This window comes from Haliotis asinina, chromosome 12, assembly GCF_037392515.1.
Source record: "Haliotis asinina isolate JCU_RB_2024 chromosome 12, JCU_Hal_asi_v2, whole genome shotgun sequence".
In the NCBI taxonomy this organism is placed as follows: Eukaryota; Metazoa; Mollusca; class Gastropoda; order Lepetellida; family Haliotidae; genus Haliotis; species Haliotis asinina.
In genome coordinates this window covers 892,211-1,036,389 of record NC_090291.1, presented here as the reverse complement: position 1 = coordinate 1,036,389, position 144,179 = coordinate 892,211, and the positions used below count along the sequence as shown (strand labels likewise).

The following is a 144,179-nucleotide window of genomic DNA, read 5'->3' as shown; positions in this document are numbered from 1 at the left end:
TTAAACTTAACACTGACCAAAGACATTTATGAATGATTAAATCGGCTATTGATATTTTAATCAGAAGTCACCGCGGCCATTCTGCAATATCCCTATAACGTTTTTATTGGCTTGTACCATAACCAGCAGTTAAGGATGTCATGGTACAAAGGTACATAATCCCCCAGCTTAACATAGGAACACCTTAATACTCAACTGGCATTTCTGAGAACTGTTGGATCCAGCAGTGTACGTGCAGTGGAATGTATGGAGAATTAATAGCACAGAAGATAGAAATAGATTCAAAAGGGCTGACTTAAATAGTTACACCATAAATTGATACCTTTCCTAAGGATTTGATTCCTTTCATGATACAAAGGAATACGGCAACACATGTGATGAACCAGCAGATTACGAGATGTGGCTGCATGGCGCCAAGGTCGTCTATCCCTGACGAAACGCCCAGAGCCTTGTATCTGGAATGTATGGTGCTTATTCAACAGAGATGAGGATGTTAACATTACAACAAATACATTGGAGGCAACAATGTATGCAATTTTAGGAACGTTGTGGAATGAGATGGCAACATGTGTGTACCCAGTTTAAACACAAGGAAAACTAAGACAGTATGTTTGCATCCAGACGGTCCCTTGTACAGCTTGGTAGTTAGCAAGATTAGCTCTGTTTTGTGTTATTGTGTGGTGAACACTCGCAGCTGTGACAACGCTTGCTACTCATACTCACTGCCAGAATTCCTCTGTTGATGTTTGTCCCAAACCAATTGAAAGTTCTTGTGTTCGGTTGATGTGAACATGTCCAGTGTTGCCAGTTGGATAATGTGTACTGATCATACCCTCTACAGTTGTGTTAGTGGATATGGAAATGTTTGGCCTTGTGTCGTCTACAGCAATACATCGTGGCGTGTTCCATGAGTTGTTGCAGGTCGTCCAGGGCAGGACGGTGGAGAAGGAGCTGTAGATGTAGTACAGGGCCCAGGCAAACACCATACTGTAGTACGGCACGATAATACAACTGATACACAGTATGCAATATCCAACACCTGGAAATGTAGAAACATTCATTATCTACTTCTTTGACTTGCATTACAGAAGTTGAGGAACTGAAGAATGACGACAATTCTTATAGATCTTACTTCTTTGACTTGCATTATAGAAGTTGAGGAACTGAAGAATGACGACAATTCTTATAGATCTTACTTCTTTGACTTGCATTACAGAAGTTGAGGAACTGAAGAATGACGACAGTTCTTATAGATCTTACTTCTTTGACTTGCATTATAGAAGTTGAGGAACTGAAGAATGACGACAATTCTTATAGATCTTACTTCTTTGACTTGCATTATAGAAGTTGAGGAACTGAAGAATGACGACAATTCTTATAGATCTTACTTCTTTGACTTGCATTATAGAAGTTGAGGAACTGAAGAATGACGACAATTCTTATAGATCTTACTTCTTTGACTTGCATTATAGAAGTTGAGGAACTGAAGAATGACGACAATTCTTATAGATCTTACTTCTTTGACTTGCATTATAGAAGTTGAGGAACTGAAGAATGACGACAATTCTTATAGATCTTACTTCTTTGACTTGCATTATAGAAGTTGAGGAACTGAAGAATGACGACAGTTCTTATAGATCTTACTTCTTTGACTTGCATTACAGAAGTTGAGGAACTGAAGAATGACGACAGTTCTTATAGATCTTACTTCTTTGACTTGCATTATAGAAGTTGAGGAACTGAAGAATGACGACAATTCTTATAGATCTTACTTCTTTGACTTGCATTATAGAAGTTGAGGAACTGAAGAATGACGACAATTCTTATAGATCTTACTTCTTTGACTTGCATTACAGAAGTTGAGGAACTGAAGAATGACGACAGTTCTTATAGATCTTACTTCTTTGACTTGCATTATAGAAGTTGAGGAACTGAAGAATGACGACAATTCTTATAGATCTTACTTCTTTGACTTGCATTATAGAAGTTGAGTTCTTATAGATCTTACTTCTTTGACTTGCATTATAGAAGTTGGGGAACTGAAGAATGACGACAGTTCTTATAGATCTTACTTCTTTGACTTGCATTACAGAAGTTGAGGAACTGAAGAATGACGACAATTCTTATAGATCTTACTTCTTTGACTTGCATTACAGAAGTTGAGGAACTGAAGAATGACGACAGTTCTTATAGATCTTACTTCTTTGACTTGCATTACAGAAGTTGAGGAACTGAAGAATGACGACAGTTCTTATAGATCTTACTTCTTTGACTTGCATTACAGAAGTTGAGGAACTGAAGAATGACGACAGTTCTTATAGATCTTACTTCTTTGACTTGCATTACAGAAGTTGAGGAACTGAAGAATGACGACAGTTCTTATAGATCTTACTTCTTTATTCTGTATACTTCTGTATTCTGTGAAGGTAATATTACGAGACATTTAATAGTGCAGAAGGCCCGGGGGCATTTCCCGAGAGGAGAGGGCTGATTTTCCCAATCGACCTAAAATACATACATAAATTGTCAAGAATGTCATGGTTTAGGATCATAATTTCGATAATTGCAAGAGGAAGCGAAATTCTATCAGATTTGAGAGAAGTTACTTCTGAATTTGTACTTTCACACAATGCCTCACGGCAACGGTGTATTTATTGTATCCATTTGTGAACTTATAATTTATTAAATTTTGTTACACTAGGTAGTTAGACGTCCTTTGTTAGTTACAGACCATTTCTGATTATCTTTAGTACTATGTTTACTGCTCTTTTTGTCAAATTGCTTCTGAAATTGTACTGTATTATCATATGATACCCTGGTATTGATTTTTGAACTTCAGCAATGTTAGACTACATTTGTTAATTACAGACTATTTGTTTTGGCTTCATATCTATTTCTTTTAGGGACTGACCCCCCGGTCAACGTTTAGAACTCCGCTGGGATAATAGCGTGCATAGACTGCAGGTTACCTTGTACTGGTTATATGTCGCAACTGCCCGGTAATCGGTAAGAAGCCATGTAACATTGCATTTTGAGAAGGGTTAAAGACTATTACCAACCCAATCTTGTATACGAATAAATAATGCGTTTTGTCATTACCTTTCATGAGAGGACATATCGCCCAAACCTTTATTGGTCCTTTAGCAGAAAACTGACCAAGAGCCACTTCCAGGATGAAGAGAGGGATTGCTAGCATAGTTGTAGCGATGAAGTACGGTATCAAGAACGCCCCTGTGCAGAAACGGATGGTTATCTGAATGACTTTTGAGGACTACCTGGGTTTGGCAGAAAGAAATACCTTCTTAAACACTGTAGGGATTGCAGAAGGCTGTTGTAAACGATGTCGTTGCATTCTCGAGAGGAACTCGGTGGGTTTCACCAAGCAATGCTTCCATGGCGATGTGTTGTAACCGTGCTCTCAATACGTCTGGTTACATCACAGATGTACTATTCGCTGCCAGGAATGCAAGCAGAAAACAGGCCCTGACCTGATGATTAACGTAACCAGCCTGATGGCTACTTTCCTCTTTACGGCATCCCACATCATTCGTAAATCTGTGCTAAACGTTTTACAAAAAGGAGAATCTTTCTAAATTCCGGAGACTATGTATTCATTTTGACACAGGGAATTTATGGTTAAAATTGAAACAATCAGTTCATACTTACCACCTCCATTCTTTTGACAGACGTACGGGAACCTCCACAGGTTGCCTAGTCCCACCGAGAACCCAAGAACAGCAATGATGCCCTGAAACTTGTTGGACCATTGTGGTTTCCTTCCACTTGCTTCCTCGTGTGTGTTTGAAGCATGTTCCTGCAAATGTGTTTGTCATGTGACTTGCATGGGTGAAAAACTGATTTGATGGACAATCTGCAAGATGTTTGATGTTTTCCATAACGTTATACAGAGTATTTGAGCGGGGTTTGCAATATACCCTTTATTTAACAGAGTAGCCAGAGCAGCCATTACTTACCGTCACACTGCCGGCATGCTCGGACAAGCAGGTTTCTTTCTCCTCAATCGCCATGTCTCCGTTGATGAATGTACCTGGTAATTAATTAACAAACTATGATTGAATTAATAATTATGCATAATAATTGGAAGGTATAAATTCATTTAACTTTGTCAAGAGGGTTGTGTTGTGTTTTTATGTGCTCCCTGAGAGAAACTGAGAGGTCATTTATTTTGGTGTTTGCACCAGGATTCGAACCCTGGTCTTTGTCGTGAGAGGCCCACATACTAAGCACTAGAACACTGTGCTGTTACATTTCAAAAATTTCTAAATAGCATTGTGCGTTTATACTAAAAACTCGATCCGGTGGAAATAGGTGTATTGCTATTTTTCGAAGACATATTAATGATTCCACTAGTCGCTATATGTTTAGATTGAGTCGTATTTGCTTGATGCAGTTACGTGCTCTAGAACAGCCCTTTGGATTGATCCCAGTGGGATGTACAGAGGCAAATTGCCGCAAGGGAGAATGTACCGCTTATCTCGAACACAACACTTCATAGATTGTGTTTTAGGTTAACATTAGGGCCCTCCAATATATAATGTTGACATGTTTCAGGGATCGTGTCACTACACTGGTCACAAAGATGTAATACATCAGACTGGACAAGTGGACGAAGTCGCACTTGCCGATATCTTCCCAACTGCAATACGCTGGCCACTCGTGGGAGTGTCTCGGGCGTGTTTTGACGTTGACGAAGACGTCGATGGGGGTGATGCTATGGAGTTTAGATCTTGTTATTGGGGAAGGCCACGGCAACACACTAACATTTGGTTTGTCAAGGTATCTAGCACGTATTCAAAAGCAGAATCAGACCTTATACAATTAATAAGCACAAATTACCTGCTCCGGTGGAGGAGATGTAGGCTTTAGGAATTTCCCTTTTGAGCTCATCATGTCTAATTGTTGTATTTATATTTGAGAAACATCAGTCGTAATGGGATAATGCGTGGCCAAATCGTGGCATATCGGATGCTATGAAAGGTTGCCTTTCACAACATTCTAAACTCGTTTCGGGGGCAATGACTTGTTCTGCGCGAGTCTAATAAATCAAACGAAACTGCACCACATACAGTCACCATTCAAACGCATGGTGCATCGAAAACTAAATTCATCACTCTCAGACATACGAAATTGCGACATACGAAACAAATCGACATCTCAGCACAAGTAACTTTCAACACTTACGGGTGATTTTAATAATTATACATGTCACCAACAACGCAATTCCCTTCTGCCTTGTGCATTGAACTGTGAATGTCTGGAAGAAATATACAACGCACATCCATTTACCTGCCAATGTCAGAGCATGTCGTAACACTAATACATGCAGTGCAGAGTTATGTGTTATGAATGAGGCAAGTTTTAGTAACGTTTCATGCCTCTCCAATACAAGTGGAACCTGCTTTTGCTGTACATAACTTACTCAAAAATGCCATCATTGCTCAATCACACTAAAATGCGCACTTTAAATTTTCAATACATAATTATCCAGAACGAAGCCATAGGCACAGAGGGCAGTATCCTATAGATGTTCAGTGTGTGAGAAACCGGGAGATCGAGAAGACTAAGGTAACAAACAAACATTGTTTTGCTGGAGCAAGTCCTGTCATGCATTGTCATGCTTCAGATATCAAACGTTGACCTTGATGAAGTGAACGGCCTGACGTTCAATTGGTCTTCGGGCAAAATGTCTGGCTTCCCATAGCCACACTGTCTGTTCGGACAATTTATAAATTTATAAATTTGGCATTTTTATGTGTGAGAGGAAAAATAGATTCGGCTTTTATCTGAACGACGTAAATATATCTCAAATTGGTTTGTGTGTTTATCGTTACACGCAATAAATGTCTCCTACTGATATTTTCAAGTATTCGTCGCAACTGTGTGAAATATACGTGGTGTGTATATATACGTGGCGTCGCATGACCGTCCTTCACGAAACGTGATATTGTAAACACTATCCAATATGGCAGAAAGTTCACTTTGGCGTTCGTGTTTACGTACATTACGTACAACTGATTTTGGGTTTGTCGGCGACGTTTCAGAATTGCTATTGGTGATTTTATTGTGAAGTAGATCTTACCTCCAAACCGTTTCTTGTGTTCTCTGCTAATGAGGTAAGCAAGCCCTGGTGTGACACAACCTGCACGTTGAGCGGGAAGGAGAAATGTATTTGATAGAAACGTGTCTGATACCGTGACTCAAGAGCTGAGCGATATGGTGGAAACTACACAGTACATCCCAGTATCCATCTTTTGACTTACCTGAAAAACCGCGGTAACCGAACCATGCAGAACTCCTTAATGATAAAAAATGCATCGAAACGTGAAGACATAAGTTAGCATAATTTTAGTTTCTATTACCGCCTGTTGGGTGTGCATCAAAACATGAAAGCACGTAATAGTCCGTAACGAACCGCACTGGCACGCAAAGCATCTATATTCCCTGGCATCTCACAACCCTTTCAGGATCTGCCACGCGCGACCACGTTGTTTCGCGTTTTGTCACCGTTGTTTAACCCTTGTTGTTTTATCCCGGTTCTCACAGCAAGCTAGGCTATGTGGCAGCCGATTGAAGGGACAAGACGTAGCTCAAACACGTCATGTTGTAAATAATAAAGACGTTGTAAACCATACCATACGTTGTTATGATACCTTCCGACTTTGAAATTCCCATCATACACCTAGATAGATTGTTTACAGTGCAAACGTAATGGAAATTTACCCATAATGAAACATAGTGATTTGGGCGTACTTCTGAGGCATTGCTGTGTCACAAGGAAAGACCGAGGGCTTTTGGCACAAACAAAAGGTTGGTGACTTAATTTGCTACTTCTGTGTTAGTGAGAAAATAGTCAATTAACCCTAATTAGATGAATTTCACCTTGAATTGCCTCAGATCACACAAATGCAACAAATCCAAATAAACCAACAGAAGCAAAAACATCTAAACCAATAAAAAGGCAAAACAGCGTGCAAGTTTAATACTGGATCAAACAACAGTTTAATGTGCAAGAAATTCAGATATATAGATATACAGATATACATACATAGATATGGACAAGCAGAAGATGTTCTGCACTTAAAACACGCTCTGCTAATCACAGTTGGTGTCTTCAATAATATCTGTTGGAACAACAAGTTGACTGCAGCCGACATAGTAGCTTTGATGTGAGACCTGTAAATATTGTAGAACTGACGTGGTATTGTCCCCGTGCATCAGTAGACGAAGAAACTGATTCACGTGAGCCAATTCAATGATCACAACATAGTCATGCGACATAGTGAAATCAAGAAATGAGTGGTCTTTTAGTGTCTATCCGGACGAAGTCTCCCATTACTGTCAGTTTGAATTGACGATTTCAAGATTGTCCAAGCAACATCCTAAAGCGTACGCATCTATCAACGTATATACTACTTCTGTGTTTGTATTGAATAGCTAATTAAAGCATTTCTCCATAGTCTGAGACTGACTATGTGCATATTGTTACGGTTAAAAATTGCCGTGACAAAAGGTGTAAAAAATCCCCTGTGAACCAGCAAAACAGAACAAAGACAAGTCTAAAACATTCAAATACTGTATTAATAAGCAAGAGAGCAAGTTATACAAGGTCACGAATCAATTTCACAATACCGATTTCAAATACAATACAAATGAGACAAAATCTAAGGCAATGGGTCACAAGATATAGCAAACTCACCAAAGTCTTAGTGCGAGAGGGAAACAGTTGTGCAACAGTGTAACAGTGAGCGGTCTGGCAGCGCTGACCAGGTGTTTCAGATGCGGAGAGATATATACTCCAGTCAATGTGTGTCCGTGTCCAACACGGCAACTAGCACTTATAGATACTGTCATAGTTTCAAGAACTTTCGAGCAGTTATGACCATTGGTACTAACGTGGAGAGCTCTAGAAACAATCATAGTGGTCTCGTGTTGTTGTTTTTCAAAAGGACGTAACACCAAAGTACTGCCTTAGAGGCGTGCTGCTTACATAATTCTCTGCAGGAATTGTGACCCATAATAACTAACACTAAAACCTTAAATATTGTGACCCAATTACACCTACCCAAATAATAATTCATAACAACTGAAATCACGGAAAGTACACTCTCGTAACAATATACATTAATGATTCTCACAGGTTCACAAATATGTTGGGTCAAATTTGATCATCAGCAACTAACATGATCAGGTGGTGGTCGTTCTCACCTACTTGTTTGATGCGCGCCACCATATCCCAGTTACGAACAACGGGTCAAAAAACGCTTTGGTATTGGATCCATAAGGCTGTACGAGATATGGCGAGATCCTCATGCAGAACCTTCCACCCTCTTGCCTTCTGACAAAAAGCTCTAAATCTGACTGCACCCTCTAGCGCAGGATTATTGCCTGATTCAAACCCCGTGACCCTCTTACCCGCTATTGAGATACCTCCAACCGTCCAGGACTGCTACGATCGTCTGTGGAAGATTGAGACTCGTTCGAAGCAAGACAGGAAGATGGTGTCAGTTCTTGTGGATCAGACCGCGTGGATGTTGTCGGTTGGGCACAGCAAACAACGAATATGTTGGTCGACGTCTTGTCTAAGCTGGACAAGGAAGTACTCTAAGAGGATATGGAAGACAAGGAGAATATCGAAGACATCGAGGAGGAACATTTTCATAAACAGAAGCTTGGGCAGAGGATAGAATCAATCCAGAATTTTGTATGACTGCCTTTGCTCTGTGGACTTTCTTGTGGATGACCTGGAAGCACTGCACATCAGCCAAACAAGATGATTCACAGTTCATGGCCCCCATACACACACAGGACGACGTAAAGAATGAAAAACCTTCCAGGAACCCCTTCCACATGAACTAAAAATGTATGCACCTCGAACTACAAATGAATGTTTTTTGTCTGCATGCATCTGGAACTACGAGCGATATATGTTTTTCGTCTGGACTATGAACAATGTATTTTTTTGCCTGCTTGCATCCCGGTCTATGAATGATGTATGTTTTTTTTTTTTTGCGTGCACCTTGAACTACAAACAATCTTTATTTTTTGTTTACGTCCAGGCAATGTAGAAAAAAAATATCGAGGGAGTGTCTTGTAGTTTTTCCACAGAACCTATTTTCGCTAAAGGTCTGGAAGCAGCAACTCAACTCCTCTGTCGTCTTTCCTTTTTGAAATAGGGGATCGACGTATTTTCCCGAGCTTACATGGAAATGGCTCATTCACAAGCTGTAAACGTTCTGTTCCCCCCATCTCGAATTGTTTCTTGTATCTGGTATCTGTAGACTGGAAATGTTTCCCCACTTGATGAAGTAAGAATCAACAACAGTCTGTTCTTACCTTCATATTTAGCCACAGCAAAATTTATGCATGTATAGTCACCTGCTGAAACATCAGAAACTTTTTTGTGTTTACTACATGGTGGTGCTGCTACTTCTAGCCCTTTTGTCCCGCCGTAGTGTGGTAATTGGTGATGCATAACTTTCAAATTAAACCCTTGAGTGGGTTCTGAATCACCTGATAGTAGCCGGTAAATGCATTGACCATTTATGTGCAATTCTTTGCTGAATTTCTAACAAGGTTTGAATATCATATTGCCCAACCAGCACAGGCCCCATCATATATATTTAGGATAAACCCGTGTATGATTTGGCATTCTGGAACCTCAAATGGGAGGTGGCTCTGAGGTGTGTAGTCCATGTCTTTATTTTCCCATAAAACACATTGCTTGCTTCAAACGGTATGGTTAGTTGCACCATACTTACATGTTGAGCTGTCTCCACCAAAGATTATAGGACAGCTTTAGTTAAGAGTGAAGCATTTATCCTCAGACTCCTAGCAATTTCACAGTATAAGTTTTCCGTTAATTGTATTAAATTGATTTGGTTGAAAGAGGTGAACGAAATCAATTACTTCTCCATTTTCGACATACTTAAGGAAGCTGCACAAACAGAGTTCTAGAAATTGTTGTGGAATTTGGTATCGTTCATAGAAGATGTACCCCAAAGGATTTGTTTCTCTCGGTCAGAGAGAATTACATGTGAAACACCTACAATTTTTTCTTCAGAGGCGGCCCCCGCTGGTTGTAGTGAAAGGAAGCCCCCCCCCCCCTAAGGCCCCTCGAACTTTCATGTATCTAGCTTATGATTTGTGATATTTTTTCCTTGATTCCTGAATGGATAAATTACCTGATCTGATCTCAGCATGAGATTCATGCATTAGTTTGGTTCTGGGCATTTATACTATGTACCTATTATAATTTTAATTGGAGGTACACTTTGTGCCGGGGTTAACCACAGTATTGAAATAGTTAGGGAGTCAATGGTACATAGTTTGCTATATCCTTGTAAATCTTGTCAACAGTCCAAACAGAACCTTTATTAGTGTAACGTTCTCGAATTGTTTCTAATGACCGGCCAATAGCATTTGGGTGTGATGCATCTTCCTGAAGTAAACGTTGTTATCCCAATTGCCTGTTGTTGGGGACACCCCACATAGAACAAAGTGGGATACTTTGGAGTGACTGAATAGTTATAAAACATTCAACTGAAGATTAAAATGCCTTTATTGTGGTACCCCTGCTAGTGTTCCCCCTAGGGTTCAAAAAGGGCAGGGTAAATTCATGGAAAAGGGCACTTCAAAACATAAAAGGGCATGTTGGAAAAAATAACAAAATGTGTATGAAGTTGAATTGTCTTATAATTTCAATTCTAAAGTTCGTTTTTACTCTCCTCAGTTTGCACTTTAAGATTAGAATTTAAAAAAAAGCATTTCAAGACATTAATATGTTGCCACATTTGTTCACAATTTTACAAAACACACAAACAACAGTACTTTCTGTGCATCTTCAAGTGCGGCACTTTCCTTTTCTGTGTATCTTGAGAAAATGTTTTCAATGGACACTTTGTCATCCTTTTCCATAAGGACAGCATCTCGATGCATTTGAGAATTCTCATGGAGGGAAACCTTATCAAGTCGGACAGTCTCGCATCCAACCTTCTGTCCAAACCTGAGATCCATTTCTGCCCTTAGTATTCCACTTGGAGCATAATGAACAAAACATCTTCCCTTCATTTTGTCATCTTCTGAGTACCTCAGTCAGGGCCGGTTTTGCTGCCAGTTTGTGTCAAATGCACTTTTGTGACCACCATCTTTCTTCTTTGTTTGAATAACTGCCTCTGACTCCTGTGTCCTTGAGTTGACATACGAAACTACCTCTGACTCGTCTAATTCCGGCCTGAAAAATAGTATACAATTTTAAAATACCATGTTAAAAATATTTTAAGATGGTGAAATTTGATATCATGACTACTTTTACTAAAATATCCCACAAACATTCGCCTGGACGTAAGCATCTACTGTAAGTTCTGTCTGCTTCAACATGGCGTATGGCTTCCCATTGTTTGAAATCGAAAAAGATTTATTCCTTCAAGACATACTTCTTAATGAAATCGCTACTAAACACAAAACTAAAAGAACTGGTTTAACAGTGTGTAAGCTGTTTCAACTATTTCATTTACCAGGACAAATAACGAAATAAAACAAGTTCAGTTTCAAATTGCTGATGGGTTCAAAATGGCGGACATTTTCGAGTTACAGATTTTAACTAAACGGCACAGTCGTATAAATATCTGTCCCTAAACGCACAAAAATACATTCCGTGTAATCCACAGATTATTGTCTGTAGCAAATAAAGGTATTATATGAAAAGCATGTGAAAAAGAATCGGAAATCAACAGCTTAAAAATTACGAACTTAGAGGCACATACCGGTTCGGAGCGAAGAAATCTAACAGTCGGCGACACTTCCTTGCTTCAGCCGTCACCGCTTCTTCTCTTTTCCTCTTGTTTCTTTCCTTGGTAGGCATTGTGATTCATAAGGCGAATGAAACTCCTTTGACTTTGCCATGGTTTATATGTCAATTTCTTATTCATTATAAAAAACAATATCGCGACTCCTCAAGAAAGGGAGAGAACTCCGTCCTTGGTAAAATCCGGAAAATACACACGCGTCGTAGCAAAAGACTGCGATTGAGGCGAAAAGGACAGGGCGCAAAATAAAAAGGGCAGGGCGCAAAAATCAAACGGCAGGGCGCTGCGCCCTCCTAAATGTGCCTAGGGGGAACACTACCTGCAAATTTGACAGAGTTATCACCTCTGTAAATTTATATGTGGATGTTTTTTTTGCAGATGGTCATATGAGCCATTCAGGTGTGGGTGTACTTTGGATTTCCCTGCAAATCTGCAGGCGATTTGGCTCTGCGACCCAGAACCCGTATTCCCTATACTACTTTTGTGTATACCATGACATATATTTAAAGCTGGGGTCTGCACATTTTATGGGCGTGACAGTAGAAGCAATACATTTATGTGAACATAACCAGGAATGTCGTGGAGTTGCACGTTAAAGTAGGATCTTATTATTTTTTTGTATTTAAAACAATAGATGTTCTTCAAATATTTCTCTGTGATATATGCAAATATGTTAAGTCTAAATCGTTTCCATGGAAATTCTTCAACTTCAGGAGTTTGAACCTGGTGTGTTCTTCAGGATGCGAATATATTGTGACTGTTGAGAAGAATAAATACGAATCGATGATTATCAAGGAAATGTTGACTGTGTTATGCTGACCCATCATTCTGTGATGACCAATGGTTTGATGCATTGTGCCCGTGATCATCATTTTTAAACACATTTGTCTTTTATTACCTAAAAGTGTTTACATATGACCATTGTCCCTATTATGTCAATAATGGTTAAAGGAAGTAGTTTCAGTCCAGACATTGTGTTTGTGAGGGGGACATCCCTATACTCCAGCAGTTGTGATGGAAATAACACCACACCTTCACACGAGCTTTACCTAAATATGCCGCACCTGAAAAGGTAATTGTGTCATTATGTCTTGTATTACTGGTATTACATGTGACAAACGAGTATTAAATAATGTTTTGGACGTAAACTGAATATGCTTCCGTCAGAACAGTTTCCGTTTGCAGTGGATATTATCATGTAAAAATAATGGGACAGTCGGTGTGAGAGGTCTGGCGTTTGTCTAAGGGATATGGCTCTCATTTTAAGGCCTTACCAATGGGCTAGATTGCGACAGACGGATCCCTGGGGTGGAACTGTTGTTGTTGATCTGAGAGCAGAACTTCAAGGAGAATATGGCCGTTCATATCACCTCACGATTGACAATCTGTCTTAAGGCACAATTCGTACAAACCGCCCCCAGACATGCTAGTTCTGTCCGTCCAAGATGTTCTACATCTCTTGTCAGCCGTGTCCCCGGAGGTCAGATATGATCGAGCTGATCATTTAGTTGACAGCTGACCAACACGTGTAAGATGTGCATCCTGTGGAATGGAAACCATGCGTCGCTGCATCAAGTGAAGAGTAGGTCTCCATGATAGATGCCTTGTACAGTTCCATACAAGTAACAACGCTTTGTCCGAAGATGCAGTTGAAATGAACTTTCACATACTACCAGAGAGGACGTTTGTTTGTTTGTTTAGTTCAAAATAATGATGCTTAGTCCAAATAATGACGCTTAGTCGTTTGCCTCAACTGCCAGTTCACTTAAAAATTGTCATCTTCTCATCTACTTTTATTCATAGCTGTGCTTTATGTTTCGTACCCACTATCCGATTAGTGGTATGGTGCAATTCTCTCCGCTAAATATCAATATAATTGTATCAGCTAACAATAGGACCTGAATATATTCATTTTAAAACGTAATGGATAATATAATAACAAATTTAGGAGTGAGTTTAGTTTTACGCCGCACTCAGCAAATATTCCAGTTATATGGTGGCGATCTGTAAATAATCGAGTCTGGACAAGACAGTTCAGTGATCAAGGTCATGAGCATCGATCTGCGCCATTGGGAACCCATGACATGTGCCAACCAACTCAGCGAATCTGCCCACCTGACACCTGACCTTCTTATGGGTTACACCCTGCACGGTAGTCATGGATAGTAGTTAATGACAACTGACTTAAAACAAAGCTTAAGCATTCATGATTGTGAAAATTACATCGCATTCGTCGCCAGAACTGCACCACATTTTCACAGTGTTGGGAGTGTGACCAATTCCCTCACTGCAGCTGATGCGGACCGTCTTGCTGACGCCAGGGCTCGATGTATGTCCCGAGCAAATGTACAAACACAAAATTGTTGCAGGTTGCTGCTTTTGTGCCTCAGGATACAATGGCTGCTATTGCTTGGGAGGTCAAATATTTATACTATGGGCACAAATGTGGAGAAAGTGAAAGATGAGAAAGTCTTGACAGAACGTGTAAAACACGTCGAAACCTTGTTCAAAACATGAGAAACGTGAGAGAACCCATCAGAACGTGACAGGCCAGGACATTACTGTACCTTTGCGTTTCCAGAACTCTGGATACTATACCAAGAAGACAAATATGGTATTTCATGATTGTGAAGATCCTGTCTGGCGCTCGGCATTAATGTAACAAGGACTGGTCAGCTTGGAGTCAATATAATATGTCTGAGCAGGGTATTAACGGCATGCTTGAATGTGCCATGGTATCTTAGTCAGGTAGCACTATAAATTAGGTCTAGGCACACACACCTACATGCACCTTGCCTTTTGGCGAAATATTCTTAAATATTTCACCTCAGACCTACCTACTAAGGAACGGAAAAACGCCAGTGTTAGGCAATGTATGCAAACAGGCACACTCCTGTCTGAGCAGGAAAGTAATAACGGCCCACTGGATGTTGAACATCATAACACATTCCCATCGATTAGATAAGCAACAGTTTCTATGATCACCGAGAAATAGATTCCGAACCAACGTGTTACTGCAGTTTAGGTCACTTTAGCATTGGTTGGCGAGAAACACGACTTGACATGATGCCACAGTGTTACCCACTCACATGACCACAAATAGATTTCCTGCACAAAAAATACTAATTAACATTATGTTGTGCAGTCAGAGACTAAAGCGCTTCTCGTCAACTCAAGCTTAAGTACAGAAACACATAGCTTCGAAATTCATATATAGATGAGCATGACGTATTTGCTGGATTTATCAATAATAATATGCTACGATGCTTAGTGTCTAGGTAAATACATGCACACACACATACTTGTAGGGAAAGATGCTCACCTTAAGCTTCAATGTTTGTAGAATATGTGGTATTGTTCAATAATGGTAACAAAGTCAATTTCACAATGCTGACTGATCCATGGCAACGTAAAATAATACGAATGAAAGGTAAACCAACTGGCATTCCTATCTATGGTAGGGTTGCATTATGTCCGTTGTTAGCAATGCATTTGGTGCTCACGTGTTCCAAAATGTATGGTTACTTGTGTATGAAGAGCTGGAGGAATGGTGCAAATCGAGCTAGGGACTATACAGAAAGCAAATGTACTTTATGTCCCCATGGTCCCCAATATGGTGATCTACCTTCAGTTCTTGACACTCTGTGGCCTGTTTTTACATTGTCTCATTATTTCTATGTTTAATGTTTTATATGCAATTACTAGTTCCAATTGGGTATCGTCAGCTGTTCTTCGTCAGCTGGGTTTTAGTTTCTAATTTCAGTTGCCATTAACACATATAAATATTCATTGTTTACGTCACGATCTGGCTGAAACATTAATCTGACGATAAATATTAACTCACTTGTTCAACATGGGTGATTAGGTGTCTTTGCACTGACCTTCATCGAGAAGGCAATATGTGGTGCCCGCAGGTGGAGAAAACCACTTGGTCAGTGACAGCAGGTGGAGAGAAGGTCATGTGAGGTGACAGCAAGTAGACAGGTCATGTGTGGTGACCACAGATGGAGAGAACTGGGCAATATCAGCAGGTGGACAGAACGACTTGGTCAGTGACAGCAGGTGGACAGAACGACTTGGTCAGTGACAGCAGGTGGACAGAACGAGCAGTATAAACAATAGTGTTAGGGGACCACCCCATATAACCCATGAAATAAAAAAAAATATTCTTCCCTCACTCACATTAATTTATAAACTCCGTAACACGATTACCCATTGTGATGAAAAGACTGCTGGGGTTCTGGCTCCCCACTTATGTTCCTAGTGAGATGAAGACTGTTTTTCGCAAGACAGAGAACTTTTTCATCATTTATTAATTTATGTAAAATATCTTTATATTTATTTATCTGTACCCTTTTCTACAATCACAATTTAACACCAAGAGAAGTACCAATACCACCAATACATAAAGAACTAACATCAACCACCCCTGAATACAGACCTCTAACAAGAAGTCTGTGAATATTATTCTGATCAGGCTCTGTCCCATTTTCCATTAATGGATGATAACCAGATATTTTCCCATTTATTATTATTGGTTTATTTTTATCGTACAATTTCACCAAAGCAACAAATTGAGAAGAATTAGTTAATTCACATGTTTAATTCGGAGAATAGGATTATCTAACAAGTACTATTGTTCACAGCTGTTTGTGCATTTGTGTGAAACTATGATATTATAAACTTTGATTCCATTCCGTGGCGTATATTTTTTGTAATTTCATTTTTAACAGCCTAAGATATGAAATACCTTTAAATAATGAAGACTCTCGGGGGCTTTCATCTGAATCTGGAATATATGTTTTTGTTATTGAAATAGTTAACCCATAAGGTATGTCTGCTTTCGGCATAATTCTATTTGCTTGTCTTTCATCTGTGAATCGGCACCCGTGGCGAGCCACCCACTCGTGGTGGGTGCTGGGTAACGCCAAGAGCTCGCCAACACCCTGTACTGGACCTGGGGGCATATTTGATCCACTAACCTGTTGGCCGTGGGTTGCAGCCCTGTGTCGGTGGAGGAAGGGAACCTGATGGTTGAGGGCAATAGGAGCCTACAGCCGTGTTCCTGTTGCTCAACACACCACTTTGGCCCTGACTTCACCTAGATGGGAGGTAGAATTGGCCCGATTCTATCAATCGGCTGGTCACGTCATTCCCTGTGCATGGACAACTTTTATTTGGAATCATCACGGCATGAAAATGTTGATTAACGATTGTGACAACTTTATTAATTAGAACTTACATTTTGCCTGGAGTCTTGTGCCAGAAGGCGGTGACTCATGGGCCAATCTGGTGATATAGACCCCTGAATTCTAAGTTTCTGGACCAGCCTGATATTTCTTCCTTTTGATTTCTTAGGTATTCTTAGCTATTTATGTCTGTATTTCTGGAGCATAGCATCTCTGTAGCTCTGATCTCGCAGTTTGGCTTCCTCTGCAGGATCGTCCTTGTTGACACTCGATGGCGGCTGGAGATCAGGGTTGCTGAACATCATTATAAAACCTTGGCTAAACCCATTCCCCCTGGTTCAAAAACAAATAAAAGTCTCTTCAGCAGTAGTGGATTCATGGCCAAGATTCTTGGTCATTGAAACAGCAGATGGAAGTCCATTGAAATTACATCCCTTTGCTATATCTATTGGTATCAAAGGTATATGCGGACGTTACACGTGTTCGTTCTGGCTCACTTCTTGTTGAATGTGCCCGGAAGCAGCAATCTGTAAACTTGCTAGCATTACAAAATTTTGTTGACTCACGGGTTGTTGCCTCTTGTAGAGGTATTGTTCGTGACCGATCTCGTTGTCTGGCCTACATGACAGAAGACGAAATTGTTGATGCATTAAAACACCAAGGGGTAACTGCTGTTAAGAGGTTTACCAGTCATTAAAACTAACACTTAGATGTTTACCTTTGGACTGTCTTCTCTAATAAAAAAGCCATTAAAGTGGTTACTTTAATATCCCAGTTGATGTATACATCCCAAATCCACTGTGATGTTTTAAGTGCCAAAAATTTGGCCACGGTGCCAAGTTATGGACCCGTAAAATAGTATGCTCCCGTTGCAGTGGGGATCATGACAACACTGACTGCACAAAAGACATCAGATGTGCTAACTGTAACGGTGAACACATGGCGTCGTCAAAATTATGTCCTAATTTTGAACTCGAATCAAAGATTCTTAAAGTTAAAATCACTAACAACCTTTCCTACCAAGACGCCAAAACGTTAATAGCCGCAGAATCTCAAATTACTACACTTCGAACATATTCCGCCACAGTTTCTTCCCCTGTAACCAAAGTTTCAACTTCGTGCCAGACAGACATATCTTGAGTAAAGGACAAACAAATTACAGTCAATGAATTGACTCAGTCCTCTCAAAATGAGCAAAGGTCGTCAACATCTGCTTTACAGACTGAACAAGAACCAGAGACATAATATAATAACAGTCAAGGAACTTTTTGAACACTGACACTTTCGTTGGCACTCCGGTTACCGCCACGGCCCACAAAACACTTAACACGAGTAAGGGAATCGTACGTGATCCAGATCACTTACTGGCAGACATGTCTGAAATTGATATCGCTTCCGAAATGAAAGATCAGGGTGTATTATATGTCAAACGTTTCTCTACCCGTAAGAACAACACAACTATACAAACTAATACCTATCTGTTTTCTTCCTCATCACCTACTGCTCCAACATCACTTAAAGCTAGATACTGTAATATCAGTGTGGAAAAGTACATTCCGAATCCCCTACGGTGGTTCAAATACCAAACGTTCGGCCACGGTGTCAATACTTGCACATTGTCCGTTGTGTGTGCTCACTGCAGCGAAAAGACACACACAACAGAAGAATGTGACAGTAATGTCAAAAAATGCACCAACTGCTCAGGCGACCATTCCTCATTTTCTAAACAGTGTCCTATTTGGAAAGAGCAAATGGAGATAAACAGAATAAAGTTTACTCAAAATATCTCCTTTTCTGAGGCCAAAAAACTGGTAAAGAGGTCTGATTTTCCAGAAAGTTATGCTACAGTAGCAAAAACATCATCGGAGTCTACCTCTAAAATAACAAAATCATCCACAAACTGCCAGACTACCTTGACTTGGGTAAATTGCTATTCTCCACAGCTTTTGTACCCTGCCATATCATCTCAGACTGAGGAATCACTTCCTAGTACATCAAAGTTTTCTTCTGATCACAAATCATCATCATCTCAGTCACACTCAAAGTCTCAATCGACAGCTGATAGTCAACAAACTGTAAAAAGTAAACCTAAGCCTAAGCCTGATGGTTCAAAATAACAAAGTGGCAGAGCTCCCAAAGGTGAGTGAGTGAGTTAATATTTAACGTCACATCGGCAATATTGCAGCCATATCGTGACGAGAACATACGTGATATTAAAAACCCAAACATATGTGCACATTATGAAGAACCTGTCGACGAAGGACAGTAAAATTTCTAAATTATCACAGTTAGTATTTAAAACTAGCGTGGAAACTTAAAACATAATATTATGACTATTTGGACAGTACAACATAAAAACAGGCCATCGCCAAAAACCGAAGGTAGATCACCATACTAGGGACAATGGGGACTTACTGTGCCTTTGCCACCTGCATGGTCCCTAGCTGGATTTACACCATCCCCTCGGCTGGTGGCGACTGTATGCAAAATTAGCCGTAATTTAAAATGACACATATTCTACGACTAAAAATATGGAAGATTAAACCTGACTTCAGCTGTTTTGGGACTTACGTACCCTCTCGGGAGGACAATAATTTTACGGTACTTCAACCCCCTTCGAGGATACAGCCACTAACAAGCACAGTTACGAATTTAAACTCCCAATAATAAAATATTTATCTATTTACAATTCAGTTAATAAATCTAATTCTTTTAAAAATGCAATGATTAAATGAGAACTTGTGTTATTAAAAAGATTCTTCATACTTTGTGAATTGAAATATTCATCCCTTGTGATGGAATACTCAACACAGTCAAGCAGGATATGCTTGACTGTGATTCTTTCATCACAAGGGATACAAAACGGAGGATCCTCACCTTTAAGCAAATATTTATGTGTATATCGTGTGTGGCCAACACGACATCGTCGCATGATGACCTCTTCAAATCTGGACTGACAACCCAAGTAGGTGTAGCCAATGTAGGGTTTTATTTCATGTAATTTATTGATACCTACTTGGGTGTCCCACCTCTTCTGCATCAGATCACGGATGTAAGACCTAATGATAGCTTTATAATCAGTGTATGGAATAAGAAGTGGTGTCACAGATTTGTTGAGTGCTGCTTTAGCGACAAGGTCAGCCAGTGTGTTCCCAGAAATGCCTACGTGACTGGGTAACCAACAAAAGACGATGTCGTATTGGCCAGTAGCAAGATCATTGTACAATTTAATAATGTCTATTAGAAGTGGATGTTTACAAGAAATATTTTTAATCGGCTGAAGACAAGAAAGAGAGTCGGAATAGATAACATACTTTTTACGTTTAGGGTGTCTTTGAATATATTTGAGAGCTGTTAATATGACGTTTGCTTCTGCAGTAAAAATAGAGCTGTTATCAGGAATTCTAGAAGAGATTGTCCGATCCAATGACAGTGGCACAAGCTACTGCACCTCCGTCCTTGGATCCATCTGTAAATAAGGGTTTGTAATTGCTATATTTACTTTTTAACTGATTATATTCTTGTTTATATTGTAATTCATTAGTTTCGGATTTTTAAAAAGAAGTTAATGTTAGATCGACTTGTGGTCTAACCAACTGCCAAGGAGGAGAAGAAAGAAGACGGGAGGGAGCAATGTTTTCCAGCTCAATGCCGGCCGAAGTAATAAAGGGTTTAATCCTGTGCCCTAGAGCTGGAACAAGAGAAGACTTCTTGTCGTACAAATCCACATAAAGTGGATTGAACACAGTTATATGCAGGTTTAGGTTCATTAGAGTATAATTTATTAATATATTGTTAGGACAATTTTATACGGCGTTGTGTAAGAGATGGTTCATCAGCCTCAACGTAGAGACTGTCAACAGGTGAGGTTCTAAAGCACCCAAGACAAAGTCTTAGACCTTGGTGATGGACAAAATCTAATAATTTTAGGTTGCTTTTGCAGGCTCCACCATAGACGATGGAACCATAGTCAAGTTTTGAGCGGACAAGTGATCTATATAAGTGGAGGAGGGTAGCTTGATCCCCTCCCCACTTTGAATTAGAAACGACTTTTAATAAATCCAGCGCCTTCAGGCATTTGTTTTTAGGGACTTGATATGGGGGAGAAAAGTTAAATGTGAGTCGAAGATCAGACCCAAGAACGTTGCCTCCTTAACGACTTTTATGGGAGTGCTATTTAAAAACAATTCCGGGTCTTTATGCAGTTTGTATTTTCTATAGAAATGTATACAATTGGTTTTTGATTTAGAAAATTTAAAGCCGTTCTCAAGACACTATTTGTTTATTTTTTTAAGCACAATTGCAGTTGCCGTTCAATAGTATGCATATTTTTACCACGACAAGAAATATTAAAATCATCCACAAAAAGTGATCCATCAATCGAATCATTTAAAACCTTGGATAAACTGTTTATCTTGATACTAAAGAGTGTAACCGACAAAATACTGCCTTGTGGAACACCTTGATCCTGTTTAAAATGTTCACACAGAGTTGAACCCACTCGGACCTGAAATTGCCGGTCTTTTAAAAATTGTGATATAAAAACAGGTAAACGACCCCTTAAACCGAAGTCATGTAAATCCTTTAAAATGCCATGCTTCCAGGTGGTATCGTATGCTTTCTCGAGATCAGAGGAAATCGATACTGCATGTTGCTTATTTACTAAAGCATTCTAATCGTACCAGATGATCGATGGTACTACGATTTTTCCTAAAACCACATTGGATATTTGTTATCAGATTATTGTTTTCCAGGTACCATGTTAATCTATTGTTTACCATTCGTTCCATGGTTTTACAGACACAACTCGTTAAAGAGATTGGTCTGTAGTTAGAAGGATCAGTGTGATCCCGACCAGGCTTCTGAATAGGGCCTACAATGGCATTACGCCAAGAAGGTGGGAAATTCCCTGAAGTCCATATTTGATCAAAAATTTCTAGAAGGACTTCTAAACATGATTCAGGCAAATGCTTCAGCAGCTGATAATGAATGTTGTCATCCCCAGTTGCTGTATCATGAGCTTGCTGAAGGGCGGTATGGAGTTCATGTAACGAAAATAATTCGTTATAATCTTCACCGAGTTGAAATTGATTTTTTTTCTCCTGTTGTTTCTGATACTTTTGAAACTCAGGAACATAATTAGATGATGAAGAATGTTTGGCAAGTGTTTCGCCAATTTTATGTGCTATCTCAGCTTTATTAGTTAATACATTATCACCATCCTTCAGATGCTGAACAGTAGATTTTGATCCTTTGCCTTTTATCCTTTGGATCATGTTCCACACCTTTGAAATTGGTGTGCGAGAATTTATTTGGGAAACATAGTTCCTCCAAGACTGACGCTTATTCAGTTTAAAGGCGCGTCTAGCCTTGGCATTGAATATTTTAACTTTGTCTAAATTATGGACTGTCGGATGTTTGCGAAAATATTTTTCGGCTTTCTTCCTACTCTTTCTGGCCTGTTTACACTCGTTATTAAACCATGGTTTGCGAATGTGTGGAGTTGCAGAGGACTGTGGAATTGTTCTCTCAGCAATGTCATTTAGAATATCTGAAAACGACTGTATAGGATCTTCACTGTTCCTGAAAAGGTTATGTTTCAAGTGGTCAGTACACAGCGTCTCAAATAATGACCAGTCAGCCTTGGCGAAGTTCCTTCTTGATATAGGTGGATCATCACCAGGGTTGATTGTTTTGAGAATGGTTGGGAAGTGATCACTCCCGCAGAGGTCATCATGGACCATCCATTCAAATTCAGTATATAAGGTTGAATCGGTAAGTGATAGATACAGGGAAGAATATGTTCCCGTAGCTGGATGTAAATAGGTGGCTGAATCGTCATTAAAAATAGATAGATTATTATCGGAAATAAATTCTTCAAGGGTTTTACCTTTATTATTAGTGTGGTCACTTCCCCAAAGTGGGCTGTGTCCATTGAAGTCACCCATAATGAGGCATGGCTTCGGAAGCTGATCATATAAATTTTGGAGCTCTGACTGCTGGATATTAGTAGAAGGTGGTAAGTACAAGCTACACAATGTTATTGCAATGTGTAGCGTTAAACGAACAGCTACAGCCTGAAGATTAGTAGTAAGAATGACAGGGCTATGAATGATATCCTCTCGTACTAACATGGAAGCGCCCCCTGTTGCTCTACCCCCAGGTGGAGAATAAAAATGGTAATCACTATACCGTCTCAAATTAAAGGAATCTGTATCTTTTAGGTATGTCTTTTGAAGACATAGCGCCGACGGCTTAAAATCTTGTATCAAGTTATGCTGCAATCCTCTGCAATTCCACTGCAGTAAAGTGGATATTTGAGTCATGGTGGCTCAATTGGCGAACGTTCACGTGCATGTGAGGAGAATATGCTCCTCTGTCTGTCTTGGGAGGACACAGTGACCTCCATATCGAGAGGCCCAAATGCATTTTGGAGAGGAACCTCCGAAGCTGAAGTGAGAGTAGGTTGGGTTCTATTCAGTTTTTTTCCTTTCTTCTTTTTGGATTGATCCTTTGCTGGTTGGGAAATATCTGATTTTAATGCAGAATCTTGTGATGTCACAGGAAGAATTTCAGTCTGAGACCCCGACGTAGTCACACTAACTGGGGAAGCAGGTTTTGAGCTTAAAGGCACCGGTTGTGTTGACGTGACCCACGTTAAGTCAGTCTGACATGAAGTGGAGGACACCGCAACAGAGCGAGCAACTACAGCAGAATACGTTATATTTGAGGCAAGTGACGACTGATTTGTGCACAGTTTCTTGGCTTCGAGGTAAGAAAGATTTTTATCACATTTAATTCTCATAATTTTGGATTCCCGTTGAAACACAGGACAAGACGTGGATGAGGCAGAGTGTGAGCCATCACAGTTAGCACATTTGTAGTTATTTTCACAATCTGTATTTTCCTGGTGGTCACCACAACGATGACATATCGCAGAATTACGGCAAGAGTGAGAACCATGTCCAAAGCGTTGGCATTTGTAACACCGGAGCGGATTAGGGACATACACATCCACCCCGATGTTAAAATAACCTGCTTTGATCGACTGTGGTAGGGATGATCTAGAAAATGTCAGGAGATAGGTATTTGTATTTATGGTTTTGCCATCCTTTTGAATAGTGAAACGTTTCACTGACGTAACAGCCTGGTCTTCAAGTTCTGCAGCTATGTCCTCCTCGGACATGTCAGAGAGACAACGAGCCCTGTCTCGTATGATACCACGACAGGAATTGAGAGTTTTGTGCACGGACACAACAACCTCAACATTAGCAAATGTTTTAATAGATAAGAGATTAAGCGATTGCTGTCTCCGTGCACACTCCACCAGAGGTGAACCACTACGGAGACGTGAGACATTTTTAACTTCACCGCATATACCATGGATAGCTTTGGAAACAGCAAATGGGTTTAGTTTAATGGGTAGAAGGTCAAAAGCTTCAATCACCAAGACTCTAGGCCGGGAATCAACGTTTGACGGATTTGTTTCATGTGCATGATCTAGGTCATCCAGGCGTCTCTTTTTTTTCATAGCGAGATGAACCAGCTTGTGGGGTTGCCATAATGAAAGGAAAGGAATTCAGCATCCCTGCTCCCGACCCACCACGGAGTGTCAACGAGGACGATGTCAAATAGCACCGGATCTCCAAGACAGTGACACAAATAGCAATATTTGCAGACCAAATAAAATGCAAGGATGGTTCTGCCCATGACAAGTAATTGGACACCTCTTGTATTTGGAGGTCAATATTGCCAGATTGGCCCATGAGCCACCGCCTTCTGGCATAGGACTCTAGGCAGTTTCAAGTTATCAAAAATTTAGATACAAGTGATCAAAATGTCCAAGACCCAAATATAATGAAATGTGCAAATATTGTCACCATGCACAGGGCTTGGCGTGACCAGCCGATTGATAGAACCGGGCCAGTTCTACCACCCGTCTAGGTGATGTCAGGGCCAAAGTGGTGTGTTGAGCAACAGGAACACGGTTCTAAGCCCCTGTTACCCTCAACCACCAGGATCCTCTCCTCCACGACACAGGGCTGCAACCCACGGCAAACGGGTTGGTGGACCAAATATGCCCCCGGATCCACACGGGGGGTTGGCGAGCACTTAGCGTTACCCAGCACCCACCACGACGAGGTGGCTCGCCACGGGTGCCAGCTCCCAAAGGGTGACAAAGTAAAATTCAATTGTTTAATAAATACGGGTCTCTTGAAGACATGGACGTTTCTGAAAACGTCCATTCTAGGGCACATAGCTTGTCGCCCTCCAAAAGAGTGCGGGGTAGATCCCCAATAAATCCCCCCAAAAGATAGTTTATTCCAATAATATTGTACAGTGGATTGAAGACTAATTTATATGAATTACAGTTATTAGTCCAAGATTTTACACCTTCAGCGATATGTCTCCAAGACACATATTTAAAACAAACAGATACATTTGACCTTTGTCATTATAATGCATATCATTGTTTTTCACCTCCGGGTGATAGGGCCACTGGCGGATCATCGATTCTAGTCAGACAAAACGTTATTCAAAGCCCTGTCCCACTTATTACTAATATTCAGGCTGTTGCAGTTAACATTATTTTACATGTAGCGTTTACACTAACCTCTCTTTATATGTCGCCGTCTTCGGCGTTTGCCAAAACCGATCTTCAAGCTCTATATGATCAGCTCCCGAAGCCCTGTATTATAATGGGAGATTTAAATGGGCACAACCCACTCTGGAGTAGTGTAACTACAAACGCTAAAGGTAAGTTGTTGGAGGACTTTTGTTCTGACACTGATTTATATATTTATAATGATGGTTCCAACACATATTTACACCCTGGTACAGGGACCTATTCTGCTCACGATGACCTTTCTGGAAGCGACCATTTTCCTACTACACTAAAATCTGTAACTCCATCTGATGTTCCTCCATCATCAAGGCGGAATTTTAAAAAGGCTAACTGGGCTTTATATGAAACACTGTGTGCTGAAAAACCCGAACGTTTTATTGACGTTCCCGATGCTGTTAAATGTTTTTCTGATGAACTGAATTCCATAGCTGATGAGTGTATACCAAAGTCCTCTGTAGTTCCACACATAAGAAAACCATGGTTCAGCGATGACTGCAAACAAGCTAGGAAGGCAAGGAAAAAAGCTGAACATTATTTCCGTCGCCATCCTATGGTGCATAATTTAAATAAATTTTAAATTTTAAATGCTAAAGCGCGGCGTACTTTTAAACAGAACAAACGCCAATCTTGGCAAAATTATGTATCCAAAATAAATTCTCGGACACCCATGTCAAAGGTATGGAACATGGTCCAGAAAATTAAAGGTAAAGGTACTAAATCTACTGCCCATCATCTGAAACATGGAAATCAATTACTTACTGATAAATCAGATATTGCGAATAAACTGGGCGAAACTCTTGCTAAACATTCTTCCTCTTCTAATTATACACCTATATTTCAGCAATATCAAAAACAACAACAAAAGAAAACTATTAATTTCAATCCTGATAATGGGGAAGATTATAATGAAACATTTTCTATTCATGAACTCCATACTGCCCTTGATCAAGCTCATGACACTGCTACAGGAGCTGATAACATATATTATCAACTCCTGAAGCACTTACCGGAATCCTGTTTAGAGACGCTCTTATCATTTTTTGATGATATTTGGACTTCCGGGAAATTTCCTTCTTCATGGTATGATGCTATAGTAGTACCCATACCTATACCTGGACGTGGTCATACGGATCCGTCCAATTATCGTCCGATTTCATTAACTAGCTGTGTTTGCAAGACCATGGAACGCCTGATAAATAATCGACTAGTTTGGTACTTGGAAACTAATAACCTTATAACTGATATACAGTGTGGTTTCCGTAAAAACAGAAGTACTGTCGATCACTTAGTGCGTTTGGAATCATTTGTGAAAAACGCGCTGATTAATAAACAACACGCTGTGTCTATGTTTTTTTATCTTGAGAAGGCATATGACACAAGCTGGAAATACGGGTCTTTGAAGGGCATTTAGAAGTGAAATACATAAGAATGAAGATTTTTATGGATATCAAGTTCTTTATTATGTGACCACGACGTTTCAGAGTTTATGCTTACTCCTTCATCAGGTGAAAATACGGCGAGGTCGTTTTGCGAGGTCGTTTGCCTGAATTCATAGCCAACTTTTTAAAAACAGACACTTTCAAGTCCGCGTGGGTTCTACCCCTACCAAAGTTGTCAAGGCTAAGTTCTTGGGCCTTATTTATGATTCACTTTTGACCTTTTTGCCCCATATTAAATCCCTAAAAGCCAAATGCTTGAAGACACTCGATTTATTAAAGGTTGTCTCTAATTCAAAGTGGGAAGGGGATCAGACTACCCTCCTTCACATATATAGATCACTCGTCAGCTCAAAACATGATTATGGCTCCATCGTATATGGTGGAGCCTGCAAAAGCAACCTGAAACTATTAGATTCTGTCCATCACCAAGGTCTGTGACTTTGTCTTGGGTCCTTCAGAAGTATGAGGATTTGTACGATAAAAAGTCTTCTCTTGTTCCACCCCTAGAGCACAAAATTAAACCCTATCTTTCTTCAACCGGCATTGAGCTGGAAAACATAGCTCCTTCCCGTCTTCTGTCTTCTCCTCCTTGGCAGTTGGTTAGGCCACAAGTTGACCTAACATTAACTACATTTAAAAAATCAGAAACGAATGAATTACAGTATAAACAAGAATATAATCAATTGAAACATAAATATAGCAATTATAAATCCTTATTTACAGATGGGTGGCGCAGTGGCTTATGCCACTGTCATTGGAACCAGAACAATATCTTCTAGATTACCAGGTAATAGTTCTATTTTTACAGCAGAAGCTAACGCCATACTAACGGCTCTTAAATACATACAAAGACACCCTCAACATAAACAGTACATAATCAGACTCTCTTTCTTGCCTTCAGGCTATTGAAAATATTTCTTGTAAACATCCACTTATAGTTGAAATTATTGAATTGTACAGTAATCATTCTACTGGCCAGTGCGACATCGTCCTTTGTTGGTTACCTAGTCACGTTGGCATTTCTGGTAACACAATGGCCGATCTTGCTGCTAAGGCAGCACTCAACAAATCTGTGACACCACTTCTTGTTCCATACTCAGATGATAAAGCTACAATAAGATCTTATATCCGTGATCTGATGCAGAAGAGGTGGGACACCCAGGTAGGTATAAATAAATTACATTAAATAAAACCTTATATCGGTTATACTTACTTGGATTGTCAGTCCAGATTTGAGGAGGTCATTATGCGACGATGTCGCATTAGCCATACAAGGTATACTCACGATTATCTATTAAATGGTGAAGATCCTCCATTTTGTATCCCTTGTGATGAAAGAATTACAGTCAAGCATGTCCTGCTTGACTGTGTTGAACATTCCATTACAAGGGATAAATATTTCAATTCACGAACTTTGAAGGATCTTTTTAATAATGTTAGCTCTCATTTAATTGTTGCATTTTAAAAACAGTTAGATTTGCTAAATGAATAGATAAATTTGTATCCCGCAAATTGAATCGTAAAGCAAAGAAACATGATCAAATTAGAATTCTTGCTGAAGCAAAGTTAAACACGATAGAAGATCATATTTCCACCGCACTCAATGATAATAAAACCTCCGAAGAGGAGTTTCGTTCGATCCTTGGTGAACTAGAAAAATACAACAAAAGAAGAGATTCTATCAAAAATTCATAAAAAAGTTCTGCTTTAAGCGAGGATGAGGAAAAAATATATAAAACAATGGATCCAACCAGCCCAACAATCATTTATTACGAAAACCAATAGAAGATATATGTTAAACTGTTTCGCTGAAGTCAATGTTTTTAATTGATTCCCTGTCCTATATAAATACCCCGCAGTCTTTCTCTCACTAGGAAGACTGTCTTTACAGGGGAGATGAACATATGGGGTGCGCCATACTACTACTGAACGACTTGGTCAGTGACAGTAGATTGAGAGAACGACTGGTCAGTGACAGCAGGTGGACAGAACGACTTGGTCAGTGAGAGTAGGTGGAGAGAACGACTTGGTCAGTGACAGCAGGTTGAGAGAACGACTGATCAGTGAGAGTAGGTGGAGAGATGCCACGTCTTCAAGTAAATAATAAAATCATGATTGTCCTTCACCAATAATATATTTAAGCACTTCCACGTTGCCTCCTGTTCATTGGCAATTTCTTTCTCGTTGGCATTTTTGACACCTTCAGACAGACTCCAAAGCTTCTGGAAGGACAGTCTCAGTCACCATATTTCTAGTAGCACCCATAAAACTCATCAACATATGCATTCAACCCAGTCTTTGCGTCAGATATCGAAATACATCTGGATGTGTTCGCTAAACATCCACTGCAACCCTGTATAGTTGATAAACGGTGAATACAGTAATGCTTGTCCAATATCTTCTGTTAACTACTGTGCAGTCATGATGATATCAGGATGAGCTGGTGGCATTATAGTCAGTGGCAGGTAGACTGCTTCCTTGTTCACACCAAAAGACAGCATTGTACTCTGTGAACTCAGGACAGTCAATATTCACTAACCCATCTTGAGAAACGTGAAGTCTCTCTTCAGTGACAGAATCTCATGGCTGGAACTTTCAGCGAAGCTACCAGCCCTTACGAAACTGGTCTCTAGGGTCTCTAGGTCCATTGTGGCCAACAATATCAAGCTTTTGTTCAATTTCTTTGGACATGTCAATTTTCTATAGCCGTGTATGTTGAGTTCCTCATTCGCTGATCCAACACCAGACTGGGTTAAGAGACCAGCTAACAAACGAGTCGACAGTTTACAATTCTGAGATGCTATTTTTGCATCAACAATGTCATTCCCGACTTTGGAAACATCTGTTAAATCAAATCTTGTAGCTACAGCTACGGCTACAGTGGTTTTGAAGCACAATAGTGCAAGCCGAAAATCATTCATCGTCTTGACCAGTCTTGTGGAGTCCTGAAAAAGCACATCCAGGCTGATCTGCATTCAGTTTGATGGATGTAGAGTAGAGTACTGTCTAATGTCTAATGCTGGAGACAAACTGGAAAGAAGATACAAGACAGTGCTACCAACAAACGCTGATGTATCATCATAAATGCTGTACACTTCCTGACAGATCATTTTCATCAGCTTGGCAACTGATATATCAATGTCGTTTTCTTCTTCATGTGGGATAATACTAGAACCATGCCTGCACCACCTTTAAACATCTTGAAGATTTGTTTATCCTTTTTAACGTGGCATCTTTCCCCAGAGTAAATACAGTGACGTTTAAAGTTAAGTGTCGGAGCTCACACCGTTTTGCTCTTTTTTTGGAACAGGCAAAACCACATCTGCATCACCAGTATGGCGTTGCACAGCCGTTTTAACTTACTTGGGATGAAGTACTTCTCTATGCATACTTTGGGGTCTAATAATGTTTGGAAATGTAAATGCAATGATTCCCTGCAATCAAAAATAGCACTCCCTCCCCCAGAGCACCTTATCTAAAACAAGAGATTTTGCGGTAAGCTGCATGTGCAAGTGCCAGCTCGACTGCAAATTTGCTTATATAGTCCAAATCGACTGTTCCGTACTGATAAAAGACCAAAACGTAGAGAAAGAATTGCCATATATCACTAAGCTATGTGCTATTTTACTGGATGTCATTCTGTTTCTAGCAAGGTGAATATATCGACAGTAGTTAGCTGTACATACACATTCAGAATGACCACATCCACGTGTCCTCGCAGCTATTAGCTTAATTATACTGTCCATTCATCTTAAAAATAACCACACACATATAATTTAACTTATTTGCCTAAGCCTTAAAAAATTGCCAAAATTGTTGCATAATATTAATATCATTATTAGCAAGAATGCATTCAATCTCTAATGTACTTCCTGACATAGCATAAATTGACGCTCAAATCAGCTTGAAGAGATGATATCATCAGGATGCATAACAATGAGTTATAGATTTGCTGTATACATAATTCTGTGTAATTATATTACCACCAAAAGAAACGCGAAATCCATTAGCATCTACAGTGTGGAAAGGGCCTCTGGTACTTAACGGATTCCGTTAACACTGTTGTTACGGCACACAAACACAACATATAAATGGCTTCACACATCACTCAATTGTGAACTCAACGGTTTTCATTTTGCTCGTGCAGACACAGGTCGTGAAGTTAGAACTGCATTTTTTTGCATGATTTTCTCTCTCTCTCTCTCTCTCCCTCTCTCTCTCTCTCCCCCCTCACTCACTCTGAGGTTTTGGATATACACACTGTAACACCAGTCAACAACCCACGACAAAATAACCACACAAATTATGAAATACAACGAACTTTTAAAAAAATGAAGGCCCGATCAATTATTACTGAGAAATACGTTAATCGTGTGCAAAGATTACAGTAATATTTGCAAGTGTTGCCAGGTATGTAGGCGATGATGAACTGGAAACATAACGTGCGCTCTCCGAACTATTCGTACATAATGCCATTTACTGTTTGATCCAAGTTGGTGATTTGACAGAAAGGTATGGCAACCTGATAGGAGCCTTAGGGTTGCATAATGAAATTTGAAATTTTAAGGTTGAAGTTTACCCGACGTGTTAGTGTGAAGAATTACGGGATACTTTGGTTGGCATTTGTTTTGTGTCTGAATTTTTATTTTTATTATATTGGCACCAGTTGGTTATTTGAAATTATGTTGGGCCAGGAAGGCCAGGTTTGATAGGAGATATGAATAAGGCTTTGAAGTCTTGAATGTTTTACTGGGCGAAGGAGTATTTGTAGTGCCAAGTGAACTCCAGTATGTTTTGTTGGTAGTGAATGCAGTGCAGTTAGACGTTCCCTCATTTCAACCACTTTGATAGTTAACCACATCTCTGACAATATGTGATCAGCAAACAACATTCAAACAGGATGGAGTATGAGAGTAGCGCTTCACCATCATTGTGCCCGGACATATGGTATCATATATGCACTTTTTCAGTCACGAATACTGAGTGCACAAAAGCAAGATAAAAACTTACATCACCAAAATCATCTCTGCTAGAAGCTTGTACATTTCATTTTATACAACGCCTGGCCATGAAATAGACACACACACGCACGCACACACACAACATATTGCAAAGTACCCCGCTGCCAATGGCAACTCATTCGGTACTTCGTGGTGGTACTTCTTCATCTCGAATAGCATTGAATCACGCATGATGCACGGAAATTACCGATGTTTGGGGAATGCAAATCGATGGAAGGGAGTTAACACTAAATTTGTTTTTCTTGTGTCTTTTTCAAAATATAGAGGTAGGCACGAAAACACTTGCTCCGCGTTTTAATAAATAAATTTAGACAAAACGTGCTAATATAGTCTCTGTGAATATGAAAAAGGGGATTACACAGCGGCGATTTTACTGAGACAAAACACGCGAGGAAAACCGTATGATGCAAGATCTGAATCATTTGATTCATATATAGTGTGGCTGAAGTGTACGATCCGAAACCCATGCTTCAAACACTTCAAAATTAACATTGACGTGTTCGGTAAGATAAATACGTTGTCCACTGGTCCCTCGGGGCCCATTGGTTGATGTACTCTCGATGTTTGTTTATGTTTCCTGAGCCTGATCCTCGAGGGTATGTATGTAATGTATGTATTTAACGTCTTTCTTTATTCTGGTAACACACCAGAACATAACATCAATGCTATAGCCACGATAGCGATCCATGTCTAATTTGAATTTGTTTCTCACACTTTCGGGAGGCGGTTGGGGTAGCTCAGTGCTTAAACCGTTCGTACAACATGGCGCAGGTCAGATGTGAATCCAGTCATGGCTACTGTCTGGAGTCTCAAGTCGTGACATTGTTAAAGGCGTCCTAACCCCAACTCCCTCCAAGAGATTGTAGATGCCTTCTACCTTGTATTCGTAATACTCAACTCAGAAAAAAGTAACCCAAAGATCATTTTATAAATTACAGCTAACCAACACACAAATGATGCAAAGCTGGATCAGTTATCACTTAAAAGTATGTTAATCATGTTAAAACATTACAGTAACACCTGCAGGAAAAACGCGAAATTGCCAATAATCCAAATACACGTCCTTACATACCCAAGAAGAAGAGACATGATCCTGTATTAATACTATCGTATAACGGCTAGCATATATACTACCTGTGCACATATATATTAGAATTATCATACATGAATATTCACAGTGATTATTACATATCACATGGTGCTTGTATCGAATGCTGTTCAATGGATGCTAGGTAACCCATTGCGTTAACGCAAGCATACCATAACATAACAGTGTTCGGGAATGGAACACCCAGGCGACAGATGCGGACTTCTGCTGGGCGGACTTCCTCTGGAGGTATACAGATGGATAGTGTAAACAAATAAGGGCAAAACCTTCTGTTTGTATTTCACTAGCCACCATCATTTAATGTTCGTGAATGATCTATATAGGTTTTTAGAACACAGTTTCTTTCTGGACCGGATTTATTTGTGCGACACAGCTGCCGCTACCACTAATAGGTTAATAGCCTTCTGGGTTCCGCCCTCTTGACAGTTCGTGGTTTCACCTATTTTAGTTGTCACAGAAACCATATTTATGAATGGATACTGTTTGTTGATTGGGTCACACGAGTTTTAGTCTCTGTAATGGTCATGTCATGTCATGCCCTTAAGCATGTCATACACTCGTAAGGATTTTTTCCATCAGGTTACCAAGGGGTCACGTGAGAGGGATTAAAACTTCATTAATCACACACGTCAAATAAAGTAGGGCACCTGTCAAAAATACCCTACGCAATAAAACACCTATACTTTAAAGCTTACGCGCAAATTCAAAAGAAACCAACTATAATAAATGAACAGTTATCATATATTCACGACATAAATTCCCATTATGAGTGAGTGAGTGAGTCAGTCAGAATTTATCGTCACATCGGCAATACTACAGCCATATCGTGACGAGAACAATTTAATTTAATTCATGTCAGTTTTAAAATATAAATTGAAAACGTAAAAACCTGTCATCGAAGGACAGTAAAAATACTATGCTATCACAGATATGAACATAAAACTAGCATTGAAAGCTAAAATATTGTAATTAAAGAGGACAATACGATATAAAACACGGACATAACAGCCATTGGCAGTTATACTGAAAATTAGCCATTATTAAAACAACAAAGATATTACGATTAAAAGTTTGGCCGTACTAAATTTACAAAGAATGTTTTGGGACTTACGTACCCTCTCAGGAGGACAATAATTTTACAATACTTCAACCCCCTTTCAGGGTACAGCCACGAACAATCTTAGTTACTAATCTAGACTTCCACTAATAAAATAATGACTTATTTTCAAGTCATTCAACAAATCTAATTCTTTTTAAAATGCAATGATTAAATGAGAACTTACAATACTAAAAAGATCCTTCATAGTTCGTGATTGAAAATAGTTATCCCTTGTGATGGAATATTGAACACAATCAAGCAAAATGTGCTTGACTGTGATTCTTTCATCACAAGGGATGCAGAACGGAGGATCCTCACCTTTCAGCAGGTATTCATGTGTATATCTGTTGTGGTCAATACGACATCGCCTCATAATGACCTCTTCAAATCTGGACTGACAACCCAAGTAGGTGTAACCAATGTAGGGTTTTATTGCATGTAATTTATTTACACCCACTTGGGTGTCCCATTTCTTCTGCATCAGATCACGTATATAAGATCTAATAGTAGGTTTAAAATCTGAATATGGGTAACCAACAAAAGACGATGTCGTATTGGCCAGTGACAAGATCATTATACAATTCAATAATTTCAATTAAAAGGGCACCCGTGAAGAGCCACCTCCTTGTGGTGGGTGCTGGGTAACGCTAAGTGCTCTTCTCCCGTGTGGACCCGGGACAGAATGTGTCCACAGCACCCCATTGCTTGTCGTAAGAGGCGACTAAATTGGGCAACCTGTTTGCCGTGGGTTGCGTCCCGTGTCGGTGGAGGACGGGATCCTGGTGGTTGAGGGCAGATGGGCTTTTACTGCGTTTCATTTGCCCAACACACCACTTCGGCCCTTACTTCACCTAGACGGGTGGTTGAATGGGCCCGATTCAACCAATCGGCTGGTCATGCCAAGCCCTGTGCATGGACTGTATATGTGTCATTGCACAGATTTCATTTCGAATTGTTTTGAATTTCGGCTTTGGCACTAGTTGTGATCTGTAAGTTTTTTATTGTGAATTCTAATATGAACTTTGCCTAGAGTCTTATGCCAGAAGGCGATGGCTCATGGGCCAATCTGGTAGTTTAATTATTTATAATTCTTCTACTGGAGTATATCATCCGGGTATCCTTGGTGCTGCAAGCTAGAGGCCCGCTTGCTTTTAGCATTGTCCTTGTGATACTCCGTGGTGGGTGGGGAACTCGGATGATGAACCATATGACACCAACCATGGCTTATGAAGTACCCCAGAAAAAAACAAAGCGTCCGCTTGAAATTGATCCTGTTCATACTGACCACAGACCGTCTCTATCGATTGAATATTGGCCACGTTTCCTTGTTATTGAGACTCCCGACAAGACACCATTAAAGCTGAACCCTTTTGCAGTATCTAAAGGCATTCAAGGTATTGCTGGGGATGTTAAGAACATTCGGCGCTTACGTTCGGGTGCGCTACTAGTTGAGTGCAGCAAGAAACAGGAAGCATCCAATCTGATGAGTATTGAATCTTTTGTGGGTATTCCGGTCATGGTCTCTGCTCACAAGACTTTGAACACTAGTAAAGGTATCATCAGAGATCGTGATCGATTGTTTGCTGACATGACCGAAATTGATATAGCATGTGAAATGAAAGATCAAGGTGTGCTGTATGTGAAGCGATTTTCAAACCGAAAAAACAATGAAACATTCCAAACGAATACCTATCTGTTTACTTTTTCATGTCCAAATGCTCCTAAATCAGTGAAGGCAGGCTATTGTAACATACAAGTTGATACCTACATCCCCAACCCGCGCAGGTGTTTTAAAAGCCATAAATATGGACATGGCGTGAATACTTGCACATTGTCTGTTGTGTGTGCTCACTGTGGTGAGAAAACACACACAACAGAAGATTGTGACAGTGATTTCAAAAAATGCATTAACTGTTCAGGCGACCATTCATCTTCTTCGAAACAGTGTCCTATTTGGAAAGAACAAATGGAGATAAACAGAATAAAGTTTACTCAAAATATCTCCTTTTCTGAGGCAAAAAAAAATGGTAAAGAGGTCTGATCTTCCAGAAAGCTATGCTACAATAGCATAAACATCATCGGAGTCTACCTCTAACATAACACAATCATCCACAGGATGCCAGACTACCTTGACTTGGATAAATTGCAATTCTCCACAGCTTTTCTACCCTGCTATGTCATCTCAGATTGAGGAATCACTTCCTAGTATATCAAAGTCGTCTTTTGTTCACAAATCATCATCATCTCAGTCAAATTCAAAGTCTCAATCGACAACTGATAGTCAACAAACTGTGAAAGGTAAACCGAAGCCTAAGCCTGATGCTTCAAAACAACAAAGTGGCAGAGCTCCCAAAGGGTCACAGAACAAAATTCAATTGTTCAATAAATACGGGTCTCTTGAAGACATGGACGTTTCTGAAAACGTCCATTCTAGGGCACATAGCTTGTCGCCCTCCAAAAGAGTGCAGGGTAGATCCCCAATAAATCCCCCCAAAAGATAGTTTATTCCAATAATATTGTACAGTGGAACTGCAGAGGATTGAGAAATAATTTACATGAATTACAGCTATTAGTCTAAGATTTTACACCTTCAGGGATATGTCTCTAAGAGACATATTTAAAACAAACAGATACATTTGACCTTCGTCATTTTAATGCATATCATTGTTTTTCACCTCCGGGTGATAGAGTCACTGGCGGGTCATCCGTTCTAGTCAGACAAAACGTTATTCAAAGCCCTGTTTCACTTAATACTAATATGTAGGCTGCTGCTGTGAGAATTACTTTACATGTAGCGTTTACGCTATGCTCTCTCTATATTTCGCCATCTTTGACGTTTGCCAAAACTGATCTTCAGGCTCTATATGACCAACTCCCGAAGCCCTGTATTATAATGGGCACAACTACAACTGGGGTAGTGTAACTACAAACACTAAAGGTAAATTGTTGGAGGACTTTTGTTCTGACAATGATTTATGTATTTATAATGATGGTTCCAACACATATTTACACCCTGGTACAGGGACCTATTCTGCTCTCTACTTGTCACTGACAAATTCTGAACTACTAAATGAATTCGAATGGTCAGTCCACGATGACCTCTGTGGAAGTGACCAGTTTCCTACTATATTAAAAGCTGTAACTCCATCCGATGTTCCTCCATCATCAAGACGAAATTTTAAAAAGGCTAACTGGGCTTTATATGAAACACTGTGTGCTGAAAACCTTAAACCTGAACGTTTTATTGACGTTCCTGATGCTATTAAATGCTTTTCTGATGAACTGAATTCCATAGCTGATGAGTGTATACCAAATTCCTCTGTAGTTCCACACATAAGAAAACCATGGTTCAGCGATGACTGCAAACAAGCTAGGAAGGCAAGGAAAAAGGCAGAACATTATTTCCGTCGCCATCCTATGGTGCATAATTTAAATAAATTTTAAATTTTAAATGCTCAAGCACGGCGTACTTTTAAACAGAACAAACGCCAATCTTGGCAAAATTATGTACCCAAAATAAATTCTCGAACACCCATGTCAAAGGTATGGAACATGGTCCAGAAAAGTAAAGGTAAATGTACTAAATCTACTGTCCATCATCTTAAACATGGAGATCAATTACTTACTGATAAATCAGATATTGCAAATAAACTGGGCAAAACTCTTGCTAAACATTCTTCCTTTCTTATTATATACCTAAATTCCAGCAATATCAAAAACAACAAGAAAAGAAAACTATTAATTTCAATTCTGATAATGGGGAAGATTATAATTTTCTATTCATGAACTCCAAACTGCTCTTGATCAAGCTCATGACACTGCTACAGGAGCTGATAACATACATTATCAACTCCTGAAGCACTTACCAGAATCCTGTTTAGAGACGCTCTTATCAATATTTCATGATATTTGGACTTCCGGGAAATTTCCTTCTTCATGGTATGATGCTATAGTAGTACCACTACCTAAACCTGGACGGGATCATACCGATCCGTCCAATTATCGTCCGATTTCATTAACTAGCTGTGTTTGCAAGACCATGGAACGTATGGCAAATAATCGACTTGTTTGGTACTTGGAAACTAATAATCTTATCACAGATATACAATGTGGTTTCCGGAGAAACAGAAGTACTGTCGATCACTTAGTGCGTTTGGAATCATTTGTGAAAAACGCACTGATTAATAAACAACATGCTGTGTCTATCTTTTTAGATCTTGAGAAGGCATATGACACAACCTGGAAATATGGCATACTGAGAGATTTACATGATTTCGGTTTGCGAGGTCGTTTGCCTGAATTCATTGATAACTTTTTAAATAACAGGCAATTTCAAGTCCGTGTGGGTTCTACCCTGTCTGATCATTATAATCAGGATCAGGGTGTTCCACAAGGCAGTATTTTGTCTGTCACTCTTTTTAGCGTCAAGATCAACAGTTTATCTAAAGTTTTAAACGATTTAATCGATGGATATTTATTTGTGGATGATTTTAATATTTCTTGCCGTGGTAAGAATATGCATACTATTGAACGACAACTGCAGCTGTGTCTAAACAAAATATATAAATGGTGTCTTGAAAACGGCTTTACATTTTCTGAATCCAAAAATACTTGTATACATTTCTGCCGTAAATACAAACCGCATAAAGACCCTGAACTATCTCCAAATGGTATACCCATCAAGGTTGTAAAGGAGGCCAAGTTCTTAGGTGTTATTTTCGACTCATATTTAACCTTTCTGCCACATATCAAATCCCGCAAAGCTGCCTGAAGGCACTTGATCTGTTAAAAGTTGTTTCCAACACAAAGTGGGGAGGGGACCAAACTACACTCTTGCACTTATTACGATCACTAATCCGTTTAAAACTTGATTATGGCTCCATTGTATATGGTGGGGCTTGCAAAAGCAACCTACAACTATTAGATTGTCTGTCACTCTTTTTAGCGTCATGATCAACAGTTTATCTAAAGTTTTAAACGATTTAATCGATGGATATTTATTTGTGGATGATTTTAATATTTCTTGCCGCGGTAAGAATATGCATACTATTGAACGGCAACTGCAGCTGTGTTTAAACAAAATTGATAAATGGTGTCTTGAAAACGGCTTTAAATTTTCTGAATCCAAAAATACTTGTATACATTTCTGCCGTAAATACAAACCGCATAAAGACCCTGAACTATCTCCAAATGGTATACCCATCAAGGTTGTAAAGGAGGCCAAGTTCTTAGGTGTTATTTTCGACTCACATTTAACCTTTCTGCCACATATCAAATCCCGCAAAGCTGCCTGAAGGCACTTGATCTGTTAAAAGTTGTTTCCAACACAAAGTGGGGAGGGGACCAAACTACACTCTTGCACTTATTACGATCACTAATCCGTTTAAAACTTGATTATGGCTCCATTGTATATGGTGGGGCTTGCAAAAGCAACCTACAACTATTAGATTGTCTGTCACTCTTTTTAGCGTCATGATCAACAGTTTATCTAAAGTTTTAAACGATTTAATCGATGGATATTTATTTGTGGATGATTTTAATATTTCTTGCCGCGGTAAGAATATGCATACTATTGAACGGCAACTGCAGCTGTGTTTAAACAAAATTGATAAATGGTGTCTTGAAAACGGCTTTAAATTTTCTAAATCAAAAACCAATTGTATACACTTCTGTCGTAAATACAAACCCCATAAAGAACCAGAACTATTTCTCAGTGGTACCCCAATCAAAGTCGTCAAGAAGGACAAGTTCTTGGGACTTATTTTCGACTCACATTTGACCTTTTTGCCGCATATTAAATCCCTTAAAGCCAAATGCCTGAAGGCACTCGATTTATTAAAGGTTGTTTCAAATTCAAAATGGGGAGGGGATCAATCTACCCTTGTTCACTTATATAGATCACTGATCCGATCTAAACTTGATTACGGCTCCATCGTATATGGTGTCGCTTGTCAAAGCAACCTAAAACTACTTGATCCTGTGCACCACCAAGGCCTAAGACTTTGTCTTGGTTCTTTTAGAACCTCTCCTATCGACAGTCTATACGTCGAAGCTGATGAGCCTTCTCTCAACTTACGTCGTATCAAACTATCTTTACAATACATTTCAAAATTAGCTTCTAATGAGTCTAACCCCGCATTTAATTGTGTTTTTAATCCTCTCTATGAGGATTTGTATAACAAAACGTCTTCCCTTGTTCCGCCTCTTGGGCTCAGAATTAAGCCATTTCTTGCTGCTTCTAGCATTGAGCTGGACCATATAGCTTCTTCCCGTCTTCTTTCTTCTCCTCCTTGGTAGTTGGTTAGGCCCCAAGTTGACCTAACATTAACATCACTTAAAAATCAGAAACGAATGAATTACAGTATAAACAAGAATATAATCAATTGAAACATAAATATAGCAATTATAAATCCTTATTTACAGATGGGTCCAAGGACGGTTGCGCAGTAGCTTGTGCCACTGTCATTGGATCCAGAACAATATCTTCTAGATTACCAGATAATACTTCTATTTTTACAGCTGAAGCTAACGCCATATTAACAGCTCTTAAATATATTCAAAGACATCCTAAACGTAAACAATATATAATCTATTCTGATTCTCTTTCTTGCCTTCAGGCTATTAAGATTTATCATGTAAACATCCACTTTTAATTGATATTATTAAATTGTATACTAATCTTGCTACTGGCCAGTACGACATTGTGTTCTGGTGGTTACCAAGCCACGTAGGCATTTCTGGTAACACAATGGCTGATCTTGCTGCCAAAGCAGCACTCAACAAATCTGTGACACCACTTCTTATTCCTTACAGTGATTACAAAGCCACCATTAGATCTTATATCCGTGATCTGATGCAGAAGAAGTGGGACACCCAAGTAGGTACAAATAGATTACATGAAATAAAACCTTATATTGGTTACACCTACTTGGGTCGTCAGTCCAGATTTGAAGAGGTTATTTTAAGACGATGTCGTATTGGCCATACTAGATATACTCATTCATACCTTTTAAAATGTGAGGATCCTCCATTTTGTATCCCTTGTGATGAGAGAGTTAGAGTCAAGCATATCCTGCTTGACTGTGTTGAATTCTCCATAACAAGGGATATGTATTTTACAGTTAAAACAATGAAGGATCTTTTTACAAGCGTTAGGTCTCATTTAATTATTGATTTTTTAAAAGAAATTGATGTTTTGGTTGAATTTTGAAATTATGCTGTGTAAATAGATGTATTTTAATTATTGGAAGTTTGGATTAGTAACTTGAATTGTTGGTGGTTGCACCCTCAAAGGGGGTTGAAGTTTTGTAAAATTATTGCCCTCCTGAGAGGGTACGTAAGTCCAAAAACATTGACAGTAAATTTAAACTTTCCACTGTTCTTAGTCGTAGTATATCTGTATTTTTAATTTTTGGCTAGATATGTCTAAATTGCTAACAGCTGAGGGGATGATGTAAATCCGACTAGGCTCCATGCAGGTAGCAATGGCACTGTAAGTCCCCATGGTCCCTAGTATGGTGATCTACCTTCAGTTGCTGGCAACCTATAGCCTGATTTTATACTATATTGTCCGAATAGTGATATTATTTTTAAACTTTCCACACTAGTTTTAATCTCATTTGTGATATTCTAGTTGATTTACTGTCCTTCGCTGACAGGTTTTTATACGATACATATTTTTCATTTCAGTATTAAATGTTCTCGTCACGATATGGCTGAAACATTGCCGATGTGACGTTAAATATTAACTCACTTACTCAATTAAAAGTGGATGCTTACAATAAATATTTTTAATAGCCTGAAGGCAAGAAAGAGAGTCTGAAAAGATTATATACTGTTTATGTTTATGTTGTTTTTCAATATATTTAAGAGCCGTTAATATGGCGTTTGCTTCAGCTGTGAAAATAGAGCTGTTACGAGTTAATCTAGAAGATATTGTTCTGGATCCAATAACAGTGACACATGCCACTGCACCACCGTCCTTGGACCCGTCTGTAAATAAGGATTTGTAATTGCTATATTTATTCTTTAATTGCTTATATTCTTGTTTATATTGTAATTCATTCGTTTCTGTTTTTTAAAGTAGTTTATGTTAGGTCAACTTACATAACCAGTTGGCAAGGAGCTATATTTTCCAGGTCAATGCCAGCAGCAGATATAAATGGCTTAATTCTGAGCCCCAGAGGCGGAACAAGAGAACACTTTTTGTTGTACAGATCCTCATAGAGAGGATTGAAGACACAGTTATGTACAGGGTTAGATTCGTTCGAGTATAGTTTTGTAATATATTGTAATGCTAACTTTGTTCGGCGTTGTGTAAGAGATGGTTCATCAGCCTCGACGTAGAGACTGTCAACAGGAGAAGTTCTGAAAGACCCAAGACAAAGTCTTAGATCTTGATGGTGGACAGAATCTAATAGTTGTAGGTTGCTTTTGCAAGCCCCACCATATACAATGGAGCCATAATCAAGTTTTAAACGGATTAGTGATCGTTATACGTGCAAGAGTGTAGTTTGGTCCCCTCCCCACTTTGAGTTGGAAACAACTTTTAACAGATCAAGTGCCTTCAAGCAGCTTTGCGGGATTTGATATGTGGCAGAAAGGTTAAATGTGAGTCGAAAATAACACCTAAGAACTTGGCCTCCTTTACAACCTTGATGGGTATACCATTTGGAGATAGTTCAGGGTCTTTATGCGGTTTGTATTTACGGCAGAAATGTATACAAGTATTTTTGGATTCAGAAAATTTAAAGCCCTTTTCAAGACACCATTTATATATTATGTTTAAACACAACTGCAGTTGTCGTTCAATAGTATGCATTTTCTTACCACGACAAGAAATATTAAAATCATCCACAAAAAAAGTGATCCATCAATTGAATCGCTTAAAACCTTTGGTAAACTGTTGATCTTAATAGTAAACAATGTGACAGACAAAATACTGCCTTGCGGGACACCCTGATCTTGAAGGTAAAGATCAGAGAGTGTAGAACCCTCTCGGACCTGAAATTTCCTGTCATTTAAAAAGTTGGATATACATTGCGGCAAACGGCCGTAAAACGGCAAACTCGTAATCCAAAGTAATGTAAATCTTTTAAACTTCCATGTTTCCATGTTGATCATGGTCTTGCATGGTCTTGCAAACGCAGCTAGTTAGTGATATGTGCCTATAATTGGAAGGGTCTGTATGATCACGTCCAGGTTTCGGGATGGGAACAATTATAGCATTCTTTATTAGTTAGTAACTGGTTCCCGTCTTTTAGATGGTGGATGCTAGATCTAGAACCCTTACCCTTGATTTTCTGTATCATATTCCATACTTTTGATATCGGAGTACGCGAATTTATTTTTGATACATAACTTCGCCAAGAATGGCGTTCACTTTGCTTGAAAGTACGCCTTGCTTTCGCATTTAAAATTTTACATTAAGTTGTGGACCATAGGATGGCGACGAAAATAATGCTCAGGTTTCTTCCGTGCCTTTCTAGTCTGTTTGCAATCATCGTTAAACCATGGTTTTCGGATATGAGGAATAGCAGAGGACTTAGGAATACACTCATCAGCTTTATTTAGTTTATCTGAAAAACATTTTATGGCATCGGGAATATTATGAAAAAGTTCAGGTTTAAGGTTCTCACGACAGAGAGTTTCGTATAAAGTCCAGTTAGCCTAATTAAAATTCCATCTTCACACGGAGGAACATCAGATGGATTCACAGGTTTTAGCAATGTTGGGAAATGATCACTTCCACAGAAGTCATCGTGGACAGACCATTCAAATTCACTCAATAGGTTAGAGTCCGTAAGTGACAAATCAAGAGCTGAATAACTTCCTGTGCCAGGATGAAGATACGTGTTTGAACCGTCGTTATAAATGCATAAATCGTTGTTTGAAATAAATTCTCCAGTAACTTACCTTTAGTGTTTGTATTTATGCCACCCCAGAGTGGATTGTGGCCATTTAAATCGCCCATGGTTAAACACGGTTTAGGTAGTTCATCATAAAGAGCCTGCAGATCGCTCAGTTGAACAGCTGATGATGGAGAAATGTATAAAGAGCACAATGTAAATGCAACGTGCAACGTAAGTCGCACTGCAACGGCTTGGAGATGTGTTGTGAGTCTAACGGGGCTATGGATAACATTTTGTCGCACCAGGATTGAAGCACCACCAGTAGCTCTATCACCAGGCGGAGAAAAATAGTGATACGCATTGAATTGACGTAGGTCAAAATTATCTGTCTGTTTCAGATAAGTTTCTTGTATGGAGAGAGCTGACGGTTTATGACCTTGGGTTAATAATTATAAATCATTTAAGTTGTTCTTAAGTCCTCTAGAGTTCCACTGTAGTACAGGTGAAGACATTACTTCTTCAGAGGATAAACAGATCTACCCCCCACCTTTCGTGATGGCGACAAGCTATGAGTCCTGCCATGGCTTTGCTCGGACACATCCATGTCATCAAGAGATCAAAGTATTTGTTAAAGATTTGGATATGATTATTCGCCCCTTTCGAGGTTCTTCCACTTTGAGTCTTTTTGAAAATGTCACTATTTTGTTTTGACTTGTGTTTTGAGGCTGGATGAACATTAGGTTCTGGGTTACTTGATCGTTTCTGAGATGTATCTATGTCAGTTGATGTCTGCGATTTAAGAATGTGTTTGGATGAGTCACTGGTTTGAGAACTACAGGTCACTTGTGAAGACCTTGACTGGACATTAGCAGATAGCAAGGTTGAAGCAGAAGTCCTTGCCCATGTGTAGTCTGTCTGGCAACCTACAGAATTAGATGTAATAGGTTTTTGCTTGGAGGTCTGAATAGATGCGGCAACTGCGTTAGAGTACGTTGAGCCGGATTGTTCTTGTGAAAGAACAAGTTTTTTTGCCTCTGAAAATGACACGTTTTGCTGATGCTTTATTTGCGAAATTTTATACTGAAGCTTCCAAGTAGGGCACTCTTTGGAGGAAGATGGATGGTGGCCAGAACAGTTAACACAGGAAGGAGTTTTGGTTACCATCTTCACACTTTCCAGCACATCTGTGACATACAGCTTGATTGTAGCAAGACTTTGAACCATGACCATAGTTTTGACAGGTATAACACCTCAAATGATTTGGAATAAATGTGTCAACTTTCAAGTTGCAGTATCCCGCTTTTAGTGATTGTGGGTGTTTAGGCAGACAAAAGGTGAACAAATATGTGTTTGTTTGGAAGGTTTCGTTGTTCCTTTTGGCAGTGAAGCGTTTGACATGGGTAACGCCTTGTGAGTGCAATTCTGTCACAATCTCATGTTCGCTCATATCTGAAAGGCAACGTCCAACGTCACGGACGATACCTTTACTGCTATTCAATGTCCTGTGAGGGGACACCACGACAGGAACATTCGCTAAGACTTTAGATGATTGCAGAATTTGAGATTGGGTCAGCTTTCGACATTCAATGAGCAGTGAACCAGATCTTAGTCTCTCTTTCTTTGACATCACCTGCTAAACCTTAGATGCCTTTGGCCACAGCAAAAGGATTGAGCTTAAGAGCTCCACCATCTGGTGCTGACATAACTAGGAAACGAGGCCAGTTATCCGGGCTTGTGACAATTTCAGGAGTCTCATCCTCCGATGAAAACGAATCATCGGATTCATAAGAACGTTTCTTTAGTAGGGAGGCTAGGTTGTATTCATGTATGATTCACCCTCCTAGCTCCCCACCCACCACGGAGTGTCAACAAGGACGATGTCATATACCTGTGGGTCTCAGACAGGTGACACCAGGGATACCAGGAGGGTATACTCAAGTAGAATCATCAGGAAGATTTTCTAACAGATTGGCCCATGAGCCACCGCCTTCTGGCAAATTAACCTCTAAGCAAGTAATTTTGTATTTGCTTACAGTAAATAAGTGATGAAGTTGAATACAATTTCAACCAAGTCCAGAAAATACCAATTTATATAAATCAAATGTGTGCAAAACAACATACATTGCACAGGGCTTGGCGTGACCAGCCGATTGGTTGAACCGGGCCCATTCAACCTTCCGTCTAGGTGAAGTAAGGGTCGAAGGGGTGTGTTGAGCAAACGGAACGCGGTTACAGGCCCCCAGTGCCCTCTACCCCTAGACTCCCGTCCTCCATCGACACAGGGCCGCAACCCACGGCAAACGGGTTGGTGGACCAAATATTCCCCCGGGTCCACTACGGGGGTGTTGGCGAGCTCTTAGCGTTCCCCAGCACCCACCACGAGGAGGTGGCTCGCCATTCCGTGGTGCCATTCCGATTATGAAAAACAGATAACCAAAGTTCAGTTCCAGGCGCGCGAACCTAATCATTGCGCATGCGCTATGTGCTTGGAGCAGCATCTCTGTTAAAACAACCTTCCACCTAAGCTGAGGTGAAATTATAGAATTGCTTGAACTCCGTTACTGAATCTGCAAAGGTATAGTTGTATTATATGTGAACATAAACGAACGTCGTGAATGTAAAATAAGCAGGGGACTTCAATTGACAATACGTTTGTGTTTCAACTGTTCATTTGATCACTCTGACACAAAAGTCGTTTGACATTGTTTTCGATTTCGTCTGGTCGGTCCGGTGTATCCCCAAATACTTCCTTCCGCGTTGGCGGTGTTACATGACATGTGTTACCCGTGATACAGTGACGTTTTCATGTCTCAGTGGAATATAGCCCAGTACAGTCAGTTTAAGTGAAGGACAGTTTTGAAATTGATTGAAACCAATATCTATCTAAAAAATGGCCACATCTGTGTCACGAATAACAAATATCAAATATACTAGTATGTATATGTAAACAGGTGATTTCGTTAATTAAGTACGTGTATACAGGTGAGCATATTTTAAGCAAAGATGACTAAAGGGAATGTTTATACTGTCAGCCATGCATACTAAAAGACGCATGTACACCATGCTATTTACCCAAAGTTAAGGATCGCATTTTGACGTGCTACTATAGACATTGCGGAAAAATTGCATTATATGGAGTACAGTATTTTTCCTGATTGGGACGACGCGGGGATATCATGCGGCAACAGTTTGTCACGACTATGACGACTACCGGGGCGTGGAACTGCGCCGACAATAGTGGGTTTCCGACAAATGTTGTTTAGACTCAGGGTGTGTCACACTTAAGCAGGTTCAGAGGCTGTACGCTTGTCCGGACGCACTCCTATGTACCGTATAGTTTGTGGCTGACATGATGTCTTGTTATTCGGTGGAGCAGAAAGGACAGAAGAATGAAGGGGTGAAACACTGTGAACCCATATGGAAAAAGTGCACCTGTCAACCCCTCAAAGCATTATTGTGTGAATGTCGTAGAATGTCAAGAGTGAATGCCAGCAGGCTCGGGTAAGAAATATGACCACATCTCCTGTTGCCATTATTCACGTCTTGCTTCAGTAAGTGAAGTCGCGTTTCGCCACGTCGACATGTAGACTAGTCATTGTACTGTTTGACCTCAAACTAATTGCAACACAGGCAAATCAGTCTGTTTCGTAACCTTTATGCCTCTACTAACCATCAGCCAAAATCGGACAACCAAAACTAGGGAACATATTAAATTCTGTGATTAAAAATGGAAAATTCTCTCGAAGGTACCAGAGCAAATACGGTGCACTGTAGACCGGAAGCATTACAAAGGGAGATAACACGGTTGAAGCAGACAACGAATGTTGTTTTCAAAGCTACTACACTACATCAGAATCACATGATCCCCAAGCGAGGAGCTTATGGAAACAACTCAAACGGACAGAGGCCTGTGACAGCTGTGATTGGATGAAATAGTATAAAATGTTTATATGTCTTAAAAGCACATCCATCCAGTAATTAAAACTGACCACAATTTTAAGTGTTCCGTTCTGTAATGTTATCACCATGCCTTATGCTTATGTCTGCAACTATATTTTCAAGTAGATGACATTTGGTGTGGAATGAGGGGGGTGATGTGTTCCGCTTCCTGTGCTCTGAAAAAATCACCGGATAAGTTGGACATAATTTGTGTTTATTGTAGTTTAAAGGCTAGACCGTACCCCATGTACATGGAATGGCTTTTGATCGCCATGATATTTGATATTGTTTTTCTTAAATGTTGGATTACTATAGAAATCTGACTTAAAAAAGGTCACACTCTAATAATTTTAACATTTAACACTCTACCAAAGACATATTTATCCTAAATACACCGCGAAGACTCGCACATACACATGTATTTTGCTGTGCACACCTGCAACGCACTTATCACTGCTACGTAATACATAAGCACCGAGTGTGATTTTGATTATGAATTTCAGAACACAATTAGAGGCTTCAGAAATAACATTTCAACAATAAATTTTGGTACCGCCTGTCAGAATGAGACCCGTGAAAGTCCTGGGGTAGAATAGGCCTTTAACAACCCATGCTTGCCATAAAAGGCGGCTATGCTTGTCGTAAGAGGCGACTGACGGGATCGAGTGGTCAGGCTCGCTGACTTGGTTGACACATGTCATCGGCTCCCAATTGCATTGCGCAAATCGATGCTCATGTTGTTGATCACTGTTGTTGTCTGTTCCAGAATGTCCATGTAATATGATACATGCATTATTGTTGCCATTGTGTTTACATTTGTCTGTTTTAGAAAAATCATTTAATTTCGTTCAAATTAACATCCTATGAACAATTATGAATTTCGTAATGGAAATATTTTGAAGTACTGAAGTTTACTGTGTTTTCATGCTCGCGTAAAATGTGTGGGCTATTTTTTATGAATGCCCGTGAGAGATGCCTTGTCAAAACTCAAAAACGCGATGCCGCAAGTTGTTTTGGACTCATTGTTTGTAGTTCCGAATCTTTTTAGTTTTAAGTCCAAGTCGTGCATTGTAATACAGATGGTCCCATCAAAATACTTCTCAACTTCATTTCATGAACAGAGAGCCAAGTGAGCTTTCTGTTGAGCAAGTTTGGCAAATGACCTTGTCGACTAAAACAATGATGACCCGTTGACAAACTCAAATAGGTCTCGATCCGTCCCATCATGGAAAAACGAGCGTTCAGCAGTTAGAGTTGTGACAGCTACAGTCCGTTTGATTCCACTTAAGACCGATGGATTGCTCACCAACACAAAATCTAATAATTGCAACAAAACCAAATTTTGCACAACCACATGAAATCAACAGACCAACTCATGATGTGTCTCATAATTTGGGACACCCGAATAAAAAAAATTGTTGAACAAACGATGGTCATTTTCTTGTCACCTTTCGCTATTTTGTACGAGGGGGGCCCTCTTCCTGGTAGAACAGCCAGGTGGGCAAGGTGCACGTGTGAAATTGACACGTGTGATTTGCTCGGCAAACTACACATTCGTGATTGCAGTACCTGAAACAATAAGATTATCACACGATGCTATGTCAGTTGTTTGCAAAGTATTTAACTTTTTTAAAAACGAAGGTGAAAGGGGTAGGTCTCAATATGCTTTGGCTAAGTATCGTTTACGAACTGCACGTGCTGTTGGGAACTTAAAAACTATCTTGTAAAAACTGTACCGATTCAACCTGCACGGACACAACTGAGGGGACCGTCTCAAAACCTACACTTGGTTAGAAACGCCATTAAGTCTCTATATAAGCAAAATACATTTGTCTCTCTGCGTATTCTGAAAAAGCATATGGAGACAAATCATTCTTTGGTCATTTCAAAATATCAGTTATGGAAGTCGCTTCACAAATTTGGTTTCCGTTACAAAATAAGTAGGCTCAGAAAATAGACGTGCACTGTGCGAGAGGTCTCATCTTGTTTGACTAAGAAACCAGTACTTACACACAATTCGAAAGAAACGTACAGAGGGTTACGAACCTGTATATTTGGACGAAACATGGGTAAATGCTTCCCATACCACAGGGACACAAAGGTTCGCTAGCTCCTCTTCAGAGTCCTGTGCCAGAAAATTACCACTTGGCAAGGTTTGTGCTCCATGCTGGCTGCAAGCGTCGGGGATTCCTACCTGGCTGTTCCCTAGTCTTCAAGGCAAAATCTAAAGACAACCGAAATTATCATACCGAAATGAACGGGACGGTTTTCTTAGAATGGGTACAGCATCAAGTGGTACCAGCACTGGCCCCTCAAAAGTCTGACTGTGATGGATAACGCTCCATATCATGGCATTCAAGTACCTAATACGAGGGGCCCCAACATTTAACAGTAGTGAGTGAGCGAGTTAATATTTAACGTCACATCGACAATATTGAGGCCATATCGTGACGAGAACGATTAATTATAAAAATACAAATGAATAAATAGCACATACATTGTAATACCCTGTCAACGAAGGACAGCGCAACTAACTAGAATATCACAGAGTAGAATGTAAAACTAGTGAATAGACCTAAAACAATGTATCTCTAGAGGAAAGTACAATATAAATATGAGCTATAGGTTGCCAACAGCTGAAGGTAGATCACCTTACTAAGGACCATGGGGACTTACAGTACATTTGCTTCCTGGTAGCAAGTTAGGCAAATCTAGCCATAAAGTAAAATCACACTTACTCCATGATTAAAAGCAGGAAAACTGAAATTTACTTCAAATGTTTTGGGGCTTAAGTACCCTCTCAGGAAAACAATTATTTTACGGTACTTCAATCCCCTTTGAGGGTACAGCCACTAACGATTTGATTTACTAATTTAATCTTCCAATTTTAAAATATTTATCTATTTACAGTTCACTTAACAAATCTGACTCCTTTAAAAATCCAATAATTAAATGGGGGCTAATATTGCTAAAACGATCCTTCATAATTTGTGAATTAAAATACTGATCCCTTGTGACGGAATACTCAACACAATCAAGCAAGATATGCTTTACTGTGATCCTTTCATCACAACGGATGCAGAACGGAGGATCCTCACCTTTCAAAAGGTATTCATGAGTATATCTCGTATGGCCAATAAGACATCGCACAAGCCACTGCGCTACCGTCCTTGGACCCATCTGTAAATAAAGATTTGTATGTATTATAGTTACCTTTTAATTGATTATATTCTTGTTTATATTGTAATTCATTTGTTTCTGATTTTTTAAACCTCGTCAGTGTTAGGTCAGCTTCGGGTGTAACTAACTGTCAAGGAGGAGTCGAAAGTAGACGGGAAGGAGATATACTGGCTAGCTCAATGCCACCAGCAGACTAAAACGATTTCACTCTAAGTCCAAGAGACGGAACAAGAGAAGACTTTTTATTGTATAGATCCTCATAAAGAGGTTTAAAAACACAGTTAAATGCAGAAGTGGTCTCATTAGAATATAGTTTTGTTATATACTGTAAGGAGAGCTTTATACGTCGTTGAGTAAGAGATGGCTCATCGGCCTCGACGTAAAGACTGTCAATAGGAGAAGTTCTAAATGACCCAAGACATAGTCGTAGACCTTGATGGTGGATAGAATCGGGTATTTTGAGGTTGCTTTTACAGGCTCCACCATAAACGATGGAGCCGTAATCAAGTTTCGAACGGATGAGAGATCTGTATAAGTGGAATAGGGTAGTTTGGTCTCTTCCCCGCTTTGAATTGGAAACAACTTGTAACAAATCATGTGCCTTCAGGCATTTAGTTTTGAGGGATATAATGTGGGGTAGAAAACTTAGATGTGAGTCGAAAATAAGACCCAAGAACTTGGCCACCTTTACTACTTTGATGGGGGTGCCATTTAAAAATAATTCTGGATCTTTATGCGGGTTATACTTTCTGCAGAAATGCAAGCAATTTGTTGTTGTTATTGAAAATGTAAACCCGTTTTCAAGTGACCATTTTTCAATTTTACTGAGACAATATTGTTATTGCCTCACTATTGTATGCATATTTTTACCTCTACAAGGAACATTAAAATCATCCAGAAATAGTGATCCATCTACTGAATCACTTAAAACCTTAGAAAGACTATTGATTCTAATACTAAATAAAGTCACAGACAAAATACTGCCTTGTGGAACACCCTGATCTTGATGAAAGTAGTCTGAGAGGGTTGATCCCACAGGTACTTGAAACTGTCTGTCATTTAAAAAAATAGATATAAACTGAGGTAAGCGACCTCTCAACCAAAAGGATGTAAATCTTTTAAAATACAATGCTTCCAAGTAGTATCATATGCTTTTTCAAGATAAAAAAAGATTGATACTGCTTGTTGTTTTTTAATGAAATAATATTTAACAAATGATTCCAAACGAACCAAGTCGTCAATTGTGCTGTGGTTTTTACGGAAACCACATTGTATATCAGTAATCAGAAACTAAGCGATTATTTACCATTCGCTCCATGGTTTTGCAAACGCAGCTAGTTAAGGAAATAGGTCGGTATTTTGATGGATCTGTATGATCCCTCCCAGGCTTTGGAATAGGAACAATTATGGGTTTTCGCCATGAGGGGAAAATGTTGCGTTATCCAAATATGGTCAAAAATGCCAAGTAACGTTTCGAGACATGATTCACGCAAGTGTTTTGTAATGGAGTTGGTAATGGATATATTCAGGTCCTGTTGCAGTATCGTGAGCCTGTGATAGCGCAGTATGAACTTCATGTAATGAAAATACCTCATTATAATCTTCACCATTATCAGATTTAAAATTCACTGGGTTCTTCTCTTGTTGTGTTTGATAAGTCTGGAATTTAGGATGATAATTTGAGAAGGACGAATTCTTTTTATCATATTCCACACCCTTGACATAGGAGTACGGGAATTTATTTTGGAAACGTAAATTTTCTAAGTATGACGTTTAGTGTGCTTAAACGTTCGTCGTGCTTTAGCGCAACTGAGGTTTACATTATATAAGTTATGTACAGTGGGATGAAGGCGAAAATATTTCTCTGCTTTCTTCCTCTTTTTCATAGCCCGTTTGCATTCATCATTAAACCATGGTTTACGGATGTGCGGATTTACAGAGGACTTAGGAATAGTTTCATTAGCTATATGTTTTAGTTTGTCCGAGAACATTTTAATTGGATCAGGTACATCCATGAAAAGGTCTGATTTAAGTTCCTTAAGGCAGGTGGCCTGAAATAATGGCCAATTGGCCTTTGAAAACTTCTATCTTGTTACAGGCGGATCATCGGAAGGGTTAATTGCTGTAAGTACTGTTGGAAAATGGTCACTCCCACAAAGATCATTATGGACTGCCCATTCAAATTCATTATAGACGTTTGAATCAGTGAGTGACAGGTCTAAGGAAGAATATGTTCCCGTTGCAGGATGTAAATATGTGTCAGAGCCATCACTGAATATACATAAATCATTATCAGATATAAACTGTTTTACTGTTGGTATCAGGACTTCCCCATAATGGGTTATGTCCATTGAGATCACCAATTATGATACAGAGTTTTGGTAATTGGCCATACAAATCTTGAAGATCAGTCTGGTGACGAAGGGGCGATAAACAAGGAACAAAGAATAAGGGTTATATGTAAAGTAAGACGAACAGCAACGGCCTGAAGATTGGTTTTAAGAGGAACAGGGCTATGAATAATACCATGTCTCACCAATATGGAAGATCCACCAGTGGCTTTGTCACCAAGTGGTGAAAAAGAATGATATGAATGGTATTTACGCAAGTCGAACTTATCACTTTGTTTCAAGTACGTGTCTTGAAAACTAAAAGCTGATGGTTTAAAGTCCTGTGGTAGTAATTGTACTTCATTAAAATTGGTCCTAAGTCCTCTGCAATTCCATTGGATTAAGGAGTTCTTGTGCATTTTGCTTCTATTTCGCGCACCGGGATGAGGAGAGATGTCTCAATGTCTTCTAAAAGTAGAAACTTGTTATAGATATGTACAGGATCACGTGATCCCTTTTGTACTCGATCAGATTATTGTCTGTTACTTACTTTTTGACAAGGATTTTTCACAACAGGAGATACTGTTTGTGATTCAGTCAGGCAAGCTGATGTTGCATGGTGTTTATCAACAGCATCTGATGTAATTAAAGTGTGTTTGTCAGCTTTAACCCAGGTGATATGTGTCTGACATGCAACTGACAGAACAAATTTAGTATGGGGCGAGCAACAACTGCAGAATAATATGTGACGTTCTTTTGGATGTTGATTTCAATTTCATATTCACGTTTCCAGACATGACATGACTTTGACGAAGACATATGATCTCCAAGACAATTGACACATATTGGAGAAGACAAACAGTCAGAACCTTCGTGATCATCTTTACTACATCTATAGCATGTTGCACGATTCCTGCAGGATTGGGCACCGTGACCAAACTTTTGACACTTGTAACAACGAAGTGGGTTTGGAATATACTGTTCCACTTCGATCTTAAAATATCCAGCTTTTATGTACTTTGGGTGTTGGGGTTGTGAAAATGAAATTAAGCAAGTCTTTGTGTTTAAAGTTTCTCCGTTTTTTCTTAAACGTGAATCGTTTAACCAGAGTGACTCCTTGGTTTTGCAGTTCAGTAACAATTTCCTTTTCACTCATGTGGGCAAGCCAGCGGTCTCTGTCCCTCAAGATGCCTTTGCTGCTGTTCAGAGACTTGTGAGGAGAAACTGAAACGTCAGTATTTGCAAGCTGTTTTGTGGCTCTCTATGAGGAGAAACTCTGATATAATTTTTCTAACAGTTTGGACATCCTCATCCAAATAGAAAGACACGGCTGAATCATGTTGTGACCCCATCTTCTTGACAGGATATCAACTAGGAATGTTGCCATTATTTGTGGCGGGATATTGATTAGGCTCAGGACTGACTAGAGCTGTTGTTCAGCATTTACAATATTCTGTTGTTAAACTACATGTGCACGTTTTGGAATGTAATACTTTCTAGCAAGATAGAGTGTAAACACTTTTTTCGTGCATTGTTTTGTTGAGCAACAACATTTTCCTTCTAAAATGTGTGTTGTTAGTTACAATGAAGCCGTGACAAAACCTAACTTCAATTAGCCCTGTAATGATGTTGTGTTAATCCTGATCATGATGATCATTGAAGGTAAACCAGAATAGTAGACTACAATAGTTGCCACCGACCACCATGTCTGTGACCCCATTATCTGATATGTGGACATCGAGAAGTAGAGAGTTACTGCTACGCTTGCGTAACAAAGCTAAGAGAAAGAATTTCTGGTATGTTGGCAAGTGTAATGACATTGATGTTTGACATTGGTCTCTCTTTTCAAATAAACCTCTCTGGACATACATATTTTTCGTTTCCCGTCATTCACAGAAAACCAAAACAAATTGCATATGAAATAATAGGTTCGGAGTTCGTATCAGTTTGCAGTAGAGATTTGTCCTATTTGCAGCAGTCAACTCAAACAGTCATAAAAATATTAAATAGATAAATAACAGAAAAATTCATATCATTACTTATCTAATTATCCTTCGAAAATACAGGCTGATGAGTTAGTGTCAAATTGTACTGTACAGTCGTACTTACTTTTCTAAATGAACAACATGGGAACAAAATATTTCATGAATTAAGATAATTTCAAGAATATATAATGTTGATATGAAAGTGATGGTTTGTAGAGTTTGAAATCAGTTATGACATGCATATACTAAATATATAAAGTCGTGAAGTATTTCTGCCTCTAGCAGATAACCTGATTGCTTAAGATCGAACTGCCATTACCCAATCTTCCTATCCACATTCATGTCGAACACATATAAATTGGGAGTTGTATCCGTCCCTCTGATTGTGGGATTCCTTGCCCACAGGAAGGTGATTATTGACCTAGAAACTAGTTCTGTTAAAAATGTTTGTTGTGTTCAGCATTCATGAACAATTATAAACATGGGAATGGTCACAACCCAACATTGTCTTTGTGTTGCGTTGTGTTGGGAAAGTTTTCTGTTCATAAACCTCGCACTTGGTCAATACAATCCACGTAAGCCATGTTGAAATCATTATAATGTATTAAAAGTTTAGTGATAACATCATGTGTACATAATGCAAACGGCCATATCCATGACAGAATTATGGCGGTGAGTTATTTAGGTAATCAATGATTATAATTACCTTTTCCAACCTGTCCCGGTTCCGGCAAATATTTATCCACTTTTGTTTTGTCCTTTTTTTCAGATGGATATCCTGATGGCAGCCACATCCTAATTTTCCCATTAATGTTTTCAAGGATCTAGTCCCCGCCTTCACCTTTACTGTTATGTGCAGATACTGACATCATGCTCGAGTCCTGGAAGAATATCTGGTCAGGTTTGGGTGCCGTGTTTTGGGTGTGCATGTCGCTGATAGTCCGTTTCTGATAATGTGTCATGTTGAAACCAAAGACAAGTAGTGACACAGTGTATATGTGAACACTGCATCAAAGATGAACTTGTAGTAGGTGTTCACCACATGACCATACCACTGCATCATTGTGGCGTACTATGGGGTGGTTTTTGTTGCTAGTACACTCACGGATGTAGGGCACCAACTGTTCCCTGCTGGTACAAAAGGCAAGGCTTTGAAGCATCTGACACGCCTTTTGAAGGTCACCAGCTTGATGAAATGTTGCTAAGGCTTTTAGACTAATGTAACTGAGAGTGTTCGCCATGAACTTCAATGTAACATTTCACAGTACTTTAGATAGCATATTGTCTTGTTTATTTCTTGGTGTCCGGGTTTAGGCTCAAGTAGAAGATTTGTAAATGGGTGTAGTTGAGTGACGTCAGATACTACCTTCTTGTGGAATTTGTCACGTGATCTACCGTAACCATACTCCCAGATACCGTGACATAAAAGATATCGCATTTGTGCTTGTCATCGGGTTAAATTAAATGGTAGACCAGTGGTAGACCATCACAACCGATTACAGACAACACTCACGGAAAGTATCGTCGACGAATTCTTCCTGCAAAGCACGAAGAAGTGTCTTGACGGCAGTATACTAACATGAGTTGACAGTAACAAGATTACCAACCGTTACCTCAAGTTGTCCGAGGTTCTGAGACTAAATCATGTCGTATTTGCTTCCATATTACGGATTTTACAAGACTCCCAACAGGAAACACCTTTGTAAGGTCCCTGCGTGTGTGTGTGTGTTCTGGATTTCATGCATCATTCCTGCTTGCCAACGATACATGAATCTGTATGGAAACGTCGCAATCACGCAATATAGACGTCATCCAAAACGATTTGTCCTATTTGTACACCTGAACTTCTATAATGTCACTCAAACAAGTTAATACAATTAATTTGCTAACAATATTTGTATGAATCTTCCACCACTTAATTTTCAATACCTTGTAGTCAGTTCCTGATAATATATGATCCTGTTCATTACACTCACAGTCCATGTTAAGTCACAGTAACTATTGTGCTTTATAGGCCTGTTTATCCCTAACACATGGGCATTGTATGTATTTTTATCAAAGCAGAATATGCATTTTTGTCACTTCTTTAAAAACGCATTTCATTTACTATAAATATTACCTGAAAAGAACACAAAAAGCAACAAAAAGACATAAATAACAAACGAAACATAAAAAATATCTGATCTAACTCTAAATGATCATCTCATGGTATAGTAAGAAAATACTAATTGGTAATGATGAAGCTGTATTAACAGGTTGGGGAAACCTACTGATCGGTCTCTTACACCCTCGTCTGGCCTATTATGTCATGACGTCACGCGTCTAAAGACGTTGCCAGGCGTCTTTCAGACGCTGTTCCAACTGTCACTAGGGTTACTGGTCGGTTCCTAGTATGCCCTCCAAGACGTCCCACAAATGTTCGATACGGTTCATATCTGGTGAACACGCTGACCATTATGACGTGGACTTTCATGTTGTTCAAGAAGTCCCTTGTCAGTCTGGCGGTAGGAAGTCCTACATTATCGTGTTGGAAGACAATGCCATGTGGCTGCGAATGACAGAACGAGTCGTAGAATGTCACGCCTGTACGTATGTGCAGTAAGGTTGCTACGAATGATGACTAGTCTTGTGTTTTGTTTCAGTTCGCCACATATTCCCCCTCAACACAGTAACATCACATCCACCATATGCCGGAACTTCTGCATAGCGTTCTAACGCTTAACGTGGCCTAACATGTCTCGTGTAGACACATTGATGGCCAACAGCTGTGGGTACCCTGAACTTGTTTTTATCCGAAAAAGAAAATGTGACCAGTCTCAGAACTTGTCTTGCCCAGTGCCTGTTATGCCGGTGTTGTTGTGTCAGTAATTCCCCACGGCATGGACGTCTTTCTCGAACATCATGTTCACGCGGACGTCGTGATACTACCTGTGGAATCATATGCTGTCCGAGTGCCGTTGCTGGTGCTACCCGTCTGACCCAGACGCTGAAACAACTTGCTACACCCAGGTGTAACCGAAGGTTCGTGCTATTTTGGCAGGTGACGCTCCTTACTGGGTCCCTGCTACGGCTTTCTGTCTCTGCACTTCGGTCAGGCGTGGCGGCTTTTTTCATGTGTGCTTTTTAAAAAATTCTAAGACGATGCCTTGTGTGGCACAGATTTATTGAGTTGCGCCTTTTGCCAACAAGATCGGCCACTGTATTCCCAGAAATGCCAACGTGGCTGGGTAACAAACAAGACAGGGAGTCAGATAATGGCATGTGCTGTTTCTTTTTAGTATGTTTTAGGTAGCTAAGGTACTGTAAGTCCCCATGGTCCCCGGTGTGGGGATCTACCTTCAGTTGTTGGCGATCTGTACCCTGTTGTTATATTGTATTGTCCGCATAGTGATACTAGTGTGAACTTTCAACACTAGTTTTAAGTCAAATTGTGATATTCTACTTGTTTTACTGTCCTTGGTTGACAGAGTTTTATAATATACATATAGTCCTTTTCAGTGTTGAGTGTTCTCGTCACGATATGACTCTCATATTGCCGATGTGACGTTAAATATTAACTCTCTCACTCACCTTTAGGGTGTTTTTTAACATATTTAAGAGCTGTTAGTATTGCGATTGCTTCTGCTGTAAAAATGGAGCTCCTATCGGATAATCTAGAAGATATTATTATGGACCCAATGACAGGGACACAAGCTACTGCGTCACCGCACATGGACCCAATGACAGTGACACAAGCTACTGCGTCACCGCACATGGACCCAATGACAGTGGCACAAGCTACTGCGTCACCGCACATGGACCCAATGACAGTGACACAAGCTACTGCGTCACCGCACATGGACCCAATGACAGTGGCACAAGCTACTGCGTCACCGCACATGGACCCAATGACAGTGGCACAAGCTACTGCGTCACCGCACATGGACCCAATGACAGTGACACAAGCTACTGCGTCACCGCACATGGACCCAATGACAGTGGCACAAGCTACTGCGTCACTGCACTTGGACCCAATGACAGTGACACAAGCTACTGCGTCACCGCACATGGGCCCAATGACAGTGACACAAGCTACTGCGCCACTGCACATGGACCCAATGACAGTGACACAAGCTACTGCGCCACTGCACATGGACCCAATGACAGTGGCACAAGCTACTGCGTCACCGCACATGGACCCAATGACAGTGACACAAGCTACTGCGTCACCGCACATGGACCCAATGACAGTGACACAAGCTACTGCGTCACCGCACATGGACCCAATGACAGTGACACAAGCTACTGCGTCACCGCACATGGACCCAATGACAGTGACACAAGCTACTGCGTCACCGCACATGGACCCAATGACAGTGGCACAAGCTACTGCGTCACCGCACATGGACCCAATGACAGTGACACAAGCTACTGCGTCACCGCACATGGACCCAATGACAGTGACACAAGCTACTGCGTCACCGCACATGGACCCAATGACAGTGACACAAGCTACTGCGTCACCGCACATGGACCCAATGACAGTGACACAAGCTACTGCGCCACTGCACATGGACCCAATGACAGTGACACAAGCTACTGCGCCACTGCACATGGACCCAATGACAGTGACACAAGCTACTGCGCCACCGCACATGGACCCAATGACAGTGGCACAAGCTACTGCGTCACCGCACATGGACCCAATGACAGTGACACAAGCTACTGCGTCACCGCACATGGACCCAATGACAGTGACACAAGCTACTGCGTCACCGCACATGGACCCAATGACAGTGGCACAAGCTACTGCGTCACCGCACATGGACCCAATGACAGTGACACAAGCTACTGCGCCACTGCACATGGGCCCAATGACAGTGACACAAGCTACTGCGTCACTGCACATGGGCCCATCTGTAAGTAAAGATTTGTAATTGTTGTATTTACGTTTTAATTGATGATATTCAATTTTTTTAAATGTAGTGAGTGTTAGGTCAACTTCTGGCCTAACCATTTGCCAAGGAGGAGAATAAAGAAGACCGGGAGGCGATATGCTTTCCAACTCAATGCCGGCATCTGCAATGACAGGAGGACAAGAGGACAAATAAGAGTAGTGTCTTAGACAAATCTTCACAAAGACACGGTGAAATGGATTCGACTCATTAGAAATTAATTTTGTAACATATTGTTACGAGAGTGTATTTTCTGTAAATTGTATTATTAATTAAGTAATAATTATTATATGGGTCACAATGTCTAAAGGTTTGAGTGAATGTTATTATAGGGCACATTTCATATCATACATGTTCAGTACCTTTAATATTTTAGCTGCAGGCATTTAAGGAAGTGGTCTAGAGTTGCTTCCCTTGATTAATTGTTTTCTTTCTGGAGACTGCTAGAGAATTTTTCGTTGATGGCGATGGTCATATGTGCTCGAACGTAACGTGACGTTATATATAGGCTGGTTGTCGTGTTGACGCGGGAGACACACACAGATTAACTGGAATACTCTAAACTGCCTTTGCCAACGTACGACCTTCATGACCGCTGCCTGACTGCTCGTTGTGTTACATTCAGTAATACTGTTTCTCACTCTCACACCAAGACTTCGGTGAGTTGACATAATATTTGTGACCCATTACATTAGAATTGACTCCGTGGTATTGTACATGAAACCTCTATTGTGTACTTTTGTATCTTGCCTGTTTATCAGCCTTCTCAGTGTTGTATTTTGCTGGTCCGGGAGTGTGAGGGGTGGGGGTGGATTTCTTATATTTCTTATACCTTTTGTCACAGCAAATCATTCACTGCAACAATACTGTAAAGCTAGTTTTATACGGCGTTGAGGAAGAGACTGCTCATCTGCCTCAACGTATTGACTGTCAACTGGAGAAGTTCTAAAGAATCCAAGACAAAGCCTTAGGATTGGTGGTGAACAGAATCAAGTAGTTTAAGGTTGCTTTTGCAGGCGCCATCATATACGATGGAGCCGTAATCAAGTATAGATCGCACCAATAATCTATATAAGTGAAGGAGGTACTTTCATCCCCTACCCACTTTGGATTGGAGACAACCTTTAACTAATCAAATGCCTTCAGGCATTTAACCTTTTGGGATATAATATGTGGCAAGAATGTTAAATGGGAATCGAAAGTTACTCCCAAGAACTTAGCTTCCTTGACAGCTTTGATGGGAGTTCCTTTTAAATGTAGTTCTGGGTCCTTATTAGGCTTATATGTTTTACAAATGTATACAATTAGGTAGTAACAACCTTGATGGGAGCTCCTTTCAAAGATAGTTCTGGGTCATTATGGTGTTTATACTTTCTACAAACATGTATACATTTAGTTTTGGATTTAGACAATTTAAAACCGTTTTCAATGCACCATTTATTATTTTTGTTTAAACATAACTGCAGCTGCCGTTCAATAGTATACATATTTTGGTTGTAAGTTATTGAGGTGTGAAGAAGAGCATAAATCAGCATCAAAATCTAAATCCTGTATGTTCCTGTGGTTCTGTCTTAAAGTCTCGCATCGGTCCGATTACAGCATGGTTCAATTCACTAATCAGTCCATGAAATATTATGAATGAAGGTAGTGGTTTGGAAGTAGTTTCGGCAGCCGATGAAAATGCACAAATATACGATCGACCAATCAACGTCGAGAATCACTAAATTACACATTGTGCACTATTAGTGTATCCTCATTATCATGGGTAATAAACTGGACTTTATCATAGATGAAATGTACGAAAGATTTTAAGGTAAAAGATTCAGACAAGAAGTGGGCATCGCCACCACTTGGCTCATAATAACTTCATGTCTGTAGTTCGATCTTCCGGTAACAACGGTCTTATATTCTATTGTTTTTCTTTCATGAGTGCGTATGTTAGACAGTGCATGCAGTACAAATCGAAAGGAAACTGCCAGATTGAAACTGTCAGTGTTTTGGTGAAGATGTCAGTCTTCATCGAATACATGTGCGCCATAACGTGAAGTGAGTGAGTTTAGTTTCACGCCGCAATCGGCAATATTCCAGCCATATGGCGGTGGTCCTTAAATATGGTGGTCTAGACAATCTTGTGATCAACAGCATGAATATCGCCCTACTCGTTTGGAATACCATACAGGTGTCAGCCTGACCACGATAAGCATGGGGTACTAAATTCTAACCCGGACATTCGCGTGTCCGAGAGAGGAAGAGGACCAGGAAGTGGTTTGAAGACATTTAACACAACACCTTTTACAAATTCATTTCTACTTTCTATTGTCGTTTGTTTTTCAACGCATCCCAAAGTCAGTGGTCTCGTTGACTTGTCTTTTCATTGTTGAACTAGATTATATTCCAATTCAGCGACCGCGTAACTCCATTTCCGATTAGTCGGGATGAATTTAATATGTTCAGCAGATTAACTGTGAGGCAAACAGCTGACAACACTGTCAATATCCAACGAAGGAACATGGAGTCACGGGGTAATAGCTAATAACATTAACACCAACAAGCAATATTTATTTATTATGAAAGTAAGAGATCACACTGAAATATTCAGGTATAGGTCGGAAACCTGTTTTGTAGCAACTTGGCAAGTTGGATGTTGTGAGGTCTGTAGAAATTGTCTAACAGTCGACGTGTCTCGTTCCACGCCGTAAAACGAGTTCTTCCTGAATTCTTGTATATATTTTGCATTTTCTTATACTGTGATCTGGACACAGGACCTGAATTGTGAGGCAAGTTTGACTATTAATAGCTATTCACATATCGATTTCACACTTCCGTTTGGTATTTGTTAAATCACAAATGAACTAGAAAATCAAAGAATTGTCTATTTTAAGAAGACGAAGCAATAGTGTTTTTGACTCGACACAAAGTGATCGTTGATTAATCATTCTCTCAAAAGATAGAATCCCAAACACCAATAAAACACAATTAACTGTTCAGGAGCTTACAGTTTCTTCAACTTACTTCCAGACCTGGCAAGTGAGAAGGGACCATACAACCAAAGCAAAATCTTTGCTAAAGAACATATTTTGTATGATGTGTTTCTAATAATAGGAATACAACATATCTTACTTAAGTCGAGGAAGTCAAATATTTCGGAGTAGGATGTATAGGGATCATCACGAATGTCTTCCAGCCTGGCGATCAATAGCTGTTCTCGAGGGAAAACATTCATCCAGTCTCTGATGAACACGTGATACAAGCCGGTCTGTAACTGAGAGTAAAATATCCAAATGTAACCAAACATGACCGTCAATAAATATATAACATAGAAACGAATGTGACGTGCACTCGAGAAATCTGCTGCAGTTTAAGACATAGTTACACTCTCGACACATACACTGGAGAAAGTGCTTCATAACACGTCTATATCATGGGACATGAAAAGTGAAGTGATTGTCAGCAGACCGACCTGGAAGATAAGGCTCTAGAAACCCTTCAAACCTTCCTGCTGGTACCGCAAAGTGGATGACACCTTCGTCGTCCTTCAACCTGAGCAATATCCTATTCAGCTTCTCGCCCATCTCGAAGAACAACATCCCCGCATCAAATTCACCACTTAAACAGAGCACAACAACCAACTACCTTTCCTCGACGCCCTTGTATCCCGCACCTCCTGTAACCAACTTCAGACCTCTGTGTACAGAAAACCTACCCACACGGATCAATACATCCACTACAAGTCCAATCATCCCCCAAAATCAAGACAGGTGTCATCACTACATTGACCAGAAGCGCCAAAAACATCTGCTCAACGAATTTACATGAGGAAATTGAACACCCGAGGAAAGTCTTTGTGGAATGTAACCACTACCCGCCTGAAATAGTCAACCAAACCATTGAAGCCATCACGACCCATCAAAACCCGAGTCTAAGAACATCGCACCTCTGTTACCATTTCGGACAGCAAATCAGCCATCCCGGACCACATCAAAGAAATCCCTAATCATCACGATAGAGTGATCTGACATCACAAACCTAGCCAACAACTAAACGGACTTCACCACGCGCAAGCCAACCGAGGCCATCCACATCAAACGCCACAAGTCCACCATCAACCATGACCAAGGATGCTTTCAATTCATCTGCTTATGATGCACTCTTCTACCAAGCTCAATCGGTTGTATAAACATCTCTTCCTTCATTGTAACTCCTTTATTTATACATGTCTGCCTTCCATTCTCTACCCTTTGTGTACTCACTGGCTTCTTCAGCTTTCTGCTTCACCAAACATGGCATTATATTGCTAGCTTTGTCAATTGTGTTTTCTTTGTATATAATGTTATCTCATTGTTATTATTTACATGTCCTACATTTCATGCATCACTCCTGCCTGACAACGGTACAAGAATCTGTATAGAAAAGTCGCAATCACACAATAAAGAAGGAAGTTGTTATCCATAACAATTTGTCCTACTTCGTAAAAGAACTAAATGTGAAACCAGCAAAGAGATGCAAAAGAGAGGATTAACTCTCCTTTTTATGTACGGTTAAGGAGATCTATAGCCCGTTTCCTTTCCTCACTAGGTTTAAGTAATATTGTGATATTCTAGCTGTTTTACTGTCCTTCGTCGACAGATTTCATATTATACATATAGTCCTCTTCAGTGATAACTGGTCGCGACACGACGTGGCTGTCATATTGCCGATGTGACGTTAAATATTATCTCACTCACTCACTCACTCGTTACAGGAAAAGATGATAGAAAACTCTCCAACAATCCATATGGTTGTAAAACCCCGTTGTATCTTCCAGACCATTCTGCGTAAATGTAGTACAACTCTAGATATACCCTTAAACTAAGTACAACATAAAAACTGCCCTTCACTGACTATCCACATCTACAATGTATTACACTTGCAGTATTGTTGCACAACTACACAGTCACATAACAACTTACCTGCATGATGTTGTCATACGTACAAGTCCTCACTGAAGAAACTGAAAAACACTTTTCCAGCGTTCTTATTTCTTTGACCACTTCTTCATGGAAGCTCTCTGCCGTGACAACTGGATACTCCTTTGTCATATAGTTAAATGCAGATATCATCCTGAAGAGTTGAGATAAAAGTTGAGATACAAGTTTTAGTCAGTTGTTGATACGACGAAGAGGCACAAATCTCGGTGTTGGGGTGAAGTATATCTTTTATGGTTGAAAAAATCATTCTTATTTTATTGTTTTCAGCAATTATGATGGCAACCATTATCATCGGAACCCTTATTTTTGCCTTTTTGTTTGACGTAAAATGACAATGTAACTGCGTCACGTAGAAATATACAAAGAAGAAACAGCCTGTGTAGTTCTAAACAACACGTGTATATTTAGCTTCTTAAAGTAAACAAAGGTAAAGCTATGCGAATTCTGTAATTGAAAATTGTTCCCGTCTCTGGGCTGGAGTAATGCCAATGTGACGTAAATAACTTATTATATAGGATTCTCCAGAACTGTGATACCTTGTGAGGAATTACAGAAAAGGATTCAATACGTACCATAGGAGGCAGTTTGCAATCCAAATGGATTTTATGACAGTATATTTTGATCAATGTGGAACAAAGCTGTCCGACATACCTGTCTGTTGGGTTTCTAATCAATATGATGATTTTAGCTGAAGGGTTGTGATGGTACAGATAATGCGGATTGAGGACCCGTGGCTCAGTACAGTTATAGTTCCCAGGGAGGTAACGCCACCTCACGTTGTGACAGACTGTAGATGGGGAACCATCACCTTGCAGGAGAATATATAGTAGATTTCTGTTGAAGTATATAAACCCTCTAATATATGACACCTGTTTGGTATATGACACCTGCTTGGTATATGACACCTGCTTGGTATATGACACCTGCTTGGTAGACTAAGTACGTACTGCCATATACCGTGAGAGATACTAGCTAGACGTGAGTGGAAAAGGTCCTGGCATAGATAACCAGCTGATAATTATTCCTGCTGTAGATTTTAATATACACATGAGCATTAGTTAAGCACCACCCATTTTCATGCTATAAGAGTGTGTTTAACACACCACACTGATCATTCATGATATGGAAACCAAACACATGGTTATAATTTCGTTAACTGAACCATCTAAAGTGTCAATCCATCAACTACCAACACTGCTGCTACTTTGGGCTGTAATTTATATGGAGGCACTAAAAACGTTATCAATAATCATGTCCAAAACTATGGTCACACAGACAACGTCTGAGGTCCAATGTACTCAAAGTTCTCAAAAACATTCACTGTTCAATCCTGAGCCAACAGTAAAGGTGACATCATTATTTGGTGTATCCTCCCCTCGCACGGATAACTGCTGCAACCCTCCTCATGCAGGAAATCAAACGCCGAATACGCATCATTCGAATCCTCCGCCTTTACTCATGGAGAGCCTGGCCTAATTCCTGTAGCTTTTGAACAGGTGGATCCCTTACTTGACGCCCCAGATGGTCCCATAAACGCTCAATTGGAATGAGATCAGGGCTTCTCGCAGGCCGAGGTATTCTGTCAACTGCGTTGTTCTGCAAGTATGCGGTAACAGCTCTGGAACGATGGGGCCTAGTATTATCGTCCATTAATACTGGCCGACTGGCGAGTGGGGGTTATCAAAATGCTGGACAACAGCAGCTTCCCGTACTTCCTGTGTATCTCAGACCATTCAGTGTCCCTTGAATGGTGATAAGATTCAGTTTACAGTCATAGGAGATACACCCCTACACCATTACAGAGCCGTCGCCAAATGGTTCAGCTGCATGGATCATCCGCTGTTGATAAACCTCATTACTCCTTCTCCAAACTCACCAACGGCCATCAGTAACACGAAGAAGAAAACGGCTTTCGTCGGACCAATGGACCTGCGCCATGTGCTCAGATTGTGGTTTTCCTGTTGATTACACCACGCCAAACGTTGAGCCTTGTGTCTATCAGTGAATAAGGGACGTCTGATTGGACGACGTCAGGGGACCTGAGCTTCTTTCGGATGGTGCTGGTTGAGAGACGAACACCCACTCTCCATTGTTCTCTGAGATCTTTCACACTGGTCCTGGGCCTGCGTCTCACTAGGCGAACAAGCGCACGGTCATCACGGGGAGTGGTCTTTCTCGGCCTTCCTGATTTGGACGATCCTTGACGTGACCAGTGGCCGCATGTTTCCTTACAAGGCGACTAATGACAGTGTGATTGATATTTAGTCTGGAACCAATGCTGCGACAGGACAAACCAGCTTCATGCATACCAATAATCTGCCATCTGGTATTTTCAGAAAACCTACGCCTCGGCATGTCCAACTTCAGTCGCTTGTACCATGACAGATCTTTAGAATGAAAAACATGCATTTGAGTCAGCACGTGGATTTCATGCTAACTGCATGTGTATTTAGATTCTGTATAACTGGTTGACCTTTCTGTTTTGATCCCTTTTTGTTTCAGTCTACAATTATGTTTGGTGGTTCATAATTAATGCTGATACGTATATTAAGACTGAGTGACTGAAACCGGCCTGACTCAGTCTTCATGTTAACAGCAGCGTGTCAACGTAATCTTGGAGGCAAGCCAAGTCATGCAGGTCTATTTGTCACCCTGGCGAAATCCATGAGCGTCGGAATGGTAGATGTGGAGCATGCATAAGGTACAAATGCACAAGTAGAACGTTCTATTTTAAATACCCTTTCCATAACATATGCTATTTTAATCTAACTGTAACTATTCCGAGTACAGCCGAATATTGTAGAGTGTGAATATTGCAACATATGTCATATTTGGGATTTCACTTTCTTAGTAAAGTACAAATTCTAGTACTTTTTTCGTTTGAGTCCCATCCGGGATTCGAACCCGCACCCTCAGAGTCAAGCACCTAATCGCCAGCACACAAAGTCAGCCGCCTAGCCCGCTCAGCCACCGCGACTTCCACCTGAGGGTGCGGGTTCGAATCCCGGATGGGACTCAAACGAAAAAAGTACTAGAATTTGTACTTTACTAAGAAAGTGAAATCCCAAATATGACATATGTTGCATTTGACCACTTTCTAAATGGCATCGTGTAATCAGTGTGAATATTGTTTCAACAATATTTCAACATTCTCACAGCGGGAGACAACGGGAATGGGGTTCAAACATTGTACCCATGTAACGAGCGGACGCTTTACACATTAGGCTTAACCATGCCTTTGGAACATTAGAAAAAATGATCTGGCAGTTATACAATATACATGTAACACGGACCTCTCCCACGCAGGTATTTAAGATGGTTATGTAAGAATGGATATGTAAGAAAGCCAAATGCAACACGTCTCACAGACATGTATCATCATGTGAGACGTGGCAAGGTGTTGTCAGATGAGTGCCCATTTTCGATTCCGTGTTTCATAACGCCAGCAGCCAGTGCATTCATTAATCTGCATTATTGTTTCGCAGAGATGTTGATTCTGCTTCAACTTACCTGTGATGAGGGGATGGAATGTTTGCCCTGACGAGGACATCAGGACTCGACTTTCTATCTCTCTTGCTGGTTTGGAGAATCTCGTCGCAAACTTTACGATATCTGAGTTTTCTGTAAAGTATGTTCACAATTCAGGAGTGAAATAACACCAGTTCCATAAATATTCTAATATTCAGGCTACCATCGTTATGTTAACACGGAAATCAACGGTTTGCGCTGGTTATATTTAGACCTATGAATACACGTAAAAAGACCCAAATGTAGGTTTACAGAATGCAAAAAAATCCGTGTACGCAGTAACAAGTAACAGGTGCTAGAATTAAAGCCAAGCTCAGATGTACTGACAAATACCGTTCCTGACGAATACAAGGCGTTGGAGGAAGCTGGATTTCTTTAAGTATCCTATTTTACACTCACTTTGCAAGTAGATAAAAAAGAAGGTTCACCATACTGCCGCACGCATAAAAGCCATAGACATTCGTTAGAAACTTCAGATTTGATCTGTCAGTTCTGCACAAGATCATGCAGAATGCAGTACCAATTCGATACAGTACTAATTCTAGTACAAAGCCATTCTGTCTTTCCTTTCGTTACTGATGACATCTGTATACATTTGGCCATGACAGCGTTTGAGATATTTTTTTATCAGCAGAGCAATGATTTGCAGCTCGTCAATGACATAAGGTATATAAAATCAAATTCTACATCCCACGAATTACCAACAATAAGGATACTATGTTTTGTGTTACGAACGTGACGCTGTCTTGTACTATACCACTGTGTGTACATCTTGCATTAGATGCCAACAAATATAGAACACAATAGTTCAGCTAGCTAAATTTGCTGGTTGTGGGTTTCCACGATAGGTAGTTTACGGACTGATTTCTAGTTAATTCACTGAAAATAAGCTCGATCAAGATGGACTTCCTTTGCTTTATCGTAGGAGGCGACTAACGGGATCGGGTGGTCAGACGCGCTGACTTGGTTGACATATGTCATCGGTTCCCAATTGCGCAGATCGATGCTCATGTTATTGATCACTGGATTGTCTGGACCAGACTCGATTATTTACAGGCCGCCGCTATATAGCTGGAATATTGCTGAGTGCGACGTAAAACTAAATTCACTCACTCACTCACTGCTTTGCTTTACTCTTGAATGATTTGTTAAAACCAGAAGCAAATAAGTTGTAGAGTAAAGCATATCTAGAGACAGAGGCCAAGGTGGATAGAGATAAGACAATAAAAAACAGGAAAGGTCATCGTGGCTGCACTGGAGTGTGAATATGGCCAAGGTGTATGCAGGCAACCATCAATACAACCATCAAGGGGATGTGCAGTCAATCATCAGGATGTAGAAAGTGAGTATGCAGCAGTCATCAATAAGCAGGGAAAAGGTGTGTGCAGACAATCATTACGCAGAAAAGGGTTATACAGCAATCATCAATACGCAGAAAGGGAAGTGTGCAGCCAGCCATCAAGACGCAGAAAGTGGGGTATGGAACCAATCATCGAAATCATTACATGTACTTATTTCCGCCGTTGCTGGTGGGGCTGTAACTTAAGAACAAAAGAGTTTCTAAAACATATGCATGTGGAAGATTGGGAAGTGCTGAATATATAATGTCCACAAACTTGTCTCCAAAACGAAGGGAAGATAAGTCAGAACTAATGAAAAATTTTCATTGCAATAATTTCATTGGAAATGCATCCAAAAGTAATAAAATATGACTTCCGCACTGTCTGTTGTCGACTGCATGGATTTTTAAAACTAGAAATCACCAGTGCCCTTTCAGCGATATATGCTTTTGTCCAAAAACGTGATATCTTCGTTGTGTTTCTCATGTCTGTTCACTGTGACGCACCCGTTCCCGCCTTCTGCATTACTCAGAGTGTCAGAAGACTCTGCTGTGCTCTCAGACGACGACCCAGACACACTGAGACAAGAGATCAGGAGGTACCAAACCAAAGGCCGACGAGAGCAGCCTCTAGTCCGAGGAAGCTTGACGACAGTGTACTTGGGATGCAAGCGAGAAATTGCAAAGTCGTGGCCCGTATATTTAGCATGCGTTTCAAGAATCCTGCCAATCCCATTGCTGTCAAAAGACAAACCATCTTGAAGGATGGACCATAAACTCAACAACGCCATCATGAAACCCCAGCCTAATCGGTACAAGTTCATCAGTGTCATCAAGATCATGCAGGTCAAGAATGACGTTTCAAGTATCCAACTCCAGGCCACAGGTGGACTAAAGTACACAAAGTGGAAGATTTGCAGACTCAGTTTAAGAGTCTGAAGAGATAACGATGTGGCGAAAATGACGTTTTCATCTTTGATAAATACTGCTTCCTATTTAATAAATGTTGACTTTGAAATATAGTTTAAAGTCTATAAGAATAGGGGTCTGTGTAGGTTCAGAAAGCAAACTGAAACAGGCTATATCAGTCTGTATATAAATTTGCGTTTATTTAGCACAACTTATTCCTGAGCTCAAAACTTAAAACCATTCCCACATAGCCCAACATGTTTGTCTATACAATAAAGTAGTAACAGTCAGTTTGTGGCTCGGCGGGCCTGATCCTTCTCCCTACTTCTTTCTCATGGTGGAAGATACATATGTGTAAATGGTTATATGTTCATTGTAAAGAAAAGGTGAGGATGGATCGCGCATTCAGAAAGTTCATATGTCTTAACAGATGCTTAACTAAAAAGGACTAAACGAGGCAAAGATGTTTCCTATATGCCGACCAAAATAAGACGTACAGAGATTTGGAAGGACGACAAGACAACCTGGACAATGCCTCCTATTCTGTGAAGTGGTTGAGCTCCTGATTCTAGGTTCTGGTATATCTGTTTTGCCTTATATTTTGATTTCCCCATTTATGAATTGCATTATTCAGTTACATTCATAAGGAAATGGTCATTTGTAATGTTCAAACATTCATGTTCTAAATGATTTTAGATTATAAATTGTATGACCTTTGTTACGTTATTTAATGTAGTATATATGATGTTCATGAATGTGTATTGTTTTATTACGCAAACAAAAGAAATTACCTTCCCAACGCATGCTTAAATAAAAAAGACATACCTCAACGTAATTATTGTCCAGCTATTTTCCGGTAAACATTTCAGTGGCACTCTCCCCCTAAAAATCGAGACTGGCCGTTTCACAAAGCCTAAAATCACGCTTGAGAATCGTCTGTGCAAGTTTTGCAATTTCTGACATCATTGAACACGAGGTTCATTTTCTGACAACATATTCCGCAATAATTCCCGCTTTGGAATCGCCCATGGTCCCTAGATCAAAATGTCTTCCATCTGTCTGCAAGAGATCAACTTGTATTTCTAATGAAACAACCAAGCCTTAACCACTCCTTCGCCACTTATTATTAAAAATATGTTTAGACTTAGATTCTCTCAAAATGTGATCTGAGATGTGATTATTCTTTATTTTTGTATTTATCTATTTACTTTTTGATATATAGTTTATATTACTATTGGTTTTTTTCTTTTTGGTAACGCTATTGTTATGCAGGCACATTCACTATCGCTGACTTTTGTTATTGCCTTTTAGCCCCTATGGTGCTCTTATATGTACGTTTAAAGAGAATTGGTGTCAAATAGGCCCACATTGGCCGGGTGATATTTCACCTGATATTTTGAAATTTTACATTTGTGTCTAACGATTACTTCACTTGACACCTTCTTTCTTATTGTTTTCATTCAAAATATATGACTATACTGCACTTGAGACTGGTGGACTGTTGAAAGGTCCTGCAACGACACCGTCGAGTTAATTGACAACAAAATTAATCTAAAATTAAGTCGTAATCACTACCTTTCCATCGACCACGATGCTAAACCCTCTACGACAGATTTCTATCACCAGTGAGTGGCGTGGTCTGTCTCATGTCTCCCCTTGCTCGTATTCAGTGCGATCTGTTGAGACAGACTGAACGAGACATTTGAATCAGTAGTGATAGCAGAAACAGACTACAGAAAGGATAATTTGTGTACGTAAACTGGCATGGTGCGAAAGCTGTTTCTGTTAAAGGTCACATGCAACATGCAACGTAGACTACAATTTTGCAGATTCTGATACCTTTTGGTGTGGACTTAAAGTAACAAATTATCAAAACTGTAAATTCAACTTATAAAGTTGAAAAATAACGCGATGAAAAAAAAAAAAAACAGACAAAAAATTAAAAGAAACACGAAATTGGAGTTGGAAACGATTTCACTCAAGCTGGAGTGAACGTGGTTTCACCAGCTGTTTAGAGCTGCGTCAACGGCGCATGCGCAGTTATTATGTTCGCACAGCTTGATCTGGGGAGACGACTCATAAAAACACCGCAGGTGATGCGTGAATGGGTTGTCGCTGCGGTCCAAGTTGGTGAACAAGGATGTTTCTTGTGATTACAAGCATCTTGGCTCTGCAGTACTAAAAACGCTCTGGTACCATAGTCGGTTGCGGATATGAAAACCAAATTTTCAAAAAAGTGGAGCATTAAAAATATTAATTTTCATTGTTAAAACTGCTTAGCTTGAAAACTAAAATGGTTTAATACAGTCTATTGAAACATAGAAAAATATGCTGATTGTGACAAGCTGTCTCTTAAACTCAGTACTTATTGACACCTATGTGTCTCCCTGCCTGCCTGCTATTGACGATATGCAATACACAGCTTCAATCATGGACCACATGCAGTGTGAACTTAACACATATAAGGCTATACACCATAAAGACAATACATTGATTTAATGGCTTGTGCACCTGAGTTCTGTCACCGTCACATTATGTAATTACACTGACAGGCTGGTGTGATACTTGTACGCTGTCCTCCCATTACGCACACAGACGCCTTCAAACAACATTTACGGTTCAGTGAACAAATACTACTTGCTACCTCCACATTATAATGGAATAGTCCAAGTAAAAATATCAAATATCAAAAATATCAGTTTAACAAATTAAACTACGTCATTTGCTTTAAGAGGTGATAGAAAGGAATTTTGATTGTTGCAATATGTAAAGATCTGATTGTCATAAACATTTGGGTTTAACCTTCTCGTCTAGCGGGAGTTGGCATCATATTGAAAACACTGTCACAATGACGTCAAAACATATTGGAGCAGGACCCCCACCGTACAAGCTAGTCCATCTTTAGTTAAAACTCCCCTAGCTATGAGGAGTTGCGACTCTGTGGCATCATTTAAATCTTAGGATATGTGACGAGTACATTTAATTATGATTAATAAATATAGAAACGACTCATAATGTCAATATGGCTAGATGTGAGAATGTTTTTCATTCCTCCCTCGAATGACTGTTACAATCTTTAGAAAGCATTGTTAAAATTAGAACACTGAATAGTATTGGTCTTATCTTACATGGCAATGCAGGTCTTTCAGTTACTGAAAAGCAGGATGTTTTCAAATATTACATATCTACATCTATGATTACGCACTACCACTTATCTATATCTCTCAAACAAAACGTATTTAATCACAATAAAGTTCTGTTCACACACATTTCAGTATACCCGTAGATACTAGCCTAATTAAGCTTCTACGTCAGTAGCTGTCAACTGACTGTCTGTCAAATTTGTGTCTTCCTCTATATACACACACTGAGCCCTCAGCGAATCGGGAAATGGAAAGCGCCAATGACAAGTAAGTCTTCCTTACACTTGTATGCACATCCACCCGCGATGACTGGCTTTGGTCTCCCGGGTGCTTCGTTGCCAGGGAAGTAAACTAGAGTACAATATATTGCACTTTTGATTCGCGATTGTACGCCTATAATTTTGTGTGCTAGTGAGACCGTGGTCCAGGGTGTTGAATCGGGTCACTGGACGACGCCGTGTCTGGCCAACAATTCCAAATATTTATTCAATGGTCATGAATACGTGAGTGGACCTGGACATGTATAAAGAGAAGGTCTCTCAGTAAGGAGCAGGTACCCACTCATGAGAAAGAATATCACATTTAACAACATGAAAAACAATATGGACAGTATGGCCAATATACAGATATCTAATATCTAATCTCTTGACTAAATATCTCATGACATTATGTCAATATCACAGACATTGTATTCATTAACAGTCTGTCACTGTACCAAGTAAATGTGCAATGGAATAACTGTCATGGCCGACACCAAATGAGCACATGGCCATGGTCAAGTTCATAACTGAAATGCCCTGTATTAAAATAAATAAACAGATAGATTTATTAAATTAATGTTTGTATATATTGTAATTAATAGTTCATAAAGTTAAATGTTTAATGTTTAATATATGTTGTTAGTTAATGAATTTAACTTATGCCTAACCTAGTTTAAGATGAACTATTGAAGAAGATTGACTCACCTGTATAAAGATATGGTCTCTCAGTAAGGAGCAGGCACCCACTGAGAGGCAATACACAGGTGAGCAACTATGAAGGACCACCAGGGCCAATCAGAGCCAAGAAAACAGTTGTTTGGCATAAGAAGCCAATCAGGGTCAGGAAAAAGAAGTAATGCTATGGATGGAAAAGAAGAATTGAAGTGAACTGGGATGATCCCCAGTTTAGAAAAAGGTGTGATTTAGAAAATTCAAACTGGCGGCCAGTGTTAGTAAGCATGAAAATAGTGCTTAAGGTAATTTTAACATTATTTTGTTTTGTTTTCAGACATATATAAATATGTATGACCAAAGTATGCCAACTTCATGCCAAAGTATATACCAACATATGCCACACGTCTACACTAGTTACGTTTTACAATCAGCGATGTCATGAACAAAAGATAATTGTGATTTAATTAGGGGCTGATCCAGAGATGGCAACCACGCACAAACACCGAAATCCAACAGTACACACACACACACACACACACACACACTCTCTCTCTCTCTCTCTCTCACACACACACACACACACACACACACACACACACACAGAGAGAGAGAGAGACACCTATTTAATGAGGATTATGACATGTTTCGTATTGCAGTGAAATCGGTCACGATAACCTGGATACCACGAGACGCTGTATAACGGATAGAGGTAGGCTGCACAGCTTGGATGTACCAGTGTTCCAACACCTGTTCATTGTTCATTGTCACGGGAACACCACAACAATATCCAGCTGTTATCCGAATTTACAAAGTTAACGGATAGTATGATCCTGGTTTCTATGTAGATCCACGATTTCTAGGGATCCATGCCACCTTTGGGGATTCGACTTCAAAACTAAAATATTGAAAATTCTCATTGAAGCAAAATATTTATAGGTATTTTTCTTTCTTTCTGAGATTAGTGACCCGTGAAGATCCGGCGGTAGAACAGGTCTTCGGCAACCCGTGCTTGTCACAAAAGCCGACTATTCTTGTCGTAAGAGGCGACTAACGAAGATTGGTTGGTCAGGTTCGCTGACTTGGTTGACACATGTCATGGGTTCCAAATTGCACAGATCGATGCTTGTGCTGTTGATCACCGGATTGTCTGGTCCAGATTCGATTTTGTACAGACCGCTGCTGTTTAGCTAGAGTATTACCGAGAGCGGCGTGAAATTAAACTCACTCACTCCCCAATGAGCTTCGCCTGTTGTCCTACGGTCATGGATCCCAAGTGAAAGCAGTATAAATGTTTTAGTTTCTGTTTGCAACAGCCCATGTGCCAGTGTGAAAGTGGTGAGCGAATGTCCTGTGAGCTCACTCTGTCTGGAATGCACCAGTACTTCATATGCATGTTATTTTCTCATGCCGAAAGAAAAGTGTTTCTTGCCGTGTTCCGCATTAGGTGGAAGTTGTGTTTTATACGATTCCATCTTTCGCATGCTACCTGTTTGTCAGCAGCGCTCAACGTGCGAGAGTTTTGAAGAATTAACAAAATCATTGAGACACTACCGGCCTTCGTGCAACTTATTCATGGTGGCAGCGGTGAAAAAATACAGAACATCTTCATCGACACATCAACAGTCAATTGCACGTTTTGAAACATATACCCTTACTTCTTTAGAAAACGTGAACTTTAATTGATATGACCGAACGGTGATGTCATGTTTTGCGAATTTGGAAATCTGTGAAACTCTCTTCGTTTCATCATATGAACATGTGGTGTTGTTCAAACCATAATGTGACAGTTTTCCGAATTATTCGTCAAACTTTGGGATTTTACCGGATACATTGTTTCGAAGTTTGGACTTGGGAGTTTTTGTATAGCTTTCACGTACATTTAACTCTTTCACTGACAACAGCACTAACATGCATCTGCCAGTGAAGGTGATATAACAAATGTTGCAAGCACGTACTGGGTAACTGACAACAGCACTAACATACGTCTACCATTGAAGGTGATATAACAAGTTTTGCAAGCACGTACTTGTTAACTGACAATAGCAGACACATACATCTACCAGTGAAGGTGATATAACAAATGTAGCAAGCATGTACTTGTTAACTGATAATGGCACTAACATATGTCTACCATTGAAGGTGATATAACAAGTGTTACAAGCATGTACTTGTTAACTGACAATAGCAGAAACATACATCTACCAGTGAAGGTGATATAACACAATGTTGCAAGCATGTACTTGTTAACTGACAACAGCACTAACATACGTCTACCATTGAAGGTGATATAACAAATGTTGCAAGCATGTACTTGTTAACTGACAACAGCACTAACATACATCTACCAGTGAAGGTGATATAACAAATGTAGCAAGCATGTACTTGTTAACTGACAATAGCAGAAACATACATCTACCATTGAAGGTGATATAACAAGTGTTACAAGCATGTACTTGTTAACTGACAATAGCAGAAACATACATCTACCAGTGACGGTGATATAACAAATGTAGCAAGCATGTACTTGTTAACTGACAATGGCACTAACATATGTCTACCATTGAAGGTGATATAACAAGTGTTACAAGCATGTACTTGTTAACTGACAATAGCAGAAACATACATCTACCAGTGAAGGTGATATAACAAATGTAGCAAGCATGTACTTGTTAACTGACAACAGCACTAACATACATCTACCATTGAAGGTGATGTAACAAATGTAGCAAGCATGTACTTGTTAACTGACAACAACACTAACATACGTCTACCAGTGACGGTCATATAACAAATGTAGCAAGCATGTACTTGTTAACTGACAACAGCACTAACATACGTCTACCATTGAAGGTGATATAACAAATGTAGCAAGCATGTACTTGTTAACTGACAACAGCACTAACATACATCTACCAGTGACGGTCATATAACAAATGTAGCAAGCATGTACTTGTTAACTGATAATGGCACTAACATACATCTACCAGTGAAGGTGATATAACAAATGTTGCAAGCACGTACTTGTTAACTGACAACAGCACTAACATACATCTACCAGTGAAGGTGATATAACAAATGTAGCAAGCATGTACTTGTTAACTGATAATGGCACTAACATACGTCTACCAGTGACGGTGATATAACAAATGTAGCAAGCATGTACTTGTTAACTGACAACAGCACTAACATACATCTACCAGTGACGGTCATATAACAAATGTAGCAAGCATGTACTTGTTAACTGACAACAGCACTAACATACATCTACCATTGAAGGTGATATGACAAATGTAGCAAGCATGTACTTGTTAACTGACAACAGCACTAACATACATCTACCAGTGACGGTCATATAACAAATATAGCAAGCATGTACTTGTTAACTGACAACAGCACTAACATACGTCTACCATTGAAGGTGATATAACAAATGTAGCAAGCATGTACTTGTTAACTGATAATGGCACTAACATACGTCTACCATTGAAGGTGATATAACAAATGTAGCAAGCATGTACTTGTTAACTGACAACAGCACTAACATACGTCTACCATTGAAGGTGATATAACAAATGTAGCAACCATGTACTTGTTAACTGACAACAGCACTAACATACATCTACCATTGAAGGTGATATAACAAATGTAGCAAGCATGTACTTGTTAACTGACAACAGCACTAACATACGTCTACCAGTGACGGTCATATAACAAATGTAGCAAGCATGTACTTGTTAACTGACAACAGCACTAACAAACGTCTACCATTGAAGGTGATATAACAAATGTAGCAAGCATGTACTTGTTAACTGACACCAGCACTAACATACATCTACCAGTGACGGTCATATAAGAAATGTAGCAAGCATGTACTTGTTAACTGACAACAGCACTAACATACGTCTACCATTGAAGGTGATATAACAAATGTAGCAAGCATGTACTTGTTAACTGACAACAGCACTAACATACGTCTACCAGTGACGGTCATATAACAAATGTAGCAAGCATGTACTTGTTAACTGACAACAGCACTAACATACGTCTACCAGTGAAGGTGATATAACAAATGTAGCAAGCATGTACTTGTTAACTGACAACAGCACTAACATACATCTACCAGTGAAGGTGATATAACAAATGTAGCAAGCATGTACTTGTTAACTGACAACAGCACTAACATACGTCTACCATTGAAGGTGATATAACAAATGTAGCAAGCATGTACTTGTTAACTGACAACAGCACTAACATACATCTACCAGTGAAGGTGATATAACAAATGTAGCAAGCATGTACTTGTTAACTGACAACAGCACTAACATACATCTACCAGTGAAGGTGATATAACAAATGTAGCAAGCATGTACTTGTTAACTGACAACAGCACTAACATACATCTACCATTGAAGGTGATATAACAAATGTAGCAAGCATGTACTTGTTAACTGACAACAGCACTAACATACATCTACCAGTGAAGGTGATATAACAAATGTAGCAAGCATGTACTTGTTAACTGACAACAGCACTAACATACATCTACCAGTGAAGGTGATATAACAAATGTAGCAAGCATGTACTTGTTAACTGACAACAGCACTAACATACATCTACCAGTGAAGGTGATATAACAAATGTAGCAAGCATGTACTTGTTAACTGATAATGGTACTAACATACGTCTACCAGTGACGGTGATATAACAAATGTTGCAAGCATGTACTTGTTAACTGACAACAGCACTAACATACATCTACCAGTGAAGGTGATATAACAAATGTAGCAAGCATGTACTTGTTAACTGATAATGGCACTAACATACGTCTACCAGTGACGGTGATATAACAAATGTAGCAAGCATGTACTTGTTAACTGACAACAGCACTAACATACATCTACCAGTGAAGGTGATATAACAAATGTAGCAAGCATGTACTTGTTAACTGATAATGGCACTAACATACATCTACCAGTGAAGGTGATATAACAAATGTAGCAAGCATGTACTTGTTAACTGACAACAGCACTAACATACGTCTACCAGTGACGGTGATATAAGAAATGTAGCAAGTATGTACTTGTTAACTGACAACAGCACTAACATACATCTACCAGTGACGGTGATATAACAAATGTAGCAAGCATGTTAAACAAGAAGATAATTACCAGGATACTGTCAAGTCTACAACTCTACAACTATGTTTGAAGTTTACCACATGATGTCACTCATGAAATTGGACAGTGAAAACCTTCCTGAATCCTTCAACCTTTCCAACCAGAATATGGAACTTTGCTTTGTTATCAAACGAGTTAATGAGGAGGAGAAAGTCGCGTACATCCTCAGTGGCGTTGATGATGAAGGATGTCGTAGATAGGATTCGTTTATCTTTTATCAGTCAACATGCTCCATTCATTAAAGAGTTCCTAAAATATCTCATTTCCAGCTGTAAATATCCGTAGAGAACACGCACTCTCAGGATATCAAGACACATTGTTCTAATTAAAAAATTATCCAAGGCGAGAGCCATTCAATGTCACGCTCAGACTACATAGTATGCCATTAAAGATTTTAATTATATGAGTTGCAGCTCAATTAAAATCGACAGCACACCGATGTATAAGCGATCATTACAGACATACTTGTCACAATCAGAGAATTCACATCGTTGCTGGGTCAATTTCTACAATCGACTTTCATAGGATATTTCTCAAAACAGGGTCGCTATAGAATCGATATTAAAATTACAACCAGCTGGCCAAACAATCCAAGTTTTCCTTTTATGCCTAGAAAACAGATCGCCATATGTCAAACCTTAACCAACAAAAAACCCCAAACACTTCGCATGGATCCCTGACACTACATTCGACACCCATAACTGAATTCTAACGAAAGTCGCGTCCTTGGATCCACACCATGTGATAAATCCCCATATGTTGACCACGTGGCTTACAACAAAGAACAGGAATTAGAATGCAGCATCTGCTTTACATTGGGCAGAATGTTTGTTCCTAAAAACAAATAATTTCCAATTAAATGGTTACCTATGGCACATATCAGGTTTGAACAATCAAGTAGCGATTAATCTCGACATAAACACTCGTCTTTCTCGAGAGGGCAAAGCTACCGCGCTGTTTTGACAGCTGCTGTCATGTATGTCCAACAGCGGACAGTGTTGCAATTACACGATGTATTTGTCACGTTAATTTACACTGAGGCTTGTACATCAGCAATCACACCCAACAGTCCCCACACCCCAGAGAAGATCCGGGTTAGAATTGGTATTCAGCAACGCATGAGATGCGACTATCGGGATCTGTGGTCACGTGGTTCAGAGGTGTCACATATCAACTCTTCGCGCTGTTGTTCATTAGAGTGTCTGCCTAGACTTGATTACTTACAGATCACCGTCATATAGCTGGAATATTCGAGGGCACTGGTTTCTCGTCCATTGTTTTTGAATGTTGATATCATACACTGTTGAACACTTATGCCTTCGAGCTGTGTCTGTCTGAATAAAGACATGAAGGACAGACTTGCTCCTTAGACCTGACATACAAAGTGCTTGCTACAGTAACAAGATAATTGAATTTGGATTCAGCATAATCATTGTCTTCAGTGTGAGCCGGTTGTTCCTTCAAGATACACGATAACTGGTTTATGGATGGTTAAATAGCATCCTCCTAAAACACAAGCATTGGTAAATTTCACAATGTTTGATAAGATATAACCATTTTCTCACATGAACATATATACACCTGGAACGTAATTAAGCAGCCCCTGATATATTTCGTGATAGTAGAGCAAATGGTAACCATCGTTAACCATGAATGAGACTTTCTTGGACCCCGTGTGAGATTTAGAGAAACCCATCTCTAGAATCTTGCACAAGTGGGAGCTGCTTTGCATAAAGAATGGCGACAATTGCCACTTGATCTTATCAGAAGGTTTAATAGTAGCATGAGGAGGAGGATTCAAGCTGTCAGCCAAGCACGTGGTGGGCACACCCGATACTGATGCCAGACACATCAGACATTAACATGCGGCGTTCCTTGTGCATAATTTCTTGTAATAGTCAGCCATTGCCAACGGTGGGACCATGCTTATTCAGTGACCATTTTCATAAAAAATCAATAGTGACCAAATCACATTGGTTACGCAATTAAATCAATACGAGTTGGAATCATTTTCTTGTTTTTCATTTGCCAATAGATTGTATGTTTCACAGTCGCTAAGGCTCCACTATCTTTGGAATAGTGAGAGAATTACGGTAAGTTTTGTTTCTCATCATCCCGAAAATAGCGGGGGTGCTTAATTACTTTCCAGGTGTATATGTCTGTATTTCATGTTTGTGACTGAAAACGAAACCAAACCTACCTTTGAATCTTCCACCTGCTATCCAGTGAGTTTCCTTTGATCTGGGTGCGGCCACGTCTTGATGAGCAGCAATGGTGCTGAAGGTGTTGGTTGTTCCGCATTTGTGAAACCCAGCAAGGTGAAAGTACGGAAGACACAGCAATGTCGTTTGGTCCTCTTCGAACCAACATGGATTCTTATAGTTTGGAAGGAAGGTAGGTTTCTTCTGCAATGTTTCATAGACAAATAGTGTAAATAGTACAAACCTCCACAGTCAACACTGAAAATCTGAAGTGAAATTATTTGTATTATAACGTATTAGAGATGTCTTGTAAATCTTCTACTGTTTCACAAGTACTGTATTGTGGGTATGCCTAATAAACCGCCGTCACAAGAGTATTTTCAGTCATTACATATACAACATCAGTACAAGAGAACATCTAGTCGTCAGGTTTTTTATAAGAAAGAAAGAAAAGAAAGAAAGAAAAGAACAAAGTGAATACTAAACATGAATTTCTCACGTCTACATCCATCCCTATTGACTGTACTATTGTGTATGATAATGTTTGGTTGCTATCACATGTAGGAATTCAACTCACTCAGCTTTTCAACCTCTGCAAATCGCTGATCAAGATTCTAGATCGTGTTTCTAAATTCATGCGTGCACAGGGATTCTTTAGCATTGCAGTTCCTTTGTAGGAAAATAGTTTCAAAGGCAGTATATTTTTATATTCCGACTTTTACTTTTTGCAGTCATTACACAGTTCTAGCTAGTTTGTGCACCGCATTTGTTCTCGTAACGCTCAATGGAGTCTTATGCTTTGGATTTCGAAACGGGATATCCTCTGCTATTGACGCTGCAGATTTATACAACAAACGTTTCTTCACACCATCAATGGTGTTTGATAACAACACCCGGAATACAATCTGAACAGGAGAGACAACTAAATATTCACTTTTCTCCTAATATACATCAAAATATATTCGTCATATAAACGTCATGATTACTGTCAACTTGAAACTTTTATGCATACTTACAAACCGCCAGAGCCATGTGCCGGAACTGAACACAAGTGAAATAACATCAAAAGCTAGGGTAATGACTTTAAACGGTTGTGATCTGAGTGTTTAGGTCAAGTGGATCAGATCTAGAAAATGTTGCTTTTACAATTTTGAAATTAATGAAATTTTCTTTGTCCATGATAGAGATCTATTCCTCTGTAAGGCGGACACAAACAGTAAATGATTCCTTACAAGTATTCCTGGCTGTCGACTTCCATACTTACAACACGTAATAAGTCATGAACTTCGTTTTGTTTCTTCGTCTCATCGTCAAGAGGAGGTGAAATACCGTCCCATGAACAGGACTGATCGGAGTGCATGGCCACATCAATACCGGGATAAGTCCCTTGAGCACCCTCAGGATGAGACGAGTCATTGTCATGACCTGAAGTCCTCATCAAAATGTTGTAATTTAGGTCACTGGTCTTCAAATCGGAACGGGACGTTCTTACCGAAAACAAACAAACCCATTGCAACACAGTGAGGAAGCATGTGGATGCAGTAAAGACGAAACAACTGTTTTTCAGCTGGAAAAAAAGGGAAAATGTTTATACAACTTTCCGGGTGACATTTGTCAGCATGACGACGCCATATATGTACCATAATAAGTAACAAAGTGTCATGAGAATTATGACTGCAATAAAAACCTTACCTTCATCATCTAAAATCAGTGAACACTGTCATCACGTCTGTCTCTGCCAACATTACTCTTGGGTCACAGGTGTTACCGTAAAGAGCGAACGAGCTGTCGCCATTTAGGGTAAACTTCATTTCGTACACAGTCGATTGCTGTTACACACTTCCGTTAGCTGAATTGTGTTGCATGTAGGTTCCCAAATTAAAACTTAAAGTTAACCAGGACTTACATCCGAGATCTGATGCAGAAGAAGTGAGACACCCAAGCGGGTATAAATAAATTACATGCAATAAAACCTTATATTGGTTATACCCATACTACATTTAGACTTCCACTGTTTTTAGTCGTAGTATATGTGTATTTTTAATTTTTGGCTAGATGTGACTAAATTGCTAACAGCTGAGGGGATGATGTAAATCCAACTAGGGTCCATGCAGGTAGCAAAGGTACTGTAAGTCCCCATGGTCCCTAGTATGGTGATCTTCAGTTGTTGGCAATCTATAGCCTGATTTTATGTTGTATTGTCCGAATAGTGATATTATTTTTAACTTTCCACACTAGTTTTAATCATACTTGTGATATTCTAGTTGTTTTACTGTCCCTCGTTGACAGGTTTTTATAGTATCCATATATTTCACTTCAGTATTAAACGTTCTCGTCACGATATGGCTGAGATATTGCCGATGTGACGTTAAATATTAACTCACTCACTCTGTTAACCAGGAATCAGGATTTTTGTATTTTATAAACATGGCATCAATGCCGAAGAATCCTGAAATACAAAATAATAGCAGATCACAATGGAATAGAATTCTGATAGCATGTGAACATTTCAACTAGACCATTGATTCCGCTTCGTCCCGGATCTAGGGTTAGATGTTTTGGTAAATATTGTCATTCAAATATTACCCCCTCCCTTTTTGGAAAAGCAACAACTGAGTATTACCTAAAAAGTTACCTTTGTCAAGTTTCAATCTATCAAATATATATTGGTAGACCTTAATTATTGATTATCCTTGACAATGTAAAAGAATAATCTTGAACAAAGTTACCTCAAACTTTTTTAAGAGGCATAAAGTCACCATCTGCATTCAACAAACAGCCAACATTAGAAACATCTAATTACATGTATACTCCTCATACATAGTTTTGGTCTATGTTACTGCTACATTTAGCTAGAGCTGTCATTCCAAAACACATTTGGAGTATCCTTTAATAACAATAATGGATAATTATATCCATAAAACGTGCCAAATTGTTATAATTTGGAACATTAGCAAAGAGCAAGTATTTCCACTTTCTGTCATAATCATCAATATCAATTTCCAGTTTCTGTTCAGCCAAAGGAAACTAGAACGAATAGTATTTAACATTTTAAACAAGCCTCCCGGTAAAGTTGGAAGACCAAGAGAAGAGAAGTTTAACTTTGAAATTAGTAATGACTTAATAATACCTATTTTTCCCCAGTCGGGTAATAATCCTTCTCGTCCATTGCTTACTTATTTGTTATTTCATATATATTATTTGCAAAATTATTTTTTATGATCTTATCATAGTCAACCGGGAATACAATACCTAGCCTGGAATTCTAAACGTTTCAGAATTCCAATCAAGGGCCAGATCTGGTCTATAATTAAGTTAACAATATTTTATTAACCTATCCAAACAACCCATGATTTGTCATAATTAATGCTCAGTCAAGTAATTACAGCAAATGTGTCTGACGTATCAACGACATTTTCAAATGATTCAATGATGATTTTCAAATCTACCCATCATGAATTCACAACGTGTCATCTGCATACTGTGCTATCAAGTACTCTACATCATCAATTTCTGAGGCTTTTATATGTATACATATTTTTTACAAAATAAGAGCACATAAAATATCAGCCCATAAGAGGAAAAATATAGAGGATAGATCGTCTCCATATCTGCAGCCACAACCAATTTGTATCCAATGTGACAGATTTCCATTTATGATAATATCGCCATATGCATTAATTTTAAGTGTCTTGTTTGTAAAGTACCATGATAAACAATCAAATGTCATCTCAAAATCTACTCTTAATGAACTTCCTGGAACATTTTTACATTATGTATAAAGTAGAAAGTCAGTATGTATGTTGTTGTCCCCGATACATCTGCTAGCCTCACAGCCGATCTGGTCTTCATCTGTAAGATTAGTGACAACTCTTTTTAATCCGTCAGAAATAACTGCTGGTAAGAATTTATATGAGGAATTCAAATGTGAAATTGGGCATCGCGTTTTAAAAAGATTTCCTGGCTTCTCTCCCTTTGAATAGAAGTTATAACTCCTTTTTATTGTGTTACATATAATTCACCAATATCGTAGTTGCAATATATGGATCTTAACAGCAAGTCTTCTATGGTAAGCCCAAGCATCTTATTGAAAATTCATAGGACAAGCCATCATAATTCAAGGACTGAAAGGAGTTAATGTTTAGTTATTGAACCTTCAGTCTGATCTGATTCAGCCTCATCAGTCTTCTTTACATCGTGTCCAGATTGGAGCAATTCACATTCAGCATTTGTAACTAGATGTTCATGAGATACATAGAGGTTTGGTTATAACTTGTTGTTTCTTCTATGATATACTGAGTCAAAAAAGAAACTTCACATTCTTTCTTCGGGGCACTATAAAAGAACAAGAGATGGTGAGATGATTAGATTTTTATTATTTCATTGCTGAGATCCGATTGCTGATGTACTCGATACACTGACTGTGCCACAATCAGTTCCAGTAGGTTACACCGCCGTTCCAAAACCTGGGTATACAGAATATGAAGTCACAAGAATAAAAATGGGATATTTCTCAGTTCAGTATTGTGTATGGCTGCCCCACGCATTCACCACTGTGAAGTGGACGATCTGAAGAACGTTGTGGTGCACAATACCAAGAACCATCCACTTCAAACTGAGTTGGACATACAGCATTGGCATCCGCGGAGTCCCGGTCAAGCAGGGGAACCGCTTCCTTTCCTAGACATTATCAACTAAATTAATGACAGAATTGCTTGGAAACTGTATTTTATTTTTGGCAATATTCTGATAATGGTTGATATTTCAGATTTTTTCAAAAACACATCATATATAATGATTCATAACACCTCGACTTGATGTCGCACATGACTTATCACGATATACAATTCCCTAATCATAATGATTACTCGTAAAATATTTAAATGTTTTTAAAAAATCCATGGTAGAAACAATTCTGAGAAAGAAGCTATACAGTAAGCCTCCTACCATGCAGACAGGGTGACAGCATACATGTAACGCACGGGCAGTACATGTCAGGGACCGTCTCAAAACATCAAGTGTCAGTCTCACTGCTGGTTGGAATTACAATAGGTGTAACTCGGCTGACGTTAAAGGGGCACTGACGCGGAGCAATTTCCGTGGACTTGTGTAAACTTTTGTTATTGTTTTTCTCCCGTGAGCACCCGGATGATATCCCAAAATTCGTGACTGGTTCGTGACCTCCGCTGCGCAGTCCGTAAGCGCAACTGATAGTTTAATTATAGACAGATCAACTGAGGTGAAGTCATTTTTACTTCATTACGAATGTATTATGAAAACAAATGAAACACTTTGAAGGTTAATTATCTGCCAGTGGTAGAAATGGTAAAAACACTAATAGGACGGAAAAATAACGAAGCCAATGTACGTCTCTATATTTTAAAAATAGTCTCATAACCCTAATTAGTTTATTGTCATATTTGTATGATTTTGAAAATTAATGAAAGAACACACGATTTGCTTATACTCATAGTAAATTTCTAACATAACAGCAACATTTATACATTGTATAGATTGCCAATGTGGATCCTATTTCACACACATACGCGATATAGTGTGTGTTTTCTGTCATACAGATTCTGCTGAATGCTACAACAAATAAATTAAAACAAAATGCAAATAATGAATGTAAAACAGACTAATTTTATAGCAACAATGTCAGGCTACTACCTTGTTCAGGAATGTATCCATCAATATCCACGTAAAAGAAATCGTATTCCATTCATCTGCAGCTGGTAAATATTCCTGCTCTGTGTCGCGTGTCTTACAACTGTCTCATTTGCGAAAAAGTAACACATCGTTTCACGTCTTTCACTTTGGTGAAAACTAGATAAACCTCTCATTGGTCTACCAAGATAGCACACCTGGCAACTAATTGTATGATGTCCACTATTCTAAGTAATTTAGTTAACCAATATTGAGCAATCAATCAATCAATCAACGCAAGGGTGGTTAATTCTTTGAAGGGAGGATGTTGTTTTTGCACTCACGCATACGACAGGGTGTAGTCATCTACACACACTGCCTTTTGACAAATCCGCTAGAAGATAAAAGTAATTAATCAATCAGTGTGTTATCGGTTAATCCTTTGATCGATGTTTGTTTTTGTAACTCAGCTGATAAACCCTCTTGCATCACTTACATGCACATATTACATAACATACAATACATTTGCCATTACAGACCTTAATTTATAATGTTGAGTATTTACTCCAGACAGGAGAAATGCCAAATGGGAACCTTTGTTGAGTAACCGAAGTGGTGTTGCTACTAATTATACCTGTTATAAATTCATGAATTGACCATCAAGAGAATGATGACAAATAACACGTGTAGGTTTACACCATCAAACGCGAGTTACAGCAAGGAAAATGTAATCTCTGTGTCGCATGCAGCCTGAAAACACTTATGGGCCGAAACTGTTTTGAGGATACCAACGGAATACACACAGGTATTTGCTATGTACTTTGGTAAATAGGTGAAATAAGTTTTTTTTTACGTAAGACAATTTTCAGATTTCTCTACCAAAGGCAAAGTCGTCGTTTTTTTGTTTACGAATTCAAATAAATCAGCTGTGTGTTTTATTATCATAAATAATAAACCAGGGTAGCTACCATAGCTACCAAAATTTACGTATGCTATTTGCTATCACAGCTCAACCAACACTCAAAACTACCTAAATATAAAGCTTTGCAATCTTCCGTACTGAAACAAATGGCTTGCTACGTGCCTGTAGACATCATATTTTCATGTAACATGATTAAATATCGAGGTTAAAAACACAGAAATAGGATCAAATTGGATCAGTAGCTATACCATCCAAGCATCCGAAAAGAACTACACTGCTGGAATATTTGGTTACGATCGGACAAGGAACACCATGGATATTTTTAGACAAGTGGCATATGATAGTCATCCGGCTTCCTGACTGTTTAGGTGGAAAAATTCTGCTGATATGGACAGGAGCCCAGTTCCTTTGTCCGTCACGGTCGAAGGAGCGGGCGCTGACCAATTTGCAGTTTGGTTCCGTAATTAGACCGTTGGCGAGAAGCATTATTCGCTCCGCATCAGTGCCCCTTTAACGCTCTTGTCGTATTCGGCGTCGATACTGAGAACACATAGTCTCTACACCACACTGTGTTTAGTTTCTTGAAGCAGGAGCATTCCTGAAGATGTCATGCCCAGTTGACATCTTGCTTATGTTGAATTTCAAGTAATGGACATGTAAGAGTGGATATGTAAGAGTGGACATGTAAGAGTGGACATGTAAGAGTGGATATGTAAGAGTGGACATGTAAGAGTGGACATGTAAGAGTGGATATGTAACAAATGTATCAAGAATGTGCTTGTTAACTGACAATAGTGGAACCATTCAGCTGCATCTGGTGTTACATTCCGAAGAATGTTACAAATAGCTCTAAGGTGGAGAAAGCAGATATTTGAGACATGGTTGATTTGAGTATCAAGTGACAAGTCTTGATCTGTGAATACTCCGCGATCTTTCACAGATGAAGCTAGAGTAATCTCTGTATCAGCTATTGTGACTTTCTCAGTCGTGCTTTTCATCAGACGATGTTTACTGGCGAGAAGCATAGCTTCTGTCTCATCCATTTGTCTCGTTCAATTTGAGCATCATAGATGACATCCAGGATTTGATGGACAGATAGCTGTCTTCTCCAGGGACTATCAATTCAAAGCAAAAGAGTCTAGATGCTGGTAATTCGGTTTTGGTGTACTACAGTTCAATAAAATGCAAACATAAACTAATGTTTACGATAACATGTAACATATGGTTTACTTGTGCTAAACAGAATATACGAATAAAGATACTGTTGTCACGCTGAGAGGGAAATCTGAGGTATGGATGGTTGATCTAGACAGACTCATGATAATACCTCCCCAAACCTCCTTCAAAAGTTATGTGCTATATTTAGGAGAATACACATGTTATTTATAAAGTTATGTGCTATATGTAGGAGAATACACATGTTATTTATAAAGTCATGTGCTATATTTAGGAGAATACACATGTTATTTATAAAGTCATGTGCTATATTTAGGAGAATACACATGTTATTTATAAAGTCATGTGCTATATTTAGGAGAATACACATGTTATTTATAAAGTTATGTGCTATATTTAGGAGAATACACATGTTATTTATAAAGTTATGTGCTATATTTAGGAGAATACACATGTTATTTATAAAGTTATGTGCTATATTTAGGAGAATACACATGTTATTTATAAAGTTATGTGCTATATTTAGGAGAATACACATGTTATTTATAAAGTCATGTGCTATATTTAGGAGAATACACATGTTATTTATAAAGTCATGTGCAATATTTAGGAGAATACACATGTTATTTATAAAGTTATGTGCTATATTTAGGAGAATACACATGTTATTTATAAAGTCATGTGCTATATTTAGGAGAATACACATGTTATTTATAAAGTTATGTGCTATATTTAGGAGAATTTGAGATAACAGACGCTCATTTGTCAATAGACACACACTGTGCAGAAGATTAAGAATTTTAGGTGAATTTAAACACTCAGGTGAGCACGCAACTGATCAATCAAAAAGTACCTATTTGATCTTGGCATTTGATAGCCATCGTCTCGTTAAAGAAAAAAACCAATTTCTTCTTAAGGGCAATAATTTTGGTTGGAGTTTTTGCTACGTTCAGAAAATCACTGATCGTTGGTTTGAGAATTTATTAAACATTTCCAAACAATGTACGGGATTAGCCATCTCTTCAGCGTGTCAGGATTGACCATTCATATGACCAGTGATGTGTGCCTAAAGGAGAATACCGCGTTAACTGTTAGTGTATCAGATGATTCAGCGCTCATTACCTTAAACCTTCTGAAACATTTTCTTCTACCCACACCTCTACCTGTTCTTATTTTCCTCAACGTCGTGACACATTGTTGCGCCTAAATACATGTAAATGTTTGTTATTTTCCCTTATCCCTTATGACAATAAGCAGTTACTTTCTTCCAAATCATGCCATGTAATGGTGTTGTGATATTAATGGTACCCCAGTCATGGTCCAAATGACTTCTTTGTGTTCTCCAGAAAACGTGTTATGACTCATCAACTTGTTCATATTTCATATCAAACACCACCTTATTCTGCAAACTTTTCACGAAGCCCAACTTTTCAAAGTAGTACTGTTTTTGTCGGTATGTTCTGTTTACAACAAAATAGAGGCGGTTTGTTCTATGATTAAAGAGAGTTTAGTTACAGTCTGTTTGTTTAGTTACAGCCCACATTCAGGTTCCTTAAATATTGTTACGAGAGTGTACTTTTTTGTAAACTGTATTATTAATTAAGTAATTATTATTGCTGGGTCACAACGTTTAGTGCTTTGAATGATAATTATTATTGGTCACATTTCATATCATAAATGTTCACTACTTTTCGTATTTTGGGAACAGGCTTTATAGGAAGTGTTCTGGAGTTGTCTCCCTTGGTTAATTGTTTTCTTCCGGAAGACTTATACAGTTCTAGAACATTCTACGTTGATGGCGATGGTCGTATGTGCTCGACATTTCAGGAATAGACACACAGACTACTAGAGTATATATCTGCCTCTCCGTCAACGCTTGATCTTCATAACCGTTGCTTGGCAGCTCACCGTTTACATTAGGCATAACTGTTTCTCACTCTCGCACCAAGACTTCGGTGAGTTGACATTATATTGTGACCCATTACTTGACTCAGTAGAATTGTACATGAAACCTCTATTGTAAATCTCTGTATTTTGCTTTGTATCTTGCCTATGTTTCTGCTGAATACAAATATATTGAAAATATCAAACTTCTCAGTGTTATATATTTTGCCGGTTCTGAGGGGATTTCTCACACTTTTGGTCACGGCAATTTTTAATCGTAACATTATACAGCCCACATTCTGCATCTGCACAACGAGGTGGTAACGGTGACTTAAAACATAATGTAATTATGAATGATCCACTCCAAACCGCTGGTTGGTTATGTAACTATAAATGTCCATTTGCTATTTGTGTATCATGTGCGATACCTGGAACCTTCCACGAACAAAAAAAAACACGTGCGCCTTGTACGTCATTTGTTTTTACTCACTCAACTGCCGAGGATGCAAGATTAGAGTTACCTCCCTTCAGGGACGCCGATAATGTCAGAAGCGGCCTGCAAATGACCATATCGATGCTTGTACTGTTGACTAAATTATCTCCAATCCACCGCTATTGTAATTTTATTAAGAAATTACCAAGTCTGCATTGCCAACAATGGGCTGAAACCTAGACAAAGCAGTGCAGACAAGTGATCGCGTGTCCCATTAGCCCGCAGATAGGTGGAAATGCGAAGAGTTGTGCTGACTGGGGAGACCAGAAACCTGTATGGTGTCAGGCAGATGGAATCATTTCTTGGTTTGTCAACATTACCCTCCCCGTCAGTTTCACTCACACGGAAACCGTCTTGCATCAGTTCCAGTTTTCCTTCTATATTGCACTGGCATTGCTTTGGCATACTTGGAATCCTGTAAAATCACCCGCTGCTATTCTTTAGTTGTTCAGTTGTGCTTATAAACTGGAATGACTGTTCAGATTGGAAAATTCAAACGGGAGCAGTTTCGCTTAGAAGTATTTCAAGCTTCTATAGTCCGTTTGGCTCAAAAGCGGACCGATGAATTGCAATGTAATTCGAACACTAATATGCATAACATACCCAATGAAACGCTGATCATAATCAAAACGTCATACCAAGTCTGTGAGGTTTTAGCAGAATTTTGTCCTAATAGTGGTGTAACAAACTATCATTAAAATATTGACACAGTTCACTGTTTATTACGAGGGAGGAGTGCAGAGAAAGGCACTGCCGAAAAAAAATTATTTATTTATTAACCTGTGCTGTGCTTCCTGGCACCCGTGAACGGCAACCTCCTCGTGGTGGGTGCTGGGTAACGCCAAGAGGCGTTCATCCCCGTTGTGGACCCGTGGGGATATTTGCGGGAAAAAAACAACAATAAACCAACCTGATGAACATTACATCTTTCCTGTGCATTCCGGTCACGGTCTCTGCTCACAAAACCTTGAACACAAGTAAAGGTATCGTCAAAGATCGGGATCGATTGTTTGATGATATGTCAGAGCTTGATATAGCATCAGAAATGAAGGATCAAGGTCTGCTTCATGTCAAGCGCTTTTCAACTCGGAAAAACAATGAAACCATCAAAACCAATACGTATCTGTTTATTTTTTCCTCTCCAAATGTGCCCAAATCAGTGAAGGCAGGCTACTGTAACATTCAAGTTGACACCTACATCCCCAACCCGCTCAGGTGTTTTAAATGCCAGAAACATGGACACGATTGTACTAGTGAATCTAAAAAATGCACCAACTGCTCAGGCGACCATCCATCTTTTTCTAAACAGTGTCTTATTTGAAAACAGCAAATGGAGATATACAAAATACAATTTATTCAAAATATCTCTTTTTCTGTGGCAAAAAAATGTTAAAGAGATCTGATCTTCCAGAAAATTATGCTACAGTAGCAAAAACATCATCGGAGCTCTAAAATACCAAAATCATCCATAGGCTGCCAAACTACTTTGACTTGGGTAAACTCTCCACAGCTTTTGTACCCTGATATATCATCTCAGACAGAGGAATCAAAGTATTCTTCTGATCACAAATCATCATCTCAGTCACACTCAAAGTCTCAATCGACAGCTGATAGTCAACAAACTGTTAAAGGTAAACCTAAACCAAAGCTTGATGCTTCAAAGCAACACAGTGGCAGAGACCCTAAAGGGTCACAAAATAGAATTCAGTAGTTCAATAAATATGGGTCTCTTGAAGACATGGACATATCTGAAAACTTCCATTCTAGGACACATAGCTTGTCGCCCTCCAAAAACGTGCGGGGTAGATCCCCAATAAATCCCCCGAAAGGTTTATTCCAATAATATTGTACAGTGGAACTGCAGAGGTTTGATGGCTAATTTACATGAATTACAGCTATTAGTCTAAGATTTTGCACCTTCAGCGATCTGTCTCCAAGAGACATATTTAAAACAAACAGATACATTTGACCTTCGTCATTTTAATGCATATCATTGTTTTTCACCTCCGGGTGATAGGGCCACTGGATGATCACCCAATCTAGTCAAACAAAACGTTATTCAAAGCCCTGTTTCACTTATTACTAATATGCAGGTTGTTGCAGTGAGAGTTACTTTACATGTAGCGTTTACACTAAGCTCTCTCAATATCTGTCCGTCTTCAACGTTTGCCAAAACTGATCTTCAAGATCTATACGATCAACTCCCGAAGCTCTGTATTATGATGGGAGATTTAAATGGGCACAACCCACTCTGGGGTAGTGTAACTACAAACGCTAAAGGTAAGTTGTTGGAGAACCTTTGTTGTGACAATGATTTATGTATTTATAATGATGGTTCCAACACATATTTACACCCTGGTACAGTGACCTATTCTGCTCTCGACTTGTCACTCACAAATTCAGAAATACTAAATGAATTTGAATGGTCAGTCCACGATGACCTCTGTGGAAGTGACCATTTTCCTACTATACTAACATCTGTAACTCCATCGGATGTGCCTCCATCATCAAGGTGGAATTTTAAAAAGACTAACTGGGCTTTATATGAAACACTGTGTGCTGAGAAACTTAAACCTGAACGTTTTATTGACGTTCCTGATGCTATTAAATGGTTTTTTTTCTGATGAACTGAATTCCATAGCTGATGAATGTATACCAAAGTCCTCTGCAGTTCCACATATTCGAAAACCATGGTTCAGCAATGAATGCAAACAAGCTAGGAAGGCAAGGAAAAAAGCTGAACATTATTTCCGTCGCCCTCCTATGGTGCATAATTTAAATAAATTTTAAATTTTAAATTCTAAAGCGCGGTGTATTTTTAAACAGAATAACAAAACGCCAATCTTGGCCAAATTATGTATCCAAAATATATTCCCGAACACCCATGTCCAAGGTGTGGAACATGGTCCAGAAAATCAAATCTACTGCCCATCATCTGAAACATGGAAATCAAATACTTACTGATAAATCAGATATTGCACATACACTGGGTGAAACTCTCGCTGAACACTCATCCTCTTCGAATTATGTACCTAAATTCCAACAGTATCAGAGACAAGAAAAGAAAACTATTAATTTCAACTCATGGGGATAATGGGGAAGATTATAATGAAACATTTTCTATTCATGAACTCCATACAGCTCTTGATCAAGCTCCTGATACTGCTACAGGAGCTGATAACACACATTATCAACCCCTGAAGCACTTACCAGAGTCCCCTTTACAGACGCTCTTACATATTTTGGATGATATTTGGACTTCAGGTAAATTTCCGTCTCAATGGCGTGACGCCATAGCAGTACCAATGCCCAAACCTGGACGTGATCATACGGATACATCCAATTATCGCCCGATTTCATTAACTAGCTGTGTTTGCAAGACCATGGAACACATGATTCAATAATCGACTTGTTTGGTACTTGGAAACAAATAACCTTATAACAGATATATAATGTGGTTTCCGTAAAAACAGAAGTACTGTCGATCACTTAAACCGTTTTGAATCATTTGTGAAAAACGCGCTGATTAATAAACAACACGCTGTGTTTTTCTTTTTTTTTCTTTTGAGAAAGCATATGACACAACCTGGAAATATGGCATTTTAAGAGATTTACATGATTTCGGTTTGCGAGGTCGTTTGCCTGAATTCATAGCCAACTTTTTAAATAACAGACAAATTCAAGTCCGAGTGGGTTCTACCCTGTCTGATCCTTACAAACAGGATCAGGGAGTTCCACAAGGCAGTATTTTGTTTGTCGCACTTTTTATTATACAGATAAATAGTTTATCAAAAGTTTTAAACGATTCAATTAATGGATGGTTATTTGTGGATGATTTTAATATTTCTTGTCGGGGTAAAAATATGCATACCATTGAACGGCAACTGCAGTTATGTTGAAACAAGATTAATGAATGGTGTCTTGAAAACTAATTGCATACATTTTTGTTGTAAATACAAACAGCATAAAGACCCTGAACTACCTCTAGATGGCACGCCAAATTCTTGGGTCTAATCTTTGATTCACACTTAACGTTTTTACCGCATATTAAATCCCTTAAAAATAAATGCCTGAAAGAACTTGACTAAGTCTTGTTGAAAGTGGTTTCAAATTCTAAATGGGAAGGAGATCAAGCTACCCTTCTCCATCTATATCGATCACGCGTCCGTTCTTGATTATGGCTCCATCGTCTACGGTGGAGCCTGCAAAAGCAACTTAAAGCTATTAGATTCTGTCCATCATCAAGGTCTAAGACTTTGTCTTGGTTCCTTTCGAACTTCACCTGTTGACAGCCTTTATGTCTAGGCTGATGAACCATCTCTTGAGCAGCGACGCATAAAATTAGCTTTACAGTATGTAACAAAACTATATTCCAATAAGTCAAACCCTGCATATAGCGGTGTTTTCAATCCTCTGTATGAGGATTTATACAATAAGAAATGTTCTCTAGTTCCGCCTCTTGTTCTAAGAATAGAACCACTAATTTCCGCTGCCTGCATTGAGCTGGATAATATAGCCCCTTCACGTCTTCTTTCTTCTCCTCCTTGGCAATTGGTTAGGCCCCAAGTGGACCTAACATTGGCCACTTTTTTAAAAAAAATCAGAAACGAATGAATTACAATATGAATAAGAATATAACCAATTGAAACATAAATATAGCAATTACAAATCCTTATTTACAGATGGGTCCAGGGACGGTAGCGCAGTAGCCTGTGCCACTGTCATTAGATCCAGAACAATATTTTCTAGATTACCGGATAACAGCTCTATTTTCACAGCTGAAGCAAGCACTATATTAACGGCTCTTAACTATATTCAAAGACACCCTAAACATAAACAGTATATAATCTTTTCAGACTCTCTTTCTTGCCTTCAGGCTTTTAAAAATATTTGTTGTAAACATCCACTTTTAATTGAAATTATTGAATTGTATAAAAATCTTGCTACTGGCCAATACGACAACATCTTCTGTTAACACAGTGGCCGATCTTGCTGCCAAGGCAGCACTCAACAAATCTGAGACACCACTTCTTATTCCATACTTTGATTAGAAAGCTAGCATTAGAACTTACATCCGTGATCTGATGCAGAAGAAGTGGCACATCCAAGTAGGTATAAATAGATTACATGAAATATAACCGTATATTGGTTACACCTACTTGGACTGTCAGTCCAGATTTGAAGAGGTTATTTTATGACGATGTCGTATTGGTCATACAAGATATACTCATGTATACCTGTTAAAAGGTGAGGATCCTCCGTTTTGTATCCCTTGTGAGAGTCACGGTGAAGCATATCCTGCTTGACTGTGTTCAATTCTGCATCACAAGGGATATGTATTTTACAGTTAAACCCATAAAAGGTCTTTTACCAGTGTTAGTTCTCATTTAGTTATTGGTTTCTTAAAATAAATTTATTTTTTGGTTGAATTTTGAATAATATATTCAGTAAATAGATGTATTTTCATTCTTGATGTATTCCAAAAATAAAAAATGTTGACTTTGTTGGTATTTTTACTTCAAATCTCTTGTGAAAATCGAGTGCACCAAGAAGCTGAGCTCCCAAGCTGTTGTGTGAAGACAATGGAAGTCAATCAACACCCACTCTCCTACTCAAGGTCTCTGCTGTGGCATATTGGCAGTAGTATATACAATGGGGGTTCTGGACCACTTTCAAGAAATGTCTCTACAAAGCCTTATTTAGTAAATAAGGCTTTGGTTGGGACCTTAGATCTTGCTACTATTACCCCTACTACAAAAAGGTTGGGTGTCTATGAAACAGTTTACCGTGTATTGGTTGGAGGTAACACTGTGCCGTACGGTACGATCAATAATTCTTCTCTTACAAACCCCCTACCCGGCCCATCCCTCAAGTAGTACAAGTTAGGTTCGTCGGCTTTCATATCCACTTTATCTATGTTGTAAGTTTTGACTGACCATATAGGATCGGTGGCCCGCTTACGGCTATCACCCTCGTGTTCCCCCGGCTGGTATAGATACCTCACTAGGGCCCTATCTGGTATCTGTTTCTCTGGACCACTTTCAAGAAAAGTCTCTACAACACCTTATTTACTAACTAAGGCTTTGGTTGGGTTGATTACCCCTACTACAAAAAGTTGGCGGCCTATGTCATGTTTATATCGATGAAACAGTTTAACGTGAACCGCCTACGATCTCTTTGGTGTTCATAATAAAGGCTTGCTGGGCTTTTTGTATCCCCTGTTCTATGTACTTTTTTTTCTCGTCCTCGCTGATAGCAGACTTACGAGACTTGGATCGAATATCTTGTTTCATTTCGTTATATTTTTTGAGTTCAGAGAGGATTGAACGAAACTCCTCTTCTGAGATCTTACTGTCAGAGAGTGCCGTGGAAATACGCTCACTCACTGTGTTCAGCTTTGCTTCGGCCAGAACCCTGATCTCGTCGTGTTTCAATGCCTTACGATTAAGTCTGCGTGATACTAACTTAAGCGCCAATCCTGCCAACCCTGCCACCCCTGCCGTTATTTCAATACCTAGCACTATAGGTGCGGCCACGATGGTAGCTAACAACCCAACGCCTGCCGCCCCTAGTCCCATGCTGGTTGCCATAAGGGTAGTGTCAGCCCCGTCCACGATATTGAAAGCTCTATTGTACTTTTTACATAGAGCTTTCCGCGTGTCACGGTCTTGTTCTAGTTGGCGTTTCACATCACATAACTGCCTCAAGCGGAACCCATCTACGGTTTCCAGTGTCTTCGCTACTTCCTCTACGACTGGGTACAGACCCATCCTATAATATATATTTTGAAAGATATTTTAATTGGGTTTCAGTTAAAAGTCTATCAATGAATTTGAAGTCTACAAGTTCTAGACTACTAGTCAGGGTAATAGGTGAGAGGCTAATAGAATTTTCTGTTGTAATAAAAACCCCAAGGAGGCTTATTAAGTGGTTTATAGGACCCGTGGTATCCCGTTGTATAACAATACGACAATATTTGCCTTTGTGTATGCTAAACCAGTGTATTAACACCCCGGGTAAAATTTGGTGTACTATTGGGGGGTCTCCATTGTCTGAATACTCAAAGAAGACTTCTATGATGAGTGTGAAAGGGGGGAATATTATTTCAGGATTACTAAATGTTAATTTATTTTCGAAGAAAGACGTTAACCCATTTTTGTTAGTTCTTCTTAATCCCCTCTCCGGAATGAAATCCCCGGGCCAGATACCGTTATTCCTAATCTTAGAGATACGCCCCAATTCAGTTAATGTGATATAAGGTGAGGTGAGTGATAAGTTGATCAGCCATTTGGGCTCTTTAAAATCTGATAACGACATCCGTCTGTACACGTTGTCTTTGAATTGCAGGATGTATAATTCATCTTCCTCACCAGGCTGATCTAATCCCTCCGTATCTCCTAGGTCGTTAAGCGTAGTGTTGGGACGATGACTGGTCATTATTATACTATTACGATATAATTTCCAACTGGTTTTTTGATAATAATTCAGGGGTTAACTTCATACCCATGAAGTGTATGTTGTCAGGCAGGAAGATCTTGGTTAGTGATATCTTGTTTTCCACGATCACGTTGACCCCCTCCATACTGGTGTCGGCTCCAACACCCACCCGCACGTAAACGTTGCAAACTTGATATTGGTGTCGTTTCACCCACCCGAGTTTGATCCCCTTCACGATCTCGACATCATTCACCGATGGTTCCCCTAGGTAGACTTTGATGATCAGTGTTGAGTTTGCCGGTAGACTCTCTAGTATCTTGACCACGCCTTCGAATTCAGACACCAACTGCAATGTCACGTTTTGTATGGTCAGGTTACTTGATAGCATGTGGGCTGCCATAGTGTTGACTGGGCTGACGACTACGCTACGTCTCTGAGTTGGGACATAAGCCACGAGCAGGGTTCCATTGTTCACGACTTTGTTTAGGTGGTTGTCTTTGTTATCCGTAAACACGTAAGGGGAGACGAGTCTAATATTGAGAAACCAGTCGTTATCAGGTAACAACACCCACTTGTCATCTTCGGTGAAGACGAGCATATATGGCTTGTTTCGGGCGACGGTAGTGCTCTCAACATCGTCTAAGTCGAACAGTTTACCCCCGAACGATGGGTATATTATCCAATTATTATCACCGGTGTTGACAAGGGCGTACTTAGTGTTGACTGTTGCTCTTGTGGTATCTACTATATCACTTAGGGTTCCACCGGAGGGGATTTCAACGCGTTTGTAAATGTTGTTTTTCAGTTGCAAGGCGTACGATTTACCATCTACTCCGGGAGCGTCGAAACCGCGCGTGTCTCCGAGGTCGGAGATCCCGATATTGACGCATTTTTTCACTCCGGGCCCTTGTGCGCTGGTCATTTTACATGAAGCGTTAAGCTGAGGTATCCTATATTTACAGGATTATGATTTATATCTAACACCGAGATTGTCAGCTCAGGTATGTTGCCCTGGGTTAATCTCTTATACTGCCGTGGTGAAAACGACTCGGTTCTACCGTCGTTGTATTTCTCAGTTTTCACCGGCACTGCTCTCAGTATAGTGGAAGGGTGACCTCCTTGAATGTTATACGTTGTGCTCACCTGATCGAGATGAATGTACAGCTCTCGGTACGGTACTAGGTCGGGTAACTTCGTGCCTGTGACGGTTGTTGTTGGTTTTATCTCGTCAGGAGACATACCGAGTATCCTCGCTAATGGTCGGCCTAGCCTCAAGGGGTTTCTTCCGTTGTTGATTAACACCACTGTACCGTTTGAGTCGTTCATCTTGAGTTCGGCTCCCAGGGGTTTGAAGACCTCGTCGTTTAGAGAGCACACGCTGTAGTAGCCGTCAGTTATCTGACTGCGAGTTCCACTGACGAACAGCTTATTGTTGCTGGCGTTGATGTTAGTCCATTGCGGTAGGTAGGTGATATCGCAGAGTGCGACTTCGAGTTGACCTGACGTGTTATCGATCGCGTGCGTCAGCTGAACGGCCTCACCGCTCGTTATTCCTGGAAGTGTTATGTACATATTATAATATATAATTTATATATTATAATATGGATTTAGCACACTTGAAAATCGTGGTGAATGCAGATGGTACGGGGTTTAAAACAACCTTTATTAATATCTTTGAAAACTATGTCGTGTCCGTTAATAACGCGCAGGCGGTGGTAAACTGGAATCAAAACCCAAAGCAGTTTTGGCAGAACCAACTCAACTTTGCTGTGTGGTGTACGACGACAGGGTCGGGTGTGACACCAGACTACGGTATAGACGAACTGAGTAAGGCGGTTATTTTGTTTCATATTTATTATCAAACGAGACGAATATTGAAGGAAATAAGTGCTCCTCTTCCCCAAGATAAAGCGTGGAGTATGACGAATAACCCCTATGATAGACGCGCTTATGAACGTGTTTGTGGGGAGTTTGAGATTCCAACGAATAAAGACTTTCGCCTTCCTGGTGTGAACCATGGTCTCGGTATAGTTCTCGTGTACTTCTACAGGTCCGGAACATATTATGCCGGTTCTAAAGATGGTTCATACAACCCAAACCGTCATACATTTACAGGCCCCACAACGAATGAAAAGATCCATGTCAGCTGTATAAAGCAAACCAATCCTGATGCAGCCACAGCCTGGACTAAAATGATCTCAAAAACATCGAAAGAATTCACTCGTGCTGGTACAATACGCTTGAACGACTCGATTCGAACGTACGTGTGGGCGCTGTTGGGTGCGCAGTCGATGACGCGTTCCAACATCCTCGGTAAGGGAACTGCTTACGACGCTCAGACACAATTCGTTTCCAACGTTGAGGATGCTATCAATTCTCCAGTTGATCTCCCGAGGGCCATCGACCGTTACCAAAACGTGTTAGAATACGCCAGATCGAAAGTCAATTACATGTTCGGCGTGGGGTTGTACATGGCTCCGAGTGATATGCAACTGAGAATAAAAAAAGTGGTGGGTTATAACAACAAAATAGTCATAGCCACGGCGGACCAAAAGTTGGGTATCAACCCCGATATTAACACCCCCTATATCCCACACATCCCACCACGTGAAAAGGGTATAGTGGCGCCACCCCCGGAGTCTAAAGTTCATGTGCCCCCCACACACCCCCATATACATGTGGGGGTACCCCCCTATCAGCAGCATATTGATAATAAAACGGCCCTGGTGGTTGGTGGGGTAACTTTGGGACTTATTTGGTTAAAGATTTCTTAGCCGCTACGTACACCAGACCCGCCACGGCGAAGATGGCTGCCCACAGGTTTTGACTGAGCCACATGGTAGTTTTAGACAGAGTGCTCAACAACCACAAGACGATGCTACCCAGGATGCCGGGAAGGGCTTCGGCGGCTTTACCAGCCAGTTTAGCTAGGCCTTCCCCGAGTTTTTTTATCCAGTCTTTAACACCCCCACCGCCACTTGGAGTTCCCCCGCCGCCGGCAGGCCCCACAGGGGTTCCTCCCACCAGTGACACCACCAGGGTTGATATGATGAAACCCAATGCAGTCAGAATACTGGCGATGGTGATCCCTTGCTCCCGGAACAATATCCGAATCCTGTCTGCTAACGTGGTGTCTCGGTGGAGGACTTGATTGATGGTTTCCCGCACACGGCTGACCTGGGATCTAAGCTTTTCTTTGTAGCCGGACGCTGTCTCCAACCATGTCTGCCTTTCATCTTCCAAATTACGTATTCGTTCCTCGATGGTGGCTTTCATAGACTCGTCCTCAGTTTCACCGAGTTGTTTCTTTTCATAGGCGATGTGGTCGTCTATCTCACTCATTTTGGCCGTGCTTTTCCAGAGCTGACCACGAATGGTTTGCATCAACAGGTCCAACCCCCGCAGTTCCCGAAAGGTAATTTCGAGACCCGGGAAGGGTTTGTTCTCGTAGTCGGTCAACACTTTTTTAATATCATGAGTCATGTTTTGATCCGATGGGGCGTCCCTGATGCCTTCCAGACCTTGAACTAACTTCGGAGGAATCTTAGGTCGCGCGCCACCGTAATATTCTAAGCCTAGTTCATCGCGGATAAAGTCAATCCCATATTTACCGGCCAATGTTGATAAAGCAAGCGGTTCTCTAGTGCGTTTATTCATGAGATCGATCTCCGGGCGAGACTTCAAACGCAGCGTGCCATTGCTGAGGGTAAAATCAGAATAGTTCCTTCCCAACGGCTTGAGTTTGGATTTATTTTCAACTGCGTTGTAATAATCGTCGACGGCGCCTTTAAGGAGCTCATCACTTTGTGAGAATGAGGTCCCCTGGTCATCATTGAATGCCTGGGCACTATCGTCCCACATATCATCCATAGGTATGTCTTCATCCATTAGTATTAAAAATATATTTCATTTATATAACAATGTACGGTAGAAAATTAGATCCTTTCAGAAGATTGAGAGAGCCATTAGGAGCCAGAGCCGTGCGCCAGTCGGTGACCATCACCAACAATCCCAGCAAGATAGACCAGAATCAAACTCTGCTGGTTAGATTTCCAAACCTTGGTGAGAATGACCTCATTGTACCAGGCACTGTTCGACTGGCGTTCAATATCACGTTGACCTCCGACAACGACAAACGCGCGCTAGTGCGGAACGTGGGTCGAGCTATCATCAAGAAAACGACCGTCAAGATCAGCGGTAACGAGGTGCTGAGCATCGACGACAGCGACGTGTTTCACTGCTACAAGGATCTCTGGAAAAGCGATGGAGAACGAGTCAATGATGTGTACCAGGGCATCAGCAAATCAACCCGGGCGCGCATAGGGTATGTCTTCACGCAAGAACAGCAAGACAAGCTATCGGACGGTGAAAAGGCTATCGCTCGAGCATACGGGAATCGATTCTGCGTGCCCCTAGACTTCGAGTTGCTCACGGGACACGCGCCGTTTTACCAGGCCGCGCTGGGTGATAGGCTCGAATACGAGCTCACGTTTAACGACTATAGCAAAGTAGTGGTTACGTCGAACGGTGATGAGGCCAGTTATGCCATAGACAACATCTCTCTGGAGTTCGACATGGTCACTAGCCCGGAGCTGGCCAGGCAGGTTCGAAGCCAGTACTCTGGGAAGATGGCTATCCTGTACGATCGCGTACTGAGGCATAGATCAATCGTGCGAGATAAGAGCGACACTGTGTGGAATATCAACCTGAACGTGCCGGCGCGATCGATGAAAGGTATCCTGGTCGTCCCCGTGGAGGATTACGAGCCATTCCAGAGGGACAGCGAGAAGTTTTTCAACCCCGAGATTGAAAAGGTGGAAGTGACCATCGAGGACGTGCCAAACCAGCTGTTCAGTCATGGTATGAGACCACACCAGCAGTGGGATGAGATAAAAAAGCTACCAGTGGGGAATTACATAACAAAGGACCTGGACCTCGGCTCCGTGCAGATCGGTGAATACCTGACCACCAAGTACGCCCTATGGTTGGACATGCGATCCACGGATGATGATAAACTGCACGGTAGCGGGCGCCGTATAGATAACGGCAGCGAAGGGATAACCATCCAGATTACTAAGAAGGCTCAACCCGCTGGTAAGTTGAAATTATATCTGTACGTTATTATGGACGCGCAACTTAATATAGACAATGGGAGATTCGTGCAAGCCATCTACTGATGGGGGGTACCCCCCCAACAATAAACAAGACCCCCACACCCCCCGGGGGTACCCACAACTGCCCACTGACCCACACTGCGCCATAGTGTGCGGGCAGACTGGCTGTGGGAAGACCGTTTTCGTGTTGGATATGTTGGAGGGTTACTACAAGGATGTGTTCGATAACATCGTTATCATATGCCCTACTCTGAGCATGAATAAATCGTACGCGCGACCTTGGGTGATGACGGACCCGGACGTACACAAAATCAACCCTGGAACACGCCTGCAGGACTGGTTGAAAGCTCTTCACGAGAAATTTAAAGGAGAACCGACGCTGTTCATATTAGACGACTGCAGCGCTAATCGCGAGATAACAAAAAAGAGAGACATGCTATCGTACCTGGCCTTCTCCGGCCGGCATGCAAATCACAGCGTCTGGGTGCTAACGCAGAAGTTCAACTCGGTGTTGAAAGACCTCAGGGAGCAGACGCGATGGGTGGCCTTATTTCACTGCAAGGACAGGGATTCGTTCGAGGAGTGTTTGAGAGAGAACGATGTGATGAGCAAATTAGAACGGGAACGGGTAAAGAAACAGCTCGCTGAAACTAAACACGCTAAGCTCGTTCTAAAAACCGACCAACCAGTAGCATATATAGTATGCTAAGCAAAGCTAAGCAAAGCTAAGCAAAGCTAAGCAAATGCTAAGTATAGCTATGATATTTGAAGTATTTGTCGTGTGCAACTTAACCTTCATTTCACTGTGTTTTGTCTGCATCGGGTATTATATAGTTAAAACTAAATCTTACTTGTTATATTATAAGATGGAGTGTGAGGAATTGCTCGAACAGTTGGGGAGTACCCCCAGTGGGGGTGTGGGGGATTCCCCCAAGCGAGAGAAACTGGTGGCGTTGGCTGTTGGCGGCAAAGCCAAACATTACTTTGGAGACTACACTCCGGATAAAATTCACAAAATGTCAGCCGAAGAAATCGATAAGCTGTACGCTAGATACGAGTCCCGACTCGGAGCAGAAATAACAAAGACAATAGGATCGGCTATGACCCAGATATACACCGGTATTGTATCACACTTCCTTCCCATTCCACCAGAGCGCCGACTTTACCTGTGGGAGGACCTCGAGAAAGACCCTTTTATCGAACATGCCGTGAGCTCTATCAGCTGCGGGCTGTACCACAAATATGGTATGTTGTTGGCTCCAGTGACGGCGGCGATTATCACAGCAAAACATTGTCAATTTAAGAGAAAAAATAATAATAATAGTATAGATGGATGCTGCTCCCGAGGTGACGGAAGTGACACAGGAACCAGTGAGGGAAACCCCTCCCGAGGTGAGGGAAGTGACCCCTTCAGTGGGGGTACCCCCCACAGTAACCAGACAGAAGAATCCTAAGAGAGTAGCTGCCGGTAAAAAACGGTGGTGTAACCAACATAAAGTGACCAACCCCCGACTGTTGTTGGCTGTAGGTGTAACTGCTGCCTTGGCTATCTCGTGGTTATACGTGGGGGTACCCTCCCACAGTGAGCCACCACCCAACAGTGAGCCCCCCACCCCCACGGTAGACCCGCATATCATGTTATAATTTTAATATTTTATATCATATACATAATGTCTGAGGGGAAAACGTTCGTCAACGACGCATACCACGCCACAGTGGTCGCCAGTCTAGCCGTAGGGTACGCTCGGTTGACTAAAATGGTGCTTAAACAACCAACTATCAAGCTAGATTTCAACCTGCAGGATATGGGTATGCTTATAATGAACCTTGGTATGGCGATGGCCACAAAAGACATCCTAGTAAAACAAGGAATAATACCTGATAATATAATGAAATAAATATAGGGATGGCAACGATAGCTATGATGGTCGGTGGGGCGTTAGTGAATGCCCTGGCATTTTCCGGGAGTAATTTCCTCTTCTCGAAACTACGAGATGATCACGCGGCTGAAATACAGGAAGAAAGGAAGCGGCACGATCTCGCTACTGAGAAATTACAAAGAGCACAGGCCGAGTACGCTAAAAAACGTCTCCAGAGGATCGATTTTATTAATGAACAACTCCAGCGTGAAAACCATGCCGTTCAAACATTCAACGATGTTGATGAAGCAATGAAAGAATACTACCTACTAACTGGTAAACAATTGGAACCGCTCAATAAACCCACACTCGCTCAGTACTACACACCATCCAAGGGACAAATGAATCGTGAACTGGGCTTCATAGTGTTGGGTATAGCAGCTACTGCGTTGGTTGCGAAGCAATTAAATTAAAATACCTATATAAGTAAACATGAGACCCGCTCCATACCGATGCGAATACATACTTATGGGGAAGACCGAGGCCTGTGGTAGGAAATGCAGGAATCAGGGGTTCTGTTGTTTCCATATGGGAAGTCCTAACTACACGTGTTCTGTGTGTGGTATCGGGGTTAAAGGACACTACTGTCTATGTAAAGCTCACGGAGCGAACGTAGTCAGACATCAACTCATCTACGAGAATAAAAAAGGCTACATAAAAGAACGTAGGCGACTGCTCAAGATAGCCACTTAAGGGTTACCTCCCTTTACTGTGAAGCAATTAGACATTGGTTCTCTTAGGTGTAAACACTATGTCTACTGTACGCGAGCTCAAGCGGGTCGCAAAACAGAGAGGTGTGATCGGGTATTCTCGAATGCGGAAGTCAGCATTGTTGAGATTACTAGGTTTAGAAGCCCCTCCTACGGTAACACAATTAAAAGCTCAAGCAAAACAGCTTGGACACACGGGTTATTCAAACCTGGGGAGAGCCGGGTTAACCGCATTGTTATCACATGCCCCCGTAGCACGTCCCACTGTAAAACAACTGAAAGCCGAGGCACACGATTTGGGTTTAGGCGGGTATTCCCGTATGAGAAAACCACAGCTTGTAGAATTATTACGACAGAATAGAGCTATTGACCTACAGTTCGTGCGCACTGAGCGCGCTGTAGGCAACTATTTGAGAGGTTGGCGCATGCACGTTGATAGAAACATAGACATTACAGATATCAAGCCTCTGATAGCTGATAAGGTCAACCAGGAACTAAATAACCTAGGAAGTATCAAGTTTCAGATCACAGTGAAAATGTCGCTCGATAAGCAGGTTGGGGGCCCCACAGGGGCCACTGAGTATGTTCAGCCTTACTTCCGAGGTCAACAAGAGGTCGCCACACATACAGAGACCATTGACACATCAATCGATACCAGTTTTCAGCAGATACGAGAATACCTAGAACGCTACACACACTTGGGGTCCGGGTGGGTTGTAGATAAAATCGATAATGTCTATCTAGACATAGCTAACTACGTGCCGTTCAGAGGCGGGTCATACCTAGCCTTGCCTCCCTACTATAGGAACAAACATGCCATAGTAAACGTTAAGAATAGAGGAAACGATTGCCTGAGGTTAGCTATCAGGTCAGCCTTATTTCCAGCTGGCACTCATTCAGATAGGCTTTCTAGCTATCCCCAAGACAATGGGCTCAACTGGGATGGTATAGATGAACCCACCCCCATATCCCAGATCACTAAAGTAGAAAAACAGAATAATATGGCTATAAATGTCTTTGGGCACGAAGGTAACACAACAATAGTACACAGGGTCAGCCCGGTGAAGGATCGCCAAGTTATCAATATATTCATGATCCAGCGAGGTGACAAGTATCACTACACATGGATAAAACACTTTAGCAGGCTGTTGTATGACCAATCGGCACACAGAGAAAAGACCCACTTCTGTGAACGATGCCTACATGGCTTCACCCGAGCTGATTTATTAGAATCCCACCGGGATGATTGTCAAGGTGTGGGGCAGACGGCCATACGAGTCGACATGCCTAAGGTAGGTGATAATATCTTAAAATTCAGTAACCACAAGAACCAAATGTCTGTGCCTTATATCATATACGCCGACTTCGAAGCCTTAGTTGTGGGGGATACCCCCACACCCCCCAGTGGTAGCTTCACCCACAAGACACAAGAGCATAAAGCCTGTGGGTTTGGATACATTGTCGTCCGTTGTGACGGGGAAACGAAAGCTCCGGTAGTGTATAGGGGCCCTGACGCGGCTGAAAGGTTTCTAAAGTGTTTGCAGGAGGAAGAAAAAATTATTAGGAATGCATTGTATAGAATCGCTCCCATGCGTATGACCCGAGTCGACAGGCTAGCTCACGCTAGTAGCACTAACTGTCACGTGTGTGACTCACCACTTAACGGTGATTCGGTGAGAGATCACTGCCACATAACTGGTAAGTATAGAGGCGCCGCTCACAACGCGTGCAACCTCAAGCTTAAAATCAACCCTAAGACAATAAACATCCCCGTTGTCTTTCACAACTTGAGAGGGTACGACTCACACTTGATCATGCAGGCCATCGCGAAAATCGATGGTAATATAACGTGCATCCCCAACAACATGGAGAGATACATCTCCTTCAGCTTAAACGGACTTAGGTTCATTGACTCGTTTCAGTTCCTCCTGTCGTCACTCGACAGTCTGGTCAAGGCCAACAATACCTTCCCTATCACCGATCGATACACAGACGCCGAGACTAGACCCCTGCTTATGAGGAAGGGTGTGTACCCCTATGAGTACATGGATAGTTGGGTCAAGTTCACCGAGACCAGACTACCCCCTATTGACTGCTTTTATAGCAAGCTGAATGAGGCGTCCGTCTCACGAGATGATTACTCGCACGCGCCTAACGTATGGAATAAACTGGGTTGTAAGAACCTGGGTGATTATCACGACCTGTACTTGAGAACAGATGTACTGCTGTTAGCCGACGTGTTTGAGACGTTTAGGCGGACGTGTTTCAAGCAGTATAAACTCGACCCCGTATGGTATTACACCAGCCCAGGTCTGTCGTGGGACGCCTTGCTTAAAAAGACCGGAGTTAATTTGGAATTGCTCACAGATTACGACATGCACCTATTCATTGAGAAAGGCTTGCGAGGTGGGATTTCCATGGCATCCAAACGATACGCGAAAGCAAATAATCAATACGTGAAAGGTTACGATCCTAACAAGCCAACCAATCACATTCTCTACCTAGACGCAAACAACCTGTACGGCTGGGCCATGAGCCAGTATCTACCTACAGGGGGATTCGAATGGGTACCCCACGTTGATGTTATGGGGGTTGCACCAGATTCGAACAAAGGGTATATCCTCGAGGTTGACTTAGAGTATCCCAAGGAATTACACACATCGCACAACAGCTACCCCCTGGCCCCCGAACGTATGAGGGTTAACCCAGACTGGATGTCTGAGTACCAACATAACTTGTCAGGTGGTCGTGTGACAGACGTTGTGCCTAACTTAATGAATAAGACCAAGTACATCGTTCACTATCGCAACCTACAGCTGTACCTGTCGTTGGGTATGAGGCTGACCAAAATACACAGGGTGCTCATGTTCGACCAGAGCCCATGGATGGAGCCCTACATCAGAATGAACACAGACCTACGAAAAAAAGCCACCAGTGATTTTGAGAAAAATCTCTACAAGCTCATGAACAACTCGGTGTTTGGTAAGACTATGGAGAACCTGAGGAAACGCGTGACCGTGAAGCTGGTTCGGTCGAGTGAGGAAAACAAGCTCAGGAGATTGATAGCCAGTCCGGCATTCAACCGTAGTAAGATATTCACAGACAACCTGGTTGCCCTACACATGAAGAAAAGCCACATAAAATTCAACCGGCCTGTTTACGTGGGGATGAGCATCCTCGATTTATCCAAACACCTGATGTACGACTTTTACTACAACGAGCTCAAGAAACAGTACGGCGACAGGTGTGAAGTGCTGTACACTGACACGGATTCCCTGCTGATGGAGATTCGAACCGAGGACGTGTACGAGGACATGAAAAAACACCTCGATTTATACGACACCAGCGACTACCCTAAGACCCATGCCCTACACAGTACGGTAAATAAAAAGGTCCTAGGTAAGATGAAGGACGAGTGTGCTGGCACGCCCATAGCCGAGTACATAGGTTTGAGACCTAAGATGTACTCCATACTGAAAGCCGACAATAGTGAGATCCGGAAGGCTATGGGGGTTAAGAAGTATGTGGTGAAACAACACATCAAACACGCCAGATTCAAGGAAGCCCTGTTGAAGACCCGTACCTTTAGACATAAAATGAACACACTTAGAAGTGATGGACATAAGATATACGGACTGACTATAAACAAGACGTCCCTGTCGCCTATGGACACGAAACGTTGGATAGCTATTGATGGGATAAACACATACGCGTATGGACATGAAAAAATTTGAGGCTATTTACTACAGCCCGCGTGGGTACTGGAAAGGAGCTAGCGCAGTAGATAAGCTAGCTAAAATAGCGCGAGTACCCCCGGAGGAAGCCAAAGCGTGGCTTGAAAAACAAGCCCTGTGGCAGATCTATTTGCCGGCACCACGCTACGTGCCTAGAAGGAGGTTCGGTATTAACATACCTAATAGCGTTCACCAGGCAGACCTACTGTTCCTACCCCACGACAAGAGGTACAAGTATGCCTTAACCGTAGTGGACGTAGCCAGTCGTTACAAGGAAGCCGAACCCTTGACCACGAAAGATTGGGCCCAGGTAGCCAGAGGATTCGAACGCATATACAAACGCAGTCCGCTGACGTGGCCAACAGAGCTGCAAGTTGACCCCGGATGGGAGTTCATGGGTGCCGTGTCACAACTGCTAGCCAAACACGATACAAAGGTCAGGCGTGGCACGGCCGGAGCCCATCGCAGCCAAGCCATAGTTGAGAGATTTAATAGGACTTTGGCTGAGCGCTTGTTCGGCTATCAGTATGCTAGGGAGATGGCCACCCCTGGAAAACGATCGACTGAATGGGTCACGAGGTTACCCAAGGTGGTGTCGGCAATCAACCATGAAGTCACCCGTCTCACCGGTAAGAAACCGGCAGACGCTATCAAACTAAAATCAATAGTTGCAGAGTCGGCCGCTCCATTGCGTGGGAAGGAGAAACAGATACCAGATAGGGCCCTAGTGAGGTATCTATACCAGCCGGGGGAACACGAGGGTGATAGCCGTAAGCGGGCCACCGATCCTATATGGTCAGTCAAAACTTACAACATAGATAAAGTGGATATGAAAGCCGACGAACCTAACTTGTACTACTTGAGGGATGGGCCGGGTAGGGGGTTTGTAAGAGAAGAATTATTGATCGTACCGTACGGCACAGTGTTACCTCCAACCAATACACGGTAAACTGTTTCATAGACACCCAACCTTTTTGTAGTAGGGGTAATAGTAGCAAGATCTAAGGTCCCAACCAAAGCCTTATTTACTAAATAAGGCTTTGTAGAGACATTTCTTGAAAGTGGTCCAGAACCCCCATTGTATATACTACTTTGGCTCTACTCATCCTACACTCCCCAGCTCTATTGTTGACGATGTTCAGCATGCAGGTATACCACTCCGCTCAATCAGGAGGAAGAAAAGAAGTTGTAGGGGAGGAAGCAAAAAAACAAAGGAAAATAACAACGGTGTCTCTTTCATGTGAAAATAGGATTATGCAACCTCGCTCAAGAGGCAAAGGTGTGAACTTTCTCCACCTGGTTAATGTTGACCATCATAAGAAATCAGCTAAATTTAAAGCTGCATTGTGGAATGCACAGTCTAGAAATAAGACTTTTGACATGTATGACATTATCATTGATGACAAACTTGACATTTTGTTTATCACTGAGTCTTGGCTAAAGGCTCGTGGTGACGAGGCAGTCATGGCAGAGATGACCCCTCCTGGATACTCACTCCTACATGCCCCCCGGACTAACTCCACTGGCGGAGGTATTGCAATCATCCACAAGAACTCTGTTCCAGTCAGTGTAACGAAGTCGGCAGACAACGTGTACAGTTCCTTTGAGTGTATAGATATTCTAATGTCATGTTCAGATATTAGCCTACACACAGTTTGTATATATAGACCTCCACCCTCTAAAACTAATCGGATTCTTAAAGCAGATTTTCTTCAGGACATTGCTCTTATTCTTGACAGACATTTACAGAAGAATTTCCTTCTTCTTGGTGATTTCAATATCCACTATCAATGTTGTGATAATACAGACGTCACGAAGAGATCTTGTTACTGATGTAGCGGTCCAAGATAAACAAATGTCAGATCACTTCTTTGTAACGTTCAAATTATCTTTAACAACACCACCCTCACAGCGTGTTGAAGTCAAGTGTAGGAATCTGAAGTCGATTGATCAAGACCATTTCAGGCATGACTTAGCCACTTCTGCACTTGTCCAGCACCCCCCTGATGATCTTGAGGATGTTGTTGACGCTTACAATAAGACCCTATCCGATCTCATCAATACGCATGCTCCTGCTGCTGTGAAAAATATCAACCCTAAAAGATCATCGCCCTGGTACTCTGAGGTAGTGCGAAATGCAAAGCTACATCGCCGTAAAGCAGAGCGTCAGTGGCGAAAGTCAAGGCTAGAAATACATAGGCAAATTTATAGGAAAGCTAGAAATGAAGTTTCACAAGTAATTCGGAACGCAAAAGCGACTCACTGCTTGTCTAAGATTGTCAAACATTCAAACAGTCCAAAATCTTTACATCGATTTGTTTCCTCTCTTATGGGGAAAGAAAAGAAAAGTGTCTTGCCTCCACACTCCTGTGAAATACACTTAGCTGATGATTTCAATGGATATTTTCTTGCAAAGATTGAGAAGATTCGTGTGGAATTGGACGGTGTAACTTCCGGTGATAGTGTCGGTTGTGATGTCCCATCTTTCAGTGGTGTTCCTATTGATTCCTTCAAAGAGTTTTCTGAGAATGAACTGCAGTCTTTCATTAACGATTGTAACTCTACTACACGTGAGCTGGATCCGCTACCTACCAAAGTGCTGCTCATGTACTCTGATATCCTTCTGCCCGTGATTACAAGGATTATCAACAAGAGTCTAGTAACTGGATCTGTGCCTGCAAGATTCAAGAGAGCAGTAGTGAAGCCTCTTCTAAAGAAACAGGATCTAGATTCATCAACTCTCAGTAACTATAGGCCTGTATCAAACTTGTCTTTCTTATCTAAAGTGCTGGAGCGGGCAGTTAAATGTAGATTGTCTTCCCACCTAGACAAGTTTGGTCTGTATGACAAATATCAGTCTGCATATAGGTCAGGACATAGCACGGAAACTGCGCTACTTCGGATAATGAACGACATGCATACTTCTGTAGATAAGTTTATTTAGTTTTGTTGGATCTCTCCGCAGCCTTCGATACTATTGATCATGAGAGAATAGCTGTGACACTGAGAGATTCCATTGGTGTCCACGGGACTGTGCTGAAATGGTTTGTGTCCTATCTCTCTGACAGTATTGGCGACTGCAGCTCGGAACCAGCGGTCTTGAAGTACGGTGTTCCCCAGGGATCAGTGCTCGGGCCAATCTTGTTCAGTCTGTATACTTCAAACCTAGGGAAGTATATCTCATCAACAGAAATGCTACATCACATGTACGCCGACGATACTCAGCTACTCATTTTTTCCAACCTGAGGATTCTGCCCAAACTGTCAGTACGCTTGAAGCTTGTGCTGACGGGGTCAAGTCATGGATGACCCAGAATAAACTCAAACTAAATGACAGCAAGACAGAGGCACTTCTTGCTGGTACTCTCCCAAAACGTCTCGCTGCTGATGTAGTCACAGTGCGAGTAGGGGACTCTAACATTCCTCTCTCTGAACGTGTAAGAAATCTTGGAGTTCTAGTTGACAGCAATCTCTCTATGGACGATCATATAGGCAATCTGTGTAGAACCTGCTGCCTCTACCTGAGGAATATTGGATCAGTTCGGGATTACCCGATATGGCCCATATGCTGGCTAGAACTCTTGTCCTGTCTAGACTGGATTACGCAAACAGTCTTTTTGGTCAGTTAACAAGAGATCAGATAATAAAGTTGCAGCGCGTGCAAAACACGGCTGCTCGCATTGTGACAAGAACAAAGAAAACAGCACATATCACACCCGCACTTGTGTCACTACACTGGCTACCCATCGAAGCTCGTGTCCAGTATAAAATCTTGACCCTAACATATCAGTGCTTCCATCAGACTGCACCAGAATACCTGACAGAGTTAGTTGAGCAGTATGTCCCATCTCGTGCACTGAGATCAGCAGATCAGCTCCTTCTTAAAGTGCCCAAAGTAAACCTAAAAAAGTTTGGGCATAGGTCATTTTCATCTCTCGCCCCATCACTCTGGAATGATCTACCTTTTCAACTGAGGGCGTCTACATCATTGACTATCTTCAAAACCAGCTTGAAGACATATCCCTTCAAAAGACTCTACAATGTATAATACATCCAATGACAATACATTTGTACATATTCTGTAGCGCATAGAGCAGGCACTTAGTGCCTGGAGATTCTGCGCATTATAAATTTACTTTATTATTATTATTATTTTAATGATTGGTAATTTGGATTAGTAACTTGAAATGTTGGTGGCTGTACCCTCAAAGGGGGTTGAAGTATTGTAAAAATATTGTTCTCCTGAGAGGGTATGTAAGTCCAAAAACGTTCGGGTCTATGTGAACTTACCAGGCTTGTTAAACGTAGAATTCTTGTTGTTTTAATTTCGGTTAACTTTTCCAACAATCGCCAGCAGCTGAAGGGATGGTGTAAATATAACTTGGGTCCATGTAGGTGCAAAGGTACTTTAAGTCCCCATGGTCCCTAGTATGGTGATCTACCTTCTCTTGTTGGCGATCTATAGCCTGTTTTTATATTGTGTTGTCCATATAGTGATATTAGTTTAAACGTTCCATGTTAGTTTTAATTCCGGTTGTGACATTCTAGCTGTTTTACTGTCCTTCGTTGACAGATTTTTACCTCATTTATATATTTCATTTAAATCTTAAATGTTCGCGTCACGATATGGCTGAGATATTGCCGATGTGACGTTAAATATTAACTCTCTCACTCACTCACTCGCTGTGCTTCCTCCATGCTTTCTCGCACACGCAATATTTTAGTGATAGTTTGTTAAACAACTTTATTTTAAGGAAATATATTCTGCAAAATCATCACAGTGATGTTCTGATTATGATAGTATCTTATGTATATTATTTTTCGAGCTAGACTGCAACTCATGGGTCCGCTTTTAAGCCAAACGGACTGTAGGCATAGGTTGAAAGGTTGAACTGACACCTCTCAGTAACCAATTTCTTTCCATGAACGAAGTAGTGGTGATAGTGGTGTGTGTGTGTGTTTGGGTGAGGGTTGGGTTTTTTTTGTTTTGTTTTGGTTTGGTTTGGGGTTTTTTTTGTTTGTTTGTTTTGTATTTTGGGGGGAGGGGGGAGGGGGAGGAGCATCAACAAACGTGTGTACAGAGTGGGTTCAGGTTTACGCCGCACTCAGCAGTATTCTAACAATGTGGTGGCGGTGATCAACAAATGGGTGCCGATAGTAAATGTCATGTATGCATCTCTTTATTGAAAGCAGGCGTGACCAGATTTGCCTTATGGTGGTGTTACAACGGTTTCTCACAGATAATCTTTCCTCTTGTGCATCTAAGTGCGCCAATGCAGATACGGTTGTGGCCCTTTATTTTGACGGCACCACAAGCATTTTTGTGTATCTTACTTTTCTTGTTACACCAAAAGGTTTCGTCAAGCTCCTCTCCATTGGACCACAGGTGTCGATCTCCTTTCTTTCGTAATCCAACGTAGAAAGATCTCTTCGCTGAAAAGAAAATAAACTTCGCAATCATTAACACCTTAAACAATTTTATGACGAATATAATATGGAGGTTGGACAGAGGGACGTTAACAGTGTATTCGAGAGCCTTTTTCTTCATAGAAGAAAGATGGTCTTATCACTGAAAACATGCTTCGACTCACGTTGTCCTGTGGCTTTTGATGACGCCGACGGAAAGAGCCACGTGTCAAAAGTTTGTGAAAGGCGAGTCATATTTCACAACAGCGTTAAACGTTTATCATGCTTACAGACATTACACGCGAAGACATGTCCATTCCTCCTGGATACCAATCCGGAAAAATATAATGCTCTGTCCATCAAATCTAATGCAATGGTATGTTCAGAATTTTCATACTATCATCGTAAGTCCACAACTATTCAAAGTAATTTAAAACGTTACACGTTTTTAATCGTAGAATATGTGTCTCTTTCATGATTGGCTAAATGTCCTAAATTGCTAACAGCTGAAGGTATGGTGCAAATCCAGCTAGGGCCAATGCAGGAAGCAAATGTACTGTGAGTCCCCTTGGTGCTAGTATGGGAATCTACGTTCAGTTGCTTTGGTCCACTTGTGTACTGTCTTGTCAGCATTTGAAATCAAACTTTAGATAGAGATGCTAGTTTTACCTCTAAAATACAGTGATGTTCTAGTCGATTTTACTGTCCTTCCTTGGCAGATTTTCATTATTTACATGTGTTTATGGTGAATTTACAACTTGTTTCAGTCACCGTATGGCTGACAAACTGCCAATTTGAGTTTGGATTTTAACTCACTCACTCTTTTATACTGTCGTCCTAGGACTGTGCATTCATGTGATATATTTGTGACAAGAGGAACTGATCCCAAGTGGATTTACAATCTCAGTTATGGAGCGAGTGCACATGACTCAACATGTTTCAACTTTGTAGGTCAATAATCCCATAAGACAAATCAAAGGAAAAACTTCATTTTTGATCCATGGGGCATTCTTTTATACTCTGCTTTAAGCAAATATGTTTTCCGGATGTTGAAAGGGAATGTAGTTTCTATCCTACTGCAAATGTCAAAGTTGATTACTGATCTGTTAATAATATGAGCGCGGTGTGTGGATGTATTCAGTGTCGTCTTCTGAGATCAGTCATTACCACATGCATATGTATACTTATTTTCAGGTGATCACTGACTAAATCAACTTCAGTTGCACACAGATATCTTATTCCGTTCGTTGGTCAAGTCGTAAATTCCAACGTAATGCCCGACAGTGACACTGTGTTTGAGACCGTGTAATGGTTGCTCAGTAATACGCCTATGTGGAATGATATCCCGTTTATAAGGGTAACGCTATTTTTCATTTTTTATCATTTGCAGAATTCCGAGCTCTTTCATTAACTGCCCGAGGAAGGATGTTTATGATGCAGTTTTTCTTTTATAATTCGCACCGGCAAGAAGTGCATGATGGCACAGGTACATGCGACGAATGTGAGTCAGAAATATCGTCAATAATGAACACAAGTTCAAACGAATGACCCGCAGGTGATTGAACATCGAAAGCTGAGGTACTTATGACATCACCTAACAACAGTCTTGATAATGGTCCGTCGTCAAGCATTTTGTGGGCATTATCACGTTATAGTGTCCCGCTTATTTATGTTAACGTGACAGTGTTTAATGATAATTCTATCAATTTTAGCTATAATATGAAATAATACACCGTGCTTACCCGAAGCGTTGGCCACATATGTTTTCAAAGCGTCCAACTTTAACTTTGTATCGAGGACAATAAGACGACCCCCTTCAACTAGTTGAGCACAAAGCTTTTCCATTTTCCTTGGTTTCGTAGGTTCCATAATGAGAGCGAAGGAGAGCCCCACGTCTTGAATTGTTGTGAACTTCACTGAAATAACGAAGGCGGAATTTGCATCATGTAGTCACATGGATCAACCATCTCGAGCTGAGGTGGAGATCCATGGCATGTTTGATATCATATATGACACAGTGGAATATACTATCAACCAGTAAACATGAAACATATGCTGACCCTGTGAACTGCCATGTCATACCAAACTACTTGTATCATAAATTGTAAACACGTGGTGTGTTGTAATATTAGATTGGTTTGGTTTGGCTGTTGCTTATCGCTTCACTGATATTCCAGTTATTTGATGGTGATCTGTATATAATGGAGTCTAGACCAGACATTCAAGTGATCAACAGTATAGACATCGTTCTACCCAGTACGGTTACGATGACATATGTCAACTAAGTCAGCAAGCCTGTCAACCCAACCCCGTTGGTCAACTTTAAAGACAAGCATGGGCTGCTGAATATCAATTCTAGTCCGGATGTTCACTAGTCTTTAATACTAGATGGGTGATGATACGATTCTGTTATTCAGTGATACAACATATTGATTTGAAATATATCATACCTGTAGTGCATTACATGTTAAACTCACAAACGCATGCGATAACTCACACTTTCAGTTTGGAATAGAGGATACACTGTGTACGAAAGAAAATAACCTATGAAACCAAGTCAGGGTTTGCTATTACATTGCAGTTGTATTCCCGTTGACAGGAAGATACATCACCAGGTTGCATATCTTCTTGAGCAGTGTGACCTCTTCCTTTTTATTTGAGTATTTATGGAAACGGTTTGTGGAAGACGCCCCAATTACATTTGTGCAAACTGATTCATTAGCAATAAAAAAAACCCAAAAAATAAATGACATCACTTTGTGCTGATTGTAACAGAGGAACCCAAACTTACCCTTCGGTTTCTCTTTGTTGATGTTTGTTTCATCTGTTTTCTCAGAATGCACCTCTCGTGAAACATTTTCAAAAGCGTCCATACGACCGTCCAGCTGTTGCAGCTGTTTTTCAATGGTTGTCAACTGTGACTTCTCTTCCAACTGCGATGCCTCCATCTTGGCTAACATCTGATCCTGGACCTGACTCAGTTGTTCCTTCAGTGATTCACTGAGGTGGTCCACCCGCTCTTCCTGCTTTCCTACTAGCTCTTCCATTTTCTGAAGGCGACTTTGCTGTTCCTTAACGCTGACAGCATTCCTTACCTGGTTAATAGTGGATGTATCAACACGGCTGTGAGAGGGTGAAAAAAACGATGGCAGGTCACTTTGGAACTCGAAGGCAGCTGCTATGTGTATGACTGTTAGAAAACAGAAGCGTGTTTTTGATACCATCGTCTGTCAATCGTCTGTATTGATATGACTACCGTAATTGATAAAAGGGAAATCCGGCCTTTATATAGAGCGTCTGGGTATGGAATGTGCCATTGTGATTTGATGTTGAGTCAAAGTAAACAAAACGTTGTCCCAATTACGTTCTTTTTCTGCACGTTAGTAGAAAGCCTCAAAGGCATATACTTCCTTTCTTATGTTAAACCAAAGAAAACTATGAGAACCACGCGGTTTGTATGTTTGATGGCGGTTCAGGGAGATCAAAGTTTGTAGCCTTTGATCGAGAGCTGATTTTAAGTCTTAGAACATTTATACACTATGTTTTTATCACACAGGTGCCATAATAGCATCAACAATGCATAGTTAACTTACATACAAACCTTGAACAGATGTACAGGTGTTGCAGGAGAACCTGCTTAAAAGTTTGGATGAAGGATTTCTATCACGTGTACATTTTCGTGAGCTTTCCTTTCATAACATCGAGTCGAGGCAATGCTTACCTCGAACTACGGAAAATATCAGCAATTCAGTGTTATATATTCATGCAGAATGATTTGAATAGAATCGGTACCACATCTTTTAATATATGTATATATATAATAGAAATAAATGAATAATATTTATGCAGTTATGGTTATATGGTTATATTCCTGAGAGACAATTATTATGAAAGGACCTAATTTACTTATCTGGAAGGGTAATAATTATGACACTGTAGCTAAAATGCTACCCATTCATAGACTGATATTATGCTAATATAATTACAAGTACATAGCGAATGGGTTTTAATTTGTAGTCACACCGCCAATGCTAGTGCATATTTGGTAAAAAGATAGCAACAGATAATATTTGAATAAAATATGTCAAGAAGGGACAGTAAAACAACAAAAATATGTTACGAGAGTGTATTTTCCGTGATTTGAGTTGGTATTATTGCGATAAATGCAATTGGGTCACAATATTTAAGGTTTTTGTGTTAGTTATTATGGGTCACATTTCCTACAGAGAATTATCTAAGTGGAACGCCTCTAAGGCAGTACTTTAGAGTTATCTACCCTTGGCTTTCTATCTGTTAAATTCCGGGAGACTATTCTAGAGCATTCCACGTTAGTGGCGATGGTCGTATGTGCTCGAACTTTGAGGAAACGACTGAATGTATATATAAATGCTAGTTACTGTGTTGTGGACGGACCCGGAAATACACAGACTACTTGAGTAGCATCATTAATCACCGTCAACGTCTACATAACCACTGTCTGACCGCTTGCTTTGTTACATTCTGCACAACTGTTTCTCATTCTCATATCAAGACTTTGGTGAGTTTGCTATATATTTTGTGAGGCACCTCCTCGTGGTGGGTGCTGGGTAACGGTAAGTGCTCTTCTCCCGTGTGGATCCGGGACAGAATGTGTCCACAGCACCCCATTGCTGGTCGTAAGAGGCGACCGAATTGGCCAACCTGTTTGCCGTGGGTTGCGTCCCGTGTCGGTGGAGGACGGTAGTCTGGTGGTTGAGGGCACTGGGAGTCTGAATCGTGTTCCCTTTGCTCAACACACCACTTCGGCCCTTACTTCACCTAGACGGGTGGTAGAATCGGCCCGATTCTATCAATCGGCTGGTCACGCCAAGCCCTGTGTGTATGGCCTATATTTATTTGTCATTACACGAATTGGATTTGTAAATGTTAACCTTTCGGTCTTGGCAAAATTGTTCATATTCGTTGTTTATAATTTTGAACTATGATATTTTGCACTTTGCCTAGAGTCCTATGCCAGAAGGCGGTGGCTCATGGGCCAATCTGGTGGATTTGTTATTTATAACTCTTCTGCTGGAGTATATCATCCGACTATCCTTGGTGCTGCAAGTTGGAGACCCACTTGCTTTTAACATTGTCCTTGTGATACTCCGTGGTAGGTGGGGAGCTCGGATGATGAAATCTAAAATATAAACCATGGCTTATGAAACCCCAAACAAAAAAAATAAACGTCTTCTCGAAATTGACCTTGCTGACAACGATCTCAGAATGTCCAAACCAGTTGATTACTGGCCTCGATTTGTTGTCATGGAGACAAAGGATTTGACACCATTAAAACTGAACCCGTTTGCTGTGTCTAAGGGTATCCAAGGCATTGCCGGCGATGTGAAGAATATTAGAAGATTGCGTTCAGGTGCCCTGTTTGATTGAGTGTGCCAAGAGACAACAGTCTACTAATCTTTTGAACACAAAAACTTTTGTTGGCATTTCTGTTAACGTCTCAGCTCACTAGACCCTCAATACGAGCAAGGGTTTTGTTAGAGATCGTGAGCGATTGTTGGCTGGCATGTCGGAACTAGATATCGTTTCCGAGATGAAGGATCAGGGTGTACTTTATGTAAAACGTTTCTCTACCCGTAAAAATGGCACAACCATCCAAACTAATACTTATTTGTTTTCCTTTTCTCTACCTAATGCACCAAAATCTCTGAAGGCAGGTTATTGTAACCTCAATGTTGAGACATACATTCCTAACCCTCTCAGGTGTCTCAAATGTCAAAAGATTGGGCACGGTGTAAATACTTCCACATTGTCTGTTGTGGGTGCTCACTGCAGTGAAAAGACACACACAACAGAAGATTGTGACAGTAATGTCAAAAATGTGCTAACTGCAAAGGGGAACACCCATCATTCTCAAAAGACTGTCCTGTTTGGAAAGAGCACATGGCAATCAATCGAATAAAATTTACACAGAATGTTAGCTTTGCAGACGCAAAGAAACTGGTTCAAAGCTCAGAACAAACACAAAGCTATGCGTCCATTGCCGGAACGTCAGCAGCCACCCCTATAGTTACCAAATTGTCTGTAAGTTGTCAGACCAACTTAACATGGATGACAACAGATACTCCTCAACTTATTTCACCTGCCATATCCACTCAAACAGCAGAGCCACTTCCCAGTACATCCAAAATCCAATCACAGGCATCCTCTGATCACGAACCATCTTCTCAGTCAACAGTTAAGTCACAACACCTTACTACCAACAAAAGTAAAAAGCCAGATTCCTCGAAAAGGCTCAGTGGCAGAACCCCTAAAGGATCAGAAAACAAAATTCAGTTGTTCAACAAATATGGATCACTTGAAGACATGGACGTGTCTGAAAACGTCCGCTCTAGGGCACACAGCTTGCCGCCCACCAAACAAGTGCTGGGTAGATCCCCAATAAATCCCCCCAAAAGATAAGTTATCAGAATAATATTATTCAGTGGAATTGCAGAGGGCTAAGGACTAATTTTAATGAATTGCAGCTTTTAATCCAGGATTTTACACCGTCAGCAATCTGTCTACAGGAAACATATTGAAAACACACAGATACTCTTGACCTCCGTCATTTCAATGCATATCATTATTTTTCACCTCCGGGTGATAGGGCAAGTGGAGGATCTCCAATCTTGGTACGGCAAAATGTTATACATAGTTCAACAGCGCTTAAAACAAATCTCCAAGCCGTAGCTGTGCGACTTACATTGCAAGTTGCATTTACACTTTGTTCATTGCATATTCCACCTTCATCTACTGTCCAGTCAACTGATCTACAAGCTCTTTACAATGAACTTCCTAAACCCTGTATAATCATGGGCGATTTAAATGCCCACAACCCACTCTGGGGTGGTACTACTACGAACACCAAAGGTAAATTACTTGAGGATTTTCTTTCAAATAATGATCTCTGCATTTACAATGACGGGTCACATACATATTTACATCCTGGCACAGGAAAATATTCAGCTCTTGATTTATCAGTTACTGACTCTCATCTTTTCAATGAATTTGAATGGTTGGTTCACGATGACCTGTGTGGGAGCGACAAATTCCCTACAATACTAAAGCCTGTGAACCTATCTGATGTACCTCCATCATCACGGGCACCCATGAAGAGTCACCTCCTCGTGGTGGGTGCTGGGTAACGCTAAGTGCTCTTCTCCCGTGTGGACCCGGGACAGAATGTGTTCACAGCACCCCATTGCTGGTCGTAAGAGGCGACTAAATTTGGCAACCTGTTTGCCGTGGGTTGCATCCCGTGTCGGTGGAGGACGGGATCCTGGTGGTTGAGGGCAGTTGGGCTTTTAACTGCGTTCCATTTGCCCAACACACCACTTCGACCCTTACTTCACCTAGACGGGTGGTTGAATTGGCCCGATTCAACCAATCGGCTGGTCATGCCAAGCCCTGTGCATGGACTATGTATGTGTCATTGCACAAATTTGATTTTGAATTGTTGTGAATTTTAGTCTTGGCACTACTTGTGATCTGTAACTTTTTCCATTGTGAATTATCCAAATTATGATTATATGAACTTTGCCTAGAGTCTTGTGCCAGAAGGCGATGGCTCATGGGCCAGTCTGGTAGACTTATTATTTTTAATTCTTCTACTGGAGTATATCATCCGGGTATCCTTGGTGCTGCGAGCTGGAGGCCCGCTTGCTTTAGCACTGTCCTTGTGATACTCCGTGGTGGGTGGGGAGCTCGGATGATGAACCATATGACACCAACCATGGCTTTTAACATACCCCCCAAAAAAACAAAACGTCCACTTGAAATTGATCCTGTTGATACAGACCACAGACCGTCTCTATCGATTGAGTATTGGCCACGTTTTCTTGTTATTGAGACTCCCGACAAGACACCATAAAAGCTGAACCCTGTCGCAGTATAGAAGGGTATTCAAGGTATTGCTGGGGACGTTAAGAACATTAGACGCTTACGTTCGGGTGCGCTGTTAATTGAATGCGTCAAAAGACAGCAATCAACCAACTTGATGAATATTAAATCTTTCGTGGGCATTCCGGTCACAGTCTCTCCGCATAAAACCTTGAACACAAGTAAAGGTATCGTGAGAGATCGGGATCGATTCTTTGATGATATGTCGGACCTTGATAAAGGATCTGAAATGAAGGATCAAGGTGTACTCTACGTCAAGCGCTTTTCCACCAGGAGAAACAACGAAACCATCAAAACCAATACATATCTGTTTACTTTTTCCTCTCAAAATGCACCCAAATCAGTGAAGGCAGGCTACTGTAATATTCAGGTTGATACATATATCCCCAACCCGCTCAGGTGTTTTAAATGCCAGAAATATGGACACAGTGTATCTACCTGCACATTGTCTGTTGTGTGTGCTACCTGTGTTGAGAAGACACACACAACAGAAGATTGTGACAGTGACTTTAAAAAATGCACCAACTGCACAACCGACCATTCTTCTTCTTCGAAACAGTACTAGTGTCCAATCTGGAAAGAGCAAATGGAAATAAACAGAATAAAGTATACCCAAAATATCTCTTTTTCTGAAGCAAAAAAACTGGTGAAGAGATCTGACCTTACAGAAAGCTATGCTACAGTCGCAAAACCACCATCTGAGTACAGATCTAAAATAACAAAATCATCTACAAGCTGCCAAACTACCTTGACTTCGGTCATTTGCGATTCTCCACAGCTTTTATCCCCTACTATGTCATCTCAGACTGAGGAATCACTTCCTAGTACATCAAAGTCTTCTTCTGATAACAAATCATCATCTCAGTCACACTCAAAGTCTCAGTCGACAGCTGATAGTCATCAAACGGTAAAAAGTAAACCGAAGCCAAAGGCTGATGCTTCAAAACAACAAAGTGGCAGAGCTCCTAAAGGATCACAGAACAAAATTCAGTTGTCTCTTGAAGACATGGACGTTTCTGAAAACGTCCATTCTAGGGCACATAGCTTGTCGCCCTCCAAAAGAGTGCGGGGTAGATCCCCAATAAATCCCCCCAAAAGATAGTTTATTCCAATAATATTGTACAGTGGAACTGCAGAGGATTGAGGACCAATGTACATGAATTACAGCTATTAGTCCAAGATTTCACACCTTCAGTGATATGTCTCCAAGAGACATATTTAAAACAAACAGATACATTTGACCTTCGTCATTTTAATGCATATCATTGTTTTTCACCTCCGGGTTAGGGTTAGGGTTAGGGTTAGGGTCACTGGCGGATCATCCATTCTAGTCAAACAAAACGTTATTCAAAGCCCTGTTCCACTTAATACTAATATGCAGGCTGTTGCAGTGAGAATTACTTTACATGTAGCGTTTACGCTATGCTCTCTTTATATTTCACCATCTTCGGCTTTTGCCAAAACCGATCTTCAAGCTCTATATGATCAACTCCCGAAGCCCTGTATTATGATGGGAGATTTAAATGGGCACAACCCACTCTGGGGTAGTGTAAATACAAACACTAGAGGTAAATTGTTGGAGGACTTTTGTTCTGACAATGACTTATGTATTTATAATGATGGTTCCAACACATATTTACACTCTGGTACAGGGACTTATTCTGCTCTTGACTTGTCATTGACAAATTCCGAACTATTAAATGAATTCGAATGGTCAGTCCACGATGACCTCTGTGGAAGTGACCATTTTCCTACTATATTAAAATCTGTAACTCCAACTGATGTTCCTCCATCATCAAGGCGGAATTTTAAAAAGGCTACCTGGGATTTATATGAAACACTGTGTGCTGAAAAACGTAAACCTGAACGTTTTATTGACATTCCTGATGCTATTAAATGCTTTTCTGATGAATTGAACTCTATAGCTGATGAGTGTATACCAAATTCCTCTGCAGTTCCCCATATTCGAAAACCATGGTTCAACGATGAGTGCAAACAAGCTAGGAAGGCAAGGAAAAAAGCTGAACATTATTTCCGTCGCCATCCTATGGTGCATAATTTAAATAAATGTAAAATTTTAAATGCTAAAACACGGCGTACCTTTAAACAGAATAAACGCCAATCTTGGCAAAATTATGTATCTAAAATAAATTCTCGGACACCCATGTCCAAGGTGTGGAACATAGAAAATTAAAGGTAAAGGTACTAAATCTACAGTCCATCATCTTAAACATGGAGATCAATTGCTTACTGATAAATCAGATATTGCTAATAAACTGGGTGAAACCCTTGCTAAACATTCTTCCTCTTCAAATTATGTACCACAATTCCAGCAATATCAAAAACAAGAAGAAAAGAAAACTATTAATTTCAATTCCGATAATGGGGAAGATTATAATGAGACGTTTTCTATTCATGAACTCCATACTGCTCTTGATCAAGCTCATGATACTGCTACAGGAGCTGATAACATACATTATCAACTCCTGAAACATTTAACAGAATCCTGTCTGGAAACTCTCCTAAATATTTTTGATGGTATTTGGACATTGGGTAACTTTCCTCCTTCATGGCGTGATCACCATGGATGTGATCATACCGATCCATCCAATTATCGTCCGATTTCATTAACAAGCTGTGTTTGCAAGACCATGGAACGCCTGATAAATAATCGACTAGTTTGGTACTTGGAAACAAATAACCTTATAACTGATATACAGTGTGGTTTCCGCAAAAACAGAAGTACTGTTGATCACTTAGTGCGTTTAGAATCATTTGTTAAAAATGCACTAATTAATAAACAACATGCTGTGTCTATCTTTTTTGATCTAGAAAAAGCATATGACACAACCTGGAAATATGGTATTTTAAGAGGTTTACATGACTTTGGCTTGCGAGGTCGTTTACCTCAATTTATAGCCAACTTTTTAAATGATAGACAGTTTGAAGTTCGAGTGGGTTCTACCCTGTCTGATCCTTACAATCAGGATCAGGGTGTTCCACAAGGCAGTATTCTGTCTGTCACACTTTTTAGCATAAAGATAAATAGTTTATCAAAAGTTTTAAACGATTCAATAGATGGATCGTTATTTGTGGATGATTTTAATATTTCTTGTCATGGGAAAAACATGCATACTATTGAACGGCAACTGCAGCTGTGTTTAAACAAAATAAATAAATTGTGTCTTGAAAACGGCTTTAAATTTTCTAAATCCAAAACTAATGGTATACATTTTTGCAGAAAATATAAGCCACATAAAGACCCTGAACTATCTCTAGATGGCACTCCCATCAAAGTTGTAAAGGAGGCCAAGTTCAGCCGGTATAGAGCTGGAAAGCATATCGCCTTCCCGTCTTCTTTCATCTCCTCCTTGGCAATTGGTTCGGCCACAAGTTGACCTAACATTCACATCATTTAAAAAATCAGAAACACATGACTTACAATATAAAACAAGAATATCATCAATTAAAACATAAATATAGCAATTACAAACCCTTATTTACAGATGGATCCAAGGACGGTGGTGCAGTAGCTAGTGCCACTGTCATTGGAACCGGAACAATATCTTCTAGAATTCCAGATAACAGCTCTATTTTTACTGCAGAAGCTAACGCGATACTCACGGCTCTTAAATATATTGAAAGACACCCTAAACATAAACACTATATAATCTATTCCGACTCTCTTTCTTGCCTTCAGGCTATTAAAAATATTTCTTGTAAACATCCACTTCTAATTGAAATTATTGAATTGTATAATAATCTTGCTACTGGCCAGTGCGACATCATCCTTTGTTGGTTACCTAGTCACGTTGGCATTTCTGGCAACACAATGGCCGATCTTGCTGCTAAGGCAGCACTCAACAAATCTGTGACACCACTTCTTATTCCATACTCAGATTATAAAGCCACAATAAGATCTTTTATCAGTGATCTGATGCAGAAGAAGTGGGATACCCAGGTAGGTATAAATAAATTACATGAAATAAAACCTTATATCGGTTATAGTTACTTGGGTTGTCAGTCCAGATTTGAGGAGGTCATTATGCGACGATGTCGCATTGGCCATACGAGGTATACTCACGAATATTTATTAAAAGGTGAAGATACTCCGTTTTGTATCCCTTGTGATGAAAGAATCACAGTCAAGCATGTCCTGCTTGACTGTATTGAATATTCCATCACAAGGGATAAATTTTTTAACTCACGAACTTTGAAAGATCTTTTTAATAATGTTAGCTCTCATTGAATTATTGCATTTTTAAAAGACTTGGATTTGCTAAATGAATTGTAAATTGATAAATATTTTATGCTTGGAAGTTTGAATTAGTAACTCAGAGTGTTAGTGGCTGTATCCTTGAGGGAGGTTAAAGCACTGTAAAATTATTGTCCTCCTGAGAGGGTACGTAAGGCCCAAAACATTTAAAGTACATAAAAAAACTCCACTGTTTCTAATCATAGAATACGTGTCCTTTTAATTTATGGCTAGATTTTCTGAATTGCTAACGGCTGAAGGGATGATGTAAATCCAGCTAGGGTCCATGCAGGAAGCAAATGTACTGTAAGTCCCCATGGTCCCTAGCATGGTGATCTACCTTCTGTCGTTGGTGATATATAGCCCGTGTTTTATATTGTGTTGTCCTAATAGTGATCTTAGTTTTAGCTTTCCAGACTAGTTTTGAATTGTAACTGTGATGTTCTAGTTGTTTTACTGTCCTTTGTTGACAGGTTTATTTATGAAATATATATCATCCATTTCAGTGTTCAATGTTCTCGTCACGATATGGCTGAAATATTACCGATGTGACGTTAAATATTAACTCACTCACTCACTCCATCATCACGATGGAATTTTAAAAATGCCAACTGGACTTTATATGAATCTCTCTGTACTGGCAAACTTAAACTTGAACGTTTTATTACTGTTCCTGATGCTATTAAATGTTTTTTCAGATGTACTCAATGACATTGCTGACGAGTGTATACCAAAGTCTTCTGCACTTCCACACATACGAAAAGCATGGTTCAATGATGAATGCAAACAAGCTAGGAAGGCAAGGAAAAAAGCAGAACATTATTTCCGTCGCCATCCTATGGTGCATAATTTAAATAAATTCAAAATTTTAAATGCTAAAGCGCGACGTACTTTTAAACAGAATAAACGCCAATTTTGGCAAATATTATGTATCCAAAGTAAATTCTCGGACACCCATGTCCAAGGTATGGAACATGGAAAATTAAAGGTAAAGGTACTAAATCTAGTATCCAACATCTTAAACATGGAGATCAATTATTTACCGAGGAAATAAACTGGGTGAATCTTTGGCTAAACACTCTTCCTCTTCTAATTACGTGCCTAAATTCCAGCAGTATCAAAAACAACAAGAAAAGAAAACTATTAATTTTAATTCAGAAAATGGGGACGATTATAATGAACTATTTTCTATTCATGAAGTCCATACTGCTCTTGATCAAGCTCATGATACTGCTACAGGTGCTGATAACATACATTATCAACTCCTGAAGCACTTACCAGAATCCTGCCTCGAAACTCTTCTAAATATTTTTGATGATATTTGGACATCGGGTAACTTTCCTCCCTCATGGCGTGACGCCATAGTAGTACCAATACCTAAACCTGGACGTGATCACACGGATCCGTCCAATTATAGACCTCTTTCACTAACTAGCTGTGTTTGCAAGACCATGGAACGCATTATAAATAATCGACTTGTTTGGTACTTGGAAACAAATAACCTTATAACAGATATACAGTGTGGTTTCCGTAAAAATAGAAGTACTGTCGATCACTTAGTGCGTTTGGAATCATTTGTAAAAAACATCCTGATTAATAAACAACATGTTGTGTCTATCTTTTTTGATCTTGAAAAAGCATATGACACAACCTGGAAATATGGCATTCTGAGAGATTTACATGATTTCGGTTTGCGAGGTCGTTTGCCTGAATTCATAGCCAACTTTTTAAATAACAGACAATTTCAAGTCCGAGTGGGTTCTACCCTGTCTGATCCTTACAATCACGATCAGGGTGTTCCACAAGGCAGTATTTTGTCTGTCACACATTTTAGTATAAAGATATACAGTTTATCTGAAGTTTTAAACGATTCAATTGATGGATCGTTATTTGTGGATGATTTTAATATTTCTTGCCGTGGAAAAAATATGCATCCTACTGAACGGCAACTGCAGCTGTGTTTAAACAAAATAAATAAATGGTGTCTTGAAATCGACTTTATGTGTTCTAAATCCAAAACTAATTGTATACATTTTTGTAGAAAATATAAGCCACATAAGGACCCAGAATTATCTTTAGATGGCACTCCCATCAGAGTTGTAAAGGAGGCCAAGTTCTTGGGCCTAATCTTTGACTCCCACTTAACATTTCTGCCTCATATTAAGTCCCTTAAAACTAAATGCCTGAAGGCTCTTGACTTGTTGAAAGTTGTTTCCAACTCAAAGTGGGGAGGGGATCAAACAACCCTCTTACATCTAGATCGATCACTCGTGCGTTCTAAACTTGATTATGGCTCCATCGTATATGGTGGAGCCTGCAAAAGCAACCTTAAACTTCTTGACTCCGTCCACCATCAAGGCTTAAGACTTTGCCTTGGGTCTTTCAAAACGTCACCTGTTGATAGTCTCTACGTTGAGGCTGATGATCCATCTCTTGAGGCGGCGTATAAAGTTAGCTTTACAGTGCATTACTAAGTTATACTCTAACGAATCTAATCCTGCCTATAACTGAGTTTTCAATCCCCTTCATGGGGATTTATACAACAAGAAATCTTCGCTTGTCCCTCCTCTAGGACATAGAATTAAACCCTTTCTTTCTTCGGCCGGCATTGAGCTGGAAAACATAGCTCCCTCCCGTCTTCTTTCTTCTCCTCCTTGGCAGATAGTTAGGCCACAAGTCGACCTAACATTAACTTCGTTTAAAAAATCAGAAACTAATGAATTACAGTATTAACAAGAATATAATCAATTAAAACATAAATATAGCAATTATAAATCCTTATTTACAGATGGGTCCAAGGACGGTGGCGCTGTGGCTTGTGCCACTGTCATTAGATCCAGAACAATATCTTCTAGATTACCAGACAACAGTTCTATTTTTACAGCTGAAGCTAAAGCCATACTAACGGCTCTTAAATATATTGAAAGACACCCTAAACATAAACACTATATAATCTATTCCGACTCTCTTTCTTGCCTTCAAGCCATTAAAATATTTCTTGTAAACATCCACTTTTAACTGAAATAATTGAATTGTATAATGATCTTGCTACTGGCCAATACGACATCGTCTTCTGTTGGTTACCCAGCCACGTGGGCATTTCTGGTAACACATTGGCTGACCTTACTGCTAAGGCAGCACTCAACAAATCTGTGACACCACTTCTTATTCCATACACTGATTATAAAGCTATCATTAGGTCTTACATCCGTGATCTGATGCAGAAGAAGTGGGACACTCAAGTAGGTATCAACAAATTACATAAAATAAAACCGTATATTGGTTACACCTACTTGGGCTGTCAGTCCAGATTTGAAGAGGTCATCATGGGACGATGTCGTATTGGCCACACACGATATACACATGAATATTTACACGTGAAGATCCTCCGTTTTGTATCCCTTGTGATGAAAGAATCACAGTCAAGCATGTCTTGCTTGGCTGTGTTGAATATTCCATCACAAGGATAACTTTTTTAAATCAAGAACTATGAAGGATCTTTTTAGTAATGTTAGTGCTCATTTAATCATTGCAATTTTAAAAGAATTAGACCTGTTACATGACTTGTAAATAGATTACTATTTTATAATTGGAAGTTGAATTAACAACTTCAGATTGTTAGTGGCTGTATCCTCGAAGGGGGTTGAAGTAACGTAAAATTATTGTCCTTCTGAGAGGGTACGTAAGTCACAAAACAGTTTAAGTCTGATTTAATCTTCCACTTTTTTAATCGTAGAATGTGTGTCTTTTTAAATTGTGGCTAATCTTGCATACAGTCGCCAGCAGCTGAGGGGATGGTGTAAACCCAGCTGGGGACCATGCAGGTAGCAAACGTACTGCAAGTCCCCATGGTGCCTAGTATGGTGATCTACCCTCTGTTGTTGGCAATCTATGGCCTGTTTTTATATTGTACTGTCCAAATAGTGATATATTAGTTTTTAAGTTTCCACGCTAGTTTTAAATCCTAACTGTGATAGTCTAGTGGTTTTACTGTCCTTCGTCGACAGGTTCTTCATAATATGTATATCTATTCTTTTTTATGTCCCGTATGTTCTCGTCACGATATGGCTGCAATATTGCCGACGTGACGTTAAATATTAACTCACTCACTATATATTTTGTGACCCATTGCCTTAGATTTTGTCTCATTTGTTTTGTATTTGAAATCGGTATTGTGAAACTGACTTGTGAGTTAATACAATATTTGAAGGTTTTAGACTTGTCTTTGTTCTGTTTTGCTGGTTCGCAGGGGATTTCTTACACCTTTTGTCACGGCAAAATTTTTAACCCTAACAAATATCACAACTTGAGATATTCATTAAAATTACAAACTTTAATGACCATTTGGGACAATACAAAATAAACACGGGCAATAGTTCATTTTTATTGACACTGTTCCTGGAACCAGTGATCTCAACCACCAGAATCCCGTCCTCCACCGACAGAGCTGCGCAACTCACGGCAGCAGGTTGCTCAATTATAGGTTCTCTCTAGAGGTTTATATAGAAGCAGACCTTCTATCTTGTCGGGACAAAACTTAGGTTTGCGTCATGTGTACCTGACCAGCAGTGTCAAGCCGGTTTTCACTGATTTTTTCTTCTTCTTAACTAATCCTGATAAGTAATACTAGTGACAAGAGAAAGAAGAAGAAGACTAGTATAGTTTACTTCTGTGTCATGTCGTTTCAAATTACATACTGTCATAAAACATTTGTAACAACCGGGCCTCATAAGGCCTAAAAGACACCGCATTTAAAACATTATTTCACATTGGCCAGAAAAAATAATCTGCTCTCCCATCTCCCAGACAGACAACACGACCAAACGAACTCATTTGTCAGACACTGCCAACTCCCTCAGCTAAGCATTAAATCACCCAAGCCTCGAGCATACACATCTACTCATTGTAAGTGATTCCTTCTGACAGACTGACAGACAATCCAACTTATTCAAAAAAACACACCGACTTACTCGAGCACACAGCAACTCACTCAAACAGACACAAGACTTGCTCATACAGGTAAGCCGGATTTGCCTGCACAAACACGTCGGTAATGCTAAGGTGATCACTAAGGTGATGGTAAGTCACTAAGGTAACCTTAGGGTTTTGTTAAAGAATTTGAGTTAAGGTTAGCCTTATTAAAGGTTGCTTCGTGAAAGGAGTTTCGGATTTCAAGCTCTTAGATCTGTTTCCTAACATGCAAAAGCCTTTGTCAAGAACAATCGTGACAAGAGCTGCTTAAATACCGTTCTCTTTCGTAATCCAACGCCATTATTTGAAGTTCCATTCTGTGTGAGCTTTGATTGAAGTATTCACAAGCAATGCCATTGTAAGCTCTCTTGAAATGTTTCCTTGTTCTTATTTTTGGACGCCAAATGTTTATGGGGAACTCGTGAAGAATACATTTTCTCTCTCCTTTCTAACTATGTATTTAATGAATCATTATTACCCTCGTGGTCAATGTATTGGTTGTTGTGTACTAATCTCGTAAGTCACACGAGTGTCATATCGCATTGACCTGTGTCGTGACGACCTGACCTGAGATTTTAATGATTAGATTGGATAACCGATGATCTCTCAGTTAGGTCATTTGGAACTACTTTTTTCATCCATACCAAACACGTGACTTCATTCGTTCTACGATTTAGGCGCATTGTGGGAATGTAAACACTGCGTACGTTGCGAAGTCGAATTGTCAGTGGAACTGAGACATTATATCCGGCGAAACGACATAAACAGAGTGCTTCCACCACTGATATTAGCCGAGAGAAGCAACTGCAAACCAAGAAACGGGATGCTACTTAGTAGTTGTCTACAGGATGGTTGTACGAGGCGATGACAACTGGCATGCATTACCAATGGGACAGACGTGAATGGTGTAGTGACGTCATTACATAGTGACGTCATGCAAATCGTGTACTATACAAAACTCTTCCGCTACCTGTTTGTGAAACCGCTTTATACGTAATAATCGTATACAGAGAATACTAGTCTCATTACATACTAATACTAATATTGCGAAACTCGTCACCTTCCTTTGGTATCTGACTTCGCTTTTGCTATGTGAGATACCGAAAGAACACACGTCTCTTTTAATTCGTATGTCATGGGGCCTAGTGTAGCATTCTCTGTATACGATGTTTGTTAGTTTTGGGCACAAAACGACGTATTTGTTGCAGAAATTGTCAATCCAAAAGACGCGTCCCACTTCAGCACACCAGCTTCGGAATGCGACTCACAGGTTATTTGTTGGCATGTTGTTTAAATCACAATATTCCACTCCAGACAATATTCAGGGATTGAAGTCGTGACAGTTGATGTGCCAAGCTGGAATACGATGACATGACCACACAATCACTTTGCTTTGCAATGACCTCACCCTGACCAGTACAGGCTCATAGATATAAACATGGCAGATCTTGGATACGAACTTACCATTATGGAACACTGCAAATTGTAGGGGAACTAAATTCAGTTTGTTGTCACACAGATCCGCGAGAAGGTAGGAAACAATCTGTGTCAATCTGTTTATGAAAGTATTCGTTTTGTCAGTGTTGGGAGTGTTCACCTGACACTATCCTGTATACCCCTATGGCTAGTTATGACATGCCTTTGCACTTGCACGTGCCTTTGCACATGCCTTTGCACATGCCTTTGCACATGCCATTTAATTCGATTTAGTGGAACTTCGTTGTGAACTTAAACATATCGAGACAAAAAAATTATTTTAATATCGACTTTTATACCTACCCACTGACATTCATGAAACGTAAACGTTTTCCTATTGATTTGCCTCTGCATGTGTATGTGACGGTTTCTTCCGGTCTGGCTGACGACTCTCATCACGTGTCTGGCATCGTTTCTGTAAACACATGCTTATGGCTGGGGTGGACAGGAATCGGTACCCTGTATTTATTACACAGACATGATTTAGTAATAATCCTGTCCGTATGTTTTTGCAAGTGTGTAAGTCGCCAGTTTATATTATGTATTATTTCTTGATTGAATTTAGTTTCACGCCGCAGTCAGCAAAATTACGGCTGTATGGCTGCGGTCTGTAAATAATCAAACCTGTACCAGACAATCCAGTGATCACTAATATGAACAATGATCTACGCAACTGGGATACGACGTCATGTGTATACAAATTCATCGAGTCTGACCACCCGACCCCGCCAGTCGCCTCTCATGACAAGCATGGGTTACTGACCATCAGTTATAACACGGACCTTCACGGGCATTATACAGCACTGATGAGTCTATGATATGAAATGAAGCGTATTCTGTATATAGTGCATTGCTTCGTACATCTAACACCTGTAGAAATACGATATGCGTGTTATTGTGATGTTGATAGCTAGCACGCATATGCGTGCAATAGTCCTTGTAAAAAATACGGCAGTTTGTACACTTCAAACGCTGGTAAGATTTTCTTTGAAGTCAACCAGCGGTTCCTTTTCCAATAGTGGACTGCTCTGTATAACCCAGTCTGTACGTAGATTAATGGCCCAGATATCAACTGCATAAATTGTTCTGAAACAACACAGTCCCATACAGATAGTGAGTGAGTTTAGTTTTACGCCGCTTTGAGCAATTTGCCACGACGGTGGACACCAGAAATAGGGTTCAGTCATACGGATATGTACAGAACAAGTGATTGAACTTCACATGATGATGTCTGTTTCTTCTGTGTTGTCTCCTTTCAACTGTTATATTTAATTGCCATTTACTAATTCTGTAGGTAGTTTTAATCTATAAGTGGCAGCGTCTTTTTGCAAACTTGCAACCTCTTTCCTTGTAACAGTATAATGTTTTGAAGTATTTGCGTGATGTCTTTTATGTAAATGGTTGTACAGCAACCATATAGGTGTGAATGGAAGACGAGGTCAGAGGTCAGTACAAAATTTAAGAACGTCGTTTTGGGAGCAGAGTTAATGAAGATACGGGGAACTGTATCATGGATTCAGGCGATATGAATTTTCCACAGTTGCCTCAGACTACGTGATAGTCAGCCTATTTGCATGGAGTGTCCCGTCCCTCTTGAGCTTTTAAATGTTAATTTCTGCTGGGTTTGAAACACAAGGCAATTACAAGTGTAAAATTAGGTTTATAAATGAACCGACATCGCCCAATAATTAATTTCTCTCCAAAGTTGGAACATTGTCAAATGTGGTTTACAAACAGTGAAATGTTGAATCTCGGCAGCATATTGTGCTGTAAGGTTTACATTTAGCTGGACATTACACGTGCGGTGACCTTGAATCCTGCTTCTGTTTAAGGAGGCAGTCAATGTGAGGTATGCGTCTCTTTATTGAAAGGAACAAAGGCAGGGTGTGCTGTATCGTGATTTTACAAAGGCTTCTCACAGATGATTCTTCCTTTGGTACATTTAACTGCTCCAATGCATGACTTCCCTTGGCCCCTTGGCTTAATTGCCCCACAAGTATTTTTGTGCGTGGCTCGTGTATTGCACCAAAAGGCATGATCAATCGTCTCTCCATTGGACCAGACGTGTCGCCCATCTCGTTTTCGCTTTCTTAAGCCAATGTAGAAATTCCCCCTCTTCTCTGAAAGAAAATAGACAATAACTAGTGAATACAGTACATACACATATACACCTTGCAAACATTATTTGCACTTAGGATCACGAAGTTGGACACATTGTAGTACATGTATAACATTGCATGCTGGCGCACAATTTACCGCGTAATTCTCCCACAGATCGAGAAGCCTCCCTCAAGTCGAGCGGCTACCCCTACGCTAATGACGTCACGAGGGGAATCCCCTTTTTATCATTGCATGTGTGAAACTATAGCGTCTTTATAGCGTGGGCTATGTTTGTGTAATGCCACCAGCGCATATGAACATAAATTTATAAGGCGAAAATAAACAACGACTACATAGGACTTCTATACATGATTATATTATCCCCGGTTTAATATCCCCGTGCATGCAGAATGGACATGGGCCGGAGAGCCATCCCTAAACCATCCTTACACTCAATACAATTTCTCTACATTGGAAGTTTTGATCCATGAATTAAACTTCTTAGGCCAGTGTAGCCATTTAACAAAATGTTCCTTATTGTTTCCGCGTCCTCTGGTCATCAAAACTGCTTCCACTTTCCACAAACTGTCTTCTCTGACTGGTAGAAGGTGTCCTGAATTTCAAACTCTATACACTGGTAGTCCACCTCTACAGATTCTCTGAGATATTTCATCGTATTCTGAGCTAAAATTGTTCCTGAAATGTCTCATCTCGTTCGATCTCCACGTTTGAAACGAAATGATTCAGACTTTTTCACAACACCTTTCTTGAGCCAGTACATACGCCAACAGATTCCTTGCCTTGTCACTTTAGAGGGTGGCATACCGATGGTTCTATGATGCGCCTCATTATGACTGTCAACAAAAGTCTGCAGTCACATATTCAGTAAGCTATATGGGTAAAATATCGATACAATCTCGTTTTAACGGGGTTTTTTTCAAAACACGTTCTGCAACAGCGGCCATCGTTTCGTTGTTGATTAGCAAATGTTGGATGCTTCTATCGTTCAACGCTGTCTGTACTTCTTTAGCTCGAACCTCTTGTAGTCTGCAGCTGTCCGTTCTGAGTCTTGTAGGTTGTCTCCCTTCGCTGAATATGTATGTAAGGGCTATGGCTATGGCATGGCCTTTTTCATATTTCAAGAGTCTTATAATTAGCCAAAGAAGAACACATCGATCAGTACCAAGGCGTACGCTATGCCACTGTTATATTTAGCAAACTTGATCATATCCATGAGATCAGGTGACCTCTGATCGTCTATACCAGTCACAATGATTCTGTTTCGAGTGAAAGTTCTCGTCACGGGACGCTGAGGACTATAGGGTCCTTGTGTCTGAAGCCACTTTGCAATGTTATATTTACTCAAGAAATATTCCCCTGCTATTCTGATGTATCTATACAACTTATCAGGTCCAGCAGAGCTAGCGAGATGTGAAGGGTCGCAGTAGATTTTCTTCAGATTATCTTCTCGAACGGTAACAATTATATACAACCTCTGTTTATACACAGTTCAATCGTGAAAATAGTTCTCCGTCTCATCACCATCACCATCATTATCAATGAGGGACATATCCACATGTGACTGAATTTGAAGCAAAATAGGTCTCTACAGCTGTCGAATCTTTCTAAGAATCCTTTCATAAAATAGGTCGGTGGGTTCTTCAATTCTCAACTATTTGATAATGTGTTAAAACAGACGATTATCAGTAAAATACATCCGTCTTTCCCAGTGTTTCCGCATTTCCTGTTCAGTCCATTCAGGAGATTTCCCCTGGTTTTAGACACTTGAAGTATTTGTTTCACGTGAACACGGACCAGACACAGTCATGATAATTAAAAGGATGTATCAAATATGAGACATTGATTCAATAAGCTGTAGAAGCATGGGTTGCCTTTGGGTCTGTTGGGGCCGTAGGAGCTGACGAAGCTGTAGAAGCATGGGTTGCCTTTGGGTCTGTTGGGGCCGTAGGAGCTGACGAAGCTGTAGAAGCATGGGTTGCCTTTGGGTCTGTTGGGGCGGTAGGAGCTGACGAAGCTGTAGAAGCATGGGTTGCCTTTGGGTCTGTTGGGGCGGTAGGAGCTGACGAAGCTGTAGAAGCATGGGTTGCCTTTGGGTCTGCTGGGGCCGTAGGAGCTGACGAAGCTGTAGAAACATGGGTTGCCTTTGGGTCTGCTGGAGCCGTAGGAGCTGACGAAGCTGTAGAAGCATGGGTTGCCTTTGGGTCTGTTGGGGCCGTAGGAGCTGACGAAGCTGTTGGAGCAACAGGAGTTTTCCCTGAGAGAAAGCTCCTTGGAAAGCATGCCCAGCTATACACCTACTCATTTTGACAGAATCTGAATGGTGCTCGCGGTCACACTTGATTTTATCTACATACGGTTAGAAAACTACTAGGAAATGCACAGTAGAATATTTTCAGACTGATGATGTAAACGCAAACACCTGACTGTGCCTTTCTCTGCTCTCCTCCCTCGTAACAAACAGTGGACTGTGTCAATATATTAATGATAGTTTGTCAAACAACTCTTTTATTATTAGGACAAAAAAATCTGCAAAAACCTCACAGTGTTGTTATGATGTTTTGCTTATAATCAGCGCCCCATTGAGTATGTTATTCTCATTAGTTGTTGAGTTACATTTTAATTCATCGATCCGCTTTTGAACCAAATTCCAGAGACTATACCAGCGGAAGTGATAGCCCTATCTGTAGTTCTAGCCCTATCTGTAGTTCTTTCATTTCCATACCATTATGTTTGTGTAGGTGTACTTTGACTAACTTAGCACTAACCTTATCGTGAAAACACCCCTTTACCTATAGTGAGTGAGTTTAAATTTGCGCCTCTTTTAACAATAATCCACCACAATCACTACGAGGTACACAACAATGGGCTTCACGGATTTGGGAATGGATCCTTGGTTTCACCGCGACGAGCGAACGTTTTCACTTCTACACTACCCCACCGCCACTTTATCTTGTAAGATTTAGTGAAACCGTTGTTCACAATCCTGTTCATACGAAATTACAATATTGAATATTACACTTGGTAGAAACAACGTAAGGTTATCCCTCACTATCATCTTTTAGCACCTTTAACTTTTTACCATATTTCGAAAAATTCAGTGGAAACTACATACACTGATGGATACCGTTCATGTGCGTGATTTTGTATTGGTAATGGCGCCACGCGTGAAGGAAACTTTGGCGATTTCGTTTGATGTTTAGGTTGATTATGCTTTCTTTATTTTCGTATTCCCCAGTCGCTGTTACAACACTCTTCTCATGTATACTTTCAAAATATGAAACGAACAGACCAATTGATATCACAAATTTGAGAAATTGTCTTACGTGCATTGTGTGTACAAATTAGTTTGTTGCAATTGATTTCCTCCATTCATTTACTTGGTAATAGTAAATGTAAAATAGTAAAATCGACTTGTTATTGGATACCACGAGGTAAGGAAGAACGTGAAGTTAGAAAAGGATGCGGGATTTGGGATTGGGGATTCGAATACTGAATCTGAAGTTTACGAAAGATAACACTAAAATGTATCGAGGTAAACTCTAAATTCATCTTATATGTTTATTTATATGATACCACTCTGTGGATATTCCCGTTGCATTTACTGAGGTCAATAAAAGACGACTATTCATCGATCACTGCTCTGGACCTAATCAATCTCAAGAAATGGGAATATATAAAGGTCAGGTGTCGTGTTGTCGACACTGAAATACACACAGATAACTGGAGTACATAACTCTGCATCTCCGTCAACGCTTGATTTACATAATCGCTGCCTGACCACTCGCTGCATTACATTCTGCATAATAGTTTCTCACTCTCACATCAAGACTTCGGTGAGTAGAAATGTCAAATTCAGTCATATGGACAGTAGATAATGAACCAGCTTCATGCTCCAAAATGAGTCGGTGTGTGAAATCGGTTGAATGTAAATTTATGTACCTGGATTGGTACTTGCTTCCTCATGTTTGTCAAATAATGGATAGTACTTACCCGAAATATAGGCCAGATATGTTTTCAAAGCTTCCATCTTTGACTTTGAATCAAGAACGATCATGCGACCCGAGTCAACCAGTTGAGCACAGTATTCTTCCATTTTCGAATATGTAACATGTTCCATAACCAGAGCAAAGGACAGTCCAACGTTTTTAATTGTTGTGAGCTTTACTGAAATACCAAAGTCGGAGTTTCTGTCAAAGGACCTCTCATGTCTTAGGAGTGGAGGTGGGGGGGATTTAGATATTTGTTATGTGATATACAGATGCGAATCAATGTAGCAACAGCATCATCTCAAGTTCAAAAGAGCCTTTAAACAGAATAAATAGTTCCTAGGAAAGTATTACTATTCGAATGTAAGCATTTATGTGCACGCTACTTTTGGGGCAACTGTGATCTGATATGGAAATATGGAAAAAAATGTGAAATACATACAAAAAACAAACTCAAATGTCAAATGCATTCATACCAGGGCGAGACCCAATTGTTGGTTTAGAAACTACCGTGAAAAACGTCTTATGAGCTCTAGTTAAACCAGCGAAAAATATAACTCAGACAAATTTTATGATAATCAATAACGTGTTGAATGAACAGGATTACAATGAATGACCGCAGAGATTTCTAATACAATACTATTGGATCACAAATTTAAAGTATTGGGTCACATATATAGAATATATCAAATCACTAAAGTATTGATATTCCCAGTAGAAGCCCGTGTACTGATTGAAATTGTTGACAGCTATTGAAAGTTCAATGTGGGCAAGGCCACGTGAGGGGGCGGGGTTGAAATGTTGATATTGATATCATCATGTTGATCATCATCTTTTGTGTTTCTCACGTTCATAGACAGTACCTTGCATGTTTCCAGAGATAAAGAGACCGTCCATCTTCCACAGAATGACATTACTGGGCTAGATACACGGAATACTTCCATGCATCAAAAAGTAAACAACGGTAGTATATTTTGATTTCCGGCATCCAATCATTTGAATAAATGATCATATCTTGCATGCCACATGTACCTCAGCTACAGATACACATCCAACATCTAAATTATCCGACAAATCTGTGAATTCCGACATATTTTTTGCCCCGGCAGCGTTCTTATATATTATCATCATTGAATTACGCATTGAATTATCCAACATCTGTACATTCCGAATTCCGACACCATTTGCTGGTCCCAGTGGTACTATCAATCTGCACTCTCCGATATCCTCTTCCCCACTGGACTAAAATAGCCAGGCAACCAGTCAATGAACAGTTGACAACTAACATGATCCCTCTGATGGTACTCTATTTGATCCCAGCACTTGCTAACTGGGGGTGGGTGGGGGAAGGGTGGTAATCAGCAGTACAAGAGCGCATGTACGTTTGCTTAATGATGGGTGCATTTTAGGGGATAAATAATTTAATGTCAGTGTGAGGAGCTAGGTATGGTTCGTCAAACCAGGGATGATCTACAATCTGTATATGGTCTCCCTGGTCAAACATAGGATGAAGAGGGTGAGGAAAGGGAGAAGAGAATAAGTTCTGAATCAGTGATATACATGTACATGGAAACACAGAATATATTTTCCGCCTTATTTACCAAGAAAAAGCTATTAAGCATTAATTTCATAATATTAGTCAGTTACAATGTATGGTACTGACTGAAAGTATTCATGCAGGGGGCATTTATGCCCCGGTCCCACTACGTGTCGGGTTATACAGCTATAAGTGGAATAACGTGAACGTCGAAAAAACGATGCTGCAAGATGTTGCACCCGTACTCAGTGTGTCGTCTTTCTCTTTATCTTCAAATGAAATATCTAGACCATGATACATACGAATTAATAAATCATATGCGGCCTCAATACCGATTATATCAGAGCAAACCAAACTTACCCTTGGGTTTCTCGTTGTGGACGGCTGGAGAAGTCACAACTGTACCATTTGCCTTATCAGAATCCATCTCCGATGAAACATTCTCAAGAGCAAGGAGTCGACCGTGCAGTTGTTGCAGCTGCAATCCAAATGCCGCCAAATGTGACTTCTCTTCCAGCTGTGATGCCTGCATCTTGGATAACATCTGATCTTGGACCTGGCAGAGTTTGCTTTGGTCTTTTATTGATTTATTAAGTTGGTCCAGGCGCTCTCCTTGTTTTCCCAGAAGCTCTTCCTGCATTTCTACAAGCTCTTCCATTTTCTGAAGGCGACTTTCCTGCTCCGTCACATCACTGACAACATCCTTTGCCTGGTTGTTCATATTTAAGGGTGAACCAAATGACAAGGTAG

General features: G+C 40.2%; 4 protein-coding genes across 4 annotated transcripts in view; 1 reads left to right on the top strand and 3 right to left on the bottom strand.

Moving 5' to 3' along the window:
• Positions 1 to 4,028, bottom strand: part of LOC137258641 (sodium- and chloride-dependent glycine transporter 2-like) — a 16,393-nt gene extending 12,365 nt beyond the window's left edge. The window contains exons 1-5 of the mRNA XM_067796338.1: positions 3,975 to 4,028; positions 3,667 to 3,814; positions 3,100 to 3,231; positions 724 to 1,039; positions 323 to 455 (exon numbers count right to left, since the gene is read on the bottom strand). Of these exons, the coding sequence (XP_067652439.1) occupies positions 323 to 455; positions 724 to 1,039; positions 3,100 to 3,231; positions 3,667 to 3,814; positions 3,975 to 4,028 (783 nt within the window). The remainder of the gene's footprint in view (positions 1 to 322; positions 456 to 723; positions 1,040 to 3,099; positions 3,232 to 3,666; positions 3,815 to 3,974) is intronic.
• A 53,956-nt stretch (positions 4,029 to 57,984) lies between these two features.
• Positions 57,985 to 60,498, top strand: LOC137258640 (autotransporter adhesin BpaC-like). Its single transcript, XM_067796337.1, has 2 exons — positions 57,985 to 58,190; positions 59,250 to 60,498. Exons 1-2 carry the CDS (start codon positions 57,985 to 57,987, stop codon positions 60,496 to 60,498), a joined length of 1,455 nt encoding a protein of 484 aa, XP_067652438.1.
• A 2,623-nt stretch (positions 60,499 to 63,121) lies between these two features.
• On the bottom strand, positions 63,122 to 120,390 carry LOC137258639 (carbohydrate sulfotransferase 15-like). Its single transcript, XM_067796336.1, has 10 exons — positions 119,958 to 120,390; positions 118,909 to 119,082; positions 117,095 to 117,193; positions 83,990 to 84,150; positions 82,725 to 82,929; positions 69,004 to 69,114; positions 66,145 to 66,301; positions 65,476 to 65,626; positions 63,647 to 63,788; positions 63,122 to 63,291 (listed from the first exon to the last, which is right to left on the bottom strand). The coding sequence occupies exons 1-10, from the start codon at positions 120,388 to 120,390 to the stop codon at positions 63,122 to 63,124; spliced, it is 1,803 nt and encodes a 600-aa protein (XP_067652437.1).
• A 17,297-nt stretch (positions 120,391 to 137,687) lies between these two features.
• LOC137258637 (uncharacterized) lies at positions 137,688 to 144,150 on the bottom strand. The gene is made up of 3 exons (XM_067796335.1): positions 143,790 to 144,150; positions 141,897 to 142,070; positions 137,688 to 137,905 (listed from the first exon to the last, which is right to left on the bottom strand). The coding sequence occupies exons 1-3, from the start codon at positions 144,148 to 144,150 to the stop codon at positions 137,688 to 137,690; spliced, it is 753 nt and encodes a 250-aa protein (XP_067652436.1).
• Positions 144,151 to 144,179: the final 29 nt, after the last annotated feature.

Coding starts and splice junctions, on each gene's coding strand:
- LOC137258640 (XM_067796337.1), top strand. CDS start 57,985: ATGCCCTCCAAGACGTCCCACAAATGTTCGATACGGTTCATATCTGGT. Junction 58,191..59,249: donor CACGCCTGTACGTATGTGCA/GTAAGGTTGCTA, acceptor CGGATAATCTAG/AAGATATTATTATGGACCCA.
- LOC137258639 (XM_067796336.1), bottom strand. CDS start 120,390: ATGGTATCAAAAACACGCTTCTGTTTTCTAACAGTCATACACATAGCA. Junction 84,151..117,094: donor CTTTTGGTGTAACAAGAAAA/GTAAGATACACA, acceptor TGAGGACTTCAG/GTCATGACAATGACTCGTCT. Junction 63,292..63,646: donor ATTTGACTTCCTCGACTTAA/GTAAGATATGTT, acceptor CTCACAATTCAG/GTCCTGTGTCCAGATCACAG.
- LOC137258637 (XM_067796335.1), bottom strand. CDS start 144,150: ATGAACAACCAGGCAAAGGATGTTGTCAGTGATGTGACGGAGCAGGAA. Junction 142,071..143,789: donor CCACAACGAGAAACCCAAGG/GTAAGTTTGGTT, acceptor TTGGTATTTCAG/TAAAGCTCACAACAATTAAA. Junction 137,906..141,896: donor ATATCTGGCCTATATTTCGG/GTAAGTACTATC, acceptor ATTTTCTTTCAG/AGAAGAGGGGGAATTTCTAC.